Below are 121,896 nucleotides of genomic sequence, written 5' to 3' on the forward strand. Positions count from 1 at the left end.
GTATTGTTGCATATTATTATGTATTTTTTAAGTTTCTGCCTGTGCCTACCAGCAGAGTATATGGATGGCAAAGGTTCACCAGGAACAGGGTTAACCACCCTGTTCCCCCCTCTTGGAAAGAGTGGGCTGGTCCTGCTTCCTGCCAGGAGGGGGCGTTCCTCTCCGGAAACAGAGGCGATAGGAAACACACTGCTGAGCTCCTGCTCCTGTTACAGATTCTCCAGAGAGAACTACTCAGAACTTCCTAAAGTAAAGTCTTGAGATTCTAGACAGCAGAGTGAACTGCTACATCCAGCATTGAAGACACTGCTGCAAGGTGTGGGATTACAGTCAAGACACCCCTCACCAGTCTATTGTTAGGCCAGTATAGCCTAACTGCTAAACTGTAGCCATCCAACCTGCCTCCATACCCTTACTGGACTGAATGTATTTGAAGTTCTACGTTGCAGTTTTTAAAAAGACTTGGACACGTTTCATTCTGGCTTACTTCTTCAGTACTACAGGGTGAGTCAAGAGTCTCAGAACACCCTTTTATTTCAGAAACGAAAGGGAAATTAAATATCTGAATACCCCAGCAAGTAATGGGTGAGGGGGCTATCTTTTAGGCTATGTCCGGAACATCGCCGCCATCTTGAAAGCCACCGTATTGGTTCAAGGACAAATTTCGTTCAATAGGAAGTGGTTCATGTAGCATATCAAGGAAGACCAGAATTTTCTCAGAAATCGATTGCCACCATCAGATTTTCAATATCTTTTGTGTTTTAAAAGTTATCAACACAGAAAGTTCAAAACTTCAAAGTTCAAAGTTGTATGTTCAGCTCCAGGGACAACACATTGAGCATTTCTGTGTTGATAACTTTTGAACCACAAGAGATATTGCAAATCTGATTGTGGCAAGCGATTTCTGAGAAAATTCTGGTCATCTGTGACATGCCCTCTTCCCACTGGAAAAATTTGGCGTTGATCCAATATGGCGGCAATGTTCCAGGCATAGCCTAAAAGATAGGCCCCCTGACCCATTAATTGCCAGGGTATTCAGATATTTCATTTTCCCTTTCGTTTCTGAAATAATAGAGTGAGTCAAAACTTTTGACTCACCCTGTATATTACACAGTGTCACAACACTTCATCAGGGCCACTACCACTTCCATCCTCTACACCAGCCCATCAGGGGATCACTGCAGTTGTTCCCAGGCTATGAGAAGTCTGCCCTATATCAAGATGCGTGCTAGTTGGGGCCCCTGTTACAGATTTTGCATTAGGGCCCATGATCTTCAAGTTACATCTCTAAGCATAGCTCATCGTTAGGTAGTATTACAGCTCCTGCCAACAAGCCAGAAATCGGTGGCAAGCCAAATTTTGCAACGCCCGTCTAGTGCGGGAGCTGGGTTTTGCAGCAGCTTCTCTTTCTGGCTAATAGACAGGACAACCGCTTGGATGAAATCGCTATCTGAGGATGAGACTGACTTAGGCACACTGCAACAGCTTGTGGGCCGCAACGTGACCACATTCACTTGGGCTAGTTGTGAAGCGTGCAGGGGGAGGCGTGGTGGAGCTTGTTGGAAAGGATGGGAGTAGTGGCAATGGCACAATTGGAGGTTGTAGTCCTCATGGTGCAGGGGGAGACGTGGTGGAGCTTGTTGGAAAGGATGGGAGTAGTGGCAATGGCACAATTGGAGGTTGTAGTCCTCATGGTGCAGGGGGAGACGTGGTGGAGCTTGTTGGAAAGGATGGGAGTAGTGGCAATGGCACAGTTAGAGGTTGTAGTCCTCATGGTGCAGGGGGAGACGTGGTGGAGCTTGTTGGAAAGGATAGGAGTAGTGGCAATGGCACAATTGGAGGTTGTAGTCCTCATGGTCAGGGGGAGACGTGGTGGAGCTTGTTGGAGAGGATGGGAGTAGTGGCAATGGCACAGTGGGAGGTTGTAGTCCTCATAGTCCAGGGGGAGGTGTGGTGGGGCTTGTTGGAGAGGATGGGAGTAGTGGCAATGGCACAGTGGGAGGTTGTGGTCCTCATGGTGCAGAGGAAGGTGTGGTGGAGATTGTTGGAGAGGATGGGAGTAGTGGCAATGGCACAGTGGGAGGTTGTAGTCCTCATAGTGCAGGGGGAGGTGTGGTGGAGCTTGTTGGAGAGGATGGGAGTAGTGGCAATGGCACAGTGGGAGGTTGTAGCCCTCATAGTGCAGGAGGAGGTGTGGTGGAGCTTGTTGGAGAGGATGGGAGTAGTGGCAATGGCACAGTGGGAGGTTGTAGTCCTCATGGTGGCTAATACCTCTCCCTAGCGCTCCCTGCCTGTGTTGAGGGTGCACCTGGGCACACCCTGACCTTCTGGGTTCTCCTGCCCGATGGTGGCTGAGATACCCTTGTTGTTAGGTAGATGGGTGCAAGGCATAAAGGTAGGCGTAGGGGCTGGAATATGGAAGGTGAGTCAAATAAATAAATAAAGTCTCTCTTTAAAGGGACACTGACAGGGCCAATAAGCATATTGAGGTCTATATATGTGACTACAGGTCTTATACAGGGTATTACAATCATATAAGTATCCCCCCTGTCCACATTATACAAACAGTAAACTTTAAGTTTTATAACCTGCTCCAAGGTCTTCAATCTGCCCAAGGGGCGGCGTTTCACCTCTCTTGCGCCCAGCCAGCCTCCCCAACTGCCGATTTGAAGCGCCGCCCAGCTCATGAATATTCAGTTTGCTGGGCGGCTTCTGCGGTCCCCGCTCTGAAGCGCTGCGCTGAACAGTGCCCTGCGCATGCGCCGGATCTTGTGAAGTCGGGGACAGTAAGCGCCGCCCAGCGAAGTGAATATTGATGAGCTGGGCGGCGCTTACAGGGGGGATACTTATATGATTGTAATACCCTGTATAAGACCTGTAGTCACATATATAGACCTCAATATGCTTATTGGCCCTGTCAGTGTCCCTTTAAGGAGCAGATATTGGGAGTTGTAGTGCAAGTATAAGTATATGCTCTAGGCGCAGGTCTGAGGTATCTCATGCAGCAGGCTTTTCCCCAAGGCAGTAGCAATGATGGTAGTAGTAGTCCCTCATGAGTCTCTCTAGATACACTTTGCAATATTCCCAAATAACCACAGGAGTGCAATTCCATTCTCATTAACCCTTGCAATTCGCAGTCTGTGGGGTGCAGAACTCAAATCTGGATGATCAGGATACACCTTCAGTGTCCCACCTCTGGGACGCGCTCCTATCTCCTGAACGGGGCCCCCGAAGTGAAGAAGAGCACACCGCTCATCGCTGTGGGAGTTCCTATGCTTGCGTGCTGTGCTCTCCTTCACTTCGGGGAGCGTCTCAGAGGTGGGACCTGCTGCACCTATCTGAGTTCGGTCCTAGCGATAGGCCATGAAAGCCTGAAAGCTTTCACTGGGAGCAGAATATGAAGGACGGACAGAAATGCCCTCAAACATGTGGAGACGGAGAAGAAGCCAAGTCCTGCTGCCTACAGACACGGGAGAGGGCCGCGCCCTGGCAGCAATGAATAGCTTTTGTCATGTTACTGCCACTGTGCTGTACATATTCTGGGAGAGATACAAAATAAACACACAGCCTTCAAATTATGGTGAACACAACAGAGGCCATTAACCATTTCCTCTCCAAAGCAAATATAATGATGTAGCAGAGCCGAATTTGTCACTGTGCACCCTCATAACACATTGGGGTGGGGGTGGGGATATTAATACAGGTGCGCTATGTACTAGAATCCTTCCCATATACTTGCACCAGACTTATCACGCACCAGGAAGTTCTGTGCCAGTAAATTTCTTATTGCAGTGGTCACAGCTACAGGCAGGACTAGGGTTATAGGGAATCTATCAGCAGTTTTGACAGTTTTGACCGTGCTAAACTGCCTCCACTGCACTTGCAGGAGCAGAACCTTGCAGAATAAATCTATATAACCACACTACTCCTGATAATGGAAGCTCCACTATTTTTATATATATATATATATATATATATATATGTGTGTGTACTGCTGTCCTAGCCCCTACCCCAGTGATGGCTAACCTCCCGCACTTCAGCTGTGGTGAAACTACGACTCCCAGCATGCTCCATTCATTTCTGTGGAGTTCTGAGAACAGCCAAGCAAGTGTACATCTTGGGAGTCATAGTTTTACCACAGCTGGAGTTCCGGAGGTTAGCCATCACAGCCCTACCCAATGCTGTGAGCATTTTAGCATCAGAACTGCTGACAGAAACGCTCTTACATAACCACCCCTGGGGAGCTCACTGTATATTGTGGTTCAGCCTGCAGTAAGCTCTTAAGCTCCCCCTAGTGGAGACTACAGGCAGACAAAATTGTATCATGTAACTTTTTGACTATGAAGGGATTTGGAGCTTTGTATCAGGAAAACTGCACTTTAAAAGAGTTTTCCCATCTCTGCAATCACTTTTTGTATTCCCCATAAGAGCAGCCATGAGATACATCGCTCTGGGGGACCCTGAATGGGTATCAGAGGTTCCAGTGAGTCTGCATATTGAAAAGGAATGGTTGCCCATTTAAAGTAAACTCCCCTTGTATTGAGGTTCACTCCCCCGATTATATATGTGGTGAATCCCTGATGCCCTAGTGTTTGTTATCTTAACAGCCTGACTTCCTGTCTATCCACAATGGCCAATCTGAGGACATGAGCTGCAGTTTAAAGCATGGGGGAGGGGGGGGTGCAAATAGAGCTGCAGCCACAAATGACACAAGAGGTGATGAAATTTGGTGGTGTAAACCTGAGCAGTGTTCCAGAAGATGGGGAATTGGCTCATGGGTCTAAGGAAAGGAGAGGAAGGGGAAACACTGTCTGTCCTGGGTGCTCATAGTAGGGGCCACCCTTGACCCTGCTGTGGGGCCCCCTCTCTATGTTCATGTTGGCTGAAGGCATACAGTAATACATTTTCAATGACTGTATCATCGGCCGGAGATGAGGATTTTTTTCTCATGACTCTTTTACGTAATTTAAACATTGCTCCTTTCTGAACATGCGGGGAATCCCGAACTCATCAGGATGCTCTGGAAGGAGAAGTGAGTCACTGAATATTTGGAAGAAGATATTGTGCCTGTCTCCTGCAGCATACGGATAGCAGGCCTCAGGAAGGATTCTGACAAATATTTGGTGAGTTACAAGGGACTCGGACCTAACAACCTCCATTATTAACACATTCATTTCCATTTATCACCACACATCTCGAAATAAGGCAGAGCGGACAAATCTCACCCAGAGGCTGGAATATCTTCCGAGCTTTCCATAGGTTTCTACAGAGGTATTCTGTGTTTCAACCATAGAGATCAATTGTGGTGGTGGTAATGGTGGTGGTGGTGGTGATGGGTGGTGGTGGTAGTAATAGTGGTGGTGATGGTGGTGGTAGTGGTGGTGGTGGTGGAAATGGTTGGTGTGATGGTAGCGGTGATGGTAGTGGTGGTGGTAATGGTTGGTGTGATGGTAGCGGTGGTGGTGGTGGTAATGGTTGGTGTGATGGTAGCGGTGATGGTAGTGGTGGTGGTGGTAATGGTGGTGGTGGTGGTAATGGTGGTGGTGGTGGTTGTGGTGGTGATGATGGTAATAATGATGGTGATGGTAGTGGTGATGGTAGTGATGGTGGTGGTAGTGATGGTGGTGGTAATGGTGGTGGTGGTTGTGGTGGTGATGATGGTAGTGGTGGTGGTAATAGTGGTGGTGATGATGATGATGGTGATGGTAGTGGTGATGGTAGTGATGATGGTGGTAATGGTGGTGGTGATGGTAGTGGTGGTGCTGGTGGAGGAGGGTTTAAAGAGGACCTGTCACTTCTCCTGACGTGTCTGTTTTAGTAACTACTTGTATCCTCCATGTAATAACAAGTCTGGAGCATGTATATAGAAGATATGAATTAATTGCTAACAGTTTGCAATGAAGGTCCAGATGGATGTTACCAGTTGGGGCGGGTGTCCCTGCACAGTCTGACACTGGCAGCACTTGTTATTACATGGGGAATATAAGGAGTTGCTAAAACAGAAGTCAGGAGAGGCAACAGCTCCTCTTTAAGGGGTAAAAGTGGGGAATGGGAGCACATGGGGGTTTAGCACCAGTAGTACCACGTGTCAGGGCCGGATTAACGTAGGGGCGGATGGAGCTGCAGCTCCAGGCCCCTGCATTAAAATAGGCCCAGCAGCAGCCCACAATTGCACCCCCCCAGCTGGCAGCGCGGCCAGTAGGGAGCGGCGTGCCGGCACAGGGAGATGAGCGCTTCCATTGTGGAAGCGCTCATCTCCATAGTCATCTGTATCGCCGTCCTCAGGACAGAGATACAGATAGATGTGCTGCAGCAGGGGAGGGAGAGGCGTGTCCCTTCCCTGTGTCTCTGATAGGCTGCCGGCCTAGTGCTATCAGAGGCCGGTGCAGGCGGCGCGATGACGTCATCGCGCCGCCTGAGCCGTACAGCGTGGGACACAGGCCGGAAGAGGCCAGCATCGCATCGCTGACATGGAGGTAAGTATAAGTATTTTTTTTAAGTTTTTTTTATATGTACAATTACAATACTTTTAGTAAAAGTATTTTACTGGCACATGATGGGGGGGGACTCCTGTTTCTGGCACATGATGGGGGGGGGCTCCTGTTTCTGGCACATGATGGGGGGCCTCCTGTTTCTGGCACATGATGGGGGGGGCTCCTGTTACTGGCACATGATGGGGCATAGTGGGGGGCCTCTTGTTACTTTGACATGATGGGGGGCCCCTCCTGTTACTGGCACATGATGGAGGTGGGGCATCTTGTTACTGGCACATGATGGGTGGGCTCCTGCTACTGGCACATGATGGGAGGGCCCTCTTGTTACTGGCACATGATGGGAGGGCCCTCTTGTTACTGGCACATGATGGGGGGCCTCTTGTTACTGGCACATGATGGGGGGGCTCTTGTTACTGTCACATGATGGGGGGGCTCTTGTTACTGGCACATGATGGGGGGGAGCTCCTGTTACTGGCACATGATGGGGGCCCTCTTGTTACTGGCACATGATTGGGGGGGCTCTTGTTACTGGCACATGATGGGGGGCTCTTGTTACTGGCACATGATGGGGGGGCTCTTGTTACTGGCACATGATAGGGGGCCTCTCGTTACTGGCACATGATGGGGGGCCCTCGTTACTGGCACATGATGGGGGGGCTCTTGTAACTGACACATGATGGGGGGCTCTTGTTACTGGCACATGATGGGGGTGCTTTTGTTACTGGCACATGATGGGGGGCTTTTGTTACTGGCACATGATTAGGGGGGGCTCTTGTTACTGGCACATGATGGGGGGCCCCCTTGTTACTGGCACATGAATGGGGGGGCTCTTGTTACTGGCACATGATGGGGGGGGCCCTCTTATTACTGGCACATGATTGGGGGGCTCTTGTTACTGGCACATAATGGGGGGCCTCTCGTTACTGGCACATGATGGGGGGCCTCTCATTACTGGCACATGATGGGGGGCCCTCGTTACTAGCACATGATGGGGGGCTCTTGTAACTGGCACATGATGGGGGGCTCTTGTTACTGGCACATGATGGGGGGCTCTTGTTACTGACATGATTGGGGGGCATCTATGGGGGCACTTATTACTGGCACATTATTTGGGTCACTTTTTACTGGCACATTATTGGTGGGCACTATAGGGGCATCTACTGAGGCCACAAAGAAGGGGTATTTTATATGGGGGGCTCTGTACAGTAGCATTTTATACTGTGACTAATTATGGTGGGTACTGTTGGGGAGAGGAGCACTTTGGGGTCATCTACGGGGGCACTAAGAAGGGATATTTTATACTTAATTATGGGGGACACTGAGGGCATCTACTGGGGCACTATATATGGGGCATTTTATACTGCTACATTATGGGGGGCACTAGGAAGGGGGAGATGAGCAATATGGGGGCATTTACTGGGAGCACTATATAGGGGTACTATGGGGACATTAGCTCAACTGGGGGCATTACAAGGGGCTATTGTTTGCACTGTCACATTATAAGGATAATTATTTCTACTGGGGGGGGGGCATTATGGTGGGCTTTATTACTCCCCCATTGTATGACCCCCTAGTAGCAGCACCAGCCTCTCCCTGCTTTGCTAACCCTCTGCCCCTTCTCCAAATCCTTATTATTAAATTTTTCTCAATAGGATAAAACACATCATCAGCTCCGCTGAGCCCCCGGCCAAAGTGTTGAAGTGGCGTCTGAGATCCCCAAGGGCCAAGCCAAGAAATTGTAAGTTTTCATGTGAAATATGTTTGTTATACACATATAGCCTACACAGTGCCCCACAATATACAGTATACGCTACACTGTGCCCCACAACAGTATACCTCTACACTGTGCCCCACATATACAGTATACCTCTACACTGTGCCCCACAATATACTATACCCTACACTGTGCCCCACAATATACAGTATACCTCTACACTGTGCCCCACAATATACAGTATACCTCTACACTGTGCCCCACAATATACAGTATACCTCTACACTGTGCCACAATATACAGTATACCTCTACACTGTGCCCACAATATACAGTACCTCTACACTGTGCCCCACTATACAGTATACCTCACTGTGCCCCACAATATACAGTATACCTCTACACTGTGCCCCAATATACAGTATACCTCTACACTGTGCCCACATATACAGTATACCTCTACACTGTGCCACAATATACAGTATACCTCTACACTGTGCCCACAATATAAGTATACCTCTACACTGTGCCACCAATATACAGTATACCTCTACACTGTGCCCACAATATACAGTATACCTACACTGTGCCCCACAATATACAGTATACCTCCACTGTGCCCACAATATACAGTATACCTCTACACTGTGCCCCACAATATACAGTATACCTCTACACTGTGCCCCACAATATACAGTATACCTCTACACTGTGCCCCACAATATACAGTATACCTCTACACTGTGCCACAATATACAGTATACCTCTACACTGTGCCCACAATATACAGTATACCTCTACACTGTGCCCCACAATATACAGTATACCTCTACACTGTGCCCCACAATATACAGTATACCTCTACACTGTGCCACACAATATACAGTATACCTCTACACTGTGCCACACAATATACAGTATACCTCTACACTGTGCCCACAATATACAGTATACCTCTACACTGTGCCCCAATATACAGTATACCTCTACACTGTGCCCCACAATATACAGTATACCTCTACACTGTGCCACACAATATACAGTATACCTCTACACTGTGCCACACAATATACAGTACCCTACAATACTATACACTACTCCCCAATATACAGTATACCTCTACACTGTGCCCCACAATATACAGTATACCGCTACACTGTGCCCCACAATATACAGGTATACCGCTACACTGTGCCACACAATATAACAGTATACCTCTACACTGTGCCACACAATATACAGTATAACCTCTACACTGTGCCACACAATATACAGTATACCTCTACACTGTGCCACACAATATACAGTATACCTCTACACTGTGCCACACAATATACAGTATACCTCTACACTGTGCCACACAATATACAGTATACCTCTACACTGTGCCACACAATATACAGTATACCTCTACACTGTGCCACACAATATACAGTATACCGCTACACTGTGCCCCACAATATACAGTATACCTCTACACTGTGCCCCACAATATACAGTATACCTCTACACTGTGCCACACAATATACAGTATACCGCTACACTGTGCCCCACAGTATACAGTATACCTCTACACTGTGCCACACAATATACAGTATACCTCTACACTGTGCCACACAATATACAGTATACCGCTACACTGTGCCACACAATATACAGTATACCTCTACACTGTGCCCCACAATATACAGTATACCTCTACACTGTGCCACACAATATACAGTATACCTCTACACTGTGCCACACAATATACAGTATACCGCTACACTGTGCCACACAATATACAGTATACCTCTACACTGTGCCCCACAATATACAGTATACCTCTACACTGTGCCACACAATATACAGTATACCTCTACACTGTGCCACACAATATACAGTATACCTCTACACTGTGCCACACAATATACAGTATACCTCTACACTGTGCCACACAATATACAGTATACCTCTACACTGTGCCCCACAATATACAGTATACCTCTACACTGTGCCACACAATATACAGTATACCTCTACACTGTGCCACACAATATACAGTATACCTCTACACTGTGCCACACAATATACAGTATACCGCTACACTGTGCCACACAATATACAGTATACCTCTACACTGTGCCCCACAATATACAGTATACCTCTACACTGTGCCACACAATATACAGTATACCTCTACACTGTGCCACACAATATACAGTATACCGCTACACTGTGCCACACAATATACAGTATACCTCTACACTGTGCCCCACAATATACAGTATACCTCTACACTGTGCCACACAATATACAGTATACCTCTACACTGTGCCCCACAATATACAGTATACTTCTACACTGTGCCACACAATATACAGTATACCGCTACACTGTGCCACACAATATACAGTATACCTCTACACTGTGCCCCACAATATACAGTATACCTCTACACTGTGCCCCACAATATACAGTATACCTCTACACTGGGCCACACAATATACAGTATACCTCTACACTGTGCCACACAATATTGTGGGCACAATTGTGTGCACAGTGTAGCGGTATACTGTATATTGTGGGGCACAGTGTAGCGGTATACTGTATATTGTGTGGCACAGTGTAGTGTATACTGTATATTGTGGGGCACAGTGTAGCGGTATACTGTATATTGTGCGGCACAGTGTAGCGGTATACTGTATATTGTGGGGCACAGTATAGCGGTATACTGAATATTGTGGGGCACAGTGTAGCGGTATACTGTATATTGTGAGGCACAGTGTAGCGGTATACTGTATATTGTGGGGCACAGTATAGCGGTATACTGTATATTGTGGGGCACAGTGTAGCGGTATACTGTATATTGTGGGGCACAGTATAGCGGTATACTGTATATTGTGGGGCACTGTGTAGGCTATATGTGTATAACAAACATATTTCACATGAAAACTTACAATTACTTGGCTTGGCCCTTGGGGATCTCGGACGCCACTTCCACACTTTGGCCGGGGGCTCGGCGGAGCTGATGTGTTTTATCCTAATGAGAAAGATTTCATAATAAGGATTTGGAGAAAGGGCAGAGGGATAGCAGAGCAGAGAGAGGCCGGTGCTGCTACTAGGGGGTCATACCATGGGGGAGTAATAAAGCCCACGATAATGGCCCCCCCAGTAGAAATAATTCTCCTTATTTTGTGCAAAAAATACCCCCTTGTAATGCCCTCAGTTAAACTAATGTCCCCATAGTGCCCCCATATCGTGCCAGTATAAAATACCCCTATATAGTGCCCCCAGTAAATGCCTCCATAGTGCTCCTCTCCCCACTTCCTCCTAGTGCCCCCCATAATGTACCAGTATAAAATGCCCCAGTAGATGCCCTCAGTGTCCCCCATAATTTGCAAGTATAAAATACCCCTTCTTAGTGCCCCCCGTAGATGACCCCATAGTACTCCTCTCCCCCCTTCCTCATAGTACCCACCATAATGTGTCTCAGTATAAAATTTTACTGTACAGAGCCCCCCATATAAAACACCCCTTCTTTGTGGCCTCGGTAGATGCCCCTATAGTGCCCCCAATAATGTGCCAGTAATAACAGCCCCCCCATCATGTGCCAGTAATAACAGCCCCCCCCCTTGTGCCAGTAATGACAGCCCCCATTATGTGCCAGTAATGACGGCCCCCCATTATGTGCCAGTAATGACAGCCCCCCATTTCGTGCCAGTAATGACAGCCCCCCATTATGTGCCAGTAATGACAGCCCCCCATTATGTGCCAGTAATGACAGCCCCCCATTATGTGCCAGTAATGACAGCCCCCCATTATGTGCCAGTAATGACAGCCCCCCATTATGTGCCAGTAATGACAGCCCTCCCATTATGTGCCAGTAATGACAGCCCCCCATTATGTGCCAGTAATGACAGCCCCCCATTATGTGCCAGTAATGACAGCCCCCCATTATGTGCCAGTAATGACAGCCCCCCATTATGTGCCAGTAATGACAGCCCCCCATTATGTGCCAGTAATGACAGCCCCCCATTATGTGCCAGTAATGACAGCCCTCCCATTATGTGCCAGTAGCCAGAGACCCCAATTATGTGCCAGTAGCCAGAGACCCCCATTATGTGCCAGTAGCCATCAGTATTGTACACACAAACAAATAAACACTTATACTTACCTCCATGTCAGCAATGCGATGCAGGCCTCTTCCGGCCTGTGTCCCGCGCTGTATGGCTCAGGCGGCGCAATGACGTCATTGCGCCGCCTGCGCCAGCCTCTGATAGGCTGCCGGCCTAGTGCCTGCAGCCTATCAGAGGAAGGTAAAGGGACACGCCTCTCCCTCCCCTGCCTCAGCACAGTCATCGGTATCACTGTCCTGAGGACGGCGATACAGATGACTATGGAGATGAGCGCTTCCACAATGGAAACGTTAATCTCCCTGTGCCCCGATTTCCAGGGGGTGGGCACTTGCCCTCCCTTGCCCCCCCATGCGGACGCCCATGGGCGTGACTTCACATGGGAGAGGTATTACAGTCTGGAGGGCACAGAGGACCCCCTACCACACATCTTTTGACACTCTGGGCCCCCATAAGTAATTTACTTAAAGCTAAGCAAGGCTAAAGAACAGATTCTATAAAGGTATGCAAGGTATTGATACATCAGCATCCATTCAGCTATGCTGGTGATTTTATATGCATAAAACATATGACAGATGCACTTTATTTGTGTTATAAAAAATTGCTCTGCGTTGCATTTTAATTTTCTATAAAAAAAAGGCCCATTAAATTCTTCAGCACCAGGCCCATGATGCTCTTAATCCGGCCCTCATGTCCCATGCCTGCATACATCACAACTGAAACCACTGATTGGCTGCCAATCTGAGGGCGGACCAAATACAGCCACCACTAGGGGGAGCTCACTGCATGCTGATCCATACAGTGCCAATTGTGCTCAGTACTAGCTGTATACATCAATATGCAGTCAGCTCCACCTAGTGGTGACTGCGTGCCACCAGGATGATATCATTGATCACAACAGAAAGCAAGAGCTGCCCTGTTCGGATATAAGGTATAACCACAACCACTTCCCACCGAACACGCTTTTCTGTGTTCTCTGGGTGTCAGGGCATGCTGGGAACTGTAGTTTTGCAACAGCTACACATTTGAGACTGCTAATTGACACCATGGAGAAATGGTCATACGACATGACATAGCCAGATCTAGTCTGGTTATAGTCACGAGGTCACTCTGTATACAGTATAATCCCATGAATGGACACCAGTTTGCAAAACAAGTCCCGACTCTTGTATTGTCTTAAGAAGGTCACATCAAGATGATAGAATGTCATTATGTCCTCGGTGAAGACAGTCTCCTTATCCAGCCACGTGGAGGTGCTGTAATGGTTTTCCTCCAGTTGGGTCCAGTTTGAGCCAAGCTTCGTTTTACATTGACCTTTTCAGTTAATCCATTACATTTATGTTTATCCTCCCAGGGTAGATCTGTGTGAGTCAGAGCGGCGTTCCAGATTGAGATACATTGTGTTCATTCCAGTGGTTAAGACCATTAGTCATGTCAGACTTGCCAATGAGACTTTATAGCTTTATAAATGCATTGTTCCTTTTCATAGGCATCTGAGGTTTTTTGCCGTAAAGAATCCATTTCCCATGACAGGTTACAGCCCGACCTTTGTTCTTAAAGAGTGTTGCACAAGGTTGAAAATAAAAACATGGCTGGTTTAAAAAAAAAACAAAAAAAAACAGCACCACACTTAGTCATCAGGTTGTTTGTGGTATTGCAGCTCAGTCACATTCACGTCACTAGAACAGGGTTGCAATAACAGACAAAACCAATGGATAGGCGATGTGCTCTTTTTGGATCAAAGCAGTCATGTTTTTCTATTCCCTGTGAAATGAAACCTCTACATTTGAAAACATTTAGAGAATTGCTTAAAGGAGATGGTCCTGTAAAAAATTGAGCAAATTGATCTAAATACTTTTGCAAGTGCATGTAGTTAAATTTTTTGAAAAGTTGCTAAGTTATTCAATAAAATGTAGCTGTAGGGCGCCACCTGCTGGTTCTTTTCTTTATTTCTCTGTCCACCTCGGTAACATTGCCGAGGTGGTCGCACATGCTCAGTTCCATCCTTCAACTACCACCAGCTGTATCTCCTCCTGGAGGGTATGAAAGTTACAGGGAGACAGCTGTAGCAGAAATGACATGCCCTAGTGTGATAGGGAGAAAGCTACAGCCTAAAGGACACACCCACTGAGCTGTTAAAGGGAGAGAACTGCAGCAAAAAGGACAGAGCCCATGAGAAAAGACACTACTATGGTCCTTTTACCTGCTATGGCCACTAATTGTTTCCTTCAGCTCCCCCAAATGCAAGTTCTCTATACACAATAGGTCCTTAAAGGGGTTTCCGGGAATACATTATTTCTAACAGTTGCCGACAGCCTGCCTCCAGTGACCATGCCTACACTGGGGAGGAAGAAAACAAACCCTGGACCAGAAGATAGAGATGCGGGAGCCAGTGCGGAGGACCAGAGAGGAGGGAGCAGGTAAGTATGATCCTTTCAGTATGGCAACTTGTAGAAATAATGTATTCCTAGGCAACCCCTTTAACCACAGGAAAACAAAACAATTCTTTGTGGGTTGCTATATTGGGCGCACACAAGTTTCTATAGGCAGTGCAATAGGGTGTGTTTTATGGAAGCTGCAATGAATGGAAGATTTCAGTAAAAAAAAAAAAGTACAGACTGATACAGTCCTCACGAAGAGAGAACGCCCAATCTCATCCCCCATTGAGCATAGAGTGACAGGGGAGCTGGATACAGAGCTTAATTTGTGTGTATGGTATTGTTATCCTGTCTTACCTAGGCCTCCAGCAGTACAAAACAGAGCTGTCATTCAAACCCCTGCAATCTATTGTTAGAGGTGACTCTGCTCATTCTGTCCCATTCTACACAGCAAAGCTGAAAAATAAGCTGCAGAAAACAGTAAATGTCAATATATTGTGTGGTTTTAGTGCCAGTTTAATCTGGAATATTTTAAGATGTTTATATTACACAGTCGCATAAGGCTCATATCATAAATTCACGTAAAATATATTATAGACATAAAATAGCCTAATTTAAGCTACAAGAGAGAGCTGTTATTCAATCCCCTGCAATCTATTGTAAATGAGGTGACTGCTCATTCTGTCCCAGTCTACACAGCAAAGCTGACAAATAAGCTGCAGAAAACAGTAAATGTCAGTGTATTGTGTGTTTTTAGTGGCCACTATGTAATCTGGAATATTTTAAGATGTTTATATGTCACAGTCACATAAGGCTCATGTCATAAATTCACATAAAATATATTATAGACATAAAATAGCCTAATTTAAGCTACAAGAGAGAGCTGCCATTCAATCCTGTGCAATCTATTGTGAATGGGGTGACTCTGCTCATTCTGTCCCATTCTACACAGCAAAGCTGACAAATGAGCTGCAGAAAACAGTAAATTTCAGTGTATTGTGTGTTTTTAATGGCCAGTGTGTAATCTGGAATATTTTAAGATGTTTATATTTCACAGTCACATAAGGCTCATATCATAAACTAATAATAAACTTTAAAAAATCTGCTTAAAACAAAAACCTTTGTTAAATATGTCATGTTCTGATGATACATTCCTTTTCACCAACATTTAAAAGTCTTTCTTTGGTCTAGTTGGGAACCTTTTAGAGAGTTTATAGTCTATGTATTTGCTCAGACACGACCATAATATGAACCTTGACAGGATAATTATAACAAGCAAAAACATCAGGATCCACGATTCAATTTTCAAACCCTCCATGCTAAGTTATTGGGACCGGGTTCTCCGTTTTTAGCCAGTCTGTATCATCCACCAGTGCTGACTTCAATAAGTATCGGGTGCAGGTCTTGGTTTCTCAGACACGGTCTTTGGTTCCCTGTTGCATCAGTTTTCGATCTGTCCTTCTCAATTCATGAAAGATCTATCAAAAGATCACATTGATTATATGTAAATCGATCAGTGGTCAGAGGCATACTTTGAAGCTCCACTGCATTATGGGCCTCCACTTTGGTGCCAGACAGGTTTTACCACCCAGGACAGTAGAGCCCCACCTCCTCATACTATTTAGCTGCTTGCTTGTCACCCAAAAGCAACAGGGAAGGAATCACCAAAGGAGTGCTACATCTCCCCAAGGGCCTTATAGAAGTTCTATGGGTTCTCCCTATAGTATATATACGCCCTTGATCTGTCCCCTACTTCTTGGTAGTCTACCAAATGTATCTTAAGAAGAAGTACTGGAGAGATGGGAGAGCTTAAGAAAACTATAGGCTCAGACTACACTGGGTGTGTTTGTAGTCTGTAGCAATGGGGACACATAGGTTTGCGTGTGAGCTGTAGAAACAAACATATCCATTCACTAGGGCACTACAATTGTTCGCTAACTTGATAGTATCCAGATATAAAAAAAATCATGCATCACCATGAGACTTTATTTGTACGTCAAGGCGAAGATACAGAAAAAAGGAACCTGGATTGGTTATAGATAGAAATGGAAATGATTTCACATTCCAAGACATTATTACTTACGTTTACAGCACAGTTGGTTGCTTCAGAGTCCCACTTAAGTAAATACTTTTGGCTTGGCTAATGGAGAATTAGAAAATTCAGATGTCAACCAAAGGAACTGTATGTCCTGCAGAACAAAAGAGATACACAATGGAACATTTCTAGAGCACTCGTAGATACGTCAGTGGTCATGATGTTCTTTAGAAGACCACCAGCGTTTGAAGGACACTTTATGCCAGAAACGTTCCATCAGACCGTTAAAGATCTGTTGTTTTGATCATTATCGGTAGTCAACATGGTCTTCTTAACATATGACTTCTAGAAGAAGTCATATGAACTGTTAATTGGAAGAAAATCAGTATGACTTACGTGGTGGAAGCTCGTCCTACTGACTGCTTGTTCTTCATTTAGCTTCAGGTGTAAGTCACGAAACTAACGCATTTCTCGGCTTTATGCAAACTCCCATGGTGCACTGTAAAATGATTAGGGCACACAAAAGTCAACACATAGGCTGTAAGAAAGTAGCTGATATCTTGTGTCACCTTGAGACCTTCTTAGTACCTCAAGGTGAGACTGTTTGATAGCACCAAGGAAATTACGACTAAACTTGAATGGACTGGAAGCAATTGGAAATGGTATTTTGCATGATAGGTTTATGCTTTGTTTGCCTTTTTCTGCCAAATCCATTTAAGAAGGAGAAATAGCAGCCCTAGCTTCCCATAACAGACCAAACCTCCTGCAATACCCATTGCCACCCTCTACCTGGCACCAGATCCTTCTCCATTGTACTCCTTCTGTTAGCATCAAGTTGTGGTTCATTTGTTACCAGCCCGCTCAGGAGCTCCATCTAGCTAAATGCCACCTTCCACATCCTTGTTGGCATCTGACTCCAATAGTACACAAGTCTCCTTTCAATATGGCAGCCACTGCTTTTCCTTCAGTACTGTCTTCTTCAGGAGACAGCTTAATTCATAGTGACTCTCCCCTCCACCAGGTATGACACCCCATACAATAGAGCAGCAATATGAATCTGTAACATGGCCATAAGTGCATGAGTCTTAAGACTGACAGCCAGCAGCTTGGGGACACAGTTTTGGAAATGGAAGCCACATACACCTTTTTTTCCACACAGGTCTTTGACCTCAAAACTGAACCCTATACTCATGATCTTTACTTCAAAGCATCTATAGATTTTGTCAGGCTACAAAATAGAAATAGGCGTAACAATGAGAGTTTGACGCTCCTCTGAAGTAATCAATCATGAAGGACAATGAACATGTTCAAGTTGGATGAGCTATGGAGAAGAACATTTCATGCTCACAGAGAGATATACTTTTCAGTCATCCACCAAAGTAGATTTTCATATGGATTTTATTATGTTGACATTTATTTCAGGTTTCTTAGGTTTGGCAATCCAGTTTGCACCATTGGTAGTGGCTTCAAAACCAGCATCAAATCTGAGGACTTTGAAGGTATGGCTCTTGTTGTGGTAGGGTGGTTTCACCTGCTTCCTAACTTGCCCAGCTAAGGAACTATGGTAAAGGTTTTGTTGATGTCCAATATTTACTACAATATGGTCAGTTGACTTCATGAGTAGAGTTGAGCGAACACCTGGATGTTCGGGTTCGAGAAGTTCGGCCGAACATCCCGGAAATGTTCGGGTTCGGGATCCGAACCCGATCCGAACTTCGTCCCGAACCCGAACCCCATTGAAGTCAATGGGGACCCGAACTTTTCGGCACTAAAAAGGCTGTAAAACAGCCCAGGAAAGAGCTAGAGGGCTGCAAAAGGCAGCAACATGTAGGTAAATCCCCTGCAAACAAATGTGGATAGGGAAATGAATTAAAATAAAAATTAAATAAATAAAAATTAACCAAAATCAATTGGAGAGAGGTTCCATAGCAGAGAATCTGGCTTCCCGTCACCCACCACTGGAACAGTCCATTCTCAGATATTTAGGCCCCGGCACCCAGGCAGAGGAGAGAGGTCCCGTAACAGAGAATCTGTCTTCATGTCAGCAGAGAATCAGTCTGCATGTCATAGCAGAGAATGAGGCTTCACGTCAGCCACCACTGCAACAGTGCATTGGCATATATTTAGGCCCAGCACCCAGGCAGAGGAGGGAGGTCCCGTAACAGAGAATCTGTCTTCATGTCAGCAGAGAATTAGTCTGCATGTCATAGCAGAGAATGAGGCTTCACGTCAGCCACCACTGCAACAGTCCATTGGCATATATTTAGGCCCAGCACCCAGGCAGAGGAGGGAGGTCCCGTAACAGAGAATCTGTCTTCATGTCAGCAGAGAATTAGTCTGCATGTCATAGCAGAGAATGAGGCTTCACGTCAGCCACCACTGCAACAGTCCATTGGCATATATTTAGGCCCAGCACCCAGGCAGAGGAGGGAGGTCCCGTAACAGAGAATCTGTCTTCATGTCAGCAGAGAATTAGTCTGCATGTCATAGCAGAGAATGAGGCTTCACGTCAGCCACCACTGCAACAGTCCATTGGCATATATTTAGGCCCAGCACCCAGGCAGAGGAGGGAGGTCCCGTAACAGAGAATCTGGCTTCATGTCAGCAGAGAATCAGTCTTCATATCATAGCAGAGAATCAGGCTTCACGTCACCCACCACTGTAAGAGTCAATTTTCATAAATTTAGGCCCAGAACCCAGGCAGAGGAGAAAGGTCCCGTAACAGACAATCTGGCTTCATGTCAGCAGAGAATCAGTCTTCATATCATAGCAGAGAATCAGGCTTCACGTCACCCACCACTGTAAGAGTCAATTTTCATAAATTTAGGCCCAGAACCCAGGCAGAGGAGAAAGGTCCCGTAACAGACAATCTGGCTTCATGTCAGCAGAGAATCAGTCTTCATATCATAGCAGAGAATCAGGCTTCACGTCACCCACCACTGTAAGAGTCAATTTTCATAAATTTAGGCCCAGAACCCAGGCAGAGGAGAAAGGTCCCGTAACAGACAATCTGGCTTCATGTCAGCAGAGAATCAGTCTTCATATCATAGCAGAGAATCAGGCTTCACGTCACCCACCACTGCAACAGTCCATTGGCATATATTTAGGCCTAGCACACAGGCAGAGCAGAGAGGTCCCGTAACAGACAATCTGGCTTCATGACAGCAGAGAATCAGTCTGCATGTCATAGCAGAGAATCAGGCTTCACGTCAGCCACCACTGCAACAGTCCATTGTCATAAATTTAGGCCCAGCACCCAGGCAGAGGAGAGAGGTCCCGTAACAGAGGATCTGGCTTCATGTCAGCAGAGAATCAGTCTGCATGTCATAGCAGAGAATCAGGCTTCACGTCAGCCACCACTGCAACAGTCCATTGTCATAAATTTAGGCCCAGCACCCAGGCAGAGGAGAGAGGTCCCGTAACAGACAATCTGGCTTCATGTCAGCAGAGAATTAGTCTGCATGTCATAGCAGAGAATCAGGCTTCATGTCAGCCACCACTGCAACAGTCCATTGGCATATATTTAGGCCTAGCACCCAGGCAGAGGAGAGAGGTCCCGTAACAGACAATCTGGCTTCATGTCAGCAGAGAATTAGTCTGCATGTCATAGCAGAGAATCAGGCTTCATGTCAGCCACCACTGCAACAGTCCATTGGCATATATTTAGGCCTAGCACACAGGCAGAGGAGAGGTTCATTCAACTTTGGGTAGCATCGCAATATAATGGTAAAATGAAAATAAAAATAGGATTGAATGAGGAAGTGCCCTGGAGTCCAATAATATATGGTTATGGGGAGGTAGTTAATGTCTAATCTGGACAAGGGACGGACAGGTCCTGTGGGATCCATGCCTGGTTCATTTTTATGAACGTCAGCTTGTCCACATTGGCTGTAGACAGGCGGCTGCGTTTGTCTGTAATGACGCCCCCTGCCGTGCTGAATACACGTTCAGACAAAACGCTGGCTGCCGGGCAGGCCAGCACCTCCAAGGCATAAAAGGCTAGCTCTGGCCACGTGGACAATTTAGAGACCCAGAAGTTGAATGGGGCCGAACCATCAGTCAGTACGTGGAGGGGTGTGCACACGTACTGTTCCACCATGTTAGTGAAATGTTGCCTCCTGCTAACACGTTGCGTATCAGGTGGTGGTGCAGTTAGCTGTGGCGTGTTGACAAAAGTTTTCCACATCTCTGCCATGCTAACCCTGCCCTCAGAGGAGCTGGCCGTGACACAGCTGCCTTGGCGACCTCTTGCTCCTCCTCTGCCTTGGCCTTGGGCTTCCACTTGTTCCCCTGTGACATTTGGGAATGCTCTCAGTAGCGCGTCTACCAACGTGCGCTTGTACTCGCGCATCTTCCTATCACGCTCCAGTGCAGGAAGTAAGGTGGGCACATTGTCTTTGTAGCGTGGATCCAGCAGGGTGGCAACCCAGTAGTCCGCACAGGTTAAAATGTGGGCAACTCTGCTGTCGTTGCGCAGGCACTGCAGCATGTAGTCGCTCATGTGTGCCAGGCTGCCCAGGGGTAAGGACAAGCTGTCCTCTGTGGGAGGCGTATCGTCATCGTCCTGCCTTTCCCCCCAGCCACGCACCAGTGATGGACCCGAGCTGCGTTGGGTGCCACCCCGCTGTGACCATGCTTCATCCTCATCCTCCTCCACCTCCTCCTCATCCTCGTCCTCCTCGTCCTCCAGTAGTGGGCCCTGGCTGGCCACATTTGTACCTGGCCTCTGCTGTTGCAAAAAACCTCCCTCTGAGTCACTTCGAAGAGACTGGCCTGAAAGTGCTAAAAATGACCCCTCTTCCTCATCCTCCTCCTCCTCCTCCTGGGCCACCTCCTGTTCCATCATCGCCCTAAGTGTTTTCTCAAGGAGACATAGAAGTGGTATTGTAACGCTGATAACGGTGTCATCGCCACTGGCCATGTTGGTGGAGTACTCGAAACAGCGCAACAGGGCACACAGGTCTCGCATGGAGGCCCAGTCATTGGTGGTGAAGTGGTGCTGTTCTGTAGTGCGACTGACCCGTGCGTGCTGCAGCTGAAACTCCACTATGGCCTGCTGCTGCTCGCACAGTCTGTCCAGCATGTGCAAGGTGGAGTTCCACCTGGTGGGCACGTCGCATATGAGGCGGTGAGCGGGAAGGCCGAAGTTACGCTGTAGCGCAGACAGGCGAGCAGCGGCAGGATGTGAACGCCGGAAGCGCGAACAGACGGCCCGCACTTTATGCAGCAGCTCTGACATGTCGGGGTAGTTGTGAATGAACTTCTGCACCACCAAATTCAGCACATGCGCCAAGCAAGGGATGTGCGTCAAACCGGCTAGTCCCAGAGCTGCAACGAGATTTCGCCCATTATCACACACCACCAGGCCGGGCTTGAGGCTCACCGGCAGCAACCACTCGTCGGTCTGTTGTTCAATACCCCGCCACAACTCCTGTGCGGTGTGGGGCCTGTCCCCCAAACATATGAGTTTCAGAATGGCCTGCTGACGTTTACCCCGGGCTGTGCTGAAGTTGGTGGTGAAGGTGTGTGGCTGACTGGATGAGCAGGTGGAAGAAGAGGAGGAGGAAGCCGAGAAGGAGGAGGTGGCAACAGGAGGCAAAGAATGTTGCCCTGCGATCCTTGGCGGCGGCAGGACGTGCGCCAAACAGCTCTCCGCCTGGGGCCCAGCTGCCACTACATTTACCCAGTGTGCAGTTAGGGAGATATAGCGTCCCTGGCCGTGCTTACTGGTCCACGTATCTGTGGTTAGGTGGACCTTGCTACAGATGGCGTTGCGCAGTGCACACTTGATTTTATCGGATACTTGGTTGTGCAGGGAAGGCACGGCTCTCTTGGAGAAGTAGTGCCGGCTGGGAACAACATACTGTGGGACAGCAAGCGACATGAGCTGTTTGAAGCTGTCTGTGTCCACCAGCCTAAATGACAGCATTTCATAGGCCAGTAGTTTAGAAATGCTGGCATTCAGGGCCAGGGATCGAGGGTGGCTAGGTGGGAATTTACGCTTTCTATCAAATGTTTGTGAGATGGAGAGCTGAACGCTGGCGTGTGACATGGTTGAGACGCTTGGTGACGGAGGTGGTGGTGGTGGTGTTGGTGGTACATCCCCTGTTTGCTGGGCGGCAGGTGCCAACGTTCCTCCAGAGGCGGAGGAAGAGGCCGAGGCGGCAGCAGCAGAAGAGGTAGCAGGGGGAGCCTGAGTGACTTCCTTGGTTTTAAGGTGTTTACTCCACTGCAGTTCATGCTTTGCATGCAGGTGCCTGGTCATGCAGGTTGTGCTCAGGTTCAGAACGTTAATGCCTCGCTTCAGGCTCTGATGGCACAGCGTGCAAACCACTCGGGTCTTGTCGTCAGCACATTGTTTGAAGAAGTGCCATGCCAGGGAACTCCTTGAAGCTGCCTTTGGGGTGCTCGGTCCCAGATGGCGGCGGTCAGTAGCAGGCGGAGTCTCTTGGCGGCGGGTGTTCTGCTTTTGCCCACTGCTCCCTCTTTTGCTACGCTGTTGGCTCGGTCTCACCACTGCCTCTTCCTCCGAACTGTGAAAGTCAGTGGCACGACCTTCATTCCATGTGGGGTCTAGGACCTCATCGTCCCCTGCATCGTCTTCCACCCAGTCTTGATCCCTGACCTCCTGTTCAGTCTGCACACTGCAGAAAGACGCAGCAGTTGGCACCTGTGTTTCGTCATCATCAGAGACATGCTGAGGTGGTATTCCCATGTCCTCATCATCAGGAAACATAAGTGGTTGTGCGTCAGTGCATTCTATGTCTTTCACCGCTGGGGAAGGGCTAGGTGGATGCCCTTGGGAAACCCTGCCAGCGGAGTCTTCAAACAGCATAAGAGACTGCTGCATAACTTGAGGCTGAGACAGTTTCCCTGGTATGCATGGGGGTGATGTGACAGACTGATGGGGTTGGTTTTCAGGCGCCATCTGTGCGCTTTCTGCAGAAGACTGGGTGGGAGATAATGTGAACGTGCTGGATCCACTGTCGGCCACCCAATTGACTAATGCCTGTACCTGCTCAGGCCTTACCATCCTTAGAACGGCATTGGGCCCCACCATATATCGCTGTAAATTCTGGCGGCTACTGGGACCTGAGGTAGTTGGTACACTAGGACGTGTGGATGTGGCAGAACGGCCACGTCCTCTCCCAGCACCAGAGGGTCCACTAACACCACCACGACCATGTCCACGTCCGCGTCCCTTACTAGATGTTTTTCTCATTGTTATGGTTCACCACAACAACAAATATATTATTTGGCCCAATGTATTGTATTCAAATTCAGCGGGATATAAATTTGAGGCCTAGTATTTAGGCGCTGGGTGACCGGTATGGATTTAGTGACAGAATTAGACTTGGAAATGCACAGAAGCGTGTGTGTGAAGTTATTCTGAATGACCCAATGTGCACCTTGAATATTATATACCCTTTTTGGGATAGATTTCAAATAGCTCTGATATAGCAGGAACCACTAAATTATGAAATTGCTAAATTGGGAATTGTACTTCAACCCAGAACAAAAAATGTGCTTTGACGGGCACTAAATAACTTTCCCAGCTACAACAGGACAACGGTAACGAGAGATTTAGAGGGATTTAAATTTGAGGCCTAGTATTTAGGCGCTGGGTGACAGGTATGGATTTAGTGACAGAATTAGACTTGGAAATACACAGTAGCGGGTGTGTGTGAAGTTATTCTGAATGACCCTATGTGCACCTTCAATATTATATACCCTTTTATGGATAGATTTCAAATAGCTCTGATATAGCAGAAACCACTAAATTATGAAATTGCTAAATTGGGAATTGTACTTCAACCCAGAACAAAAAATGTGCTTTGACGGACACTAAATATCTTGCCCAGCAACAACAGTACAGCGGTGGGTAACGAGAGATTTAGAGGGAATTAAATTTGAGGCCTAGTATTTAGGCGCTGGGTCACCGGTATGGATTTAGTGACAGAATTAGACTTGGAAATACACAGTAGCGGGTGTGTGTGAAGTTATTCTGAATGACCCTATGTGCACCTTCAATATTATATACCCTTTTATGGATAGATTTCAAATAGCTCTGATATAGCAGAAACCACTAAATTATGAAATTGCTAAATTGGGAATTGTACTTCAACCCAGAACAAAAAATGTGCTTTGACGGACACTAAATATCTTGCCCAGCAACAACAGTACAGCGGTGGGTAACGAGAGATTTAGAGGGATTTAAATTTGAGGCCTAGTATTTAGGCGCTGGGTGACAGGTATGGGTTTAGTGACAGAATTAGACTTGGAAATACACAGTAGCGGGTGTGTGTGAAGTTATTCTGAATGACCCTATGTGCACCTTCAATATTATATACCCTTTTAGGGATAGATTTCAAATAGCTCTGATATAGCAGAAACCACTAAATTATGAAATTGCTAAATTGAGAATTGTACTTCAACCCAGAACAAAAAATGTGCTTTGACGGACACTAAATATCTTGCCCAGCAACAACAGTACAGCGGTGGGTAACGAGAGATTTAGAGGGAATTAAATTTGAGGCCTAGTATTTAGGCGCTGGGTCACCGGTATGGATTTAGTGACAGAATTAGACTTGGAAATACACAGTAGCGGGTGTGTGTGAAGTTATTCTGAATGACCCTATGTGCACCTTCAATATTATATACCCTTTTAGGGATAGATTTCAAATAGCTCTGATATAGCAGAAACCACTAAATTATGAAATTGCTAAATTGGGAATTGTACTTCAACCCAGAACAAAAAATGTGCTTTGACGGACACTAAATATCTTGCCCAGCAACAACAGTACAGCGGTGGGTAACGAGAGATTTAGAGGGATTTAAATTTGAGGCCTAGTATTTAGGCGCTGGGTGACAGGTATGGGTTTAGTGACAGAATTAGACTTGGAAATACACAGTAGCGGGTGTGTGTGAAGTTATTCTGAATGACCCTATGTGCACCTTCAATATTATATACCCTTTTATGGATAGATTTCAAATAGCTCTGATATAGCAGAAACCACTAAATTATGAAATTGCTAAATTGGGAATTGTACTTCAACCCAGAACAAAAAATGTGCTTTGACGGACACTAAATATCTTGCCCAGCAACAACAGTACAGCGGTGGGTAACGAGAGATTTAGAGGGAATTAAATTTGAGGCCTAGTATTTAGGCGCTGGGTCACCGGTATGGATTTAGTGACAGAATTAGACTTGGAAATGCACAGAAGCGTGTGTGTGAAGTTATTCTGAATGACCCTATGTGCACCTTCAATATTATATACCCTTTTAGGGATAGATTTCAAATAGCTCTGATATAGCAGAAACCACTAAATTATGAAATTGCTAAATTGGGAATTGTACTTCAACCCAGAACAAAAAATGTGCTTTGACGGACACTAAATATCTTGCCCAGCAACAACAGTACAGCGGTGGGTAACGAGAGATTTAGAGGGATTTAAATTTGAGGCCTAGTATTTAGGCGCTGGGTCACCGGTATGGATTTAGTGACAGAATTAGACTTGGAAATACACAGTAGCGGGTGTGTGTGAAGTTATTCTGAATGACCCTATGTGCACCTTCAATATTATATACCCTTTTAGGGATAGATTTCAAATAGCTCTGATATAGCAGAAACCACTAAATTATGAAATTGCTAAATTGGGAATTGTACTTCAACCCAGAACAAAAAATGTGCTTTGACGGACACTAAATATCTTGCCCAGCAACAACAGTACAGCGGTGGGTAACGAGAGATTTAGAGGGATTTAAATTTGAGGCCTAGTATTTAGGCGCTGGGTGACAGGTATGGGTTTAGTGACAGAATTAGACTTGGAAATACACAGTAGCGGGTGTGTGTGAAGTTATTCTGAATGACCCAATGTGCACCTTCAATATTATATACCCTTTTTGGGATAGATTTCAAATAGCTCTGATATAGCAGGAACCACTAAATTATGAAATTGCTAAATTGGGAATTGTATTTCAACCCAGAACAAGAAATGTGCTTGAACGGACACTAAATAACTCGCCCAGCTACAGCACTAGGGACAGATTTAGCTGGATATAAATTTGAGGCCTAGTATTTAGGCGCTGGGTGACCGGTATGGATTTAGTGACAGAATTAGACTGGGATATGGCCAAAAAATAAACAGACTATTGCTGGTTAAATGCACTTGGTGTGACAGCTTCACCCTGATGTAGGCTTTAGCCAAAAAACAACCACACCATTGAGGGTTAAATGCACTTGGTGACAGGCGCAGCTTGCCCCTGATTTTGTATATGGCCAAAAAATGAACAGACTATTGCTGGTTAAATGCACTTGGTGTGACAGCTTCACCCTGATGTAGGCTTTAGCCAAAAAACAACCACACCATTGAGGGTTAAATGCACTTGGTGACAGGCGCAGCTTGCCCCTGATGTAGTATATGGCCAAAAAATAAACAGACTATTGCTGGTTAAATGCACTTGGTGTGACAGCTTCACCCTGATGTAGGCTTTAGCCAAAAAACAACCACACCATTGAGGCTTAAATGCACTTGGTGACAGGCGCAGCTTGCCCCTGATTTTGTATATGGCCAAAAAATGAACAGACTATTGCTGGTTAAATGCACTTGGTGTGACAGCTTCACCCTGATGTAGGCTTTAGCCAAAAAACAACCACACCATTGAGGGTTAAATGCACTTGGTCGCAGCTTGTGCTGGCGCACCACAAGACACAAAATGGCCGCCGATCACCCCAGAAAAATGAGACTGACAAACGGTCTGTGCAGCCTAAAAACAGTGAGCAATTGAGGATCAGCAGCTCAATGATCCACAGCTGCAGATCGATCAGTTAATCAAGTCCTTTGGAGGAGTTAATCACTGCCTAATCTCGCCCTACTGTCGCAGCCGCAACCTCTCCCTACGCTAATCAGAGCAGAGTGACGGGCGGCGCTATGTGACTCCAGCTTAAATAGAGGCTGGGTCACATGGTGCTCTGGCCAATCACAGCCATGCCAATAGTAGGCATGGCTGTGATGGCCTCTTGGGGCAAGTAGTATGACGCTTGTTGATTGGCTGCTTTGCAGCCTTTCAAAAAGCGCCAAGAAAGCGTCACAAAAGCGCGAAGAAAGCGACGAACACCGAACCCGAACCCGGACTTTTACGAAAATGTCCGGGTTCGGGTCCGTGTCACGGACACCCCAAAATTCGGTACGAACCCGAACTATACAGTTCGAGTTCGCTCATCCCTATTCATGAGCCATCATGCAAGTTGGATTCCTCATTCGGATGTTGCAATAGACCGATCTTACCTCAGTTGGGGTGTTCTTGAAGCTTTTAGGTCTTGGTGGCCACTTGCTGGTAGTCCCATAGAGGTAGTCTCTGGTAGTCCCATAGAGATGAATGGAGTGGCCGCACGCATGCTAGACCAACGCTTCAGATATATGGGCAGATAGATATTTAACCCCCCCATTCCCCCATTGTTCTTGTGATTGGTGGGGCTCCGGTGGGCCCAAGCTCTGACAATAATGGATCCCTAATAAAACATGCCCCTTAAGGTCCTATATACACTGAGGGTGGGCCCTCAGAATAATTTCCTCTGGTGGACCCCAAGGACTTTAGTCCGATGCAGGGCACTATCTTCTGTGTGACTAAGGGTTAGTTCACATCACGTTTTTTCTATCAGTTTAACATATACTTTGGAAAAAAGGATATAAAAGCGCAGCATAAACCCAATTTTCTGGAGAGTCTGGTAAAAAACGTATATGTTAACTTATATATTTTTTTACAATGGAACTCTATGGTATGGCTATCTGTATGTATGTATTCGTTAAACGGATGGCAAAAAGTGTGATGTGAACCCGCCCTAAGAGGCTGCCCTATGTAACCAGTGGTAGACTAAGGATAGAGGCAGACCATGTACCTGCTATGGGTCCTGGTGGGTGCAGAAAGGAACTGCTTCTCCTAGGTAGGTAGGTTCACTGCACTTCTCATCAGCAGCCGCTAGGGGGAGCTCAGTGTAAAATAAATTATCTATAATATCAATGTTGACTGTATACATTCCTATGCACTGAGCTCCCCCTAGTGGCGGCTGCAGGCAGACAGTTTTATAATATAGTATAGGAAAGGAAGGAGCAAACATAGATCTGTATGGGGAGACTTATCAATGTATTGACGCTAGTTGTCCGTTGTTATAGTGTTCAGAATGAGCACTACATTCCCGAAGCACCACATTTCTGTGACTTTTTTATTTCTTAAAAATGTCTTCCACCTAACCTAAAAAGAAAAAGGTAAATTCATCAAAATCCAGGGATCGTCCTTTATGTTCAGAGTATTTGATGCATGCAAACTGGGAAAACTGGTAGGGGGGAGCATATTAAAGGGGTTGCGCTAAGTTTATAAGTTATTCCCTATCTACAGGATATGGGAAAACTAGTTGCTCATTGGAGAACCAACCCCCTTTGATCCCAAGAACGGGGTTCCCTTTCTCCCATTCTAGACATTCATTGTCAATCGGAGCACCGAAGTGTACCGCGCTCGGCTATTTTCGGCACTTCTATAGAGAATGAGTGGAGTAGTGGCAATGCACATGCATGACCTGCCTCTACATCAGAACTGGGGAAAATATCAACTAGTTGTCCCCTATCCCGTGGATAGGGAAAACATATAAACTTGGCTTTCACTTTTGCTATGGGGCCCTATGAGATCTGTGTGCGTCCCCGTATGGGCCCCACCTAGTGAACATCCGTCCAATGGAAGGGGCCCAAACTCCGATCTCTCCTATTATAACGTTTCCAATTTCTGATGAAGTTCCAAAAGTTACAATGTTTCCAAATGACCATATCCCTCCGGCTCTGACAAGTGTCTGTAGGACATCACTTTTCTCAATCCCCTTTCCCCGTCTAATTTATGTTACTTTGTATCTGCGAGGCTCGAAAGGAGGAAAAAGAAAGCCAAGAATGCACTTTCAGCATGAAAATACCGGGCTCTATCGGATTGTTATATTTAACAACTGTTCTCTCATTGTCACCATTGCATTTGTATTAAAATAATCAAATCAGCTTTATCTGCTGGGATGTAAAAGGAGCCTATGCGGGGGACCCCATGCGTGCGATCATTTTTAACGTTCACAGTTGCTTTTTAAGCCATTAGTCCTGCTATTCTTGTAGGCTCAGTGTGCCCCCAACACACAGGCCTTGTAAAGTTTTACTGCCAGTGAATAGACTGGAATCCGGGCGTCATTAGTGATGAGAAATGAGGGATACATGGCTGTTCAGGGGGAATTTCACAGACGATTGATCACAGGCTGCTCCAGTGGCTTCTAACACCAGCTGCAAGGCTCGTGCGGCCCAGCGAGACAAAGGCACAAAGCTCGCAGCTAAGAAAATGTTGACAGCTTGTTGGTTGTGGCAGAGACTAACTGTGTGAGGCTTGGCACAAAAGCGAGATCTGAGACGGCCAGCAGCTTGCGGAGGGGCATTATGAAGCGTGGAGCTAAAAAAAAAAAATTAGCTTTTTTTTTTTTTTTAAATCAAAATCACTTAAAAAAGATTTACAAAAACTTGACAGTTGTTCTTCGAGGGTAAATTTTTTATTTTTTTTATGTAGTTATCTCTGTTTCTGGAAAAGTTGGGGAACATGTCAAATAGGTCCCATGGAGGCGGTGACCAGGCTTCAATCTAACCTACCAGTGGGCGAAACACGGTGGCAATTCAGATGAGTGTCCGTCTATGTTATGCGTGGATGGGCCTGAACAACCACTGATGCCTGGTCATGTAATGATCACACAGACAGAAGTCTGCTAACTGGATTGTAAGGCTATGTTCACACGTGTCAGATTTGCAAATACAAGATGGATTTTACTACAAGATCCATGGTGAAGAGGCAGCCATATTGGAGACTCACTTCCTTTCTATGTTGACTGTATAGACCAGGGATGCTCAACCTGCGGTACTCCAGCTGTTGTAAGACTACAACTTCCATCATGCCCTGCTGTAGGCTGATAGGTTTAGCGTTATCTAGGGCATGCTAGGAGTTGTAGTTTTGTAACAGCTGGAGGGTCGCAGGTAGGGCATCCCTGGTATAGACAGTGCAGCAGGAGGTGAGCGCTTTATGGCAGATGAAATTAAGGCAAATCAACTGATACAATATTACATTCTCAGGAAGTCATGTAGTACCCCCACCTTCCCCCCAAAAGACCAGGGGTGCAGCCTACAGAGGGTTATCTGTGTCCATAGTCTGTAGTATCACTATCCTGCCTTACGTCCAGCAGAACAACAGAGCTGTCATTAAATCCCCTACCTTATAATGATGAGATGACTCTGCTGACTGTGTCCCAGTCTATACAGCAAAGCTGAGCTGCAGAAAACAAGAAATAGCAGTCTATTGGTATTGCTCTAGTAGCCAGTGTGAAAAAAAGGCAATATTTCAGTATGTTTATATGGATAGTTACATCCGGGGCAGCAGGAGGCGTTGAGGAATTAACTGATTTTATGAAAATGTATGAAAATAATTCTCCTGTTATATTCTATAGCAAATCAGAGCAATCAGCAAAACAGATTTGCTGCCCCTACAAATGATTGAGAATGATGATTTCTTTATGAAGATGATAAGGATTATGTAAATGACGCTGTTGATGATTATGATAATGTTTAATGATCGTTCATGATGATGATAATGATTAATGGTAATTGATGATGTTGACGTTAATGTTAATGATGCTGGTGATGATTGATGCTGATGTAACTGTTGATGATGCTAATGATGCTAATGATTAATTATAATTGATGATGATGGCGACTGATGATACTATATTGATCATGAGGATTGATGATTAATGTGCTGATGATGATAACCATTAATGGTCATTGATATTGATATTAATTGACGATGCTGATGTTACTGATCATGATAATGGATGATAAAGCTGTTCCTGATAGTTACATAGTTAATACGGTTGAAAAAAGACACAAGTCCATCAAGTCCAACCAAGGGATAGGTGGGAACGCTGATTGATGCTGATGTTACTGATTCGTGATAAATGATGATGTTGATGATGATAATTGATGATTTTGAAGTTGATGCTCACAATTGGTGATTAACGATAATGATGATTTCTTGTTTAACTTAATGATCAAGTGTTTCTCTTCATCCACGCTCTGACTAATGATTGATGATGAGGATGATTGATGTTGATGATCATATTGATTGATGACGATGATAATGATGCTTAATGATAAGGATGATGAAGATTGATGATGATTATCGATCATGGTGATTAGTGTTGAGCGAAGCAAATCATTCAAAGCGGAATTCAGTCCAACTTTTCGGAAAACTTTGATTCACAGCAGATCCGAATTTCCTTGCACTTCATGGTAACATCAGTTTTTCCGAAGATGGCGGTTGCACGTGTTACAAAGTGAAAGTAAGAAGCCTGGGAGCGTGAGATCACCCATAATGCCGTGCAGCCAGCCAATCCGCAGATAGCCAGCCCCTGTGATGTCACAGCCCTATAAAACCCTCATCCCGAGCGGTCTCCGCCATTGTCCTGTGAGCCGAGCATAGGGAGAGACGTGGCAAGCGCTCGTGCAGTATGGACAGTGTTGCTGAAAATGATTAATAAAAGTATATTGGAGAGGGAGAGCGCCGGGAGACTATGCTGCATCAGTCTTATTTATTCCTACATCAGCTGTAAACCAAGAGATGTAATTCAATACCAATAAGATGGACGCCTTTATTATTCCGGTGCCAGCGTGCCAACCAATACCACCCAGTCTGCGCCCCTTAGCGATGGCCATCCTCGTCTTTTGCTGGCTTTACTTCTTCTAAGGGTCCATTCACAGGTGCGTAAGTCATTTGTGGATTCGCAAATTGCAGATCCGCAAAACACGGACACCTGCAATGTGCGATCCACAATTTACGGACCGCACATCAAAGACACTATAATAGAAAATGCCTTTTCTGGTCCGCAATTGCGGACAAGAATAGGACATGTTCTATTTATTTTTTTCAAGAACGGATTTGCGGATCCCCAAAAAACGGATGCGGATCCCGGAAATGCGGATTCGCATCCGTTCCAGCCCCATTGAAAGTGAATGGGTCCGCAAATTGTGGAACGAATGCAGACCCAAATTATGGACTTGTGAATGGACCCTAAGGCTACTTTCACACTAGCGTTGTTGGATTCCGGCAGGCAGTTCTGTTGCCATAAACTGCCTGCCGCATCCGTGTGCAAACAGAGATAATTTGTTTCCGGATCTGGATGCGATGACAAATGCATTGAAATACCGGATCCGTCTCTCCGGTGTCATCCGGAAAAACGGATCCGGTATTAATTTTTTTCTACATTTTTAAAGGTCTGCGCATGCACAGACCGGAAAATCGGATCCGTCAATGCTGCAATTTTCTGAACACTTGGTACCGGATCCGGCATTAATACATTTCAATGGAAATTAATGCCGGATCCGGCATTCCGGCAAGTGTTCCGGAATTTTGGCTGGAGAAAATACCGCAGCATGCTGCGGTATTTTCTCCGGCCAAGTACCGTAAAAAGGACGGAACGGAAGACATCCTGATGCATACTGAACGGATTGCTCTCCATTCAGAATGCATTAGGACAAAACGGAAGCGTTTTTTTCCGGTATTGAGACCGACCCTATGACGGAACTCAATACCAGAAAACTTTAACCCTAGTGTGAAAGGACCCTAAATCATCCTTCAATGCCATCCATGTTCTAGAAAAGTCATCTAGATGCAGAGAGAGGAGGAGCTGGATGTTCCTGATGACTTATTCTCATTGATATTAGATGATGTGGAAAAGGAGGAAAAGCAGATGGCAGAAGAAGGGCCCCCACCTGTGGGGCCGGAGAGCGCTGGGGTTGGAGAAGTGGGTATGCCAGAGCTGATTAATATCCTGTGTTCACTGTCAGATAATCTGCATGAGATTGCAGGAAGGAACAGCGATAATAAGCCTACTGTCCCCCACCTTACCAGCCAAACCAGCAACAGGCCCTGTTTAAAGGTGCCGCGCGGCCATTAACAATGAGGAAGGACTAGACAGTGCGGTCTTCATTATTACATGAAAGGCAGCTGCGGGCTAATTGGCGGCTGGGTTCTTCAGCACAGCATGGCCGCAACTTGACCGCAGCACAGCAGATTCGTGTGGCCGTACCCTAAGGCCGAGTGGCCTGGGTATACCCGATTTATAGCGATTCGTGACAAATTAATTCAGAACAAATTGAATACCTCGACCAAACTTCAGAAAAGTTGCCGAATCGAATTTTTCTAAACATATCCACCATGCTGATTCTGACCATGTGTCTTCTTGCAGTCATATTACGTAACTACGATTGATGATGATTATTGAGATGATAACAGAAGCTTTTCTGAGATTTTTATATTGATAGATCATCAATATTAGATTGGCGCATGTCCGACTCCTGACACCCCTGCTGATCAGCTGTTTGAAGAGACCGCGGTGCCATCGGTCGCACGGCCTAGGGACAGCTCAAGTGGGACCAAGCACAGCCGCTATCCAATGGACAAGGTAAGCCGCGAGGAGGCCACGGCGCTCACCAAAGCCTCCTCAAAGAGCTGACCATCAGACCCTCACCAGTCTAAGGAGAGGTCACCAATATTAAACACCCAGAGAACACCGTTAATCATCATCTCGGGTTGCTCTTGGTGGATGCATGTCTTTTTTAATTATTATGATTTATGATAATTTTATGTAGGTATAAATTAGGATAATCTATAATAACATCAGTGATAACTGACTGATTGACATGTATGTCCCGTCCATTCTCTGCTCCCCGCCTGCTCAGTCTCATGCCCAGATCTCTACACAAAGCCGAGCGCCCAGCCGCCCAAAGACCTCGCCAATTAGAGGCTAGAATGGCACACGTCGAAGGAAACAAAAAGCTTGTCATCGCATACATTATACTTGGCACAGACATGACCGTGTCCCTTCACCTCCCCGCTATTAGGCTTTGGTATCGATGCCAACAGTAAAATGCCGGGTGGCATGTCCCAATTAAAGAGCTGCCAGTGCCCATCAGTCAATGCCCGCCACAGTCCATGTCCTGGAATCCAGCCTCAATCTATAGCCTCCAACCAGACGGAGACCATGTGAAAACTATGGGGCATTTGATTTCAGAACAGGTAGCTGCAATGTTGCAAGAATTTTTGTTTTTCTATTGTTTCAGTGCATCTGAAAAAAAAAAAAACATATAAAGCAACTTAAAAAGTCTTGGTTACAAAAAAAGACACCTCAATATCGTTCTGTGTACGCAGCTCCCATGCAGACCTGTGTGTCAGAACTAATCAGATTGCAGGATTGAAGCCGCTCAGCATTTATGTGATTGTCTTCTTCACCTCCTTCGGCTGGGAAGAGTGAACCAGGTGAGAAGCTGCTCTTACAAATCCACTGCGCTTGTTTCCACAGAGTAGGCTCCCCCTAGTGGTTCAGAGTGCGTTCATAATCTTAGAAGGTAGTGAATTTTCAGTTGCTCCCAGGAACTTGTGCCCAAATAAAGCAGAATGTAAGTCAGAATAAGTAATGTATGTGCACAGCGATGATACCAGCAGAATAGTGAGTGCAGCTCTGGAGTATAATACAGGATGTAATTGAGGATCAGTAAAGGATAAGTAATGTATGTACACAGTGACTCCTCCAGCAGAATAGTGAGTGCAGCTCTGGAGTATAATACAGGATGTAACTCAGGATCAGTACAGGATAAGTAATGTATGTACACAGTGACTGCACCAGCAGAATAGTGAGTGCAGCTCTGGAATATAATACAGGATGTAACTCAGGATCAGTACAGGATAAGTAATGTATGTACACAATGATTGCACCAGCAGAATAGTGAGTGCAGCTCTGGAGCATAATACAGGATGTAACGGAGGATCAGTACAGGATAAGTAATGTAATGTATGTACACAGTGACTCCACCAGCAGAATAGTGAGTGCAGCTCTGGAGTATAATACAGGATGTAACTCAGGATCAGTACAGGATAAGTAATGTAATGTATGTACACAGTGACTGCACCAGCAGAATAGTGAGTGCAGCTCTGGAGCATAATACAGGATGTAACGGAGGATCAGTACAGGATAAGTAATGTAATGTATGTACACAGTGACTGCACCAGCAGAATAGTGAGTGCAGCTCTGGAGTATAATACAGGATGTAACTCAGGATCAGTACAGGATAAGTAATGTAATGTATGTACACAGTGACTGCACCAGCAGAATAGTGAGTGCAGCTCTGGGGTATAATACAGGATGTAACTGAGGATCAGTACGGGATAAGTAATGTATGTACACAGTGACTGCACCAGCAGAATAGTGAGTGCAGCTCTGGAGTATAATAGAGGATGTAACTCAGGATCAGTACAGGATAAGTAATGTATGTATACAGTGACTCCTCCAGCAGAATAGTGAGTGCAGCTCTGGAGTATAATACAGGATGTAACTCAGGATCAGTACAGGATAAGTAATGTATGTACACAGTGACTGCACCAGCAGAATAGTGAGTGCAGCTCTGGAATATAATACAGGATGTAACTCAGGATCAGTACAGGATAAGTAATGTATGTACACAATGATTGCACCAGCAGAATAGTGAGTGCAGCTCTGGAGCATAATACAGGATGTAACGGAGGATCAGTACAGGATAAGTAATGTAATGTATGTACACAGTGACTCCACCAGCAGAATAGTGAGTGCAGCTCTGGAGTATAATACAGGATGTAACTCAGGATCAGTACAGGATAAGTAATGTAATGTATGTACACAGTGACTGCACCAGCAGAATAGTGAGTGCAGCTCTGGAGCATAATACAGGATGTAACGGAGGATCAGTACAGGATAAGTAATGTAATGTATGTACACAGTGACTGCACCAGCAGAATAGTGAGTGCAGCTCTGGAGTATAATACAGGATGTAACTCAGGATCAGTACAGGATAAGTAATGTAATGTATGTACACAGTGACTGCACCAGCAGAATAGTGAGTGCAGCTCTGGGGTATAATACAGGATGTAACTGAGGATCAGTACGGGATAAGTAATGTATGTACACAGTGACTGCACCAGCAGAATAGTGAGTGCAGCTCTGGAGTATAATAGAGGATGTAACTCAGGATCAGTACAGGATAAGTAATGTATGTATACAGTGACTGCACCAGCAGAATAGTGAGTGCAGCTCTGGAGTATAATACAGGATGTAACTCAGGGTCAGTACAGGATAAGTAATGTATGTACACAGTGACTGCACCAGCAGAATAGTGAGTGCAGCTCTGGAGTATAATAGAGGATGTAACTCAGGATCAGTACAGGATAAGTAATGTATGTATACAGTGACTGCACCAGCAGAATAGTGAGTGCAGCTCTGGAGTATAATACAGGATGTAACTCAGGATCAGTACAGGATAAGTAATGTATGTACACAGTGACTCCACCAGCAGAATAGTGAGTGCAGCTCTGGAGTAATACATGATGTAACTCAGGATGAGTTAGCACAGTAGTGATGCAATGTACAGTATCTAGAAAGTGAGAGCTTTTATACAGATTGGTATTCTAGGTATTCTTTGACATCTGCTCAATAACTGAATATGCACCATGATGCTTAGGAGGAAAGACATTTTTACCTTCGGGGCTATAACGAAATAGTTCAGCCCTTGGCAAAATCTGCAAATTCTCGCACTGAGTGAATAAAAGGGTCAAGGTGAAAAAAAATAGTTGAACACTCCTATGTGAAAAATGCCCGTTTCCCCATTCACAGAACAGCTGAGCTCGTCACTTTACACAATTCTATCTGGTATTTGCACAGGATTACCATTTACTGCAGGTCTCCCATGAGACACCCGGGCTCCTGCCAGGCTCAAGGTGCAGCATTCGGAGGGACACCTCCCGGTCCTGTAAGTCAGCTGGTCTCCTTACCTGATAACCATCAGTAGGAGGGAGCTGGCAAGGAGTGAAGGCTTTTTCTTCTTTTTTCCAGTAGCATACCTTGAAATGCTGAGCCGGGAGAGATCAATGTGAATGCGTTTTTTGGCAAAGGACAAGGATATTGTCTCAGCCCTGTGGGAAAATGTTTAATGCTCAAACATTTCCTTAAAATGAGATCACAAAGAAACATTATAGGTCATGGAGTAGAAGCTTCCATGTTGGGCTGGGGCTTCATGTCGAGTTGATTATCCCTCCAGCTGACATTAAAAACCTATTGGTTCCCATGTTATTTAGTGTCTGGCTACAAACATCCATTATAACGAAATAAGGTACATGCACACGAACGTTGTCAGTTTCCGTGTCCGTTTTTTTTTGCAGATAGGATGCGGACCCATTAATTTCAATGGGTCCGCAAAAAATGCTCACAGTCCGTTTTAGGCATTGATACAACGGATCCGCAAAAAAAAAAAAAAAAAGCACAGAGGGCATATGGATGTCATCCGTTTTTTTTTTGCAGATCCACAATTTGCGGACCGCAAAACACATATGGTCATGTGCATGTAGCCTAAGGGTCCATTCACACTTCTGTGTGTGTTTTGCGGATCCGCAAAACACGGACAGCGGCAATGTGCGTTCCGCATTTTGCAAACCGCACATAGCCGATACTAATAGAATATGCCTATTCTTGTGTAAATACATGACTTATCCTGTACTGATACTGAGTTACATCCTGTATTATACTCCAGAGCTGCACTCACTATTCTGCTAGTGGAGTCACTGTGTACATACATTACATTACTTATCCTGTACTGATCCTGAGTTACATCCTGTATTATACTCCAGAGCTGCACTCGCTATTCTGCTGGTGCAGTCACTGTGTACATACATTACATTACTTATCCTGTACTGATCCCGAGTTACATCCTGTATTATACTCCAGAGCTGCACTCGCTATTCTGCTGGTGCAGTCACTGTGTACATACATTACATTACTTATCCTGTACTGATCCTGAGTTACATCCTGTATTATACTCCAGAGCTGCACTCACTATTCTGCTGGTGCAGTCACTGTGTACATACATTACATTACTTATCCTGTACTGATCCCGAGTTACATCCTGTATTATAGTCCAGAGCTGCACTCACTATTCTGCTGGTGGAGTCACTGTGTACATACATTACATTACTTATCCTGTACTGATCCTGAGTTACATCCTGTATTATACTCCAGAGCTGCACTCACTATTCTGCTGGTTATTACTGGACACAGTTGACAATCTTGTGGACAGACATGCCATACCCAGCTTAGCTGAGCTGCTGCACTGCATGTGCTTTCATACTGAACGCTCCTCTAACTGAGGGGGTGCATAGTTCTGACGCTGAAAAACATTGCCCGGTGGAAATACTTCTCGCCATTGACAACACAAGAGGTTTTTTCTCTCTTTTATTTCTAGAAGCCAAATACCATTTCCACAAGTATTGACCAGACTACGCGAGCGATGACAGATGAACCCGGAGGCTAAATCCTTTGAATTCTGCAGCCACATGAGATATGCAGCTCTGAAGTAATCTTTACTGCCGCCGCATGATGTAAATAACATGACACCGCCAGGGCAGACCGTGGGAATCAAAGGATCGATCTAATATCTATCTAAGATAAAAGGAAACCGTGGATCCGCAAAAAACGGAAGCCGCACGTGCGCCTTCCGCAATTTGTGGAACGGAAGGCCCATTGTAGACATGCCTATTCTTGTCCGCAAAACGGACAAGAATAGGACATGATATATTTATTTTTTTGCGGGGCCTCGGAACGGTGCTCCGTGTGCTGTCCGCATCTTTTGCAGCCCCATTGAAGTGAATGAGTCCGCACCTGAGCTGCAAAAACTGCGGCTCGGATGCGAACCTGAACAGCAGTCGTGTGGATGAGGCCTTACTGGGACTGTTCTCAAGCTTGGGTTTGGTATTGGATGTGCTGCGGTTCTTTTTCCTTTTCTATTACGTTTTTGATGTTGGTATAAGGCACTCCGCCTATCTAGCTGGTGCTGCCCTAATCTGATCCCAGGTGGATTGCAGACACATAACATGCTATGACATCACAAATCTGCATCACTCAGGCAAACTGCAATGACATCACAAAGACCCCGTTGTAAATCCCGGAGCCCACACCCGGTGGTTTTTTGCACAGGGGCCCAGTGTGGATGTTCTCTAAACGGAGCCATCTGCCAGATCTCGCACCCGCTCACACAGCCCGCAGAAGAACCATCATTCCCCGGTGCATCGCTGACCCCTAGTGGCCGTATGTTTGGATGCCTTTCTCTTCGTAGAGGCGTCCATACAGTCGGAGTTGGACTCAACATGGCAGAATATAAAAAAATTCCAAGAACAATGAGGGAAAATTTATCAAGAATTTTGACACAGACTGCACATGGGGGGGACGGAGCTCACGGCGCCAAATTTATCGGACCCCACTGGTCCATATTTTATACCAGTGGAAATGGTAATTGGTGAAATGTGTGCAAAATGCATGGGGGGGGAAAAAAAAATAAAAATCTGTGTGCGCTTTAGATTTGCTCTACAAAATGTGCGCCGCTCCACCGACATTGAATGGCGCAGTAATCACCACCGCTCCATTGAAGCTCCCCCAAGACGGAGGCTTGGGACCCCAGCAATCATGCACGGTTTTCGTGGGTTAACCCTTTGAACTAGTTGCTATCAGCCTGCAGAAAGTTGCTGCGAGCAGGTGGCGGTGGTTCGGAGGCAGCCGCCAGCATTGATTGAATTACATAAAGAGCTGCCGTCTTTTCACTTTTCACGTAATCTGATGTGCGAACATAATGGCGCGCTTCGCTTGAGGTGCTAAAGTTTAAAGGACAATCTGCTCCCTGTTTCGCCATTCCGTCCCCGGCTTTGATCGGCACCTTTTCTTCTTCGACTTAAACACCTTGAAGCTTTTGTTCTTTGCTTTCTTCAGTAAAAGTCATTGTTCCGGGCTTTTCACCGTGTGAAAAAAAAAAAAAAAAAACTGCAATTACCGTACGTGGGACACAGGACACCAGGTCGTCTTAGTGCTGCTGTAATACAATAACGCACCCACTGGGGGGGGGGGGGATTAACCGTGAAGCCGCAGAAAGGCGTTTTCGGGAACATTGCTGGCTACTGTATCAGGCTGTAACGTGGGATATTGGGCACAAAGGGTCCGAGTGACGGCAGAGACGTAGTGGCGGAGGAATGACAAGAAAGGGTTGTCAATGACAAGAAATGCTTTCAAGCAACAGCGCCCCACCTGTTCACAGGCTGCATGTGGTACTGCAAGTAAGAGGTATTACAGTGAATGGGGATGACTCGCTGCAATACCAGCTGATGGACAGGAGGAAAGCAATGATAATTCATCGCATCGATTGAACGAGACTGAGAATTTTGGCTGGAGTTCTACTTTAATCCCCTCAGGACCGTGAGATTTTCTATTTTATGCATTTTCAGCCAACAACTTTTTAATTTTTCCATTCGCATAGCCGTATAAGGGCTGTTTTTTTGCAATATTTTTTTTTGGGGGGAGATTAAGTGACGAAAAAAAAAAAAAAGTCAATTCAGCCATTCTCCCCCCCCCCCCCCATTATGGGATAAATATTTTAAAATTTTAATGTTATGCGCATTTTTTTGGACTCGTCAACAGTGATGGTCAATTCGCAGTGTTCGCCAGCGAACACATGCGGGCTGCCATCTTTAGTAAGGTAGACTCACCCGTCCGCCGATGCACAGGTAAGCCCTTACCTGTGCCGGTCTGAAATCAAATGCAGTCACCGGGAGCAGGCGGTTCCGAGAACAGCCCGATGAAGGCCCCCTGGGCTGTTCTCGGAAATGCCTGCTCCCGGTGACTGCATTTGATTTCAGACCGGCTCGAGGCACAGGTAAGGGCTTACCTGTGCATCGGCGGACGGGTGAGTCTACCTTTACTAAAGATGGCAGCCCGCATGTGCTCGTTGGTGAACACTGCGAACTGACCATCACTGCTCGGCAATGTCTGATTTTATTTTGTTATTTTTATAGTCTGGTGTAAGAACTGCTTCGTGTGTATAACACCTTCAGACAGAAAGCTTCCCATTGACCTGTAGGGCACCTTCTTGGCATTGAGTGCACAACTCTGGACAAATAAATCAGACAGGTGCGAAGGAAATTGCTGCACCCTGGCATACAATGAACGTCTCAAAGGTCAATACCTGTTTTGTTTATGTCCTGGCAGCTGCATGCGCCATCTGCAAGGAGCAGGTGAAGACCGTATCAAAGGGCCGGAGAGATAAGCGTTACCCGACAGCTGCTCACAGGTTACTTTAAGACAGTCCGTTCAGGGTTCTTGTTCTCCGGCTGACGCATAATGTTGGGGAGCTTGGTACCCACTGTACCATTGATCCCAAACTGGTGTATTTAGATAGGTGTGCTCCTTGAACATGAGATGTGGCCCTCTGATGGAAACAAGGAGGCCCCCATAATACAGGGTGACCTTTCCAGGAGTAAAATATCGATGACCGTCTGATTGGTGGGGAATGTGATCCAGGAACCACCTCTGATCAACTGTTTGAAGAGGCCGCGACGCTCCATCGAGCACTGTGGTCTCTCCTTAGGCCAGTGATATCGCGTAATAACTGGAATGGGGGGACTACAGTACCCTGAAAAATTATCAAAATTAGGGTTATTCACTTTAGAAATAAAGACGACTGAGGGGAGATCTAATTACTATGCATAAATATATCAGGGGTCAGTACAGAGATCACTCCCATCATCTATTTATCCCCAGGACTGTGACTGTGACGAGGGGACATCCTTTGCGTCTGGAGGAAAGAAGGTTTGTACACAAACATAGAAGAGGATTCTTTACGGTAAGAGCAGTGAGACTATGGAGCTCTCTGCCTGAGGAGGTGGTGATGGTGAGTTCACTAAAGGAATTCAAGAGGGGCCTGGATGTATTTCTGGAGCGTAATAATATTACAGGCTATAGTTACTAGAGAGGGGTCGCTGATCCAGGGAGTTATTCTGATGCCTGATTGGAGTCGGGAAGGAATTTTTTTTTCCCCTTAAAGGGGTTGTCCGGGTTCAGAGCTGAACCTGGACAGCCCTCCATTTCCACCCAGGCATCCCCCCTCACATGAGCATCGGAGCAGTTCATGCTCCGATGCTCTCCTTTGCCCTGCGCTAAATTGCACAGGGCAAAGGCATTTTTCTGAGTTCCGGTGACATACCGGGCTCTCTATGGGGCTGACAGGCAGCCCGGTGACGTAACCGGCACTGATGGGCGGGATTTGGCTCTGCCCTAGCCAGTAAAACGGCTAGGGCAGAGCTAAAGCCCGCCCCTCAGAGCCGGTGACGTCACCGAACACACCGCCGGGCGGAAGTTACTGCCCGGCAGTGTGTTATTGAAAACAAAAGAGCCCGTGCCCTGCGCGATCTAGCTCAGGGCACAGGAGCGCATCGGAGCATGAGATGCTCCAATGCTAACATCAGGGGGGCTGCCGGGGTGAAAGTGAATGCAGCATGCTGGGAGTTGTAGTCTCAGAACAGCTGGAGTGCCAGAGGTCGCTGATCTCTGATCTAGAAGCTAAACTTTTGTCCGGTCAGCACTAAACAAGGGGGGTCATAATAATATTTTATGTATTTAAAGGGGTTCAGAAAACCCAATTTCAATACCTCATTAGGTCATTCCGAGTTATTGGGACCTCAATCAATCTGGAGGACCCAGTAAGTCCATGCATTACACAGACAACGCATCGATTTCAAGGGGCACCATGTAATGCTTTATTTCCCCTGTGGTGGCGCTGCAGGGAAACGGATCACTTTCTGCAGGCTTTCCCCACAGATCGCAGCTGATCGCTGGGGGTCCCAGATACAGACATCACTATATGATATAATTGTAATTTTCAGACTCTCAGTTCTTCTACGTCTTTACAGTGACATCACAAGACACTTAATTTGTTGAAAATATTTATTTTGTTTAAAAAAAAAAAAAAGTGCAAATCCAAAAAGTTAGGGAATTCTCCCATTCATCCTCCTGTGATCGCAGGAACCACAATTAAGCCCATGACAGCCCCCCCCCCCCCCCCCGTGCAATAATTTAGAAAAATACAGAACACAATGCTTTTCCATCGCAAACCCCTTCAGGCTTCAGCCTCAATGACATCCTTGAATCTTTAAGAAGTGCTAACAGTAAGGCAAGTGTTAAAGTGCTAAAAACAAGAAAACAACTGAATAGAAATATATATATATATATATATATATATATATATATATTTTAAAAAAAAAGTTGCTTCAAGAAAAAATTGTGTTATACTAAGTGCAGGGCCTCAGTGGGCGGAGCATGACACAGGGATTTGTTCTTTGGGGTTCTTATGGGCACCTCCCTTTCAAGCCCTGCACTAGTCATAGTCCACAGTATGTGTTTCACCCCTAAATGTTCCTTTAAAGAACCTCCCTACCTTTAATTATTTTATTCCTTTAGAAAAATCTGATTACTAATGCAGGCCGAGATGGAGACTTGCCTGCTGCCAAGCTACTTCTCCTCCTTTCACATGGTTGCTATGAAAAGACTGTCTGACAACCCTTTATATTGGGTTGTCAGGCTGCATTCCCCTAGCAACCTTTCAGTCTAAGCTTACCCATGTCTGCTGTGTGGCATCCAGTCCGTTTCAGGCTACTCAGGTCAATTAAGGAGAGCGCCACATCTGTCCATGAGTTGTGACTAGTACTGCAGCTCAGAGGTGCCAGCAGTCGGACCGCCACCAATCTGAGGCCTCATGCACACAGCCATTGCCCGGCAGTGGCCCACAAACAGCGGGTCCGCAATACACGGGCACCGGCCACGTGCACTTGAATGGGTCTGCAATCTGGAAAGTCGGTGTGGAACGGAGGCACGGAACCCCACACATGTTCTACTTTTTTGCGGTGCGGATTGCGGACCCCATTCAATTGAATGAGTCCTGCATCCGCATGCGGTGGCCCTACGGTCAGTGCCTGTGTGTTGCGGACCGCAAATTGCAGTCCGCAGCACGGGCCTGGCCGGGAACAAGTTCGCGTGCATGAGGCCTGAAAGTGAGGACCTATCCTGAGGATACAGTGAAACCAGAATACCCCTTTAATGGGGCTGAGCTGCAATACCACACACGACCTTTGGACAGGTGTGGTGCTGTGTTTGAGGTAGCCATGCTTTTCCAGTACAGTACACCCCACTGAAGATCCAACGTGCACCGAGATATGACGAGCAGGCCTTCGGAGGGATCAATTTACAACATTTCGCAGTTTCTTTCTGCCATAGTAATCAGATTTTTGCAAAGATAAATGTAAAAAACAGAACCTCTTCCGCTGACAACAACATTTGGAAACTAAATTTCGCACTGGGAAAAGAGTGCATGCCTAGTGCTGGGTTATATGAACCCTCCCTCTAAACACCGATAAGGCTGGGCCTACACGGCGATCTTGCGCGAGACACGTGTAAGATCTCATTGCAGCCATAGCAATGAATGGAGTCTCAGTGCGACTTGCAGGCTGCTGCGACCAGGATGCTAGAATCGCATAAAATGCAGCAGTAGTAGATTTTTTTGCAATACGAGGGATGCGGTCGCAGAAAACGTGCCAGCCGCACTGTCACCCCATTCATTTCTATGGATGAATGGAGATCCCTAGTCGCGCAACACTTGTCTTGCCCAAGATCGCCGCGTAGCCCCAGCCAATCTAAAAAACACAATCTTCACACAAAAAAGGAACCCTGTGAACAGCAGATTCAGGCTGGACCTAATCTGGTGCATAAAACTACATCAGAAAAAGGACAAAAATATATTTCCATTATTAAAGGGGTTGTACGGGATTACGAAAAACGTGGCGGCTGCTTCGGTATAGCGGCTCGGCTCCGTTAAAGTGGTGCTTTACTCCAAAATGGGGATGGAAATCGTGCCGGTCTTGCTAAATGGCCTAGGCTTAAAACCTGCACTGGTCCATTTAATGGGCCTGAGGGGGCGGAGCATGACACAGTGATTCAAATAACACTAAAGGCCAGAATCCTATGTCATGCTCCGCCCCCTTGCACTAGGCATAACACAGGATCAGTTTAGAGTTCCTTTACCATGAGTAAAGCTGGAGAGCAGCAGCTGCCGGATACATTCAATGCCGCTGATCTCTAAAAGAAAAATTGGATTAGGTAGGAAAAATCTCTACTACAGCAGCCATTATTGGCAGATCCAATAGAAACTGGCAGGTAAAGCGTAATTTCTACGAGCAGCTTTTTAACAATGTGTTCTGGGAGTAATGTATCCCAGGATTTAGAAATAAGGAAACCAAAAAAAAAAATATGGATTAAAGGGGCTGTCCAGGATTTAAAAAACAAAACAAAAAAACTGCAGCTTACTTCCAAAAACAGCACCATGAGTTAAAGGGGTATCCCCCACCTGGGCATTTACTGCTAAGATATGCCATAAATGCCCAATAAGTGCTAGTCCCACCTCTGGGACCACTAGCTTCTATCTCTAGAAAGGGTCCACGTCGCACGCACATGGCCTCTTCTCCTGTTCGAAAATAGCCAAGTGAGTGCGCTCGTGAAAATGCGATAGTCCCATAGCAGTGAAGGCAGTGTGAGGCATGCCTTCTATTCACATCAGGGCCCTGTTTTTGAGACAGGAGCAGGTCCCAGAAGTAGGGCCCGCACCAACCGGACAATTTAAGGCAATTCCTATTGGATATGTATACCAGATGGGAATATCCCTTTAAATTTGGTATTGCAGTTCAGTCCATTGCAATGAATGGGGCTAAGCTGCAATACCCCCATGTATCCTGTGGACAGGTGTGGCGCTGTTTCTGAAGGAAAGCAGCCATGCGTTACCAATGCCTTTAAAGTGACAAACATGTAAACTAAAAGCGATCACTGGGGATGGAGAGCACTTTGAACAATCGAGAGGAGTAAAATCAAAGCCTCACGGCAGCAGAATAGAAATGTGTCCTGTGCCGAGGACAGTCAGAAGACGTCTCGGGGTGGTCTGCCCTAGGTAATCGTAAAGCGGGGTCTCTGGTATGTAACAAGCAGCAGGTTTGGTTTGGCAGCTTTGAGTGGTTTTTTCCCGAATGTCCAGTATTTTAAGTGACCTGTGCGAAGCGAAGGTCACCTGGAGAGATGGAGATGAGGGTGATGATGCAAGCGGTCCAATAGCTCCTCGTCTGTCGGTTCCTCCAAGTCTTCTCTGTTGAGCGAAAAAAAATTAATAAAAATCAAGAATCAGTAAGGCAGACTCGTTTCCAAAGGGGCACCATAGGCAGCTGGCAGAGGCGGCCAGCACCATATTCACAGACACATTCTTTTTGTACCGAATTATGGGGGCAGCCATCTTGTCGTAGCTGCTGTTAACAGCAATTTAGAGATGTGCTTTACGGCAGCCACACGGGCTATAGCAACCTGAAGACCAGAGTGTTGTGAGCATGCTCAGTGACTGGTGCAGAGGTCACTGTGCAGGGAGGTGGAGTAGATAAGCTGTGACGTCACATTTTGTGAAGGCCGCATACTGCATTATCTATATACAGATGTCACCTGTCATTGTAATCCTGCCCGTGATAATGAGATGATTGCTGGGAAGGGATCTCTACAGAACAGGAAGTGTCAGACGACTATCAGGCCCAGAGTTAAAAACTCTATTTTTTATATAGAAAAATGTCTAAAGATTCTTTAAAAATATGTTTAACAAAAACTAAAGCAAAAACAAAAAAAGGGACTGTCTAAAACAGATTTTACCTGAACATAAGCTGAACGGTCATGTGATATTCTACTTCCTGAGACGGAGTCATTGCCGCCGCGTGTCGGTAACTGCGCTCCCATTTGTGGATAAAGTTCTAAAAACAGACAAAAAACAACAACGTAGGTATCTGCAACGCAAAGACTTATAAAAAGTAAGAGCTGCGGCGACGATCGTCTGAATTTTCCTACAATCAAATTGACTGAGATTATCGTGGATGTGATCTTCTGAACCCCATTACTGCTCATACATATTCCACAACTCAGAAACTACAGCAACACGAAATTACAGGCTATGGACACCTTCGGGCACTTTAGTTTTATTTTTTTTAATGACTGCATTTTACTCATTTTGGGCTAAATTTTTGTTTTTTTCAGTTGGTCTTTATGAAAAAATTTCTGCAGTTTTTGTGATACATGCAGTCAATAAACTCAGATTGCCCCCTCTAAATTCCATCAGCTGACTGCTCATGGGAAGCCTCATCTCTGACCTCCTAAACAGTCATTATAGCCAAAACTCATCAAACTGATAGGAATACAACTTAACTGAGTGTTTAAGGAGGTCAAAGAGCCATCAGCTGAGGACCGAGAAGTGATTCTCTGCAAACAGACTGATTTTAACCCCTGTATCTCAAAAATGGCTGCACATTTTTTGATTCTTTGAATTGAAAAAATAAATTTTAGCCCAAAATGAGTAAAATTCAATCATACAAAAAATTGTCCCAAAGGTGTTCATTGTCCTTTTTTTTTTTTATATTAAGGCTTTTTTTTATATATTTTTTTTATTGAAGTTTTCAATTATATTCAAGCCTTTTTGCGATCGTAGTTGCTTTTTTGTCAAATACGTACATATAAAATGAAAGGAAAAAATGTAATTTATAAAACAAAAATATATATTATATATAACATTGATGTTAAGATTGATATTAAGGCCTCGTGCACACGACCGTTGCAGATCCACAAAACACTGATTGCATCCGTGTGCGTTCTGCAAATTTCGGAACGGCACGGACAAAAATAGGACAGGTTATATTTTTTTAAGGACCACGGAACGGAGCAACGGATGCGGTCAGCACGCGGAGTGCTGTCCGCATCTTTTGCGGCCCCATTGAAATGAATGGGTCCGCATCAACTCCGCAAAAACTGCGGCTCGGATGCGGACCACAACAACGGTCGTGTGCATGGGGCCTAAGACACAGGTGTAATAAATTAATTGTTACATTGTGTATTATTTACACGCACAGATTTTATAGATGTTCTAATTATTTAGTTCCCCTAGGGTTCCTTTTAATGTTTCTACACTGAACAATCTCCGACGTTGCGCTGCCAGTCAGACACAATGATATAGTGTATGATTTGCTAGCGTACAGCTCAGTACCTGGTAAGCCCAAAATAGGGGGGGGGGGGGCAGTAATGCTCAGTGTGCAGATTTACAGCACTGGAAAAGCTACAGCGCAGGAAAGAAAAACGTCCCGTGACCATTTTGCTGCAGAGCACTCCCTGCGACACATGGACTGCGCCCTCGCTCCTAGTCACTAGAGCCGAGGATGCTGGTGCCATCACGTTAGTAAATGTATCCCATGCACACTCCCAACAGTCACTTACCTCAAGAATCAGAGCTACAAATAAGTTCACCCAGATCACTGAGGAGACCAGCCACCAGGCCACAAAGTACAGCTTTGACCATCTAGAAATAAAGAGATGAGTAAAATGTATTGTACAGATACGTGGCTCAGTGGTTAGCACAAGTGTCTCGCAGCGCTGGGGTCCTGGGTTCAAATCCGACTAAAGACAACACCTGCTGGAGTTTATATATTCCCCCTTGTTTGTGTGGGGTTCCTCTCACTGATGGGGAATCTACAGTTTCCCTTTCTGTAAATCGCTGCTATAGGACTGATGTAGGTCAGGCATGCTCAACCCGCGGCCCTCCAACTGTTGCAAAACTACAACTCCCAGCATGCCTGAACGGCCTACAGCAGGGCATTGTGGGAGTTGTAGTTTTACAACAGCTGGAGGGCCGCAGGTTGAGCATCCCTGATGTAGACAATGCTCTGGTCAGTCCCATAGAAGTTAAGTGAAAGGACATGCAGGCTACTGATCACCAGGACTCCCAGCAGTCAGACACTCGGCCGGCCCCGAGTTAGGCTGAATTCACACGCCGCAGATTGCGCACAGCAAATAACCGGATTAGCACTGCCTATCAATGAGGCGAAATCCACGGTGAATCTGCAGCACAGTTGACGGCAAAACCTGCAGCAGATTTCTTCCACTACATGTCAACCCAACCTTAAAGAAGTTGTTCAGAATTAGAAGAAAAAGAAAAAAAAAAAAGTTTCCCCCCACCGCAGAAACAGTGCCACTCTGTGGGCCGTGACTGGTATTGCAACAGGAGTGGCGCTATAGCTTAAAAAAATTTACTTCTTTGAAATCCCAGCATTGCATTTCACTTGAATTGGGATGACGTACAATACTAGAGACAGACATTCTAGTCCTGGACAGTACCTTTAAAGGGGTTGTCTCATCTCAGACAATGGGGGTATATCGCTAGGATATGCCCCCCATAGTCTTATAGGTGCAGGTCCCACCGCTGGGACCTGCACCTATATCTACGTAAGCGGTGGAGGGAGCACTGTGCATGCGCAGCCGCCCTCTATTCAATTTCTATGGGGGCCGCCAAAAATAGCTGCCAGCTGGTTCGGCCATTTCCGTCGTGCCCACAGATGTGATTGGGAGCGGCGGCCGCTCATGTGCGGTGCGCTCCCATTCACTTCCATGGGGAGGGCGCATGGTGGTGTCCGGACCGGAGTCCTCTAGCCACCACTTTGCGAGGCTCTGTTCCCGATATTGGTGGGACCTGCACCTATAAGACTATGGGGGGCATATCCTTGTGATATCATTGAGATGAGAATACCCCTTTCAGTTTATAAATCACTTATTACGCACGGTTAGGACATTAGGACTCGTTCTGCACATCACTCACGGGCTCGAGTATCGGGAGTAAGCATCCAGGAACACCTGCCAGTTATTCACCACCATCACGTCCCACAAGGTAACCAGGGCCGCCTGCGACACATAAGGAGAACATGTAAGCCCCATCGACCTCTGTCCTGGTGAGACTACGAGGAAACGCAGGACTCACTGCAAAGTCGTCAAAGTTGTTGGGCCAGTACTCCAGCTGCTCGAAGGATCCACACGGTAACGTCTCGTTCGCCGATAAACTGAAATTCGAGACAACAGGAGAGGTCATTAGTCCATTAATGGATATAACGACCTGATTTAGCAATGGCGTTAAAGCTAGTGTGCAGCCGACAGCTGCTTATGTCTTAGGCTAGGGCAGGGATGGCCAACCTGTGGCTCTCCAGCTGATGCAAAACTACAACTCCTAGCATGCAAAAACTGCCTACAGCCATCAGCAGGGCATGGTGGGAATTGTAGTTTTACAGCAGCTGGAGAGACGCAGGTTAGCAATCATTATAAAAAAATGTCACGTGTTGCCCTAGCCTTAGGCTAAAATTGTGGTCTCCGCTTGGCTCAGCTTTATGCAAATGCCTCATTATATTCGATGGTTGACCATAAACCTTCCCAGAAATGGTTGAGTGGAGCAGTAAGGAGGAAAACTGGCTGGCGCCACTGTCACTATATTCTAGCAATCAGCAGGGTAAGGGCGGTCATCCTTAGCAAGGTCTTGATAGAAACCCATTCGCTTATAAAGGTCGCCTGCAGCAGGTTGCTCACACCAAATAGTCTAAACTCTAGAACAGGGGAAGGCAACCTCCAGCACTCCAGCTGTTGTGAAACTACAACTCCTAGCATGCATGCTTGCTCTGCTCTTCAAATAGCTCACATAGATATTAATGGAGCATGCTGGGAATTGTAGTTTTGTAACACCCTAGTGTTGTGTTACGAAACTCTTTTACCCCGTTACAATCTCCTAAGAGCATTAACTTTGTCATCTGATGTAATCTTACATTATGTCCTCACAACTGTGCATTATGAACTATGTTAAGTGTATATTGTTGCAATTTCCATGTTCACCAGCAGATGGCAGCAATGTTCTGGTAAGGACTTAGGTTCAGTTTAGTATTTCTAGGCTGGAATAGTTCATTACAGCTTAGCTCCCCCCGCTGTGCCCACATCCTGCACCATGGGGAGAGAAGGAAGTTAGAGTCAGTGTGCCAGGCAACCCTGCTGGGGAAGGCTGTGTGTTAGTCTTCGGGAGTCCCCCTGCATAGGGAACCAAGCCAGGATCTTGTCTCTGCTGAGACCTTGATCCCCATTCCCCAGCCTGAGCCCTGCAGCCTCGGTTGGATAAAGCAAGCAGACAAACTCCAGAATTCCAGGAAGAAAGCATACCCTGTGAAGATAACTGTGAGTAGAGTCCAGAGACCCAGGAGAAGCCATATTCCTCCTCAGCTAGTCAGTCTCTAGACAGCAGAAGATAGAGAGTGCAGAAGCCAAATTCCTGCCACAGTATAGAGCTACAAAGCAGACGTCCTTTCCTGCAAGCTCCAGGTACATGAGAGAGCAGAAGATAAATTCCTGCCAACCATTGCCAATACCTGCTGGGATCTAAGACTAAAGCTGTATCTTGCTTGAATCAGTAAAGACAAGTTTGAACTTCACCCATGGTCTGGATCTCAATTTCTGCTGCAAATCCCTCTATTACTCCTACTAGCACTACACTTATTTTATTGCAAGTGAGCCAGGATCCAGGAGTCCAGCCGTACCCAGGCAGGAGACACCGTTGACACTATTACTACTACCATACAGAGACTTTACACCACTCTGGCATTCCTAACCTGGTGCGTGAGTTATAACACCTTGGAGGGCCCTGTGATTGTACCCTGCGCACGCTGCAATTGGCGTCACGAAAAAAACTATAGACTATTACATACACCTGACCCAGTCATTGCATAATTTGGCATCAGAGTGCATACCCCAGTCCAGCTCACTGATGTTTCACAACATCTGGAGTGCCGAAGGTTGCCGATCCCTGCTCTACGGTTAACACATACATGCTTAAAGAGGTATTCCGTTATAACCTACCTATAGCATAACGCTACCAATTCCGAGGATGTAGGTGCCACATTGCCGAGTGCGCACAGCATCATCTTCACTATTTTACCTGCGCAGTGGCATCCCACCCCTCATGTACGCGGAACTGCGGCCAGCCCCATTCAAGTAAATATAGCGGGCAGCAAAGTCCTGACAGCTTAGTGCCCGGGACACCACAGAGCAAGGAAAACTTAGGAGGACGCAACGTGGCAGCCCTTTCATTCTCGGGGTCGGTAGGGGTCCCAGAACTCAGAGTAATGGCACAGAGCAGTGATCTCCCATAATGCCCAGATAGTCGCAGGCTGTGAGCGCATGATGTCATTGGTTGTTCTGCAACAGTTGGAGAGCCACAGGAAAGGAAACATTGCACCCCATCAATATAAAGAATCCCCCTTTAAACCGCGTTTGCACTCTCACCTACCTTGCATTTCTAGGATTAGGGATGACACCTTTAAACAGGTCGATACCGATGATAGCGAATACGTAGTATACAACCTATATGGAGGACAACACACATCAGTATCCAACAGCATGGGTATAAATCTGAGAATGACCACAGTAGGGCCGACGTCAGTGGACACCTTTGCAGCTTTACCCATAGAAGTCTGGGTCTCACAAGCACACAGTACTGTACTGGGATACATGACGCATGCATCAGCTCAAAAATTATACTTTGCCATCTGACATTCCAGACATGTACGAAAGATCTTCATAACACGAAAGCAGCGCTGAAACTTATATAGTAGAGCAATACCTTCATCCAACACTAGAGGGAGCTCTCTGCCTACAGCGCCCATAGAAGTCAATAATAAATCAGTATAACTATCAAAGTTTCTTTGGTTACAAACACTGCATGGTAGAGCACTGAAGTTAACTGGTGACCCAAAAACTTGTATTAAATTTATTTTACCACCAGGATGCCAGCAAATGCCCGTAAATTCTTTACTAAGTCCAGCACCGTGCCCGCCACGAGCGCCATCACCTACGAGTGAAGAAGAATAAGGTCGTTAGTTGTATACAGCGCGTGCCAGGTCACTCAGCGATGCGGCTGCTCCACTAAATCTGAACGCCGTCAGTTTTTCTTGCCCTTCACAATATATTTTCTCTGATCAGCGCCAGGAATGCGGCTAAATATTAAAGCGCCCTCGGGACCATGATGGCGTGGAATATTACCGCTGCCTGCGTGATTACCACGACAGAATAGTACATTAGGGTGTCTCAACCACCTGAGGCAATCTACATACTATTATGTCAGGATCTGGACAGGGTAAGGGCTCATTCACGCGGCCGTTCTGTGCATTGGGGGACGCAACTTGATTGGGTCAGTGATACGTCCGGTGCGGAGGCACGGAGAGAAACCCCACGGAAGCACTCCATAGCCATAGTGCTTCCGTGAGGTTCTGTGCCTCTGTTCTGCACCCACCTTCCGGATTTCGGACCCATTCAAGTGAATGCATCCGTAATGCGGGGTGCAAGCGACCGATGCCTGCATGAGCCCTAAGGCTGCCTTCACACAGTTTGTTAACTGCCATCAGACGCAGCAGATTTTAAAACCAGTTAAAATCAATGGGGCTGTTCACGTGGCCGTTTTTATTTTTATATTTTTTATGGCCAGTGAATAGCGGTCCTATTTTTGGCCATTTTCATAGGCAAGCGGACCCTACTGAAATCAATAGGCCCGATTTGAAAGAAGTGCGCCCATCTAACAGTTGTTAAAAATGTGTGTACTAGTGAAAAATGGCTTTTTAGGGGTTAAAATAAAGAAAAATGACTCCCCTCATCCACGTGCAAGGACAGTCGCTCCTCTCTTGCTGCGCTCCCACAGTCATGATGTGACTATGCTGGGAGCGCCATCACGCTGGGAGCGCAGGTCCCTCTGCATCAGAATAGGGGCGACCGTCACTGCACGTACAATCGGATAAGGTGATTTTTATACCGAGGGGCAATATGGGGGCCATGTGATGTCCAGCGAGCCCTGTGGGCGGCATTATGTATGCCATGAGGGCACTTCAGGGTTTTGGATGAAATTTTATTTTTTTATGTATCCGTTTATAATGAGCGCTTTTAACGGCCATTAAAAACGGATGCAAAATGGATACAAAACGGCTGCTAAGTAAGGACAGATGGCATGCAAAGTGGCCATGAAAAACTGACAGTGTGTCTTAGGCTACAGTCAGACGGCCGTAAGCGTTTTGCGGTCCGCAAAACACCGATACCGGCCGCGTGTGTCCTGCATTTTGCAGACCCATTCATATGGTCGTCTGAATGAGTCCTAAGGGTGTTATGCGCTGTACTGTGCACTGGGTAGCCGTTGCAGCAGCGGACTTCCAAGTGGGGGCGCTGCCAACTCATCACGCGGGCCCTACACTTACCTTCATATTTGGGATGATTCTCAGAAATCTGAAGACTATAAACATGTTGACAAGACGGACCATTTCCCAGAGAGACAGCAGCCCCTGCATGTCCGGCTTCCTGCAACACACCAAACACATCGCTCTCCGTTACAAGGGTTATGTTAACGGCCATTCTTAAAGGGGGTCAACCGAATAGCAAGTGAGCCAACACCAAGTATAAAGTCTGGAGCAGCGGACAAAGGTCAGCCCTGGCATTCAGAACATCACTTCTGTATAAGAAAGGAGGTCCCAACCTAGAGACCCCAATTATACAGAGCGCAATTGCTTTTTAATCACCTGGAAACGTCGCCTTTAAGCCTCATGAACACGGACCGTGAGACACCGGCCTGGATTCCTGCTGAGTGCAGGAGCGCACGGCGTCATTGGTTGCTATGACGCCGTGCGCTTCGTGCGCTCCTGCACTCAGCAGGAATCCAGGCCAGTGTTCCACGGACGTGTGCATGAGGCTTTATTGGAGATCATATGGGTAAGGCCACAAGTAATGGCCTCTATTGTCCACAAACTGCGCTGGTATGTGTTGTTACCACAAATCGGACAGCAGTTTGACCTTCACTCCGATAAAAAAAAAATAAAAAAAATATAATGCACCGAACTGCAGTAAAACTGCACGCCGCTACGGTTTTCCGCCACCCTGCACCCTCTGCAAGCCTGTACTAAAGGGCCACTCATAGCAGTACACAGACACATGCATCTGAAAATCACAATGATTTGGAATAAAAACGCCCGTTTCTGCACAATTTTTGCCGGCATTTTGCCTGAAATGCGTCGGCTACACGCTGCTTTACCTGTTCAACCCTTTAGAATTAGCATTTCAAGAGATATAACTTTATAAGAACATACCAGCCGGGATGTGGGAACTTGTATATCACAAAGGTAGCAATTTCCAAAACCTACAAAAGAATGACAGACAGAGTGTCCTTAATGACTGCTTATTACAGGTCACAAAAGGGGTCGTCTCACTTCAGTAAATGGCATTTATCATGCAGGCAAAAATAATACAAGGCACTTACTAATGTATTCTGATTGTCCATATTGCCTCCTTTGCTGGCTTGATTCATTTTTCCATCACATTATACACGGTTCGTTTCCATGGTTACCACCACCCTGCAGCTGTGGTCATGCTTGCACACTACAGGAAAAAGCGGTGGCCTATGGGCGCTCCCGGTCATCAGAGAGGCTGGCGCTTTTTCATGTAGTTTGAAAGCACGACCCCCACTGCTGGATTGCAGGGTGGTCGTAACCCCTGGATACGAGCGGTGAATAATGTGATGGAAAAAATGAATCAAGCCAGCAAAGGAGGCAATATGGACAATCACAATACATTAGTAAGTGCCCTGTGTTACACTTTGTCTACATGATACATGCCATTTGCTGAAGTGAGACAAGCCCTTTAAAAGGGATTTTCCAGGATTAAAAAATGCGATCGGCACGGACACCACACACCTGCGCCTATCACCTGTTCTGCAGGAGCTCTGGTGCTGGAAATACACAACTCCAATCCAGTGAATGGGAGCAGCGCTGCAGTAACCAGCTCTGTCCACTACACAATGGAGGAGGCAGTGTAGATCAAGCAGCAGAGCTACTAGAAAACAGCCGATTTTCGGGGGTGCGGAGTGTCGGACCACCCGTCGATCAGATACTGATGGCCTATCCAGAGGATAGGCTATCAATATTAAAATCCTGGGACACCTCTTTAATAAATGAAGCCAAAAAATAACAAAAAGCTATGGAGTTCTAATATACTTCATGTTGCAATTTACCATCTTCAAGGTCTCTTCTTGCTGTCACTGAATAGAAACATTTACGGTTCACATGCATAAACTCAAAACCTGCCTGTCCTGGTCCTGACTGCACCGCTGAAGGGTCTGTTAGATCTTAAATGTCTAAACCAGGGGTAGGCAACCTCCGGCACTCCAGTGGTTGTGAAACTACAACTCCCAGCATGCATACTTGCTCTGGTCTTCTTAGAACTCTAATAGAAATGAATAGAGCATGCCAGGACTTGTAGTTTCACAACATCTGGTGTGCTGAAGGTTGCCGACTCCTGGTCTAGACAACGCAAGAGGAGCTAAACGCAACAGCAGCATGCACTTACCTTGAATCCATGTTCAATACTGACACACAGTAACAAACTCCATCTGCGCAAGCAGGGCTAGGTCATAAATATTTTCGACTCTGAATTTAGTCAGCCAGACCGCCAACGATCGGTCAACATTCCTGCACTACACCTCGCTGAGTTCAGTCTTTTGCGCAGAGCTGTACAGATTACCAAGGAGGGTGGTTGACTTACCAGTAGAATGATTGTGAGTACTCCATCAAAAATGTTGCTTGGGTAAGAGACATAGTTCTTAATCCCCAGGGAGAAAACCTTCAGAGCCATTTCCAGGACATAGTAGAGGATGAAGAAGCAGTTTATGGCCTGCAGATAATGAAAGTAGTTTTATGTCATTCCTGTACTCCCAGCAGCCTCTGCAACTGCATTAAAGATACTCACACCTAAGGAAAAATCATCTCTGTCGCTCCCAGGTTTCTCTGCATCAACCATCAAAACAATCTGTGAAGACATGAAACACCATAAAGATCACATTCTGTGCAGTAGCCAAAGGGTCAAATAGGAACAAGGACATTTTAAGAGCCTCAATCTTCAGAGAATGAAAGGGACCGGACCAACACAGGCCCCTCGGTCAGGAGTAGGACCCCAACCATTTTTAAAATTGGTGGCCAATCCTAAAAGATAGACCATCAATATGAAAGTCCGGGAAAACAAGACAACTACAAGGATAGATGGACATCACAGAGTTTGGTTCCCCCACTAGGGAGCCCCCCCCCCCCCCACTCTGCTGCGTGTTATTTAGTTTCCAAGGCCCTACAAGATGTGTAAATGCAATATACAATTTAGACGCTGCACTAATTACTTACACAGATAGACAGGAGATTGGCCAGAGCAACCACGTTCCCAAGGAAGTCAAAGTATCGATGGCTGCCAATGACTTGCAAAACCTGAAGGCACCTGGACTGGTACATGGGTTGGGGCGGGTGCTATGAAAACAGAAGAAGTGGACAGATGAAAGGTCAAGCAGTTGTCTGGCTGCATGAAATTAGAAAAACGCGACGGCTTCCTTCCAGAAACAGCGCCATTCTTGTTCACAGGCCACGTCCAGTAGTGCGACTCAGCCCCAATAGGGTTGAGCTGCAATACCCGACGGCCTATAGATGAGGGCGGCACAGTTCCTGTAAGAAATCAGGCGTATTTTATCAATCTCTTACAGACTTTTTTTTTTATTACATTATTTTTATTAGTTTTAATTTGAGTCACCGCTCAAACACACAGTGCAGTCATATAAGATGAAGAAACCCCTCCCTCCAAAAGACAAAGTAACCATTGTACTGAGCAATGAAGAGTTACACCACCTTTTAGGATTCTGCTTGCCTTCAGTGAATGGAAACTAATCCACAGTCATTCTCGTACAGCTGCAGTTCATACAAGGATAGGGCACTCAAGGGGATATCGGATTACCAGCACCTGGATCTGAATAGTTTTTTAATTGCATGTAATACAAAATTTTGTATATCCAGTGAGTTATTCAATAAAATCTATCTGTATGGCGCCACCTGCTGTTCACCCCTTTTCCTTATTTTTCTGTCCACCTCGCTGAAGTGGTCGCACGCACTCAGTTTAAATCTTCGGATAATATAAAGATCATGTCCCCTGGATTATTTATTTTAATTTATTTCACTGTATTTCCCGCCTACGACTTCCTTTGCTTCCCTATGAGGAAAAAGGCTGAATATTGCAAAAAAACAGGGAGCGCTCACACCTGAGGCCATTAGCTTGGAGAGAGGTTTGTTTTTCTGCTGTGTTGATTAGTGTTGAGCGAACTTGTGTTTTAAGTTCGGCGTCGAAAGTTCGCGTTATCGAAGAATCGCTTGGTCCGTGGTAGCGGAATCCAAAACGCGATTCTTCGATAACCCGAACTTTAGACGCCGAACTTAAAACTAGCGTTGATCTCAAACAGGATAGTCCGTATACATTGCAACAAACTCTCAGATGTATGAACAGCAAAGGGTTACGGTTGGCTGTACCAGACGCCTGAATGGCAAAAGTGCACAGACTTCGAAGAGTCGGGCGAAAAACTGGACAATCACAAGAGGTACCGATTCCCATGCGGAGCACTAGGAACGGCATGAGGAGTCCTATAGGTCAGGCGAGGCTCGCTAGGAAACGGTTATGCACTCTTCAGAAAGAATGACAGCTGTCTCTATAGCGCCACCTAGTGGAAAAGGCTAACATACTGACCATTGGAAAACGACCGCCACTAGGTGGCAGTACAGAGACAATCACGTAAATCAATGCTGTTCAGGAGTCTGGTAAAGCTGGGCACATACTGAGGTCGTCCTCAAAACCGATATATGGAAAAAAAAAAAAAAGATGGAATAACAGGAATAAACGCAATACCTGTCGGACTGGATCTTTATCCAGCTCATCAAACAGCTTCTGAAAGCGCTCAGCAGAGATGGCGCCGCTAGTGCAGCTTTTCGCTTGCTGTAAAAAAAAAAGCAAGAGTTACAGCAACGTAATCAACGTGAAATATAACGAACCCAAAATAAATGCGGCGCTGCTTGCGGCCCTTACCTCTATGATGGCCATCTTGCAGTAGGCTTCCAGTTTGACTTTCTGCAAGACTTTAATGAACGTTTCACAGTCTACACAAGCCCTATGACAAAGGACACAGGATTGGGAACAGGGCAGGCCTCACGTTTCATGCTGCACCCCTCCCTAATATAGCGGGGGCCCAAACTATAGCACTGCCATACCGCCTAAATAACAATGCTATACAGTGCAGCCACCACCATACGCAGGATCCATCCACAGAGGGGGTACTGAGCCGCAGAAAATCCGCAGCGAATCAGTGTCACATCCGGTATGAGTGACATGCAGATTTTGCCACGGATTTTTTGTGGATTTTACCCTTTGCATTGCCCGAGTATTTTAAAATAATAATTAAAAAAATGCTCATTAGGCTACATCCACATGACCGTATGTGTTTTGCGGTCAGCAAAACACTGATCCGCAAAAAATACGGACGTCCTTTTGGCATCTGTATTGCATCTGGTTTTTTTTTGTGCGGATCCATTGTAACAATGCCTATCCTTGGCCTCAAAATGACAAGAATAGGAGATGCTCTATATTTTTTGCAGGACTACGGAACGGACATACGTATGCAGACACACTTGCGCTTTCCCTTTCTGCTATTGATATCCGTCAGAACGGAACTGAACGAAACAGAGTGCACCAGAATGCCTTCCATTCCGTTTGGTTGCATCCCCATCACGGACAGAATAACGCCGCAAGCAGCGTTTTTTTGTCCGTGATGTGGTGCTGAGCAAGACGGACCCATCCTGACACACAACGTAAGTCAATGTGGACGGATCAGTTTTCTCTGACACAATAGAAAACGGATCCGTCCCCCATTAACTTTCAATATTGTTCATGACGGATCCGTCCTTGCTATGTTAAAGATAATACAACCGGATCAGTTCAGAACGGATGCAGACGGTTGTGTTATCAGTAACGGAAGCGTTTTTGCTGATCTATGATGGATCAGGCAAAAACACTGGTGTGAAAGTAGCCTAACCTGCACCGATCAGGTCCCACTTCTGCCACGCTACGTTTTTGTTTTCTTTGCATTTATACAATTTTTTTTCAAGCTTTTATAGTCACAGAATATATTTTTTTCACAATTCTTTTTCCTATAAAAAAAATAAAAAAATGGCAAAACTTCCGAGAACATCTAAAAGGGGACAAAAACTGCTAGGACACGGTCTATAAATGCCACTACAGAGGGCGTTTTCTACGTTTTCATTGGCCAGCTTGTGACCTCTGTCGGATTCTTCAAAAAAGACGTAGTGTGAAACCACTCCAAGGGGTTGTGTCTCAATTCAGCAAATGCAATTTATCATGTAGAGAAAGTTAATACAAGGCACTTACTAATGTCTTGTGATTGTCTATATTGCCTAATTTGCTGGCTGGATTCATTTTTCCATCGCATGATACACATCTCGTCTCCAGGGGTTACGACCACCACTGCAGTGCAGATATGGTGTGGTCGGGATGGGAGCTACTGCGCACGAGTGACTACGTGTTCTCCTATGGTCCCCACTCCCCGCCACTGCTTTTTCCTATAGTGTGCAAGCACGACCACTGCTGCTGGATTGCAGGGTGGTCGTAACCATGGAAACAAGCAGTGTATAATGTGATGTGAGGCAATATGGAGAATCACAATACATTAGTGAGTGCATACATACAAATATAAGTAAATATCTTACGCCCGGTCACGAGTGGGGGATGTGACTTCCCTGTAGAAGGCGAGAACTTCAAACGCTGCTCGAATTCCCAGTCTTCTTCTTATCAGAGACGTCTGTACCGATTTCTGGAGGACACAACCCAGTAAGGCTCAGTTCACACTGGCGTCATGGCTTCCGTTTATAAGAGAACCCATCACACAGCGACATCTGACAGAACCTCACTGACTATAACCGGGCCTGTCGGGGGTCTCCAGCGGATTTCTGCACTGCACTTGCTGAAGAAAATGTTGCCATCCACTACTGAACGCCAGTGTGTATATATGTACTACGAAGGATTCGCAACGCCAGGGGATAAATGCACAACCAACCATTGTCACTAATACAATTTTGATAAGCTTCAACAATATGGCCGCTCTCACATGTGTAATACATTACGATATACAGCTTCTATATTGGGGTTGTGTATGATGGAAAAAAACAAAAAAAACATGGTTACTTTCTTTTTTATACACAGCGCCACACCTGTCTACAGGTTGTGCCTGGTATTGCACCTCGGTTCCACTGAAGTACCACACACAACATGTGGACAGGTGTGGATTAAAGCAGCCATGTTTTTCTAAAAGCGTCATTCCGGTATTTTATTATTGATTGCCTATCCTCCTCAGGTCAGGCCACCAATATCAGATCATACGACCCCACTGATCAGCTGTTTCCAAGTAGCTCTGGCAACAGAACTCCACAGCTCCATCCATTGTGCAGTGGACAGAGCTGGTTACTGCACATCAATGGGAGCAGCACCGCCGTAACCAGCTCTGTCCACTACACAGGAGATGGCGCTGCGGAGTTGAAGCACGATGCTACATTAAAAAACAGCCGATCAGATATTGATGGCTTATCCCGAGGCAAGGCAAACCTGCGGCTCTCCAGCTGTTGTAAAACTACAACTCCCACCATGCCCTGCTGTAGGCAGTCTGGGCATGCTGGGAGTTGTAGTTTTGCAACAGCTGGAGAGCCTCAGGTTGGCCATCCCTAGCCTATCCTGATCGTGGAGTCACGTGAGGATACGTTGTAGCAGAAAAAAAAAAAAAAAAATAAAAATAAAAAATAAAAAAACACAGAAACCACTTTACCATTAAGTAGCCACGGAACTGATTGTATATAATGGCCGTCAGCAAGTTCATCAATATCAGACTTCCTGTGTGACGAAGACGAAATGAGTGATTATGGAACATTTATGGCCGGGATACGTCAGGCGTTACCGACAGACACGGGAACCAAAACCAACATCTACCCCCAAGAGACTTCCCACACACAACTTACCTATGACTGTGAATATGATGAAGAAGAGGGAGTACGCCCGGTTGAAGGAATACGCCGGAATCATCACTGTCGTGGGAAGAAAGCTCCAGGTTACTCCATTAGAAACATCCGGTATCATTTTGCATTGCTAAGGTTAAAGTTCACACTGTCAGGGATCTGAGGCACAGAAATCCACAGCAAATCTGAGCCCAGTCCACGGATGGAGCGTCCGCACCCCTAGTTACCGCACGTGCGGGGAGAAGAAATCTGCACAGAACATGTTCATCATTCTTGCAGATTCCTCGAGGAAAAGCAGTTTAGTCCCGCTGAATGACGACGGCGCTAACGCTTGTGCAGCAGACATCCGAGTGCCATCCTGGGATTTCTGCCGCAGATACATTCGTGCGCAGGAGGCTTTAGGCTACTTTCACACTAGCGTTTCTATTTTCCGGTATTGAGATCCGTCATAGGGTCTCAATACTGGAAAAAGAACGCTTCCGTTTTGTCTCCATTCATTGTCAAGGGGGACAAAACGTAACCGAGAAGAACGGAGTGCTCCAAAATGCTTTCTGTTCTCATACCGGAGAGCAGCATGCTGCGGTTTGCTTTCCGTCCTAGGATGCGGAGCAATAAGGATCCGTCATGACCCCCAATGCAAATCAATGGGGACGGATCAGTTTTCTCTGCCACAATCAAAAACGGATCCTTCCCCCATTGACTTTCAATGGAGTTCATGACGGATCCGTCTTGGCTATGTTAAAGATAATACAATCGGATCCGTTCATAACGGTTGTATTATCACTAACGGAAGCGTTTTTGCTGAGCCCTGCCGGATCCAGCAAAGACGCTAGTGTGAAAGTAGCCTTATATATTTTTTTTCTCTTCAGACGCGATGTGGCAGAGACTCCGCGCATGTGCCGTTCTGTTTTATAAAAGTTGGCGCAGTGAGCTGATCTTCAGTGTACCTGGCCTCAGAGCCTCGCTACGCAGGCGCCGACTCCCATGAGTAAACCTAAGTCTCGCAGCGCAGACGCTGAAAATGAAACTGAATGGCGCATGTGCAGGATCCAAGGTGCCTGGCGTCTGAAGACCAAAAAAAAAAAAAGCACTGAGCCGGCATTCAGTAAAGTTTTTTTGGGGCAAAGTTTTCCATTGGATGAAACCGGCAAAGACATTGCTGGAGACATGATGACCATAGCTGTGAGGTACTGCGGGCGGGTGGGGAGGCATTATGGTGATGTCAGGTTCCCGCTAAATGGCCCCCCTAAGGGAGATAAGCCACAGGCAGAGTTGGCAGCAGTTTCTTTTCCCTCTCCATATTGAGAACAAATGCATGCTCAGCTAAGCCCAGGATGCATGTGTATGGAGGGGGCCAAACAAGTGTTCAGTTGACTGATTTATGGTCCTCTATAAGCCACTGACAAATGCTCATAAAAGGGTAAAATAGGGTGCCAAGACCGTACACATTACAGCCCCCTGGAGAGCTATCTATTAAACTGGGCATCCTGCTGAAAAGGACATTAATAAGGAGCACAGTGGGCGTGTTCTGCCAGTTACCATTTCTCAGCCAATCAGCGACATGAGGTCTGTTTAGAGCAATAGCAATTGGCTCAGACAGAGCTCTCCTCACAACGCTCCTCCTAAATGTCCTTTTCAGCTGGATTCCAGGTACAGTATATAGGCTACCCCAAACTCTAGAGGCACCTAGAGACAAAATAGTCACTCTGCATTGCTACTTGAAATGGGGTTTTCTGAGATTTTTATTTTTTTAACTGATGGCCTATCCTCTGGATAGGTCATCAGTATCTGATTGGTGGGGATCTGACACGCCACAGGACAATCGCCGATCAGCAGTTTGAGAAGGCACCAGCGATCACTGTAGCGCCGCGGCCTCCTCGCAGCTTAGCCTAGGCCAGTGACAACATGTTCATCGGTCACATGGTCTAGGTCAGGGATGCCCAACCTGCAGCCCTCCAGCTGTTGCAAAACTACAACTCCCAGCATGCCTGGACAGCCTGCAGCAGGGCATGGTGGGAGTTGTAGTTTTACAACAGCTGGAGGGCCACAGGTTGATACAGGTGATACTGAGCACGGCTGCTATACAATGTACAGCACTGTGCCTGGTGGGCTGAGAGAAGGCTGCCGTGCTACTTTAAGCTGATCGGCGGGGGTCCAGGGGGTCGGACCCCCACGGATCAGATACTGATTACTTATCCAGAGGAGAGGTCATCAGTATAAAAGTCTCAGAAAACCCCTTTAACAACATATCCTATTGGCTAGTTATAAGACGCCTTGGACTCACCATCGGGGTTGTTGGCGGTGGTCAGCAGCACCAGGAGGGAGGTCAGGGAGTCCGGCAGATTGCGAAAGTATCTCAACCACTCAACGTCCACCTTCGAATCCTGGCAGCAGACACAGGCGTGGTGAGGGATAAAGAAATATTCCATGTAACACCCAGGATAATGGATGAAGTCAATTAATGATATGTTATATCTACGGATCAGGTGAAGGAGAAGGGAGAATGTGACCAAGAGCTGACAGTCTAAAGAAAAGAAGATCAGGTGCTTACATACAGGAGAGCCTAGTCCTGACAACAGAGGAAAGCAGAGGGTTGTCAACCTACACAGAAACAAGAGCAAACGGAGACAACTGTTGATATGAATGGGTTTCGAGTAGCTCAATGGCATAAACAGGGTACAGCCACACGTGGCGGGCCGAAGCGGATCTGGCAGAAAACGGCGCTGTAAAACGTGCACCAAATCGTGCCGTTTTTTGGTGCACAAACACTGCATTGCAAAAGATTAATTCAGCGACTTGTGTGGCTTTAAAGGGGGCATTCTGGCTATTTCAAGTTACCCCCTATCCACCTATCCTAGCCAATCACTTTATTCCTATAGAGATAAATGAGTGCCAGTGTGCACGCCCGACCTGAAGTTCAGATCATTTGGGGGGGGGGGGGGGAAATCAGGGTCCCTATTCACTTGATTGATGCGAGTCCCAGAAAACCCCTTTAAAGCCCACACTGTATGTTAAATTACGTGCACGTTCTAGTCTAGTGCGGAAGCTCTACGCAAAGCGATTTTATTTTTGTCAAATCTCATCCGCTTCGTTGCTACCGTAATGCTGAGAAATTTTCCATACGCGATTGCGCTGGGCAAAATCCGCATTTACGCAACAAGGCTGTAGACATATTAGAAAATGCATAACAGGGCTCCTAACCGTTACATCGCGTTAACCCTAAAGAGCACAGGACAAGTATAACTACGACCCCTTATACACTGAAGGGGAATTAATCATTCATCACACAGTCAGACGGAAACAGCAGATAACGGGGAAACAACAGATTAGACAATTCCTAGAATTAGTGCCCTCTTTTCACAAGGAACTGGAAGGAAAACAGAACAAACACAAATACTGACATAGCACAGCGCCACCTGCTGTTTGCCCTTTTTCTAAATTGCCTGCCCAGCTCACTAAGGTTGACATACATGCACAGTTCCATCCTTCCACTGCCACCAGCTGCAGCAGAAAGGACACGCCCCATGAGAAAGGACACGCCCCCTGAGCTGCCAGCCTGAAATAAATGTAACAGAACAATTGCAGCAGTGAATGTGGAGATCTCTGGATACATATGAGGTCCAGGGCTGGTTCTAGCTTTATTAGAAAGAGATTGTCATGTACTGTATAATGTCTGATTTTCATTTTTTTACATTAACCATGGGGTTATCCCTTTAAATACAGTACAATTCCAATAGTCTGGCAAGGTGCCCGATTATGCAGTATAGGGGACTATAGGTGGGTCCTAATAATAAAGCATAGGTCTTATATTACTGCAGGCCTCCCATGGAGAGTAGGAACATTGTCAAAACTCTGATCATCCTCTTGACTGCAGGAGAGAGTAAAAAAAGAAAATCTGCAAATCATCAGGCATCGCAACATCACATTACCCACAAGCAGCTTATGAATCAGGTGAAAGCTATTATTTTATTATAATTATGCAGCAAGGTCATACCAGAGACCGACAAAACTACTACTCCCATCATGAGTCAGGATAGAGCAGAGAGGATTAATTCTCCATACCCTGGTTGGTGCTTTGAATCACTGCGCCAAGTAATGTATTTAGTACAAACTTCTAAGGGTTATGGGGGAAGGGAAGCGACAACCGCTTCAAATGGCTGGGCCGGGTCCACCGGAGCCAGAGACGCATTTTGGGAGTAGATGGGGAGGGGGGGGGGGGGGGGGTTCCCAGGCACGCATCCATTTTCCCTGCTGCAGCATATTGAAAGGGTTTATCTTTATGAAAGGGGATGCTCTAGATCAGGCATGCCCAACCTGCGGCCCTCCAGCTGTTGTAAAACTACAACTCCCACAATACCCTGCTGTAGGCTGAAAGCTGTTCGGGCATGCTGGGAGTTGAAGTTTTGCAACAGCTGGAGGGCCACAGGTTGAGCATGGCTGGTCTAGATTAAAGGGGTTGTCCTATGACAAATTATCCGCTATGCACAGGATAGGGGATGGGTGTCTAGGGCCCCCATTCTAGTGATTGGCAGGGGGGGGGGGGCCCCCATCGGTCATACTCCCATCAGACATCTATCGTCAATCCTGTGAATAGCGGATACGTTGGCATGGGACAACTCCTTAATGTAGCCCAGTTTCATACCACCTTCAAAAGTGAACAGAGGTGTCCTCATCTCTTGGCCAGAGGAAAGAGCAATCCCAATGAGCTTCTCTAGATCTGGAGGACCTGTTCGGTCATGTATTGCACTGATGCGCCGTGTGTAATGCTTCATTTCCCCCTGTGGTGGCGCTGCAGGGAAACTGAACACTTACTGCCAGGTTTCCTCACAGATTACAACCGATCGCTGGAGGCTCCCAGCAGGAAGACACTTTGTCATCTGCTTATTGTCAAGGGACCTTTCTGACAAGTAGTTTGTCCAAAGCAGATGACCCCTTTAAGCTTAAAGTCCATTAAAACGATGCCAAAGAGGCAGTTGCAGGTGCGCAGGCCGCCTAGTGGCCGCGCAAGTAATAAGCAAAGCAGCTTTCTAATTAGTTGTGTGGTTACCTTTGCATGAGCAAACAGCAGCATACCGAACATGGTGAAGAGGCAGAGGTGCAAAGCCAGGAGCAGCATCACACTAGAAGGAAACAAGTCCATGGGTTACACGCAGCACAAACAAGACACTTGCACATCACAATAAGGCCTCATGCACACGAATCCGCAAAACACGGAAGCCGCCCGTGTGCCTTCTGCAATTTCGGAACGGAACAGGCGGCCCATTGTAGAAAAGCCTATTCTTGTCCGCAAAAAGGAGAAGAATAGGAGATGTTAAATATTTTTTGCGGGGCCTCGGAACGGAGCAACGGATGCGGACAGCACACAGAGTGCTGTCTGCCTCTTTTGCGGCCCCATTGAAGTGAATGGGTCCGCACCCGAGCCGGAAAAACTGCGGCTCGGATGCGGACAAAAACAACGGTCGTGAGCATGAGGCCTAAAACAACTGTGCGCCGAGCTGGCTGCAATCAGGTGGCTGATCCCAAAACATCCTACAGTTTTGTGTATACAGCTCTGCAGACCTATGCGTCTCTATAGTAACAGACTACAAACCACTCCTGTGTGTAGCCTGTAGTCCTGTGTACGACCCCATATACACGGGACGATGCACAAGGTAATGAGCGGGAAAGAACCGCGAATACTGAAGAGAAGCCATACTGGCAGACATTAATGGTCTCCAAGCTTTGACTGAAACACCCAGCGATGGCTGAAGACACCCCAAAGCCTTCCGTTTTCCCTCGTACCTGCCCATCTCCGGTAATGTTCTCTTGATGCATTTGAGAGTCTTCTTCATAAGAGAAGAGTTTTGGAGAAGGAAGAACGGTCGCAGGAGCCTCCGGATTCTCACCCACTTAAAATAAGGAATACGGAAATTCAGGCGATTATCATCATGTGTGGACAGTGGTGATTTTGCTCCGTCAGTCTTGTCCCCTTAGGTAAAGCTGGCCATAAAAATTAGATTAACATCAACTGAACCCTTTGATTTTGTCCTCAGCGGGCGACCATTTAATGTGTATGTGGCCCTCCCGACTCTCCCTCCCCACAGGCAGCAGATTTTGGGGGGGAAAGAAGGGTCGGGCATTTGGGTTTTAACAGGTCAAATCCCTTTGTTCTCACAGGAGATAAGCCACCACCAGAAATGTCCGGCAGCAGCTTATTCCCATCTGCTTAGGCTACATTCACACTAGCGGCACGGACCTCCGGCAGGCTGTTCCGTCGGGTGAACAGCCTGCCGGATCCGTTCTGCCGCTGGTGACTGTGTGCCCCCGGACTGCCGCTCTGTCCCCATTGACTATAATGGAGGCGGTGCAGAGTTCCGGCGGAGGCACGGCAGCGCACGGCGAGAGGCTGCCGGAATGAATGTCGGACATGTCGTAGTTTTATTCTGGCAGCCACTCGCCATGTGCTGCTGTGCCTTCAATGTCCGAGATGGCAATACCCCTTTTACAAAAGCTGACTGCAGTGCACTCCCGAGAGATGCAGGTGCTGCAGTCCACCCTCAGAAAATGAAGATACCAGAGCTGCAGAGGGGTAAGTAAACAAGATAAAAAGTGGTTGAAAATTCCACTCTGTCAGTAAAATGTGTTTTTTTCTGTAAATCTGTGCGATAACCCATTTAATCCTGATGGTTTCAATGCAGACAGAACATGGGAGCAGCTGCCTCTCCTGCCACAAACCAAAGGTTTATATGCTCAGGCATTGGAGGGGGAGCAAAATGAACACCTCTAGGGAAATATAAAAAATACTTTTTAGAGGTGTAGTTTACCCTTTGGATCAAGGATGAGTGTTATCCAGCATTTTCTTTTTAGTTGTATTTAACTGTGTGTCCCTTTAAGGATCAAGTGTCTGTTTGCACTGGGAGCTTCCTCGAGCCGCACCCTCGTCCTTGCGCAGGGCGTTACAATGAGGAGCAGAAATTACAAGCAACGTAGACCGGCTTAGTCATGGGGGACACCTCTTACCTCTCTGCACATGAAGCACAAAGACACCGTCCAATCCGCAATGGAAACCGAAAGAGTCACGATGTAGCAGAGCAGCCATTTGTTCTTCATGAACTCATTCCACCCAATTAAATAACTCTAAAAAATTAAAAAAAGAAAAGAAAATTTCACGTCACATTTCCAGTCCTTGCTTTACTTTTTTAAAGGGGTTTATGGCGTACAATATTAATGGCCTATACTCAGGACAGGTTATCAGTATCAGATCGGTGGGGGGTCGGACTCCCAAAACCCCTGTCGATCAACTGTTTGAAGAAGCCATGTTGCACCAGTAAGCGCTGTGGCCTCTTCCTAGACCAGTGACGTCATCAGTCACTTGGCCTAAGTCCCACTCAAGTAAATGGGCCTGGGCTGCAATATCAAGAACAGCGCCGTACAATGTGCGCAGTATGCTTTGAGGAGTTAATCAAATTGAAGGCCCTAGATGGGACCCTCGGGATAATTTCCACAAAATCCCAAACAGTCAACTGACTAAAAATAAATCCTTTAGGGGCCCCAACCCAATATATGTACAAATTAAAACTACATCTTTATTTTGACATCCTTAAAAATGTGAAAAAAGGAAAAATCACGTGTAAATAAAACTATCAGAGGACAGTGGATCAGGGTCGCCAATGGTTATTGTTAATAACTGGAGGGAGGGAGATATTTGGGCATGAACTCTCCTTTTTGTTTTTAAATAAACACTATTTTTATTTAGTTTGTGTGGTGTTGTTATTAGGAGTATTTATTCGCCGTCACATCTCATAGGCCCCTTGCAGACGAGTGTTCCTCCCGCAGCGAGTCCGCAACGCAGCTCCCGGCCTGACCTCCCAGCGCTGACGGGATTCACATAGCATTATATTGATTTATGATGCTATGTAACCCTTACATTTCTGGAATGTATTGGATAACAGTGCCAGTAATAAAAAATTTTTATAGTGAAAGTGAATAGGGGAGCTAAGGATACATTTACAGTGTGAAACCACTATAAGACAGACTGCACTTTGATTTCAGTTTTGTCTCCAACGGTGTAATACCCCATTTACCCAGTGGAGGCGCTGCAGAGAAACTGAACACCTGTTGACCGATTCCGCCAAACATTACAACTGATCTCTGGGGGTCAGGGCAGGAGGATACCTTTAGATCAGCTACTATAGGAGTTTTATAAGAAACAAAGATTGTCCAAAGTGGTGCGCCCCTTTAATACTCCGATTGCTCCTATAACTAAGGGCGGGGGGCTTATCTTTCTTGGTTTCCTATTGAGGAGGGACTATACGGAGGCCTCCTGGCGCACCAGGCACTTACCTTCACAGAGAGGTCAGCAACAAATAGCAGGAAAGTGATAAACTCGATGCTCTCAGTCAGGCCACACGGCGGCTCCCAGGCAGCCTTGCGGTAACGGACATCCGATGTGAGCGTCAGCGAAGACGGACTCTCTACAAAGGCCAACGCCAGATTCACACAGATCGTCACATTTAAAATCCTTCCGAAGGGGGAAGAGGGGAATAGAAGAAGTAGACGTCACCCTGAGGAGCAGGCACTGCCCAAGTGCAACGGCGCATATCGGCCGATCCCATGTAAACGTCATTACAACCGGAAATACGGGAGACAAATGAGCAATTTTGGACTGAACCGCCTTAAAGAGTTAATTCCTGACGTGATTGAAATGGCTGATAACAGAGGACAATTGACGGCATTCAACAGCACTGCAAATGGCTTTGCTGACCGTTTTAGATGCAGCGCATACTGATCTACGGAACAAGAGGTCATGTACACGGCTGCAAGTGTTCCGCAATGCGGAACAGGCATACGGATATGGACAGCACGCAGGTCATTTAGGGCTCACGCACACAAACATTTTATTTTTGCAGTTTTTGCGGGGCGGATGCGGATCCATTTACTTCAATGGGGTTGCATAAGATACGGACAGCACACCCGTGAATGGGTCCGCATCAGACCAGGAAAAAAAAATATATATATATATATATATAATAGGTTTGTGTGCATGAGCCCTAAATGACACATCTCTCTCCACCACCGGCAGCCCTACCGATCAGGAGAGCACGGTCCCTTTTACCTGTGCCGATCCGACAGATTGAAAAAGGGGGTAGCACGTATGCTGGACCATTGCTCCATTCTTGTGATCGGTGGGGGTCCCAGTGGTCAGACCACCATTGATCAGGCAATTCCAGCCTCTTCTCTACATCGTTGATAAGTGTTCATGATAGTAAAATCCCTTTAAGGACAAGAGGGTGGTACCGCATAATAAATCTGAATTGTTTTCACTGCCTGGCCCTGTCAATCGATGTGGAGAGAGTTGCAGAGAGAGCAGAGCCTTTAGGTGTAATGGTAACGCCCCCGTTGCTCCTAGAGGCTCATTTGCATACATTAAAACTTCATTTTTCTCAGCAATGCCGGCACATATGAACATGGGACCAACACAGATGTCTTCTGCTGCCAAGTGCACATGTAACAGGTCAGCCAGTCTCATAGGGACAAATCTGCTGACAGATGCCCTTTAATTCCACATACTCAGATAATGACAATCCTAAAATAGGGTTTTCCAGGGTTTAGACATTGACGGCCTATTCTCAGGATAGGTCATCAGTCCGACAACTCCGCGTTGATCCGCTGTACAGGGCAGGAGCTAACGCTGGAAACTACGCAGTGGAGGGAGCCAGAAGCAAACAGTTCTGTGCACTACGTAGTGGCCATGTAGGGGTACTGCAGCTCAGCTGCCATTAACGGCCTTCCGCCCACTGCCCAAAACAGCAGATCGATGGGGGTGTTGGGCCGCTACCAATCAGATACCGATGGCCTATCCTTAGGAGAGGTCATCAATATCTAATCCCCCAAAAAAAACTTTAAGTGGCGTCTTTGAGGGATGATGGCGAATCTTTATCATTTACTGTAAATTTGCACTGCTCACCTCTGGCACAAGTCGGAATAATACCATCGATACAACTGCAGGGAGTTCTGGTCGACGCGATGGTCTATGGAGCGATACTGCAACACAAAGAGAAAGCCTTGTTGATACAGATAAAACCAGTATGTCCCCCCCCCCCCCCCCCCTACTGTGCTAATCTATAGATGGTAGAAGACAGGATAAGAGAGCGGACTGCAGGATCAGACTACGCAGGGTGTGTTTGTAGTCTGTAACCATGGAGACAGGTCTGCACAGCAGCGGTATACATTAAGACTATTTACAAAGTAGCTTCATGGTTTATTCTGATCCAGAGGTAATCCCGCACACGGGCGAGCGATGCCGCCGATGGGAACTGCTGACGTCTGCAAATCAGTCTTTTTGATAGGAGGTTAATTTAGGCCGAGGCCCCAATTCACCCACAATAAAAAGGTCTCTTTGTCCAATAAATGTAAGAAAACAGTGGGGAGGACTGGACTGAACCCTCCGCCCTCATGTCACAAGCTATCCTTGCTCTCTCCTAAAATATTTCGGTACATAATACACCCGAGGCGAGGAATGAAATATTTTATTACAGGACTATCATAAGAAGATACTGATATGTGCCCAATACTGAGAGATAAAACATAGAAGACATTCATTATCTTACAGATTATTAGTGACCGGCATCTGACTGCTTATATACAGATAAAATCACATTAATGGAGTCACTGTATACATTACTTATCATGAGTTACATCCTATATTATACTCCAGAGCTGCACTCACTATTCTGCTGGTGCAGTCACTGTGTACATACATTACTTATCCTGTACTGATCCTGAGTTACATCCTGTATTATACTCTAGAGCTGCACTCACTATTCTGCTGGTGCAGTCACTGTGTATATACACATTACATTACTTATCCTGTACTGATCCTGAGTTACATCCGGCATTATACTCCAGAGCTGCACTCACTGTATTCTGTACTGACCCTGAGTCACGCCCTGCATTATACTATGTGCGCATGCACCCAATTCTGCCGGAGAAGAGCCCCAGGCACAGTTTTTCCTACATTCAGCAGATCCCAGTGCCTGATGTAAAGAGATCTTGATATAATGCATATCAGATTTCAGCTCTGAAGCCTGCAAAAGCCCGAAGGCTGAATTATAAGGCAGGGTTTTCATAGTATTTAAAAACTTTATGAACCTTTAACTTCAAAATGAATATTTTTCAACAGGAAACAACAAGTTTTCCGGTCAATCAGCGGACACTTACCTGGATGGCGTCTTCAATGAACACCACAGCCTGGTTGACGTAGAGGTCTTCATCCGCCACCCCTGGAGAACATAGAAAAGTCTCCCATGTTATACGTCCTTTCTCCCTTAGTCAATGTGACCAAACACAGTGCAGATGTTTGCATCATGTTTAAAACCTGCAGCGCTCCATACAAGATCTTCCTTGCTGTCAGTGAATGGCAACCCAATTAAAACATTTGCATCCAGAGGAAGTAAAACCAGTACAGATCTAATACCTCACAGCTCGGCCTTTGCTACAATTGTGTCCTTTGTGTCTGGCTGATACAATGTCACAAACAATCAGGACAGGGGGATGCTTTGTGCTGCTGATGTCATCGGATCACAACTCTCACCGGGTTCGCCAGGCCCATACAGGATGGGATAGAGAGATGAGCTGGCTGGGGATCCCTCCATTGAAATCAGTCAGAGTTTCGGAACTCTGTAATGCATTATCTCCCCCCCACCATTATATATTCAGGCCGGCGTTTTAGAGAATTGCATAAAAGGCAATTCCCACATGTAGCTCAAGTCTATACGGCGGCGCCCTTTATACACAGGAGGGGTCAGATCACAGATCACAGACTCTTCTATTCCTGCTGCTCACACCCAGACTGATTCATGTAAACCAGGTACATTATGGAATGGCTTCTTATGCAATTCTATAACACAATGTATAAGTATTCACTCCTAGGGTTACAATTAGAGAGCCCTCTAGAGTTTCCCTTTAAAGAGTTCAGACTTATCAGCCCTAGCACATAAACCGCCACAGCCATCGACTCGCCCAGGGTAAGAGATACCATATGGACACGGCGAGATATGTGCCCAACCCAGGGACCACTGCCAAGACAGCTGAAGCCCTGCGTGCAGCTGGGCACAGACATTATGGAGTTGCATTTAAAGCAATTGCCTGCTATCTATGGATTAGGAGAATCTCATAGTGGGAGCGAGCGGATAATCGACGGCGCAGTAGATGGATGAAGATCAATGAGAGATATCATCAGTGCCCGTGAATTGCCTCATGCACACAGACGTTTTTTTTGCGGTCCGCAAAAACGGTTTCCGTTGTTCCGTGATCCGTGTCCGTTTTTTCTTCCGTGGGCCTTCCTTGATTTTTGCAGGATCCACGGACATGAAAAATGAAAAAAAAAAAATCTAAGTCAAGTTTGCCTTTGAAATGATAGGAAAAAACGGACACGGATCACGGACGCGGATGACAATCTTGTGTGCATCCGTGATTTTTCACGGACCCATTGACTTGAATGGGTCCGTGAACCATTGGCCGTGAAAAAAATAGGACAGGTCATATTTTTTTCATGGACTGGAAACACGGATCACGGACTCGGATGCCAAACAGTGCATTTTCTGATTTTTCCACGGACCCATTGAAAGTCAATGGGTCCACGGAAAAAAACTGAAAACGGAACAGCGGCCGCACACAACTGTCGTGTGCATGAGGCCTAATAATGAGAACAGGGGTCCCATGTTTCCACACCTAAAGAAAGTGGTGGTCGGGTGTGTCCAACTGCACTCCAGCCTACCCTATGGAAATGCATGAGAGCGCAGACACGTGGGACCGCCACTCGTGGGAACATGGGACCCTCCATGATCGGTAGGGGCCCCAGCTGGAGAACCCCCAACTTATCAGACATCCTCTATGCTGTACACAGGGGATAGAGGTCATTAGTCCTTGCATGGTGCCTCAGCGTTCAGTAGGTTTGCCTGCTGGGGTCCCGGGTTCGAATCCAACCAAGGACCGCATCTGCATGGAGTCTGTATGTTCTCCGGTTTTTCCTCGCCCACCCCAGAAACGAACTGACAGGTTCATTTTGGGCTTTAGATGATGAGCTCCAATGGAGTCAGGGGCCAATATCAGTGAAGTCAATAGGCGTGCAGCTCTGCGGAATAGGTTGGCGATACACAAATAAAATAATAATAGCGGTTTCACGCTTTGACGACGCGGGCCAGTCCGCTACGGGATGAGACGAGTTGCAACAATTTTTGCAATTTTTCACATTCTCCCTTTAAAAATGGACGATACCAGATCTGCGGTAAAACGGACGCGTCTACATGCAGAGCTATTATTACGTATCCAGCCTGACGGGCGGATATAGGAGGGTCAAGAGTTATTATTACCGCCGTATCTGCGAAATTACAGGTCATACGAAATAGGCATACAATGGATGATGAGAGTGATCCCCAGTGCGGGGGGGGGGGGGGGGGTCACACTGCATTTGGTATATACCCACCATTGGGTACTTCAGATCTTGCTTCTCCTTGCAGCAGGACCGCAGCTCCTGAGGATGCGGTGGAGGAGTACGAGTCGGTCCTGGGGTTCTGGAGCCTCTCCTGGGAGCTGAAGTCCGGGTCTGCACACCAGCTCTTCTCCACAGAAACCAGCAGAGGGTCGGACTCCATCCCGGCCCCTGGACACGGCCGACCACCCCGAAAATCTGTAAAACTTCAAACTAACAGCAGCAAACTAAACTCTCACAGCACAGCCGCTTGTCCGGCTGCCAGAAACACGGAACATGAGACTCGCGCGGTGCACGCCGGGAGCTGTAGTCAAAACTGCCGCGCAGAGCGTCGGCCTTTGCTATAGGCCGAACTACATTTCCCAGGGGTCACTGTTGTTTTGAATTGAGTAAGCTTTATTGAGAAAAGACACCACACTTGTTACGTTCAAGAAAGGTGGTGGTCCTCTCATGAATAGCTCAGTTCTGATAATATGACTTGTAAGAACAGAACACCACAGGGCCGTGTGATGGCTAGCTCCAGCTGAAACTACGACTCCCAGCATGCTCCATTCATTTCTATGGAGTTCTGAGAACAGTGAAGCAAGTGAGCATCTTGGGAGTTGTAGTTTTACCACAGCTGGAGTGCCAGAGGTTAACCATCACAGCCATAGGCTCTTCACGCAGTTTTAAAAAAATATTTTGCAGCATTTTTGGGGGGGGGGCCATGAAATTCATGCGTTTTTTTATTTTACAAGATTTTTTTTATTTTTCTTGTGTCTGGTTTGGTCTTAAATTTTTAACGTGTTTTTTTCAGTTTTTTCCCTGTGTGTAGGAAAAAGTTTGAAAAAAATATAAAAGATACGCCATACCCAGAGTGGGCTGTGTCATGGACCCCAAAAAAAAGCAACGTAAATGAAGACAAACGCCTCAAAAATACACCATAGGTGAAAAAATTGCCTGCAAAAAACGCTGGAAGGGCCCATACATGCAATATATATATATATATATATATATATATATATATACACACACCTCCTGTGTTTTTTCATATCGAGTGTGGTTTTTATGTTTTTTTAGGGACTTTTTTTCTTATCAACTGTGTAAACCATGTTGTTTGTTCTCTATAGAAAAGGGGATGCCAAAATACAGAAAAAATGCCAAAAGCTTGAACACGCTGCTAACAAAAAAAAGTCTCAAAAACTGCTCCTAATTAACAAAAACTCCAGTAGCAAAAACAAAAAAAAAAACGGTTGTATGTCCTGCATAACATATTTCCCATAGACCTTCAGCTAACATCCGCAGCTGGCGTTATAAATGCAATAAAGTACCTTATTCAGGTGCAAAAAAAAACAGCACAAAAAATGCAAAAACTACCTCTGAGCCCACCAAAATAATGGATTTTCACAAGGAAAATACATATGACACCACCCTAAGGCCTCTTTCACACAAGCGAATCGGATTCTGTCAGGGTCTGTCCAGTATAAGGGCTCGTTCACACGAACGTGTGCTGCCCGTTGCCGTATTGCGGACCGCATTTGCGGATCCGCAATACACGGGCATCGTTCCGTGTGCATTCCGCATCACGGATGCAGACCCATTCACTTCAATGGGTCCGCAAACCCGGAGATGCGGAACAGAAACACGGAACGAACACTACGGAGTGCTTTCTGGGGTTCCGTTCCGTGCCTCCGCACCGCAAAAAGATAGAACATGCTCTATCTTTTTGCGGAACGAAGGGATCGCGACCCATTCAAGTGAAGGGGTCCACGATCCCCATGCGGCTGGGCCACGGTCGATGCCCGTGCATTGCGGAACACAATTTGCGGTCCACAGCACGAGCTTCACACGGTCGTGTGAACGAGCCCCAACACTGATGGTTTTTCGTGCAAGTTCAATCCGCTACTTTTCCAGGGAATAGTTTTTGATGCATTTTTCACTGTGCGTCGAGAAAGACTGAAGAATAACGATCTATATCTCCAGCAATTATCAGTGAAAAACACATTGTATCCGGAATCTGTTTTTCGCACAAGCCCCATTGACTTCCATGGAGTCTGGACTGTGTGAAAAACACACAATATAGAACATGCTGCAATTTTTCCTGAACGCAGAGAGGACGTGTGAAAAATGAGATGAATGGGTCGGGATTCAGTCCGGATGCTATGCGTTTGCTCCACGCATCATAACCAGACGGAAAACTCGCTCGTGTGAAGCCCTAGGCCAGATATTTGGTGCAAGTCGTTATGCAAGATAAAATGCACGACGAACAGCACGGGTTTCTTTGGATGTTTTTCACTTTTGGTGCATTTTTGGGGGTCAGTGGCTCTGTGTATGGTCAAAGTCTGGCTTTGAGAAGTCAAAAATTAGGACATGGCACAATTTATGCAATAATTTGCCACTTTTGCTGTTTTTATGCATCACTCGTCATTTGGAAAAGTGATGAAGAGAATGGCGTGGTTTGGACCTTCAGATTTGCTATAATTTGTGCTAGAAATGGAGGCTCCAGCAGCCGTAGATTTTGCAAGATGTGGTAGAGATAGGGGACTCCTAATAAGGGCTCATGCACACGGCCGTTGAATGCGGCGGGTCCACAATACACAGGGGCACCGGCCATGTGCACCCCGCATCATGGATGCGAACCCATTCACTTGAATGGGTCCGCAATCCGGGAGATGCGGTGTGGAACGGAAGCACGGATCGGAACCCCACGGAAGCACTACAGAGTGCTTCCGTGGCGTTTCTGGCAGTGCCTCCGCACTGCAATAAAGTAGTGCATGCACTACCTTTTTGCGGTGCGGACCATTGGATGCAGATTGCGGACCCCATTCAAGTGAATGGGTCCATGATCCGCATGCGGCTGCTCCGCGGTCGGTGCCCATGCATTGCGGACCTTAGGTTCTAAGATTTATGTATCTAATTCCTACTTATTTTAGTTGGGATGTGGGGGGGGGGGGGGGGCGTTGTCCCAAGAATAGGTAATCAAAATGAACATCCTAGACAACCCCTTTAAGAATGGTTTTTGAAACGCCAAAGGCTGGGACTATGTGGTAACTTTTCGCTATGTGAATCACAAGTAAGTGAATGGGGTGGAGTTGCAGCCCACGAGTTGCGCCACCAAGACATGACAGTGGCAAGAAATCCTGCTGGTTTCTTCTCTTATCATCTTATGGGGAAGAGTTGAAAGCTCTCCATACACGCTAGATTGTCAGTCCTAAAGGGGTGGTCCGACCCCAAAACCAATTAGTTTTTTTAAATAGTTTTTCAAGACTTTACAACTGATGACCTATCCTCAGAATAGGTCATCAGTATCTGATCGAAGGGGGGTCTGACACCTGGGACCCCCACCGATCAGCTGTTTCAGAAGGCAGTGGCGCTCCTGTGAGCTCCACGGCCTTCTCCGCGCTCACCTAAGCACAGCGCGGTACATTGTATAGCGGCCGTGCTTGGTATCGCGGTTAGCTGAGCTGCTCCTGGACCACGTGACCGATGAATGTGTTGTCAATGGCCAAAGAAAAGCAGCAAGAAGGCCGCAGCGCTACTGCGAGCGCCGGTGTCTAAGGCCGCAGCGCTACTGCGAGCGCCGGTATCTAAGGCTGCAGCACTACTGCGAGCGCCGGTGTCTAAGGCCGCAGCGCTACTGCGAGCGCCGGTATCTAAGGCTGCAGCACTACTGCGAGCGCCGGTGTCTAAGGCTGCAGCACTACTGCGAGCGCCGGTGTCTAAGGCTGCAGCGCTACTGCGAGCGCCGGTGTCTAAGGCTGCAGCACTACTGCGAGCGCCGGTGTCTAAGGCTGCAGCACTACTGCGAGCGCCGGTGTCTAAGGCTGCAGCGCTACTGCGAGCGCCGGTGTCTAAGGCTGCAGCGCTACTGCGAGCGCCGGTGTCTTCTCAAACAGCTGATAGGTGAGGGTCCCAGGTGTCCAGACCTCCACCGATCAGATACTGATGACCTATCCAGACAATAGGTCATCAGTATAGAAGTCTCACAAATCCCTATTTAACATAAATAAAAAAGGCCCTCACCCATTCACTGCCGCTCCACCGCTGAGGCTCCTGGCCCCACTCCTTCCAGTCTCTGGGATAAGACGTGAATGTGACCTGTGAAAATTTCTAAACCTCATTTCCCCAAAAAAATAACTCTCGTTACTAAATGACACGGCTCACACATTAAGTAAAAAAGGAAAGTCATTTTATTTTGGTTAATTATCAGATTATATTGAGTTTACTGAAACAATCATTTGCTAATTGAAAGCCATATATCGAAATGTATTAACGTGTAACCTGCCATTTATTTATTTATTATTTTCTCATGTATAAGGCTGATGATCAGAAATGTTTTCCTAATGCACTTTATTTATAGATTTTTTTTTACATTTTTATGTAACAAAAAACTTGCTGTAAACTTTCCCCTTAGGCCTCATGCACACGACCGTTGTGCGCATCCGCGTCCGTTCCGTCATTTTTCACAGTTTAGCGGAGGTCCCATTCATTTCTATGGAGCTGTGAAAAAAAAATGATAGTCCTCCGTTTTGTCTCCGCGTCCGTGATTCCAGTCCGTCAAAAAAAAAATATAACCTGTCCTATTCTTGTCAGTGGAAAACGGAGGACGGACCCATTCAAGTCAATGGGTCCGTCAAAAAAAACTGATGCACAACTGGTATGTCATCCGTGTCCGCGCCCGTTTTTTTCTACAAGACCTTGGTGTAATAAAATTACACTTTTCATTAACCTTCCTTTTTTTTCCCCTGTCAGACAAAAAAAAAGGAAGACACAAGGAAACACAACTGAAGCAAAATCGGACACGGACCACTGAAGCCAAATCACTGATCGTGTGCATGAGGCCTTAAATAAAGGTCGCTAAGGGATGGGATCACATCACATTTTATGCCTCCATTTGAATTATATGTTAGAAAAAAAAAAAATAACGCAACACACCATGTTCTTGTATCCTAGTAAGCATCATATACTTTTTTGTTTTTTACAATGGTAAAAAAAAGTATACTTTGACAGCATTATGTCAGTGTCATCTAATACATTCCAGAACTGTAAAGCCTCTTTCACACGGGCGTTACGTTTTGGCTCTGGATGCGTCCATGGTGATGGATCATGTGACGGACCATGTGAGGAGCGCAGTGACATCACCACAGGTCCTTTTCCTCACAGAAGAAGACAGAAGAGATGCCGGCTGCGCAAAAAAGTGGATTAAGGTGAGTTAAATTATTTATTTAATTTTTTTAACCCCTCCAGCCCTATTGTACTATGCATTCTGTATTCAGAATGCTATTATTTTCCCTTATAACCATGTTATAAGGGAAAATAATAATGATCGGGTCCCCATTCTGATCGTCTCCTACCAACCGTGCGTGGAAATCGCACCGCATCCGCACTTGCTTGCGGATGCTTGCGAATTTCACGCAGCCCCATTCATTTCTATGGGGCCTGTGTTATGTGAAAAACGCACAAAAAGGAGCTTGCTGTGATTTTCACGCAACGCAAAAGTGATGCGTGAAAATCACTGCTCATGTGCACAGCCCCATAGAAATGAATAGGTCCGGATTCAGTGCGGGCGCAATGCGTTCACCTCATGCATCGCATCCGCGCGGAATACTTGCCCGTGTGAAAGGGACCTAAGGGTTACATAGCATCATAAATCAGTATAATGCTATAACAATCCTGGCAGTAATAGGAGTTCAGACCGGGCGCCTTGCTGCGAGTCCACAGGGGACTAAGAGGAGATAAACTCTTATTTAAGCCACATGCTTATCAGTAAGGTAATGCTTGAGCTATAATGAGTGTTTATAATGTCAGAGAGCAGAGATAAGGAGTCTGTCAGCGCCTGGTCTGACAGAAGACAGAAAATCCAGAGGCTGATACTAGAGCATCTTAGTTCTGTACAGAAAAAAGGGCTCCATATTTTTAATAAAGACCAATTTAAAAATGTATTTTTAGCTCAAAATGAGTACAATGCAATAATAAAAAGAATAAAAACAAAATTGCCCCTAAAGGTGTACATAGCTTTTAAGAAAACATTTCTGACCACCGGCCTTACACGTTGTAAAAAATAAAATAAATGGCAGTTACACTTTAAGGAGATGAGTGTCAATCTACTTCTTCACACAGCGCCCCCTTCTTACTGTCCTCCAGGCAGGATACCTGAAATGAAAAACATTGAGAAGTAAAGCCACGTTAGATCCACAAGTTCATATGTTCAAGAAAAAGTCTTGATATGAGATAGATAGATAGATAGATAGATAGATAGAGTAGATATGAGATATATAAATACAATAGATATAAGATAGATAGTTCTACAAATCTAGTATTACCTGTTCATCAATACAACGGAACTGCCACGTCCACGCTGCATTGTACAGGAACGGCCGCAGGTCGAAGCGGTTGTCGTCAGGACTGTAGCTCTCGGCATGGTAAGAAGGGGTCAGCGTGGTCATCTTGTGTCTGTTAATGGAGTACATGCGAAAGAAGTGCTTCACCTTCTCAGCGACCTGAGGGTAAAATGTACAAATACAGTAAATGTATATCCAGTGACGTAACTAGAACTGACCGGGCTCCACAGCAAATTTTTAAACTTTGGTTTAAATGGGTTCCTTGGAGTAGCAGCCACCTTGCTGCACATAGGTCTGCACCCGAACTGTATACATAAAACGGCAGGAGACATTTCATCTAAAGACTATTCGCAGGCTTGCTTTATTTTCATAACTGCAGGACATATAAAGGAAGATCCCGGCTTTACTTACCTGTCTTGGTGAAATTTTCCTCCACAGGAGTAACAGTTTACAGAACATACTATAGGGCCCGGTTTTCACAACTTTCCGCAATTTCCCGTATACAGACAGCTCATGATATGTCATCCCCATATCATCCTGCAGGGGGAAGAATTGAGAATCAGAAAATAGATAAAACTACAAAGTCCTAGGGATTCAGCGACCACTTGTGAAACTACAACTCCTAGCATGCTCCATTTACTTCTTCGGAAGAGAATAGCCAAGCAAGTGTGCACGCTGGGAGTCGTACTTCCACCACAGCTGGAGTGCCGGAGGCTGCTGATTCCTGCTATAAGAGAATTAGTTTGGCATGGCATTAGAATTGGACCTATTTACTACAACACTGCCCCCTATGAACAAAGGTACATAGAAATACCACTTGTGGCCCCAGTGGCCCCATATTGACTGATGGGGGGGGGGGGGGTATTAACACTTGCGTAGAGAGCATCCCCACTGGGATTTTTGGCATATTACCTCATCTGTCTGGGACACTTGTCCATCCGTAAGAGGCTCCAGTTCTGCCGTGGGTGGGGCAGATAAGATGCTGAAACGGAAGAAGAAGACCACCGGTTAAAGGGATCCAATCATAAGTGACGGTAATAGGGTCAGAACATGGGTGACTACCCACCTGGTCAGTGCAGTGAGCTGAAAGCTGTCTATACAATACTGGATGAAACCCCTCAGGTCTGTCTTACTAATGCCCCCAATGGGGTTGATATCGGCGCTTGAGCAGTCATACTTGGTGAGATAGCCTCGAAGACTGTAGAAGACAAGAATGGCAGGAGGGTTACATTTATAGAGAGCAACTATTAAAATAGTCTCCCCGAGGGCTCCATCCCCTGTCCCAGTTGCTTACAAGTAGGAGTGCACCACCAATGAAGGCCAGGTGAGGCGATTGCCTCAGGCAGCATCCAGGTAGACGCAAGAGGGGGGCAGCCAAAGGGCCATGGGCTGAAGGGAAGGGGTTAGGTTAAGAAATTGGCATTGGGGAGGGGGTCGCTGTTACAGTTCTCGCCTCAGGCAGCAGAAAGGCTAGGTGCACCTCTGCTTGCAGGACAGAAGACCCTGCTGTCCCCCACTGAGGCAAGGTCGCTGAGTCAGATCTAGTTTTTGCATAGGCCCAGTAGCAGGCATGGGGCTTGTGTGGAACCCGGGGATCCTTAGAACAATTTTTGGGGATCCCTGGCCTGGAGGCTGGGAGTTTCAAATGACTTAACCCAAGGCTTATTTTTCCCCATAGGAAATTTAAAAGGGTCTCCACCCTATCTTAGGTTGGCATTGAACGATAAGGGTAGGTTATGAATGCCACTGGTGAGGATATTTAGTCTCTCCTAATCTCCTAAATGCTGCAGTAATATTTAACTCGCTCTGAGGTCGCCATGGTAGCTTCAAAAGCCTTATATGCATAGACTTCCTGTCATGTGACCTCCATGCTGGAAGTGGAGGTCACATGGCAGGAAGTTCCTGTAGAGAAGTCTGTTAACATGGCAGCCTAAGGAAAAAAGCTAAACATTCACATTGCTGCAGAAGTAAGGAGATCTGGAGGAGAGGGGGAAAAAACGTACGAAGGTGATAAGGTGTCTGTTAGGAGTCAATATCCTTAATTAAAATGGAAGTTTCTACTTTTTTTTTTTATAACATACAGAACCCCTTTAAATTTTACATCTTCTTATTAAAAGGGGTATTCCCATCTCTGACATTCCTAGCAATACGCCGTCAATGTCAGGAAGGTGTGGGTCTCATCGCTGGGACACGCTCCTATTTCCAGAACAGGGCCCTTCGAAGTGAAGTAGAGCGCAAGAATAGAGAACCCAAGAATGGCCGCCCTCCATTCACCTCCATGGGAGTTCCGAAAATAGCCGAGCGCGCTTGCTTGGATATTTTCGGAGACAGGAGCGGGTCCCAGAGGTGAGACCCCGTGACATCGATGGCGTATTGCTAGGAATGTCTGCGATGGGAATACCCCTTTTTAATATTTAGAAATCCTCAGAAATTTTTTCTATGCCCAGAGTCTGACACAGCAACTGCCACCTATTAAAATGAAAGGGGTTGAGCTGCAATACTGAGCACAGCCTATAGACAAGAGAGGCGCTGTTTCGGGAAGAAAGAAGCCATGTTTTTGAGATCTCATACAACATTTGTCCCCATTTCTTAGGATTGTTGGGTTGGGGGGGGGGGGTCAAGGTTAAATACCTTTCATCGACGTTAGCTGAGCCCAGAACCAGCAGACCACCGGCCAAGCCACGTGTCCAAAGACTTAGCTGGGCAAACAAGTAGGCGACCACCATCCGTATCCTAGCCTGGAGAGACGAGAGGGGTTATTAAAGGGCATCTGTCAGCAGATTTTGTACCTATGATACTGGCTGACCTGTTACATGTGCACTTGGCAGCTGAAGGCATCGGTGTTGGTCCCAGGTTCATATGTGCCCGCATTGCTGAGAAACATGATGATTTAATGTATGCAAATTAAACTCTAGGAGCAACGGGGGCGTTACCATTACACCTAGAGGCTCTGCTCTCTCTCTGCAACCGCTGTGCCATCTGTACTTTGCCAGGGTCAAAGTGCAGAGGGTGTGGCAGTTTCAGAGAAAGCTGAGCCTCTAGGTGCAAAGGCAACGCCCCTATTGCTCCTAGAGGCTTATTTGCATATATTAAAACATAAATTTCTCAGCAATGCGGGCACATATGAACATAGGACTAACACAGATGCCTTCAGCTGCCAAGCGCACATGTAACAGGTCAGACAGTGTACAGGTCTGCTGACAGATGCGTGAAGAAGAGGGTAATAAGGGATTTATGAATTCTGTTAGTTCCTCTATCCATTACCTGAACATTCTGAAGAGCGAGATTCTCTGGGCCGCTTCCTCCATGGACACGGAACCGTGGAACTTTACCAGTCACCATTGTAAATATCCCGATGACCGCTTTAACAGCCGCATCGATATTTGGGGTCAGGTGATAGCTAAAGATACAGGAAAAAAAATCACCCACTGTAATCCAGGCTCACTAATAAATCCGCCATACGAGTGCACAGTAAATTCCTAGCGGGGCTGGGTTAAGAGGATCTTCTCTCTGGACAATCCCTACTTGTTAGAGGGCTCTCTTGACAATAAACTTACACAGCGAGGTTTTTAATTGCTTCTTTCCCCTTCATGAAGTTTTTTTAGTGATGTCCATGTGGTCAATAAGACGCTGGTCTTAATAACCCCTGCGCTGGTGGTGGATGCACCGCCGGTCTAAATCTACACCAGTTTCCTTGCTGCCGTAGATTTAGAACATTTTCTACGCCTAAAACAGGCAGTCACAGATTGCGGTGCAAATAATCTCTGCGTCACAATCTGCGACACAAATACTCTGAAAAACTGGTGTATATCAGTTAGTAAATGACCCCCTTAGTTTTGGAAGAGAGAGCGCAGCTCCATGGAAGACATCGTCACGGTAAGGCTTCTTTTACACTCACGTTTTCGGCAGATCCGTTATGGATCTGCAAAAACGGATCCGCTACAATAATGCAACCGCATGCATCTGTCATGAACGGATCCGTTTGTATTATCTGTAACATAGCCAAGACGGATCCGTCATGAACTCCACTGAAAGTCAATGGGAGACGGATCCGTTTTCTATTGTGCCAGATTGTGTCAGAGAAAACTGATCCGTCCCCGTTCATTTACATTGTGTGCCAGGACGGATTAGTTTGGCTCAGTTTCGTCAAGCGGGCAGCATTTTGGTGTCCGCCTCCAGAGCGGAATGGAGACTGAACTGCTGCAAACCGATGCATTCTGAGCGGATCCTTTTCCATTCAGAATGCATTAGGGCAAAACTGATCCGTTTTGGAACCACTTGTGAGAGCCCCGAATGGATCTTACAAACGGAAACCAAAATGGCAGTGTGAAAGTAGCCTTAGATGTGTCTTGCTACCATCACCTCTCTTTGTATCCTAGGGGCGTCAGCCAAGTACCATGTTGGGCAATGGTTGATGGAGCCTGCCCATTTGTTGACGACTCTCATCTTTATCTTTGTATATATCTTTTATCATAGTTTGGCCTCTTTCACACAGTCAGTATTTGGACAGTATTTTTGCATCATTATTTGTGAGCCAAAATCAGGAGTGGGTCCAAAACACAGAAGAGGCACAAATATTTCTATGGTACCTTTTCTCTGTAGGTTCCACTTCTGGTTTTGGATTACATATACTGATCGCAAAATACTGACCGCCTGAAACATGCCTTTAGTAAACTCTTTATGCACCTAAGTCGTGTTAAAGGGGTTGTCCGGATTCAAAGCTGAACCCGGACACATCCCCTTCTTTACCCAGGCAGCCCCTCTGAGATGAGCAGCAGAGCTTTTTCTGCACATTCGGTGAGGTACCGGGTCCCTGCTAGGCAGAGGCTTCCACCTAGCAGTGTTCCCGGTGGCGTTACTGGCACTAATGGGTGGGCTTTAACACTGCCCTAGCCTGTAGCGCTAAAGCCCGTCCATCAGTGCCGGTGACGTCACCGGCAACACTGCTAGGCAAAAGCCTCTGCCTAGCAGTGTAAATATGTAAACAAAAAAGGCCTTGCCCTGCTTGATAAAGCCTGAGGGGCTGCCTGGGCCAAGAAGGGGATATGTCCGGGTTCAGCTGTGAACCCAGACAACCCCTCTTAAGTCTTTTTTTCCTCAAACTTCCGATCTCACGATAATACAAAGCTACTCTTAAAATGTTCTCCTAGTGGGATCCCCAGCCAACAGCTGTAATCCATGGTAAAATCTGACCAGTAAGTTTTTCCTGCAGCTCCTCCGCAGGTGAAATGAAGTATTACACAGCTCCCATTCAAATCAATGGATGTGACACAGGACATGTCCTCCAGAGTTAGACATGCCTTTCATACCCGCTCCCCACTCTGATCCTGAACAGAGGACCCCCTCACCTCTGTTAACTCAGAAGTCCCTCATCGGGGGTATGCAAATGTCTTTTCTAAACAGGACAGCCCCTTTAAATTGCACCTTGAATGATAATATAAACATGTGAAAGCCCAAAAGTACCTGCCTATTTGTTCTGATAACATCCTGGCCCTCTCACTGGTTTCATGTGAAGAGTTCTCTGTTGCCATGTAGCAGGTGGTCAAAAGATGGGGGCACAGTTCCTGCGGCATCCTGGGCACGTACGACGCATCTCCAACGATTTGACGCACATCGTTCAGAACATCTTCATCTTACAAAATTACAATGCAGATATTTGGGTCGGTACCGAAAACAGACTTACAGAATGTAATGGAAAGTTTCTATGTCACTTACTGCCCGAATTCACGGCCTGACACACCAGACAACACATGGAGTATACAATACACGCCACTGCAGAGCTGTCCACTCCCCCGCTGAGGGGAAGGAGGAAGCCCCCCTGAAACACAAGGTTAGATATTATTGGGGGCGTTCCAGACCGCACATCCAGACTGCTGTTATAGGGGGCGCTCCAGACTACACATCCAGACTGCTGTTATAGGGGGCGCTCCAGACCACACATCCAGACTGCTGTTATAGGGGGCGCTCCAGACTACACATCCAGACTGCTGTTATAGGGGGCGCTCCAGACCACACATCCAGACTGCTGTTATAGGGGGTGCTCCAGACTACACATCCAGACTGCTGTTATAGGGGGCGCTCCGGACTACACATCCAGACTGCTGTTATAGGGGGCGCTCCGGACTACACATCCAGACTGCTGTTATAGGGGGCGCTCCGGACTACACATCCAGACTGATGTTATAGGGGGCGCTCCAGACTGCTGTTATAGGGGGTGCTCCAGACTACACATCCAGACTGCTGTTATAGGGGGCGCTCCGGACTACACATCCAGACTGCTGTTATAGGGGGCGCTCCAGACTACACATCCAGACTGCTGTTATAGGGGGAGCTCCAGACCACACATCCAGACTGCTGTTATAGGGGGTGCTCCAGACTACACATCCAGACTGCTGTTATAGGGGGCGCTCCAGACTGCTGTTATAGGGGGTGCTCCAGACTACACATCCAGACTGCTGTTATAGGGGGCGCTCCAGACTGCTGTTATAGGGGGTGCTCCAGACTACACATCCAGACTGCTGTTATAGGGGGTGCTCCAGACTACACATCCAGACTGCTGTTATAGGGGGCGCTCCAGACTACACATCCAGACTGCTGTTATAGGGGGCGCTTCAGACTGCTGATATAAGGGGCACTCCAGACAACACACCCAGACTGCTGTTATAGGGGGTGCTCCAGACTACACATCCAGACTGCTGTTATAGGGGGCGCTCCGGACTACACATCCAGACTGCTGTTATAGGGGGCGCTCCGGACTACACATCCAGACTGCTGTTATAGGGGGCGCTCCGGACTACACATCCAGACTGCTGTTATAGGGGGCGCTCCAGACTGCTGTTATAGGGGGTGCTCCAGACTACACATCCAGACTGCTGTTATAGGGGGCGCTCCGGACTACACATCCAGACTGCTGTTATAGGGGGCGCTCCGGACTACACATCCAGACTGCTGTTATAGGGGGCGCTCCGGACTACACATCCAGACTGCTGTTATAGGGGGCGCTCCAGACTGCTGTTATAGGGGGTGCTCCAGACTACACATCCAGACTGCTGTTATAGGGGGCGCTCCGGACTACACATCCAGACTGCTGTTATAGGGGGCGCTCCAGACTACACATCCAGACTGCTGTTATAGGGGGCGCTCCAGACTGCTGTTATAGGGGGTGCTCCAGACTACACATCCAGACTGCTGTTATAGGGGGCGCTCCGGACTACACATCCAGACTGCTGTTATAGGGGGCGCTCCAGACTACACATCCAGACTGCTGTTATAGGGGGCGCTCCAGACTACACATCCAGACTGCTGTTATAGGGGGCGCTCCAGACTACACATCCAGACTGCTGTTATAGGGGGCGCTCCAGACTACACATCCAGACTGCTGTTATAGGGGGCGCTCCAGACTACACATCCAGACTGCTGTTATAGGGGGCGCTCCAGACTACACATCCAGACTGCTGTTATAGGGGGCGCTCCAGACTACACATCCAGACTGCTGTTATAGGGGGCGCTCCAGACTACACATCCAGACTGCTGTTATAGGGGGCGCTCCAGACTACACATCCAGACTGCTGTTATAGGGGGCGCTCCAGACTACACATCCAGACTGCTGTTATAGGGGGCGCTCCAAACTACACATCCAGACTGCTGTTATAGGGGGAGCTCCAAACGAAACATCCAGACTGCTGTTATAGGGGGCGCTCCGGACTACCCATCCAGACTGCTGTTATAGGGGGTGCTCCGGACTACCCATCCAGACTGCTGTTATAGGGGGAGCTCCGGACTACCCATCCAGACTGCTGTTATAGGGGGCGCTCCGGACTACCCATCCAGACTGCTGTTATAGGGGGCGCTCCGGACTACACATCCAGACTGCTGTTATAGGGGGCGCTCCAGACTACACATCCAGACTGCTGTTATAGGGGGCGCTCCAGACTACACATCCAGACTGCTGTTATAGGGGGCGCTCCAGACTACACATCCAGACTGCTGTTATAGGGGGCGCTCCAGACTACACATCCAGACTGCTGTTATAGGGGGCGCTCCAGACTACACATCCAGACTGCTGTTATAGGGGGCGCTCCAGACTACACATCCAGACTGCTGTTATAGGGGGCGCTCCAGACTACACATCCAGACTGCTGTTATAGGGGGCGCTCCAGACTACACATCCAGACTGCTGTTATAGGGGGCGCTCCAGACTACACATCCAGACTGCTGTTATAGGGGGCGCTCCAGACTACACATCCAGACTGCTGTTATAGGGGGCGCTCCAAACTACACATCCAGACTGCTGTTATAGGGGGAGCTCCAAACGAAACATCCAGACTGCTGTTATAGGGGGCGCTCCGGACTACCCATCCAGACTGCTGTTATAGGGGGTGCTCCGGACTACCCATCCAGACTGCTGTTATAGGGGGAGCTCCGGACTACCCATCCAGACTGCTGTTATAGGGGGCGCTCCGGACTACCCATCCAGACTGCTGTTATAGGGGGTGCTCCGGACTACCCATCCAGACTGCTGTTATAGGGGGAGCTCCGGACTACCCATCCAGACTGCTGTTATAGGGGGCGCTCCGGACTACCCATCCAGACTGCTGTTATAGGGAGCGCTGTGCGGGTCCAAGCACTCTACCTGTTTACTGCGTCGTAGATAGTCCCAGAGCCAGCATGCAGGTCCAAGGCTGTAATCACAAGCATAATGGTGAGATATTACAAATGACTACATTTTATATCTAATCTTCCCACCCAAAGTAAATCTGTTTTCATTACCTTATTTCTTCCGCGGGGGTGTGGTACTTCCACTGGATTGGCTCAGACGTCGGGGTGTAGACATCATCAAATGAGGACAGAGAGAAGTCCACATGGACTCTGTGAAAGGGGAGCACCCTGCTTGCCTACAAAAAACAACATTAATATTAATTAATTAATTCATATTCTTGTTTTTTGGAGGGGTTTAAAAGTTTACAAAAGCAGGTCGGCTGAACACAGCGCTACTCTTATCTATAGGCTTTGCCTAGTATTGCATCTCAGGCTCATACATGTAAATTAAGCTCAGCTAGAATTTATGATCGTCTGCATGAAATTTATCACGATAAAAAACAAAATGTAACTCTTTGTTTTTAAGATCTGAGCTGAAAAGTGCCTTACAGAAATGCAGCGTGAAGACGTGTGAGCCCGGTAACTGCGGACATCTTCCAAGTCTAAAGTGGCCGTAAGAACCTCCTGTGGGCAAGAAAATGGGTGATAAGATCCAGTTCACACTTGGCGTGGTCATGCTTTTTTTTTTCAGCGACGATTTTTTAAGTGTTTTCTAGGAATTTTATATTGATGGGCCATAAAAGTTGGTTGGTCAGGGTCCAATTAGAGGGACCCCCACCAGTCCATATAATGTAGGGGGTGCGTCCCTGTATTTCCAGAGCAGTTCACTCAGTTATGGCTCATCCCTCACCCATCTCAGGAGTCAGATTCCCCATGATCAAACATTGGGGTTCTACATGCCCTCCTAGGGCGCCATTCCTGCTTTTAGTTATAAAAAATAAAAGTGTGAATTGTGTCTAACGCTACATGTCATTAAAGGGGTTGTCCAGGATTAGAAAAACTTGGCTCCTGTATTCCAAAGGGGTTTTTTAAACTATGTAGGTACTAAATTGGTAGTTGTAATTACGGAATATATCACAGAAGTAAACTACCTAAAAATTAACTTTTAATCAATAAGCTAAAAGGTAAACATATATGATCCCTCAATTGGGGATTGATAAATGATTGTTTATCAATCCCCAATTGAGGGATCATATATGTTTACCTTTATTTATATATGTTTTTGTTTGTTTATTTATTTCTCTATCTATCTCATATCTCTCTATCTTAAATCTATCTATCTATCTATCTATCTATCCTTAAAGGGGCTGTCCTTTTTGGACAATCCCATTAACTGTCTTGCAGCTGCATCCCACATCGGTCAGCTGTACTCTATCGTGGAATCCTTGCAGCGCCACCAGTGGGGAAGTGAAGCATTACACAGTGGCCATTGAACTCAATGGGCTGTCAATGTAGTGCACGGACATAAGGGATCCTCCAGAGGGAGAGACCCTCTTTCTATTTGCTTTTCTGCTCAGACTAATAGATGAGAGTCGTTTACTGCAAAAATATCAAGAGGACCTTACCACATTTTCAAGAGAAAACTGTGACCCTTGCACTACGATGTCTCCATTGATGGAGATCATTGAGCAGCCATCGTAATACAGTCGGTCGGCGTCGCAGCCTCTCAGATTGGAGAGAAGATAAATGCCGCCATTCTGCAAAACAAGTAAATGCAAAAAAAGAGGAATAATGTGTAAAAGGCAATTGTAAAAAAAAAAAAGTCCAAACGCAGGTGGATTGGTAGGATTCCTTCATCTGTCAGCGCCACCTAGTGGAGGAGCAGGAAAATTGTAGTTCCATAAGGGAGAAGCAGAGGTCCGACCCCCTTCTTCTACTGACTTAGGCCTCTTGCACACAAATGTTTTTTTTCGTTTACCTTCCGTTTCGTATACGGAACCATTCATTTCAATGGATCCGCAAAAAAAACGGAAGGTACTCTATATGCCTTCCATTTCCGTTCAAAGATAGAACATATCCTATTATTGTCTGCATAATGGACAAGGATAGTACTTTTCTATCAAGGGACAGCTGTTCCATTCCACAAAAAACGCAATACACATGGCTGTCATCCGTATTTTTTGCGGATCCGTTTTTTTGCAGACCGCAAAATACTGAAGAAGCCATACGGTCGTGTGCAAGAGGCTTTATATAGATAAAATAAAACCAGTGTCAGGCACCCATAGAAAACAAGAAAATCAGGGGTGGCCTGTACGGTACCTTAGTAGTTGTGGACTTGACCAGATCCACTCTCAGATGGGCTTTCCTCAATTCGTGGTGACTCCCAGAACCATTCGTGAATATCTCCACCCCATCCAGGCCCATTTCGATGTGAGGACTGCAGAAGAGGAGAGAAGGATAGACGCGTCTCATTGCACAACGGTCATGAAAGCAAGGGTGTACATACCATAGAGACAGACCATGTGGCCCCTGGAGAGAAGGGGCCTAATTGTGATGGGTCCTATTCCCAAATGGGCACTGTTTGCCCCAAGCATGTTGGAAATGGGTCAGAAAGTTGAAATAATTATCAGTACCATCTATACTGGATGTCCAACCCCAGCACCATGATTAGGGGCCCATTTCGAACTTTGGCATCGGGGGCCCTCTCTTCTATATTTGATAGGAAAAATTAAACTGCCTACAGAATAATATTTTACCTATTGGGCGCCCACAGCTCTTCACAGATCTCAGACCCCAGGCAAGTGTCTTTGGTCGCCAGGACTGCATCTCCAAACGGTACAGTGTCCTACAAGGTGATGAAACCAGTTTATCCCATTGACACTGGAAACTGGACATTTGGACATTTATTACTTATTCTGTCCCCTCTCACTTCATGTATGGCCTGTCTGCTACCCTGACAAGTCTGATTTAGAAAATATTTGTATTCACCATGATGTAATCATTCTGTATTGTGCCATATCCCTCTGTTATTCCTACTGGAAATGTCGAATAAATTAGCTGCTGGGTGTTACCATGTGTCCCTGCACAGTCTGATACTGGCAGCACTGGTTGGATAATGTCAGACTGTGCAGGGACACCCTCCTCCCTTTCACTGGTGCCACCCAGTGGTCAATTTATTTGTACATTTCTAGGAGGAATAACAGAGGAACAACACAAAACAGAGTTATTGGAAAAGATGCTCCAGAATTGGTCTTCTTTAACCCTTTTTATACTGCAGGCTCATGTGGACATCTGCACTGAAGGCATTCTTTATAGGTAAAGCAGTAGAGATCAGACCTGTCCTGTGATCTTCTGGATAGTCCTTGGAAGAAAGTGATCCTCGATTTCTCTAGAAGGCAAGAAAAAGGTTAACACGGCTTTCATGAAATGTGTCATGTCACATGAAGCAAGAAATGTGTATGTTTACTAAAATTGGAATCCTAAACTCTGGATCATTTGTAAGCCCCACCTCATTTCTAACTGAAATGCCCCCAAAACAGTAGAAAAGCCCCTTAAGGGCAACACATGCATAAACTCCACCCCTTTTGTGGTCCAAATTTGTAATTTGCACAGAACTGATCAGCAATATGATTTAGAAAACAATTGGCATACCCTCCTACTAATGCGTCATCATCTGTAACCTCCATCCACCACCATGTTATGTTATGTTATTACTAGTCCTTGTATAGCGCTCTAGTAAACTTCATCTTCCACCATCTCTATCCACAACTGTGTCATCTCCATCCACTACCAACCACCATGTCACCTCCGTCCACCAGCAACCACCACGTCATCTTCATTCACCACCAACCACCATGTCATCTCCATCCACCACCAACCACCATGTCACCTCCATCCACCACCAACCACCACGTCATCTTCATTCACCACCAACCACCATGTCACCTCCATTCACCACCAACCACCATGTCACTGCCATCCACCACCAACCCCATGTCACCTGTATCCACCACCAACCACCATGTCATCTCCATCCACCACCAACCACCATGTCATCTCCATCCACCACCAACCACCATGTCATCTCTATCCACCACCAACCACCATGTCATCTCTATCCACCACCAACCACCATGTCATCTCCATCCACCACCAACCACCATGTCACCTCCATTCACCACCAACCACCATGTCACTGCCATCCACCACCAACCCCATGTCACCTGTATCCACCACCAACCACCATGTCATCTCCATCCACCACCAACCACCATGTCATCTCCATCCACCACCAACCACCATGTCATCTCTATCCACCACCAACCACCATGTCATCTCTATCCACCACCAACCACCATGTCATCTCTATCCACCACCAACCACCATGTCATCTCTATCCACCACCAACCACCATGTCATCTCCATCCACCACCAACCACCATGTCACCTCCATTCACCACCAACCACCATGTCACTGCCATCCACCACCAACCCCATGTCACCTGTATCCACCACCAACCACCATGTCATCTCCATCCACCACCAACCACCATGTCATCTCCATCCACCACCAACCACCATGTCATCTCTATCCACCACCAACCACCATGTCATCTCCATCCACCACCAACCATCATGTCATCTCCATTCACCACCATGACATCTTTATCTACCACCACGTACCCTCCATCCACCACCATGTGATTTACGTGATACATCTCACAGGTTAGGCTATACCTGATACATCTCACAGGTTAGGCTATACCTGATACATCTCACAGGTTAGGCTATACCTGATACATCTCACAGGTTAGGCTATACCTGATACATCTCACAGGTTAGGCTATACCTGATACATCTCACAGGTTAGGCTATACCTGATACATCTCACAGGTTAGGCTATACCTGATACATCTCACAGGTTAGGCTATACCTGATACATCTCACAGGTTAGGCTATACGTGATACAGCACATCACTTCTACATACATATTACTGTAGGACTTTACCTTGACTTATTCCATGGTGTGAACCACCGCAGCTCCCGGTAATTCCCTTCATTAGCCAGCACCATTTTTGGTCGAATAAGAAGTATTTTTCTGGAAAATTTACAATCAGTTCAATGAAAAATAATTTCAAAAAACACACTGGGCAACAATGCTGTGACCTGGTATATGCTGCGCTGAAGTTATGGGGTTTTCACCAATGGGCAGGAATACGGCAGTGGAGTGGGTAACCCCAGAAGGTTTTTGTTTTGTTTTATGTTCCGAAAACAGCCGAGCACCAGCTGAGCTATTTCTGGCAGTTCCATAGCGCTGGACGGAGTGGCGTCCGCGCTGTGCGAGGTGCGCTCTCCATTTACAGCTATGGGATTTCCAAAAATAAGCAAGCGTGCTCACACCCTAGCAATATGCCATCAGAGTCTGAGATGAGCCAACCCCTTTAATGCTGTCATGCTGATAAAGGTCATCAGAGTGGGGGTCCCAGTGGTGGGGTGAGTAGCGATCATGCATTTATCACCTATCCTGTAGATATGGTGGGACACCCCTTTAACTCTGACAAGCCTTCTCCCATGCTGATCAGCCATACACACAATATCACCAGAGTAGCTTGTACATAGGACTGTGTGGAGTCAGTGTGGTCCCTGTTACAGTGTGGTTTCTACGTTGTAGCAGTTTAGTGCGGTGAGGCTGGGTTCACATGCTGCAGTTTTACTTGCCTTTTAAAAAAAACTAAAAAATGAATGCAGGAAAAAACACATTAGAAAAAAAAATGTATTTTAGCGCAGCTTGCTCTGCACTTCTTGCGCTTTTATGGGTAAAACATGTTAAAGTAGTGACTGCGCTTGGTATCGCAGCTGAGCCCCATTCACTTGCCTAAGCCATGTGACCGAAGAACGTGACGCGCCGCAGCCTCTTCAAACAGCTGATCGGCGGGAGTGTCAGCTGTCGGACCCCCACCGATCTGATATTGATGACCTACCCTGAGGATGGGTCCATCAATATTAAAAACGTGGACAACTCCTTTAATTCTCTCTACACAGCGGGTGTGCCAAGTCATGTGACAACTAAGCTCTGTCCACAGCAAGAAGCAAGAAAATGATGCATCATGTGTCTAAAGTAAAAATAAGGGATCAGTTCCATCCTTAGGCGTTAGGCCTCTTGCACACGACCGTTGTGTGTTTTGCGGTCCGCAAAACACGGATGGCGTCCGTATGCATTCCGCAAATTTGCGGAACGGCACGGCAGCCTTTAATATAACTGCCTATTCTTGTCCGCAAAGTGCGGACAAGAATAGGACATGTTATATTTTTTTTGCGGGGCCGCGGAACAGAGCAACGGATGCGGACAGCACAAGGAGCATCTTTTGCGGCCCCATTGAAGTGAATGGGTCCGCATCCGAGACGCCAAAACTGCGGCTCGGATGCGGACTAAAACAATGGCCGTGTGCATGAGGCGTTACTTCGACATTTCCACTTGACCAATGTAAAAGGGAATTACCTGTTGAGGAATATGACTCTGCAGTTGTATCGGACATTTTTGTGCATCACCGGCCTGTAATAAACAGAAAGCATTCATTACATTATATGCAAGCAGATTACACGTATAGTCGTCCCAAAGCCACCCTCCTTTAAAGGAACACTCCGGGCAAAACTAATATATTGTGTTATGCTTAGTGCAGGGCCTGAGGGGGCGGCACCTGAGGACTGGAATTCAAATAACACCAGTGAGAATACCGGTGTCATGCTCCGCCCCTCGGACTCTACACCAGTATACATTGTATCAGTTTGTTCCATTAAGAAACACAGGTACGAAACATTGTAGCACAGGGACTGCTATAGATTTTGGTTATTGTTATTGGCACCTTACCTACGTCCCAATCCTTTCTTCTTATCGGAGAGGCTGCCACAAACCACGGATTACAAGTCATCCTGCAATATCTGTTGTCTGGGTCGTGGCTACCGCCACCTTGAACCTCAATGGAAGATTAACACAGTTCTAAAGGACTATAGAACTGATAGGACAGACCATCAATATCGGATGGATGGGGGGGGGGGGGGGGTCTGACTCTGCACCCCCCCCCCCCTCCCCCAAGTCCCATTTCCTTGAATGGGTATGAGCTACAATACCAGACACAGCCACTACTAAAACGTGTGGCACTGTGTCTGGGAAACACTTGTGCACTCAAAAAAAAACAAAAAACTGTGCACTCAACTCTACTTTGATCCATTTGCTCTACATATTAGATGTTGGCTGACCCCCTCCCAAACACGTGCACACTGGGCTCGGCCAAGCATGCATGTGTCCTGAATGGGTAGAGAGGAGACACTCATACTCACATTCCCACATCGCAGATGATGTCAGTAGTTATAGGAGACTCCAGGAGTTTAGCCAGAACTTGAAATGAATGCAGTATGGTATCAGATTCAAAAAAATGATCCGAGCAGCCATATCCGCTGTATGGGAAAAAGGAAATAAATAAATAATAGTGTATATATATATAGAATATAGATAAATAATGAACACATTATCTAGAGGCACCATGGGTGTTATAAAAGCGGGTCTTCCAAAATGCAAAGCTCTGACTATAAAAACAATCGAGGCAAAAATGAAAGGAAACATCCACAATTCATATTTTTTTTAAAAAAAAATGCTTTGTCCAAACGATGCATGCAGATACTCTACTTCCACGTCCCTATGACAACACCTCCTGTCTGCGGCTCTTTTCAGCCTTCTTATAGGAGCATCGCGCGGAGTCAAATCACCATCTGCATCAATAGCCAAACATATACATATATGACTGTCAGGCTGCATTCACACAGCCGTCCGTATCCATTGTGCAGGCCGCAAAATACGGATACGGGCCATGTACATCCCGCACTTTCCGCGAGTCCTATTAAAGAAACGCTTCTATAATTTGCGGAGTGGCTGCATGGATGTGGATAGCACACAGATGACCTCCGTGTGCTGTCAACGTTTTTTGAGTTCACGTGCGATGTGCAAAAATTGCAGATGGGACGCGGACCGAAGCTACGGTCGCTGTGAGTGTAGTCCTACTAGGATATGGAATATGGCGGATAATTAAAATAAACCAGTCATAACCTACATATTCCGTTTTTTACTGATGTGTGCTGTCCGGATTTTCCACGGAAAGCACACGTACCCATTGATTTAAATGTGTCTGTTCATTAACAGTCATTAAAAAAATCACGGAGACATGCACTACTTTGATGCGTGATGCGGACCAAGCGCAAGACCAAGTCTACGGGTCCGTGAAAATCACGGACACAACACGGATGGCATCTGTATTGCGTCCGTAATTTTCAGCTGAGCAACGTCCATGAATTACGGATGACACACAGATGGTAAAAAACAGACACACGGACCAACCACGGATCCTTCACGGATGAAACACGGATGCTATTTTTCACGGACGTGACACTGACACGGAAATGTGGACGAGGCCTTTGGGGCTATTGCACACGACCGTATGGCTTTTTCAGTATTTTGCGGTCCGTAAAAAACGGATCCACAAAAAATACGGATGACGTCAGTGTGCATTCCGTTTTGTGCGGAACGGAACAGCTGGCCCCTGATAGAACAGTCCTATCCTTGTCCGTTATGCGGATAATAATTGGACATGTTCTATCTTTGAACGGAAACGAAATACGGAAACGGAATGCATACAGAGTACCTTCCGTTTTTTGTGTGGATCTATTGAAATGAATGGTTCCGTATATAGGACGCAAAAAACGGAATGTAAACGGAAAAAAAAAGGTTTGTGTGCAAGAGGCCTTAGGCTTCTTTCACATAAACGTGTGCGCTCTGTGGCCGTATTGCGGACCGCATTTGCATTCACTTCAATGGGTCTGCAAATCCGGAGATACAGAATGGTGCAGAACGGAACCCTACGGAGCGCTTCCATGGGGTTTAGTCCCGTACTTCCGTTTTGCAAAAAGATAGAACATGTCCTATCTTTTTGCGGAACGGCCGGATCGCAGACCCATTAGAGTGAAAAAAAATGCCTTTTAATCAAAAATGTGACGTAAACAATGTAACAAACGTCCATAGACGGGACCTTTAACCTGTAGCCAAACGTCCTTATTTACCGAGGGGGAGGGGATTGGGGAAGAAGCACAAGCATGGCGGATCAAGCCCTCACCAGATTTCCAGCTCCGGACCCAGGCGATACCGAGCGCCCTTCTCCTTTGCAATTTTAATACCTGCAAAAATAAATAAATAATAAGTTACAGTTTACAAGACTGAACTCCTTGTGATTCCCACGTGGTACGATTTTCTGGATAATTTTTTTTGTCTGTTTTTCTTTGGGGGAGGGGAGTCCAGAAGGGGTGCTCAGGGGGTCACATGGCCCAGTCTGCAGACGTTCAGTGGGTGCATTAGCTTGATTCTGTGCCAGGATCAGCAACCTTCGGCGCTCCAACTGTTGCAAAACTACAATTCCCAGCATGCTCTATTCATTTCTAGGAGAGTTCTTAGAAGAGCAGAGCAAGTATGCATGCTGGGAGTTGTAGTTTCACAACAGCTGGAGCGCCGGAGGTTGCCTACCCCTGTGTTTCAGCATCTAGAACAGGGATAATTTTCGGTTTCTGGATAGTTTTTAATTTTTCTTTCTTTTCGGGTATGGGAGGGCAGAAGGATTGATAGGGGATCGGGGGGTCCTTTCCACCGTCATTCAGTGGAAGCAAAATTTTGATTATATTTGGACGTGGGGGGGAGGGGGGTCTCTCTTGGTCAAGCAAAACTGCAAATGAGTTCAATCACCAACCCCCCCTCAAAAAAAAAATACAATAAATCTAGTTTGACATTATTCTTGCTGCTGTTATTGGGGTTATTCTTTGTATAGTCATTCCTCCGGTTTTTTAAGATCTCTGCTTGCTGTCATTCAATAAGAAGAATAGGCTTTGCAGCTTATGTGTCCTGTATCGGATTCATGCGTAACTATGTAACACTTGTGCATATCTATTGTAAAACAAGGAGGTTCTGTGAGCAGAGGATCGCTGCATATCACGCAGGCAATGCTTGTCCCATGTCACTTACTCTGTAAGATTCGCTGGAGATTCCCATCAAAATCCAGAGCCCATTGGTTTAGGGAGCAGGTGGCCAGTGTGACCTTCCTGCCCATAGTGCAGCAGCAGCGAGGGCTCAGGAGCAGGTTCTGCAGGGCTATCTCCTGTGTGACAGCTGCAGCCCCAGCACTTCCTCCTGACCCTGGCACCTCCCTGCAGCTCTCACATCACTTCCTCCCTTAGACTCTTTCAGTATGCCCTGAGTATTTCTTCACTGCTTCCATACGTGCATTGTAGCCAGCTGCTATGGAACTACAGCTCCCAGCAGGGCTGTCAGAGCATGCTGGGTGGGAGTTATAGTTCTGCAACAGCTTGGGATTCACTGCTTTACGGTGCGGAAAATCTGCACAGACTTCCATGCAGTTTTATGTGTGTCTCCGAACTCTCCGCATGTTACTTGCGGATTTGATGTGGTATTGCCCAAAATCCGCAGCATTGTTTGCACTTTATTTTTTTTATTTTTTTTGTGCGGCTGTACACAAAAAAAACTAAGCGCAAACAATTGACATGCTGCGGATTTTAATTTCCGCACAGAAGAAAAAATCTAAGTGTGCATGACATTTGTCTGATCTCACACGCTGCATTAGGGCTCATGCACACAAACGTATTTTCTTTCCATGTCCGTTCCGTTTTTTTTTTTTGTGGACCATATACGGAACCATTCATTTCAATGGGTCCGCAAAAAAAAACCACGAAAGTTACTCTGTGTACATTGCGTTGCCGTATGTCCGTTCAGCAAAAAAATAGAACATGTCCTATTGTTGTCCGCAGGACTGTTCTATTAGGGGCCGGACGTTCCATGTATTTTGCGGATACGTTTACTTCGGACCGCAAAATACATACGGTCCTGTGCATGAGCCCTTAAGCTCCAGATTTTTCACACGAGAATCCTCGCTTAAAAAACGGGCATAATCTGCATTGTGCGCAGGTAGCCTTAAGGGACGTTGACGCAGCAGCTTTTTCAGCAGAATTTTGGTAAGTACATCCACTCTTCTATTCAGATTAAGGCTCTCAGTGTAGCCAATATTTGGCGTCACTATCTATCTATTCATCTATCTCATATCTATCTATCTAATATCTATCACAGCAGGAACAGTGGGCAGTTTTAAAAAGCGTTTCGATGAATTCTTAAAGTAAATGACATTAATAACATAGTAACATAGTACATAAGGCTGTTATTCTGCAAGTTGATCCAGAGGAAGGCAAAAAAAAAAAACTGTGAGGTAGAAGCCAATTTTCCCCACTTAAGGGGAAAAAAATTCCTTCCCGACTCCAATCAGGCATCAGAATAACTCCCTGGATCCGCGACCCCTCTCTAGTAGCTATAGCCTGTAATATTATTACACTCCAGAAATACATCCAGGCCCCTCTTGCTCTTTTAGTGAGCTCACCATCACCACCTCCTCAGGCAGGGAGCTCCATAGTCTCACTGCTCTTACCGTAAAGAATCCTCTTCTATGTTTGTGTACAAACCTTCTTTCCTCCAGACGCAGAGGATGTCCCCTCGTCACAGTCACAGTCCTGGAGATAAATAGATGATGGGATAGATCTCTGTACTGACCCCTGATATATTTATATATAGTTATTAGATCTCCTCTCAGTCGTCTTTTTTCTAAAGTGAATAACCCTAATTTTGATAATCTTTCAGGGTACTGTAGTTGCCCCATTCCAGTTATTACTTTAGTTGCCCTCCTCTGGACCCTCTCCAGCTCTGTCTGCCTTGCTTACAGGAGCCCAGAACTGTACACAGTACTTACTCCATGTGTGGTCTGACTAATGATTTGTAAAGTGGTAGGACTATGTTCTCATCACGGGCATCTATACCTTTTGATGCAACCCATTATCTTATTGGCCTTGGCAGCAGCTGCCTGACACTGGTTTCTGCAGCTTAGTTTGCTGTTTATTAAAGTGTTACCCAGTGTTTTACCATTTAGTATGTACGGGTGACTTGCATTATTCCTACCCATGTGCAGAACCTTCTCTGCCCAAGCCTCTAATCTATCCAGATCTATCTGTAGCTGTATATTGTCCTCTTCAGTGTTAATTACTTTACAGTTTAGTGTCATCTGCAAAAATTTATATTTTACTGTGCAAGCCTTCTACAAGATCATTAATAAATATATTGAAGAGAATAGGGCCCAATACTGACCCCTGAGTTACCCCACTAGTGACAGTGACCCAATCTGAGTGTGTACCATTAATAACCACCTCTGTTTTCTATCACTGAGCCAGTTACTTACCCACTTACAGACGTTTTCTCCCAGTCCGAGCATTCTCATTTTATATACTAACCTTTTATGCGGTACAGTGTCAAATGTTTTGGAGAAGTCCAGATATACGACATCCATTGATTCGCCGCTGTAAAGTCTAGAACTTACCTCCTCATAGAAACTGATTAAATTCGTTTGACATGATCGATCCCTCATAAAGCCATGCTGATATGATGGTATTTGCTTATTTTCATTGAGGTACTCCAGGATAGCATCGTTTAGAAAACCTTCAAGCAGTTTACCCACGACAGATGTTAAACTTACCGGCCTATAGTTTCCGAGCTCTGTTTTTGGACCCTTTTTGAATATTGGCACCACATTTACTATGTACCAATCCTGTGGGACACTCCCTGTCAGTATAGGGTCCGCAAATATCAGAAAAAGGGTCTGACTGTGACATTACTTAATTCTCTTAGGATACGGGGGTGTATGCCATCCGGTCCTGGCGATTTGTCTATTTTAATCTTTTTAAGACTCCGATGTACTTCTTCCTGGGTCAGGCAGGACACTTTTAATGGGGAATTTACTTTTACATTCTGCATTTCATCTGACAGTTTATTTTCCTCAGTGAATACAGTGGAGAAAAAAATATTTAATAGCTTTGCTTTCTCCTCATCGCTCTCTGCAACTCCCACGTCATCACTCTGTAGAGGACCGACACCTTCAGATTTATACTTTTTACCATTTATATAATTGAAGAACATTTTAGGGTTAGTTTTGCTCTCTTCGGCAATTAATCTCTTGGTCTCTAGTTTGGCCTGCTTTTATTAGTTTTTTACATATTCTATTTTCTCCTTATAGTTTTTCAGAGCTTCCTCACTACCCTCCTGTTTTAGTGATTTAAATGCTTTCTTTTTGTCATTTATTGCTTTCTTTACAGTTCTATTTATCCACATTGGTTAATGGGTTTCATTCCTTCTCGGATTCGCAGTCCCCACCCATCCCTTGGTTGAACTTGATGGACTTAATGTCTTTTTTCAACCGTAGTAACTGTGTAACTACTATGTAACTATCTATTTATCTACCTATCTCATATCTATATATCTATCTATTATCTATATATCTAGCTATCTTTCCTTATCGTCCTACAGGCAGCACAACACAAAGGGTTAATGTCTTGCTTCTCCCGTCTAGGACAGAAGCTAAATCATTAGTAAATCAGACTAATTAACCCCCCTATAAAGGAGTGCACACCCACTAGGTAGATGTGTTTTTTTCTATATGTCTATTAATATCTATTTATCTCATATTTATCTATCAGGGCAGCACTGTCAGTGTAGAGATGTACGGATTGCCTGTAGTTTAGATAAGACCAAACATCTATTGCACACTAAAGGAAGAAAACCCCACAGCACATCCACATATCCATATGGGGATACTATGTAGCTGCGCTAGAACCAAGTATGTGCTCTTCACCGCGGCATCACCCTGTTCTACAGTGGTTTCCGAGCCTTGCAATCGGATATGACAAGTCCCTAGAATAATTTATCTGATTTAATGGTTTGCTGCTGGTTCACTAATGTCTCTATGTCTCTATTATATGATTATCTTTAGCATTTTTTTATTTGCTGTATTTTTTTTTACTTGTGGCCTTTAAAGGGAGTCTATCACCTAAAATGACCATTATACACCCCAAACATGATGATATCCATTACATTCCCCATTTTATAATCTTACCTTTGATATTGCTGTCCGTCGCCTATTCGCTCTTAAAAACACTTTTATTCCATATGCTAATCGGGTTCTGAAGGTGCCCAGGGGCGGCGTTTATGCGGCCGGTGCCCAGGCTCCACGGCGCTGTTCAAATCAAACCCCTCCCCTTTCACCCCCACGGCCCGCCCTCGGTTCTTCAGATACCATCCTCCAGTCAATGAGCAATCCGGCGCCTGCGCCTGCGCCCTCCATTACTCACTAAGGCAGAGGCAGCAGAGCGTTTAATGCGCATGCGCCGGCCCGTACATCCCGATATTTTGGCAGTTTACTTCCGCCGGCTAGATCGGGATGTACGGGCCGGCGCATGCGCATTAAACGCTCTGCTGCCTCTGCCCTAGTGAGTAATGGAGGGCGCAGGCGCAGGCGCCGGATTGCTCATTGACTGGAGGATGGTATCTGAAGAACCGAGGGCGGGCCGTGGGGGTGAAAGGGGAGGGGTTTGATTTGAACAGCGCCGTGGAGCCTGGGCACCGGCCGCATAAACGCCGCCCCTGGGCACCTTCAGAACCCGATTAGCATATGGAATAAAAGTGTTTTTAAGAGAGAATAGGCGACGGACAGCAATATGAAAGGTAAGATTATAAAATGGGGAATGTAATGGATATCATCATGTTTGGGGTGTATAATGGTCATTTTAGGTGATAGACTCCCTTTAAATTTCATTTTTCTGAAATGGAAATGGCGCAAATGTGCTACGTGTACTCACCCGTGCTGCAAGCGTCATTAATACCCATGCTGTGATCGCTATTTCCATCCCTGTACTTTTTGCCTGTTGAGCGTTTCGCTATCGGCAATCACAACTGCACAGATGATTATAATCACCGGTATAATGGACTCCATGTTCACAATGGCTGATCTATACTTTGTATCGGTATCACATGTATGTGCACAGCCGGCCGCACTTTGACTTGGAGAATGCAATCATGTTTCTGCTACAATGTATCTTTAATAACTGCACAAATCATGAATCTCTTGAAGGACTAATTATGTCTGCAAATGAGGCTGTGCCTTTAAATACTCGACACTTTTATGTAGTCACTTGCTTGATGATAGTCCTAGTAAGAGGACTGAAATGGCTAAAGACAATTATTAAAGGCACAGGCGTCTTACGGTTCACATTAACCCCTTTCCCCCCCAATATGTCCACCCTAGAAGTCACAGAGCACACCACTATTTTTTCATTCTGGCCTCATACAGAAGTTCAGTAGAGCCCCATAAAAGACAATGGAGGCTGTACAATGATGGTGACGTCTGTTATAACCATGTCCATGGTGTATGAGCCCTACCTAATGTGCCATAAGTAGATTTTGCATTAGACTGCACTGAGCAGTGAGGAGTGGTCCCTGCACCTGTCCTGTAATATGCCCCCCGCCCCAGAACTAACATAATAAGTGATGCCTTGTCCTGTCCAGCTATTCTCTATGTAATGAGCGACCTCAGGACCTGATCTGTTCCACCTGCTGTAATCCACCCTGACTATTCTTCCAGAACACACACTTTTTTTTTCTACATAAAGTCAAGTGTCCAGAAAAAAATCTATAAAAACATCAATAATGAGAAATAATCAATATCTATCTATAAAAATAATAATCTTTATTTATATAGTGGCAACATATTATCTCTATTATCTGTGTGTCTGTCTGTCTACCTACCTAAAGGTCTATCTATATATCTTTTTATATATCTATGTATCTCAGATCTGTCTATCTATCGATCTATTATCTATCTAGCTAAAGTTTTATCTATTTATCTAAGTTCTTTCTATCTATCTATCTATCTATCTATCTAATAATAGAAAACAGGCAGCAATCTCAAGTAGGAAAATAAAAAGTGTTTAATCACCCATGCTGGAAGCGCGACGGTTCGGCTCTATACTGGAGCCTTTCTCAAGTTATCTATCTATCTATTTGTCTATCTCAGATCTATCTATCTATCTCCTATCTATTTATCTATCTATCCATCCTTCCTTCCTGCAGAGAACTGCAGTAAAGCTCTGTTAAAGTGAATAGGGCAGATGCGGTTCCCTAGTCGGGGGGCTGTTGCACACAGAAGGACTATGAAGGACTGCAGTAAAGGGGTTTTCCCATCTCGTAAAGTCTCTTTCTTTCTCAGCTTCATCGGGATCCCAGAGGTCAGACTCCTGCAGTCAGAAAGTGCTGCTATATTCTAACAGAAGACAGGAGCCCCTGTATAACGCCTCATGCACACGGCCGTTGTTTGGGTCCGCATTCGAGCCGCCGTTTTTGTGGCTCTGATGCGGACCCATTCACTTCAATGGGGCCGCAAAAGATGCGGACAGCACTCCGTGTGCTGTCCGCATCCGTTGCTCCGTTCCGTGGCCCCTCAAAAAAAATAGAACATGTCCTATTCTTGTCCGTTTTGCGGACGAGAATAGGCTTTTCTACAATGGGCCGCCCGTTCCGTTCCCCAAATTGCGGAAGGCACGCGGGCGGCTTCCGGTTTGCGGACCGCAAAAAAACAGAACGGTCGTGTGCATGAGGCCTAATATTGATTTATAGATCTGCATTTTCTTGGTCCGTTTTCAGTGGAAATAATGGTATATATTGTGTATGATTGATTTGGTGTGTATTTGCATTACCGCACATTTCTGTCTGCGGGTTTGGGACAAATTCTGGTGCGTGTGGTCATATGCAGAGTTACATTTTTGCCATATTTTAATACTTAAAAAAAAAAAGTTGCAAAAAGTGGCATAGGGTCAGCTTACAGCGTAAAGCACAAGACTAAACCAAAAAAACTGTATAAAATGTGACCAAATGTAACACATGGTGTGTAACCAAAACCGGAGAAAACCCCCCAAAAACCTGCTCTAATGAAAATAAAGCTGTCACAGACCAGTGTGGACCTTCTATGAGGCCATAGTGTATCTCAATATGCTTCCGATTCGATACAGAGGTACAGTAGAGATCTGTGCGACGCAGATCCATGATACGACTGTGTACACGAGCCTCGCCCCAAGGGCACAATTAGCAACATTTGTGCAAAATTGCAATTTGTTCTGCCGCTGTGAACTGAATGGAGCCTGCGGTAATGAGTACCTCACCCATCATCTCAGTGTCCTCACCCTGGGGTGATACTTCTCCTAGCCAGGGGCCATTACACTTTGTGACGTGTCATCCTCATCCTGACATCTGATTGGTCGGTCTCCACCTCGGGTTGACAATATAAAGGTGATATTTGGCTGTGGTAGAACATAGGAAGCCAGATCCTTACTACAGGAATATACTGAGAAGACATCAGGGTCCCTGCAGGATGGACCAGAGGAAGACCAAGAGAAGAATATCCTTCATTCTCCTGACCTCCATCATCCAGATGTGCTTTGGTGCGCCGCTACAGGTGAGGAGACTTCAGAAATATCATGCTTTATGTAGAGAAGATGGTAGAATATTTGCTAACTTATATTCCCTGGTCTCTAATCTGTGGCTCTCCAACTGGTGCGAGACTACAACTCCCAGCATGTCCTAGCAGCCTGCAGTATAAATGCTTAAAGGACACTGTGGTAAAGCAATGAAAGTTTTTAGCACGCTAGTTGGACTGGTGGCTTTCATGAATGTTTTTCTAGCCTACAGGGCTTGTCCCATCTGTCCATGCACCCAGTGACAGACCTTTCCACCAGACAAACCAAGCCAATGCTTGGGGCCCCAAAAATTGAGGGTGGGTGGGGGGCCTGCTGGCTACCAGGGTGGACATACCACCTGTGGTGCCCATGGGGGTCCTTGCCAGCCGTTGAGCAGTAGCAGAAATGCCCAGGCTGCCCAGCTAATCTGAGAGTGGGGCTAACAGGGGCAGAGCTTAGCAGTACAACCAAAACCCCTAAGACATAACTTTGCTTGGGGCCCCAGAATTGTCAAAGTCACCCTGCATATACCCTATAAGACGATGCAGACTTCACAGAGGGACTCCCGCCTGCTTAGACTTACTCTATGACATATGTATGGGGGCTGTGTAATGCAACATGTGGTCGACCACTATATGGGACATGCGTGACCACCTGCAGCTTCCGCCTGACAATATTGCTGTGGAGATCGGATGATCTCTGCATTTAGAAAAGGATTTGCTCAGATGGGAAACCATCCCATCAAGTCATGGCTCACAACTTCACTTTATGATTGGTGGGCGTCCGAGTTTAGGGACCCCCGCCGATCCTGTGAGTATCCTGTGTACATCGGCACAATATACAAATAATCATAACTTTGTATAACTACTTCTAACCCATTTCTGTTTGTTTATTTCAGATAAATTTTCAAGCCATAAATAAATACGGTAGGTGCATGAATTCTGAGTGGAATTTTATTTTGTGCTAAAACCTCCTCAAATCACCCAACATTGTAATGCAGAAGGGAGAAGGGGTGTGCGGCTGCAGGTTAGTCTGCACGCTGTGAGAGAGGAGGGGGAGCATCTATCTAGCAGATATAACTTTGCACCAGCATCTCCAGCAAACAGGAAATGTGCATTTATGGAAACTACGGAAAAGAAAATCCCCCATCTATGCAGGGTACACTCTAAATGTTTGATTGTACTACATCTAATACATATCTATAGCAGTCTGAGGAGGGCACTTCCAGCAGCCTGCAGATTCCCTGTTCCTGTCTGTAAATGATGAGAAACGTCTTCAGGTATCCAAAAATTGTAATGCAGTGAACAGAGGAGGGGTGTGGAGCTGCAGTTACTCTCTGCGAGTGTTAGACTGCATGCTGTGAGAGAGGGAGAGGGAGCATCTATTTAGCTGAAAGTTCTGAGCACAGATGTAACCTTGCACCAGAATCTCCACCAAGCATGGAAAGATGTGCATTTACGGAAACTAACAGAAGGAAGGAACTTACCCCAAATATGCAAGGGGGAATTTATCAAAGGTTTTGCACCACTATTGTGGCGTAAAAAGGTTGCGAATTATGGAGCACATCATGTTTGCGTCATAATTTGCGACTTAGAAAAGTGGTGGACCTCTTAATAAATTAGGTGCCTCTCACTCCAGCGCACAGGGATCTGGCGTATGGGAACACCAGTCTTGATAAATCTCTCCCTCAATGTTTGACAGCGCCATATCTGATACACATCTACAAGAAGGAAATGACTCTTTAAAGGGAACCTGTCATGTGGATATTTGATTATATTCTAACTAATTATATACAATCATTAACTACTAAAAAGTACCTTAGATGTATTCACTTACTGGTGTGACAGATGGTTACCTCATAATATACACACAAAGATGCCGCATGCTAATGAGCTGATTTGAGTCCAGCGTGATGTCATTGAGTCCAGCGTATATTTAATTCAGAGCTATAGCCACTCCCCTGCCCACCTGCTGCTGATTCATATGGAAACAAACTGTCAATCAGCAGCAGGTGGGCGGGGAGAGTTAGGAGCTCATGAATATTCATGACCATCATTATCAGCTGGAGCTTTTCAATACAAGATGTTGGCAGATTGACTGGATCAATTAAAGAAAGTGACCCTGCATTTTGCTAAGAGAATCAGTCACTTATTTATGTTGCCCTTAGTTAGGACACCATAAAACTGGTGACAGGTTCCCTTTAAGGTTTCCTTGCATTTGTAAATGACATCAGTTATATTGACTCCCACTCCTATCATCTCTCTATAGCAATGGATGTTGGGTATCACCTAATGGACTCAGTTTCGCTAATTCTTTTTCTCTATTAGCAGAGATTGTGAAGGAAGTTCCGAAAGTTGATCCTCCCGATGTGTTCAGTATCATATCAGCTTCCAACAAAGGTAGATATACAAGAGCTCAGGGGTGGGCTGAGAATTGTCTACGCCCCCGAGCAATAAGGGGGTGGGGCAGATGACCACTTCCCCATCATCGGAAAAGTGAAGGGTGGAGGATCTCAGGGAATAAATGCCAGTGACAGGACTGTCCTGTAAGCAAGCCCACAAAAAGGACGGAGCCTTTAATTATTTGTGTTACAAAATTGCCATTTCTGACCATTTTGGGTGTGTCCCCTGGCTCAACAGGTAAAGCAGTATCGGAAGATCTAAGATTCAAATCATTATCTGAGCTGCATGTTATATAAAAATGTCTGACCCATAAGATCCTCCTTATTAGCTGTGGAGAAAAAATGGCGCAAATACCCCGGTAATAACTGATATATATCTGTTTTCAGAGAGCAAAATGCCGATGCACGAAGGAGACATTGCTCTAGTTATAGGTCGCAGCGCCATAAAGTGTGATGGAGACACCTGTAGATGGACTAAGAACAGCACTGGAATAGTCAATGTGCCGTACACCATCTCATCCGAATTCAGTGAGTATTACCATAGCACCCATTACCAAATACCACTGTTAACCTGAAGGCTTAAAGGGGTTGCCTAGGATTAGAAAAACATGTCTGTTTTCTTCACGCCTGTCCACAGGTTGTGTTCAGTATTGCAACTCTGCCCCATTGACTTTAGTGGAGCCGAGTTGCAATACCAGAAAAAATGGTGCTGTTTTTGGAAAATATTTGTAATCATCTTTAAAGCAATCAAGTCATTTCTGTATTGGAGACCTAAAAATGTAAATGACTGCAGTAAATATTGAAACCTCTAGGTGGCGATAGAGTATATTACCACCCTTGAATACATGAAGGAACTTTGTGTGCAGCTCATGGTCACACCATGTGGTGAAGCCTAGTATTGCATGTAGAATATATTTTTTTCAACCCTTGAATGACACATCTGGTCACAGGTGTTCACCAGTTTGGAGAAATTTTTAATGCCCCATGTCATTCTACTTTCAGGTAACGCTTATGTGTCCATCATCCAGAAGGCCATGCAGGAATTTGAAACTCTCACCTGCGTACGATTCGCGAATAGGACAACAGAATCCGATTACGTGCAGATAGTAGTGCAGAGCGGGTACGTGGACCATGCTTGTGCTGTCAGACATGTGGATGTGAACATTTTTAGAGATTTGAGAGATAAATTAGTGATTATGAGGGGGTTGTTTGGTTTAGGAAACCCAGTTTCAGATACCCCATTAGTGAATTATACGTTTATAGAAGGGGGGGGGGGGGGGGGGATTCCTCTGTTCCAGATCTTCATCTCTTGAACAGAGTGGAAAGCTTTGGAGAACCTGCCTTGTCCTGGATTGCACACATATCCCATTGATATGAATGAGCTCTGTGTAATGCTCAATCTCTCCAGTGGTGGCGCTGCAGGAAATCTGAACACTTACTGCCAAGTTACTCCACAGATCATAGCTGATCGCTGAGATCAGCTTGATGTCAAGTAATGTCAAGTAACCCGTCTGACAAGTAGGGATTGTCCAAAGCGGAGAACCCCTTTCAGAGAGGTTTTCTAGTGTTACAATTATGAATTTTAAAGGGGCTATGCCATGACTGATGTAAAAAATTAAAATCGGACCTCATATAGTACATAACGGTCTCTTTCTATCAAAGCTAGAACCAGCCCTCCACCTCATATGGATCCAGAGATCTCCCCACATAATCCAGTTACGCTGGGGGGGGGGGCATGTCCTTTCTCCTGCAGCTCTCTCCTTATTACAGCTCAGGGGTGTGTCCTTTCTGCTGCAGCTCTTTCGCTGTAAGTGCCACAGCTTCTAACAGAAAATAGGGCTGGTGGCAGTTGAGAATTTAAACTGAGAGCGTGCGACCTCCTCAGGGAGGTGGACAAGAGATAAGGAAAAGAATAACCAGCAGGTGGCGCTATAGAGATACATTTTATTAACTAACTCAGTGGCTATGCAAAATTATGGGCAGTTACAAAAGTATTCAGATCCAGGTGCTGGTTTGAAAAATTTAGGAAAGGAGTATTCCCTTCATAGACATCTGAGGCATATCGCTAGAATATGCCCCCATTGTCCGATAGGTGCGGATCCAGAACGGAGCGGGGAAGTTGGTCGCCGGAGGACCCCAGGTTTTCCGAGGTCCGCCCACCGCCAAGCGCTCTCCCCATACAAGTGAATGGGAGCACACAACGCTTGCACAGCCACCGTTCCCATTAATTTCTATGGGGCTTATGGAAATAGCTGAGCCAGTGCTCGGCTATTTTCGGCGGCCCCGTAAAAATGAATGGAGGCCACCTTTCCCCGCTCCGTTCTTGGTGTAGGTGCGGGTTCTAGAGGTGGGACCCGCACCTATCAGACAATGGGGGCATATCCTATAGCTTATTGTCTTGCTTATTTTTTTAATTGGTTCTCCTGACTGTGGCTAGAAAGAGAGGTCTCCATCACCATGGAGCGCCATGACTGAGCCGCATTAGCCATATTAAAGACTGAGATGTCAACTGAGTGACATTGTATTTCTTGTCGTTGGCTCGATTGTGCTCGTTCATACTTTGTGTGATATAATATAATAAAACCTGAATCTTTCTTCCAGATGCTGGTCCTACCTCGGTAAGATAGGAGGAGGTCAGCAGTTGTCTCTGGTTCCCGAATGCATGACACATGGGTCGGTCCAGCATGAACTGAACCACGCTCTGGGATTCTACCATGAGCAGAGCAGAACTGACCGTGACAACTATGTGACTGTCCTACTGGACAATGTCCTTCTAGGTAAGACGTGCTGAAGGCGCTGTGATGTCATCGTTTAAAATCGCAGGCTGGCGACATCTCATTTCTAGGTTGTGACAATTTACCGTATACGATCTTTTCCTTTATAGGAACCGCACCAAACTTTCAGAAGTATGACTCCAATAACTTGGGACTTGAGTATGACTACTCTTCGGTAATGCACTATGGAAGGTGAGAAGATGCTAATTACAGGATGTGTATTATGGCCCTGTACAGGTTTCGGGTTGCATGGAGCCATCATACGGCAAGCATGCGTATCGACCAGCGTACGGAGGCTTCGGGCCATGTTCTCTGTTGGATACCACATTATAGGTGTTATCCCATGAGAAGCGTTTATCACATATCCACAGGGAAGGTAATACATTTAACATCACGGGGGTTTTATTGTAATTAAGGTGAAAACGTTACGTCTGCCCCCGACCTTGTGGAATAGAAATGCCACCTAATATTGCTCATAAGATAAACCGATATAACTAGGTTCAATGTAGATAATGCGCCACATTTGTATGTATTCTTTTAGATATGCCTTCTCTAAGACAAATGATCTACCTACTATCGTACCGATACCAGACTCCTCCGTAAAAATTGGGCAGAGATACGGCCTCAGTACCTTGGACATTGCAAAAATAAACAAGTTGTATCAGTGCGGTAAGAAGTTACTGAATTTTTGGTATTTATAGTTTAGAAAAAGAAACAATTTATTTAAAAAGTTGGGTTGATTTGTACATACATTACATTACTTATCCTGTACTGATCCTGAGTTACATCCTGTATTATACTCCAGAGCTGCACTCACTATTCTGCTGGTGCAGTCACTTTGTACATACATTACATTACTTATCCTGTACTGATCCTAAGTTACATCCTGTATTATACTCCAGAGCTGCACTCACTATTCTGCTGGTGCAGTCACTGTGTACATACATTACATTACTTATCCTGTACTGATCCTGAGTTACATCCTGTATTATACTCCGGAGCTGTACTCACTATTCTGCTGGTGCAGTCACTGTGTACATACATTACTTATCCTGTACTGATCCTGAGTTACATCCTGTGTTATACTCCAGAGCTGCATTCACAATTCTACAACAATACTTTTGTTTATTTTTCAGGACTCTATCGGGGACTTTTTTCTAATTCTACAGGATCAATCATTTCTTCCAACTACCCTAATAACTATCCCAAAAATACTGACTGTATGTGGCTCATTCGCATTCCATCCAATCAGGTGAGGCACATGGGTCACGATGGGTGCGGTGTGTCCTTACATAGTCTGACAGTGTCCGAGCAGCGCTGCCCGAGTCAGATGTGTAGAGACACAACCGTTGGACAAGGGTTATGGTTACGGACGGTTGTCAATTTATTTAATAGTTTCTAAGTGAATAAAAGAGAATCAGCACAACAGCGAGTTCTAAGAAAATGGAGGATACAATCAGACACTGCAGCAGGAGTGATGAGGAACCTCTTAACACTAAGATGTTTCTCGTTCTTTCAGATTTTCTTGCAGTTCAGCGCTTTTGACGTTCAAGCCTCCTCAGACTGCGTCTCGGATTACTTAAGAATTTATGATGGCCCAAGTCGATCATCTCCTCTGTTATTGGACAGAAGCTGCGGAGCAGGACAGATGCCCCCCATGATTTCAACAGGAACTACAATGCTTATTGAATTTGCCAGTGATAATATGATTGAGGCGACTGGATTCAAGGCCTCGTATAGCACCGGTAAGTGGAGACACTGGCCACACCTCGATGACTTTCATGGCCAGTTTAAGGTCTGGTAAACTGGGCCATTCTCTCCCCCAACCCCATCACCTAGCAGGCTCAGGACCTGTCCAATTTAGCATTGACCCCTTCACAGACCTAGACTACCAAGGAATGCATCATTAAGCCCTTCACTACCCTAGATCACCCAGGATTTTCGAAAACTCCATCCACATGTGAAATGTAGGGCCTGCTGTAGATACAGTGTATAGGGGGTGAATCTGCTGCACAGTCTGCATGTAAGTGCGGAATCACCGTGGATTTCTTCAGTTACGTCTGGAGCCATCCTTACTATGTCCATCAGTGGCCCTCAGTCACCGAGCAGGCTTAATAAAGACAGGACCTGTCCAATTAACCATTGACCCCTTCACAGACCTAGACCACCAAGGATTGCAACATTAAGCCCTTCACTACCCTAGATCACCCGGGATTTTTTAAAAACCCCATCCAAAGGTTGCTGCAGATTCAATGTATAGGGGTATAATCTGGGGTAAATTTGCTGCATGGTCTGCATGTAAGTGTGGAATCGCCGTGGATTTCTTGCGTTGCGTCTGGACTCGTTCTTACTATGTCCATCAGTGGGTTTTCTTAGTAAAGTGACTATAAATATCTATCTATTCCTTATTTTTCAGTGACTTGTGGTGCCTTGCTTACCAACCCTTCTGGAACCATCTCTTCTCCCATGTACCCCGCTAAGTACCCCCCCTCCATGGATTGTACTTGGGCCATAAATGCGCCTCCTGGGTTTGCGGTGAGTCTATGGACAAGTGACTGCACTGATAAATCTCTATTTAGCCTTCCTTTGGCCTCATGTGCATTCACCCTTCGTCATTGAAATTGGAAAAGCTGTGGAATTCTAGAAATCATAGGATCTATAGATATGTTAATGATATGTTAATGATAAAAAGCAAAAACAAAGTATTCAAAATTATGAGCACCAGATGCAGAAACACACGCACCTACATGTCTCTATCAACGAGGTTATTAATGGTTATCTAAGGAATGTTCTGCCACGATGAATGCACTTGAGCACGTAAATCATCAAGATCTGCTGCTGGCAGCTCCCTTTGCAATTGTCGACCAATGACGTCCCACATGTGCTTGATGGGAGGCACGAGACCACTTTCCTCGTGATCTGTGGGGGGTCCACCAGTCAGACCCAACTCTTACCATTGATCCTGTGGAAAGTTGTTAACCCCTTCTAAGTTTATCTGATCCTGGCAAACCTAGGTAATGACCAGTACGGCCACTATTATAGCTCCACTGTAATGGCGGTCATATTGGTCATCAATCAGCTTTTTCAAAAAGAGACACAACTAAGAAATGTACATATACAGCCTATACACGCACCTTTAGATAGTTTCATGGTTGGGTGGTGGTGGTGAGTACAGACTGGAGATTCAGTGTATGGAACTGGTTTTTCTTTCGTAGGTGTCTTTAAATATAACAGACTTCAATGTGGAATTCATGTCGACCTGCACCTTTGATTATCTCCTGGTGTTTAATGGGCCGCAAACGACCTCCCCGCTGATCGGCAGATATTGTGGCAAAGGCGTCAAAGTGCCCAGTATCAGGTCAACTGGAAATTCTCTCCTTCTCCAGTTCCACAGCGACTCATCCATACAGCTCGCCGGATTCTTTTCCAAATATGCCTTTGGTAAGTTTAAAAAGAAACATGACGTGGCCTGAGATTGTCATGCGTAGAGGAGAACTGGTAGTAAATAGGGGGTTTGGAGATTCGCAGGTCACATCTGGGCCCTTGTATCTGATGGGGCCCAAAAATCACTCTATTGGGTATGTTAGGACTTTAAAAAGCACATGAAGGTCAGTTCTTTGCACTGGCTCTTTGGCACTCCCCCGAGTACCCGGCGCAAACCCCGCCCAGATCTCCCTATCTGCTCCACCCCTGAGGTACATAATGCATAATATAATACACAACTTTGGTGTCTTTAAATCAGAAGTCACAGTTTTTTCTTTCTTTTCAGTGCGACAAAATTAAAATGAAGAAGATTAAATGATAAAATAAAACCAGAGTTATTTATTATTGGATCGTAATGGACAAAAGAAGAAGATGAATATAATGGGAACGCTCCTGTGGAGACCACAAGACCTCCCTTTCACCCATAGGGATATGGTACAGCAGTGTCATAATGAAGAGTCTTAGGCGGTTTACACTTTTTTTTTGTGTTTTGATCACATTGATGTTGAAATAAAGTTTGATCACCCCGATCATGGCGATCTTGTTTTTATTTACCGTATTTTTTATTGATCTGTACGATTCTGGTGACTATGATCTCATGGCTGAGACTCAAAAAATCCAACCTGGAACCCAGTAGGAAGTGTATGTAAATGTACCCTCGTGTACAATGTATGATCTGTAATGGATTTACATGGACTGCTATGGGAGTTATGGAAACAGCGGAGCACCGCCCACTCATCCGTTTTCCGTAACTCCGCCTCCCCAGGCCAGAGCTTACTGTGGGTTATTCCCATCTTGGCCATTAAAAGGATGAGATAGGACAACCTCTTTAAAGAATCCGACAACCCCATGTTCCTAATGTGTGCCACTCACCTGTCTGCGGTCCCACTGTGCCCGCCCTGCTGCCCCATGCCCAGCTGCTTCCAGTTCCCTCAGCACATGCTGCAAGTGGCTTGGACCCCCGACCACTGCGTCTGTGACCGGCCTCAAAGGTCACATCTGCTTTAGCAGCAACTATGGTGAGAATTCCTGATGCTAATGTGCCTGATGGACAGTCATATGGACTGAACCGCCTGGTTGTTTCCAAGATAAACCACTTGTACGATGGTTGTATGTGTCCTCTTAGGCTTCAGTGCAAGGGCTATTCTATCCTAAAATGAGTATAAAATCTGAGATATTGTATGCAATGCTATGGGTGGTAAAGCGATCACAATATTATGTGGAGAGTTGGTGGATTTGGTAGGAAACCTTGAAATTGGGCCCATTTCTTTCCCCCAAGAGTCAAAGCAACCATGGTATGTTCCTCAAAGCTGTAGCCACCATGGTACAATATGTTAAACATGTTTTCTAATAATTTTATCTATATCACTATCTATATTTTAAAAATCCTGATATCTTGCAGTTTTTACACTTCCTGTTCTGTAGAGATCACTTCCCTCATCTCATCATCATCATCACAGCATTACAGTGATAAGTACCTTTTACATAGATAATACAGGATCCCCTATTCACAATAGGGGATTTCACAGCTCTCCCCCGCCCCCTCCCTACACAATGACCTCTACAAAGGTCACAGAGCATGCCCCCAATCTACAGGCTCCTATGGTGCATTAGGCTGCTGCAAAGCGTCTCTGAATACTGTTAATAGCAGCACAGGAAAGAAGATCGCCCCCATAATCATGTAGAGGAAATAGAATAAAAAAATCTCCAATTCCCAAAAAATCTAATGTGTCAGTATATGGTTTTAATTAGGTCAAGGACGGGTTCCGGCAGGTGAAGCTTGCACGATGACTCTGTGGGATCTGCCAGAGATAGCCGAGCGCTTGGAGTCCTTGGGCTTGCCAGAGGAGATGAAGCAGCAAGCTGTCCTGCTCCATAACTCAGGAGTTACTGAAGCAGTGTAGTTTGTTCTGCTACAGTTTACATAGCCCAATAACTAGAATAGGGGTTGTGGAAATCTGCGGCGCGCCAGCCTGCTTGGCGGTTTCCGCAAGTTCGGCCGCCTGGGGTCGCTGCTTAGTCCCATCTCTGCGTGAAAACTGCAAAATGGGACAACACATTTAACAGATGGAACCGCCAGAGATTGAATACTCAGTGGAACCGAGCAGCCTATAACACATGGAGGCAACAGCAGATAAAGGCAAAAAATATTGAATGCAAAAAGGAAATCGCCCAAATGTGCCCATAGCCTTTAAAGGTAATAAACATTTATTCTTTTTAAAAAATATGCATTTTTTTTATTCATTTCTTTATATCAGTAAAAAAATGTAACACAATGTTTCAGGGATCATGGAGGGTGGAGGACAATATTTTTGGAATATTTTACAAACCTCATTCTACAATATACACAGGATAGTTACTATAGGACTTCAGAAACTTAATGTGGAGCAGCCACCACTAGGGGGAGCTTACCGCAGACTGTTTTATTATTGGGTTCAATGTATAAACAGTATGCTTATGAGCTCCCTCTAGTGGTGGCAGCAGGCAGACAAAATTGTACTGCATTTGGAGATCTGTGTCACGAAAGACCGGACCTCTATAAAGAGTCATTTAAAAATGAACCAGCAGAGAATGTTGGACCAAGTGGAGAAACAAAGAGGAGCATCTCATTTGCAGTGATCTTCAGGGACAACCTTTCATACAGACAGCACTGGAAAAATTGGAAAATGCGTGGGGTAGTTTTTATTAAGTCTAGTTCTCCAAACTGGACGCTGGAAATTCTCTGATTGGCTTTCCTCTCTAGTAGATGCCCATTCCCATTATAACCAAGGTTTCCATCATGAGTCGCCTTGTCTGTTGACCAGCCTGAAGAAGGACCGTGTCCAAAATGTTACCTATATCTCTCTGAATTCTCTTCTATCTGGATTTTTGTGGGTCCTTTAGCAATAAGGACCTGAAACAGCTTGAAGCACCAGGTACTCAGGTGAGGGCGGCCATTGGATACCTCAATAAACCATAATCTGTGTTTGATACATTCACGATTTCTTCACCACACCACAGGGTTTTCACTGCTGTTCCTCAGTCTGATGGCACTGTAAAAGAACATAAAATAAAGACTAGAGTTTGAAAATAATAATTGCAATCTGTAAGAAGCGGGATCAGCCCTATTAAACCAGACATAGTGCCTTGTAGGGTTGATCCTGCTGATGAAACCTATACCTGTCTTGTGAAAATTGGTTACTATGTTCCTTCGAAGAAAAAAAAAGATTTTTATTCTATATGCCAATGAGGGCTTCTGTTACCCGAAGGGCGTGGCCTGGAGTGGAAAGGTGAGAGGTTGAGTTGCACAAAGGGAATAGGCTCCGCCCTCAGTGCACTGAAACCCTTTTTTTCTCATAAATGCCAAAACTGATTTTCACAAGACTGGTATCATTTTAATCAGCAGGATTCACCCTACCAGGCAATTTTCCTAGTAGAATGGAGTCGATACTGCTGATAAGGGCTCTTTAATGTTCATAGAGGGTGCCTGGGTTACATTGCAATTAAAAGTGGACCTGCACATGTTCTGCATAGACAGAGGGTAGACCTTCAAGATCATCCCCTCTGATAAGCCCAAGGAATCCAAGTTTGACACTGGAGACCAGTGATTCTATGGGCCCTCGTGCTGCTCCTTGAGACTTGGCTCAATACCTTGAGATGTGCTATTTCACCTTGTCGGGTACAACCTCGAGATGTCATAACTACCTATAACACATTATGAAGGTTTCCACACGGAATATTCTATATTTTTGGACACAGAACCACATCTGAATTCTTTGTACCAGACTCAAAAATCTGGATGTGTCAAGCAACCTTCTAAGTTCTGGAGATGTCTACCAGGGTTTTCTTCTAGGTGGCATATAAAAACCTTTTGCACAACAAACCCCTGTACAACTGCTTTTAACATAAACTTACCGAAGGTATATTCTGCCTTGAAGCCCGGCCTGTTATTCTGCTTGTTGCTGGAGAACTGGAACAACATCATCTGTCCGGTGGATAAGATGAAGAATGTATTCTTTTTTCCACAGTATGTGCCAAGGATGGGTGCGCTTGTATCACCGCCATCTCTAATCAGCAAGTAGTCACTGGAGCACGATGGAGATGACTCAAGGTCAAGCAATGCAAAGCTCACAGACACCTGGAAGAAAATAATACTTTTTCCGAAATGTCCATAACACTATTGAAACATCCAAAAAAACTAAACAAAACATGAATTGCAGAAACAAATCCAAAGACCCACCACCGGAGGGCAACCGGAGAGAAGGAGCGGAGGAAGAAAATAATGCTGCCAAAACCATGCAGAATAAAGGCCCCCCCACATATCAGACTATGGCTAACACTCTAAAGCATGGATGTCAAACTCATGGCCCTCCAGATGTTGCAAAACTACAACTCCCAGCATTCCCCGATAGCTGTAGGATGCCCAGGCATGATGAGAGTTGTAGTTTTGCAACAGCTAAAGGGCCACGAGTTTGACATCCCTGCTCTAAAGCGTAGGAGGAGGTCCCAACTCTTCCCCGACAACATCGGGATCGGGAGTGTGGATTTTCAACGCCTGATCCTTTCGTTCTGCCTGCAGATAGGCTGCCACCAGATGTGTCTAGCAGCCGCTTTTTTCCTGTTTGCCTATTAAAATTGGGAAATCGTTATACCTGGTGATATAGTGGGGGAATATTAAGTGTTAGAGGATCCATAACATTACAGTATGACTGCAGAATCTTAATTTGGAGGATATAATTCTGTCTACCAGCAGCCACCACTAGGGGGAGCTTACTATTGAGTTCAATGAATAAACAGCTTATGCGCTCCCTCTAGTGGTGGCAGCAGGCAGCCAAAATTGGACTGCATTTGGAAACCTGTGTCGGGGAAAGTCCTTAACTCCATAAAGAGACACAGACACAGCACAGAATGTTGGAATTATTTTTTTTTATTTGAGACTTTTTAACTCCAGAATAGTAACACTTTAGTAAATGCCCCTCCTGGTGATCAATAGGTG

General features: G+C 45.9%; 4 protein-coding genes across 5 annotated transcripts; 1 reads left to right on the forward strand and 3 right to left on the reverse strand.

Moving 5' to 3' along the window:
- Positions 1-15,686: 15,686 nt before the first annotated feature.
- On the reverse strand, positions 15,687-37,764 carry SMIM38 (small integral membrane protein 38). 2 transcript variants are annotated; one of them, XM_044271132.1, is made up of 5 exons: positions 37,653-37,764; positions 31,014-31,070; positions 17,132-17,234; positions 16,784-16,889; positions 15,687-16,178 (listed from the first exon to the last, which is right to left on the reverse strand). In XM_044271132.1, exon 5 carries the CDS (start codon positions 16,016-16,018, stop codon positions 15,869-15,871), a length of 150 nt encoding a protein of 49 aa, XP_044127067.1. In that variant the 5' UTR covers positions 16,019-16,178; positions 16,784-16,889; positions 17,132-17,234; positions 31,014-31,070; positions 37,653-37,764; the 3' UTR covers positions 15,687-15,868. The 2 variants fall into 2 exon arrangements, with proteins under 2 accessions (XP_044127067.1, XP_044127066.1); XM_044271131.1 differs by having other exon boundaries at positions 37,549-37,665.
- Positions 37,765-43,944: 6,180 nt separating this feature from the next.
- TPCN2 (two pore segment channel 2) lies at positions 43,945-76,689 on the reverse strand. Its single transcript, XM_044269870.1, has 25 exons — positions 75,976-76,689; positions 73,710-73,771; positions 72,457-72,533; positions 70,833-71,010; positions 69,510-69,626; positions 68,292-68,398; positions 67,558-67,630; positions 64,795-64,894; positions 62,514-62,579; positions 62,324-62,388; positions 61,215-61,318; positions 59,521-59,602; positions 59,344-59,430; positions 57,807-57,926; positions 57,382-57,441; positions 57,178-57,306; positions 55,728-55,777; positions 54,846-54,945; positions 53,384-53,455; positions 52,895-52,968; positions 50,558-50,636; positions 50,399-50,481; positions 49,024-49,105; positions 47,419-47,516; positions 43,945-46,873 (listed from the first exon to the last, which is right to left on the reverse strand). The coding sequence occupies exons 1-25, from the start codon at positions 76,142-76,144 to the stop codon at positions 46,795-46,797; spliced, it is 2,313 nt and encodes a 770-aa protein (XP_044125805.1). The 5' UTR covers positions 76,145-76,689; the 3' UTR covers positions 43,945-46,794.
- A 4,821-nt stretch (positions 76,690-81,510) lies between these two features.
- NADSYN1 (NAD synthetase 1) lies at positions 81,511-101,041 on the reverse strand. Its single transcript, XM_044270038.1, has 21 exons — positions 100,897-101,041; positions 100,001-100,061; positions 98,178-98,294; positions 97,339-97,392; positions 95,848-95,937; positions 94,176-94,227; positions 93,596-93,684; positions 93,159-93,276; positions 92,465-92,596; positions 91,449-91,523; positions 91,071-91,195; positions 90,934-90,982; positions 88,017-88,119; positions 87,765-87,933; positions 85,566-85,701; positions 84,933-85,039; positions 83,368-83,499; positions 83,214-83,283; positions 82,713-82,838; positions 82,284-82,460; positions 81,511-82,113 (listed from the first exon to the last, which is right to left on the reverse strand). Exons 1-21 carry the CDS (start codon positions 100,979-100,981, stop codon positions 82,060-82,062), a joined length of 2,121 nt encoding a protein of 706 aa, XP_044125973.1. The 5' UTR covers positions 100,982-101,041; the 3' UTR covers positions 81,511-82,059.
- A 5,129-nt stretch (positions 101,042-106,170) lies between these two features.
- On the forward strand, positions 106,171-117,287 carry LOC122920789 (embryonic protein UVS.2-like). The gene is made up of 14 exons (XM_044270519.1): positions 106,171-106,181; positions 108,205-108,262; positions 109,162-109,189; positions 110,591-110,662; positions 111,052-111,192; positions 111,667-111,784; positions 113,266-113,441; positions 113,549-113,630; positions 113,980-114,107; positions 114,575-114,690; positions 114,958-115,183; positions 115,855-115,973; positions 116,654-116,879; positions 117,208-117,287. Exons 1-14 carry the CDS (start codon positions 106,171-106,173, stop codon positions 117,219-117,221), a joined length of 1,515 nt encoding a protein of 504 aa, XP_044126454.1. The 3' UTR covers positions 117,222-117,287.
- The last annotated feature ends 4,609 nt before the right edge of the window (positions 117,288-121,896 follow it).

Source organism: Bufo gargarizans, chromosome 10 (assembly GCF_014858855.1).
Source record: "Bufo gargarizans isolate SCDJY-AF-19 chromosome 10, ASM1485885v1, whole genome shotgun sequence".
Taxonomy (NCBI): domain Eukaryota; kingdom Metazoa; phylum Chordata; class Amphibia; order Anura; family Bufonidae; genus Bufo; species Bufo gargarizans.

Coding starts and splice junctions, on each gene's coding strand:
- SMIM38 (XM_044271132.1), bottom strand. CDS start 16,018: ATGGAGGGTTTGAAAATTGAATCGTGGATCCTGATGTTTTTGCTTGTT.
- TPCN2 (XM_044269870.1), bottom strand. CDS start 76,144: ATGGAGTCCGACCCTCTGCTGGTTTCTGTGGAGAAGAGCTGGTGTGCA. Junction 68,399..69,509: donor TGTGCTTCATGTGCAGAGAG/GTAAGAGGTGTC, acceptor CCTTATTTTAAG/TGGGTGAGAATCCGGAGGCT. Junction 57,307..57,381: donor GAGATGATTTTTCCTTAGGT/GTGAGTATCTTT, acceptor CATTATCTGCAG/GCCATAAACTGCTTCTTCAT.
- NADSYN1 (XM_044270038.1), bottom strand. CDS start 100,981: ATGGGCAGGAAGGTCACACTGGCCACCTGCTCCCTAAACCAATGGGCT. Junction 88,120..90,933: donor ATCTACGACGCAGTAAACAG/GTAGAGTGCTTG, acceptor CTTGTGTTTCAG/GGGGGCTTCCTCCTTCCCCT. Junction 82,461..82,712: donor GGAAAATTTCACCAAGACAG/GTAAGTAAAGCC, acceptor TTTTACCCTCAG/GTCGCTGAGAAGGTGAAGCA.
- LOC122920789 (XM_044270519.1), top strand. Junction 110,663..111,051: donor CATATCAGCTTCCAACAAAG/GTAGATATACAA, acceptor ATCTGTTTTCAG/AGAGCAAAATGCCGATGCAC. Junction 114,691..114,957: donor TTCGCATTCCATCCAATCAG/GTGAGGCACATG, acceptor TCGTTCTTTCAG/ATTTTCTTGCAGTTCAGCGC.